The 144,179-nt window shown below is 44.5% G+C and overlaps 1 protein-coding gene across 1 annotated transcript; it reads left to right on the forward strand.

Annotated features, from left to right (window-relative positions):
• The first annotated feature begins 27,332 nt into the window (after positions 1–27,332).
• LOC122933047 (plakophilin-1-like) lies at positions 27,333–92,053 on the forward strand. Its single transcript, XM_044287784.1, has 8 exons — positions 27,333–27,468; positions 27,555–27,713; positions 35,797–35,973; positions 57,514–57,667; positions 57,758–57,944; positions 76,501–76,585; positions 91,768–91,871; positions 92,020–92,053. Exons 1-7 carry the CDS (start codon positions 27,388–27,390, stop codon positions 91,840–91,842), a joined length of 918 nt encoding a protein of 305 aa, XP_044143719.1. The 5' UTR covers positions 27,333–27,387; the 3' UTR covers positions 91,843–91,871; positions 92,020–92,053.
• Positions 92,054–144,179: the final 52,126 nt, after the last annotated feature.

Raw genomic sequence — 144,179 nt, forward strand, 5'->3', positions numbered from 1 at the left:
AGGTAGGGAGGAGCCACGGTATGAGAGCACTAGCTGGGGTATTTAAACGAGGATGGTTGTAGCATATCTCTGTGCTCCCCTCCTTGATAGATGGCAGTGAGACACTTCCCCCAGCCCATACAGGCATCAAACATTGTCGCTTTTCATGCCTGTTACCTGAGGAATTGTCTATTCATTTGGACGCCTCTGATCTTCAAACCGGTCAGTTTTACTTATGTATGAACTGTCTTGAGAATCAATTGTTTATATTGGGACAGTAGGGTTTATTTTTTGGTCTATTTTTCGATTTGTTTTTCAGTATATCCTCCATTTGTATACCTATCCCCTGATGAGTCCCGAGAAGGGACGAAACATGTCATGTTGATACATGAGAGAAAGGGATATGCTTAGGGACTAGTCCCCGACAAGGGAAAGGTTCTAGACAGGGTCGTCCCTATTGGTGGGGGCAGGTGCTCTGTATTTTTGCTAGGTAGCTTAGCCCCTATTGCAACCAAATTTTTAGGGTATCTATTTAAGGGCTATGTAGTTCATTGTCCCAAAAGAAGAATCACAGCATTCATACGGGCCCCGTTATCTGATTGTCTAGGACGGTTAAAAGGTAGAAACTTACCTGAGTATATTTTCAATGAACTAGTAAGACTATTCCATTTATTAACGGCTACTGTCTATTTGTATTTCTAATACCTCCTTTTTTTTATACATATATTTTCACTGTTTATTTGAGCACTATGTGGGTTTATCCTTTTAATTATCATCAGTAAAAGCTATGTTATATTTGATGGTTAGACCTTTTTTCTATACGCAACTATCATGTATATAGTAGAGGATTTCGGCTTCGATTTTGTTCTATCGGGGATTTTTTAAATGAGATTCACACTAGAAATTGCTGATTTCTTATCCTGCCCTGCCATCTGGTGGCCAAAATAAGACTTGCAGTATGAACACTATAAGCCTCGCCAGCGAGGCTTACCGTGTTCAGCGCAGCTACCAATGCCTCCATTGGCCACACAGAGCATCAGTAGCAAGCCTAGAAGCGCAAGCTTCTGTTTTTTTGCGCATTTAGATGCCGTGATCTCGCTTGATCACGGCATCTAAAGCCTTTAATTACCGCGATCAGCATTATTGCCAGTCACAGTAATTAGCCGAAGGTCTCTGCTGTTTGAAAGAGCAGAGATCTCCCGGCCATGGCTCCCGCTGCACGTGCAAGCAGGGCGCCATGTTTACACATCGCTCCAGCACCGTACATGTACGACGCTGGTAGCGAAGGGGTTAAAGGCCTTTCAAGGCAATTTTTGTTGATTGTTGCATTTCACTCATTTTTGGATAAAGAACATATTTTAAAGGGTTAACTGTTTTTCTAACTGTGTGACTTCTACTTTCACTTTCACTTTGTTCCCGTCATTTAATAACTCTTATCTATAAACTACTTGTTCACACTCAGTTATTTGATCTTTTTTCTTTTTATCAGTGATTGTGAGCCAAAACCAAAAACACAGAACAGTTGCAGATCTTTTCATTATACCTTATCTCTGTGTAGCCTCCACTCCTGGTTTCCTGATCGAAATAACTGACGTGTGAACAAGGCCTAACAGGTCACAAACACTTATTTAAAGGGGTTGTCCGAGTTATGAAAAAATATTATATAGCACTGAAAATCTGATGTATAACTGAGCTAAGCAAGTTTTATGCCAAAAATATATACAGGTCCTTCTAAAAAAATTAGCATATTGTGATAAAGTTAATTATTTTCTGTAATGTACTGATAAACATTAGACTTTCATATATTTTAGATTCATTACACACCAACTGAAGTAGTTCAAGCCTTTTATTGTTTTAATATTGATGATTTTGGCATACAGCTCATGAAAACCCAAAATTCCTATCTCAAAAAATTAGCATATCATGAAAAGGTTCTCTAAACGAGCTATTAACCTAATCATCTGAATCAACTAATTAACTCTAAACACCTACAAAAGATTCCTGAGGCTTTTAAAAACACCCAGCCTGGTTCATTACTCAAAACCGCACTCATGGGTAAGACTGCCGACCTGACTGCTGTCCAGAAGGCCATCATTGACACCCTCAAGCAAGAGGGTAAGACACAGAAAGAAATTTCTGAATGAATAGGCTGTTCCCAGAGTGCTGTATCAAGGCACCTCAGTGGGAAGTCTGTGGGAAGGAAAAAGTGTGGCAGAAAACGCTGCACAACGAGAAGAGGTGACCGGACCCTGAGGAAGATTGTGGAGAAGGACCGATTCCAGACCTTGAGGGACCTGCGGAAGCAGTGGACTGAGTCTGGAGTAGAAACATCCAGAGCCACCGTGTACAGGCGTGTGCAGGAAATGGGCTACAGGTGCCGCATTCCCCAGGTCAAGCCACTTTTGAACCAGAAACAGTGGCAGAAGCGCCTGACCTGGGCTACAGAGAAGCAGCACTGGACTGTTGCATGTCATTCGGAAATCAAGGTGCCAGAGTCTGTAGGAAGACTGGGGAGAGGGAAATGCCAAAATGCCTGAAGTCCAGTGTCAAGTACCCACAGTCAGTGATGGTCTGGGGTGCCATGTCAGCTGCTGGTGTTGGTCCACTGTGTTTTATCAAGGGCAGGGTCAATGCAGCTAGCTATCAGGAGATTTTGGAGCACTTTATGCTTCCATCTGCTGAAAACCTTTGTGGAGATGAAGATTTCATTTTTCAGCACGACCTGGCACCTGCTCACAGTGCCAAAACCACTGGTAAATGGTTTACTGACCATGGTATTACTGTGCTCAATTGGCCTGCCAACTCTCCTGACCTGAACCCCATAGAGAATCTGTGGGATATTGGGAAGAGAAACTTGAGAGACGCAAGACCCAACACTCTGGATGAGCTTAAGGCCGCTATCGAAGCATCCTGGGCCTCCATAACACCTCAGCAGTGCCACAGGCTGATTGCCTCCATGCCACGCCGCATTGAAGCAGTCATTTCTGCAAAAGGATTCCCGACCAAGTATTGAGTGCATAACTGAACATAATTATTTGAAGGTTGACTTTTTTTGTATTAAAAACACTTTTATTTTATTGGTCGGATGAAATATGCTAATTTTTTGAGATAGGAAATTTGGGTTTTCATGAGCTGTATGCCAAAATCATCAATATTAAAACAATAAAAGGCTTGAACTACTTCAGTTGGTGTGTAATGAATCTAAAATATATGAAAGTCTAATGTTTATCAGTACATTACAGAAAATAATGAACTTTATCACAATATGCTAATTTTTTGAGAATGACCTGTATATATTTCCTCATTTCCCTGGTTATTTTCTGTCCCTTCGTTTACATGCAATAAAAACAATCTCTGCCCCTCCCCCTGCACTGCTAAGGGAGTGAATACAAGAGCTGCCCTGAGTGACATGTTGAGTGACTCTGCAGCATGTTGTATGTGTAGGACTACAAGTCCAAGCTGTATAATGACACTGCTAAGGGAGTGGATACAAGAGCTGTCCTGAGTGCTGGGAGAATCAACAGCAACTTGCAAGTGTAGAACTGCAAGTCCCACTTATATAATGACACTGCTAATACACACAGGCTCTTCCCCCTACCTTCTTGTGCAATGTTCTCTCTAGTCTGTCAGATCCTGTGCCCAGAATTATCTCCTCACTGCCTGCTGCAGCTAGCCAGTATGTGCAGCTGAAGGGGTTAAGAATCTTAGGAGAGAGAGCAGACGGCAGTGAAGGGGCGTGGCCAGCACAGTGACTTCTCGTTTACAGGCTTGTAAATGACCTTTATCAGAGCAGGGAGAGAAGCTGACATCACAGGTCATGTGACCCTCAGTGAAATCTGAGAAACCAGCCACTGGAGATAAAGTGAGTTAATTGGAAAGCTGTTACATTTGCTTAGTTAGGAACATAGAGAGAACAAAAAAATAACTCGGACAACCCCTTTAACCGCCTCCGGACTGCCTAGCGCAGATGTGCGGTCCGGAGGCGGCAGCGCTGCGCAGAGTCACGCATATATGCGTCATCTCGCGAGACGCGAGATGACGCGCATTGCCGGCCCACGCATGCGCAGTTCGGGCCGGCATTTCGTCAAGGGGGGTCGCGTCATCAGCTTGCCAGCCAATGATCGCGGCTGGCAAGCTGATGATTTAAAAAAGAAAAAAAATCAGAAGCCGCATAGCAGATCATATTAGTAAATATGATCTGCTATATGGCTGCCCTGCTCCTCTGCTGGTCCTTTTCGTCAGTTGGATCCAGCAGAGGAGCAGGCTTCACAGTGAGTACACCAAACACCACACACTAGCCCCAGATCACCCCCCTGCACCCCAATTAACCCTTTGATCACCCCTTTGATCGCCCATGTCAATCACTAGTGAAAGGAAAAAAGTGATCAGTGTAAACTGTCACTTTTTTTTTTCACTGGTATTGACCATTAGGTTTTAGCATAGTTTAGGCCCCTTGGTTAGGTAGTTTAGGGATCGGTTAGCGCCCAGCCGACCGCACCGCAGTCACTGATTCGCTGATTAGCGTATCGCTAATCAGCATTTCTACTTTTATAGTATCTGGAAGTGATCAAAACTGATCACGGTCAGATCTATAATAGTATTAGTGTCACTTTAGTTCGCCCTCCACCCAAAACGCAGTGTTTGCCTGATCAGGCCTGATCGGTCGCCCACACGTGTGTTCGCCCTCACCTGCCCCACCGCAGTGACAAAAAATATATATTTTTTTGATCACTGCACATTCACTTTACACTCTCTGCGGCGATAAAAAAATCAGTTTTGATATTTTTTATCAACCGCAGCGGCCTCCGGTACTTTGCTAGCCTCCCATTTGTAAGACGGGCTTGCTTTTTTTTCTTGGGTAGTCTCAGGGAATACCCCTAAATTTAGTTGCCCAAATGTCAAACAGGGTATTCTTCTGAAGTGGCCTGCAGGCTTCTGACCCAGTCGGATGAGGAATGGGAACCCTCATCTGATGAATCTAGCGGGTCAGAATACGAACCTGTAGAAAGCAGTGTCTCTCTGACCCAAAGTTCAGACGAGGAGGCTGAGGTCCCTGATAGCACCAGGCGTACCCGGCCCCGTGTCGCTAGACCACAGGTTGCGCAGGATCCGCTTCAAGAGCAGCAGAGTGGGGCTGGCGCTGTCGGATTACATGGTGAGGCATACACCAGCAATGCAGCCCTCCCTGGACCTAGTACCAGCACTGCCGTTCGGGTTGAGACAGCTCAGATCGGTTCGGCCCTGGGATTTTTTGAGCTGTTCTTGACTGCGGAGCTCTTAGACAGTCGTGGCCGAAACAAACAGGTATGCCACACAATTTATAACCGCCAACCCGGGGAGCTATTATGCCCAGCCTTTCTGGTGGAAACCAGTCCAAGTTTCCGAAATTAAAACTTTTCTGGGCCTTCTCCTCAACATGGGTCTAACTAAAAAGCATGAATTGCGGTCATATTGGTCCACGAAACCAATTCATCACATGTCCATGTTCTCTGCTGCTATGTCCAGGGCACGTTTTGAGGCCATCCTGCGTTTCCTGCACTTTAGCGACAACACCGCCTCCCGTCCCAGAGGTCACCCAGCTTTTGACAGGCTCCACAAAATTCGGCCCCTCATAGACCATTTCAACCAGAAATTTGCAGATTTGTATACCCCAGAGCAAAACATCTGCATAGACGAGTCCCTAATACATTTTACCGGGCGCCTTGGCTTCAAACAATACATCCCAAGCAAGCGCGCCCGGTATGGGGTCAAATTGTATAAGCTCTGTGAAAGGGCCACAGGCTATACCCACAAATTTCGGATCTATGAGGGAAAAGATCAGACCCTGGAGCCGGTCGCTTGCCCTGACTACCTGGGGAGCAGTGGGAAGACAGTCTGGGACTTGGTGTCACCCTTATTCGGCAAGGGGTACCATCTTTATGTGGACAATTTCTACACAAGTGTGGCTCTCTTTAGGCATATTTAGTGTCCCGCAGAACCAGACGCTGGTATAAGAAGGTGTCCGTATATTTAATTCAATTGGCTCTGTATAATAGTTTTGTTCTCTACAGTAAGGCTGGGAGAACTGGATCCTTCCTCAAATTTCAGGAAGAGATCATCGAGAACCTCCTGTACCCAGGAGGTTCCGTGGCCCCATCCACCAGTGTAGTTAGCCCCAATGTCGTTCCTGGTACCTCAACCCAACCGTCACCCCGAAAAAGATGTTGTGTCTGTAGCAGGAGTGGAATAAGGCGTGACACCCGCTATTTCTGTCCTGACTGTCCTGACCACCCTGCCCTATGCTTTGGAGAGTGTTTCCGGAAGTACCACACACAGGTACACCTAGCATAGGGATCACATCTCACCAGGACAGGCACACAGGGCTATTAGGGCCCATTCACTCACAGCTGCTGCAAACGTCTCCTTTCACCTGGGACAAAGTGCATAACGCACTTCGCCACATCTTTGAGCGACTTGCGCTTTGCACATTGACCCATGGGGAAGGAGAGGTTTGTTCTATAAAGGTAAAAAAAACACCAGTAAGCAAAAAGGTTAATGTTTAGTTCAAAAAGTTTTAAGTTTATATGTTCTGTTCCAAAGTTAATAAAATTATTGCGTTGCGGCCGGGTTTTTTCTTTTTTTTTTTGGGGGGGGGGGGGTATTTATACTGCCCTGGCTTTTTAGGGGCCCTAAAGCGTGAGAAGAAGTCTGGGATCCAAATGTCTAAAAATGCCCTCCTAAAAGGAATTTGGGCACCTTTGCGCATCAAGGCTGAAAAAAAGTGTCACACATGTGGTATCGCCGTACTCAGGAGAAGCTGGGGAATGTGTTTTGGGGTGTCATTTTACATATACCCATGCTGGGTGAGATAAATATCTTGGTCAAATGCCAACTTTGTATAAAAAATTGTGAAAAGTTGTCTTTTGCCAAGATATTTCTCTCACCCAGCATGGGTATATGTAAAATGACACCCCAAAACACATTCCCCAACTTCTCCTGAGTACGGCGATACCAGATATGTGACACTTTTTTGCAGCCTAGGTGGGCAAAGGGACCCACATTCCAAAGTGCACCTTTCGGATTTCACCGGTCATTTTTTACAGATTTTGTTTGCAAACTACTTCTCACACATATGGGCCCCTAAATTGCCAGGGCAGTATAACTACGCCACAAGTGACCCCATTTTGGAAAGAAGACACCCCAAGGTATTCTGTGAGGGGCATGGCGAGTTCCTAAAATTTTTTTATTTTTTGTCGCAAGTTAGTGGAATATGAGACTTTGTAAGAAAAAATAAAATAAATAAATAAATCATCATTTTCCGCTAACTTGTGACAAAAAAATAAAACGCTCTATGAACTCACTATGCCCATCAGCGAATATCTTAGGGTGTCTACTTTCCGAAATGGGGTCATTTGTGAGGGTTTTCTACTGTCTGGGCATTGTAGAACCTCAGGAAACATGACAGGTGCTCAGAAAGTCAGAGCTGCTTCAAAAAGCGGAAATTCAAATTTTTGTACCATAGTTTGTAAACGCTATAACTTTTGCCCAAACATTATTATTTTTTTTTTTATCAAAGACATGTAGAACAATAAATTTAGCAAAAATTTTTTTTTGCAAAATTTTACAGCTGAAAGTGAAAAATGTCATTTTTTTGCAAAAAAAATCGTTACATTTCGATTAATAACAAAAAAAGTAAAAATGTCACCAGCAATGAAATGCCACCAAATGAAAGCTCTATTAGTGAGAAGAAAAGGAGGTAAAATTCATTTGGGTGGTAAGTTGCATGACCGAGCGATAAACGGTGAAAGTAGTGTAGTGCAGAAGTGTAAAAAGTGACCTGGTCATTAAGGGGGTTTCAGCTAACGGGGTTGAAGTGGTTAAGCCACATTCTTATCAGTAAGATAAGGATTGAGCTATAATGAGTGTTTGTTTATAATGTCAGAGAGCAGACATAAGGAGCCCGTCAGCTCCCCAAAATTACAGAAAAGACAAAATCCACAGGCTGCTACTACAGCACCTCAGCTCTGTACATAAAGACCAATTGAAGAAAAATGATTTTTCGCTCAAAATAAGTACAGTGCAATAATAAAAAAAATTGTCCCCAAAGGTGTACATTTAATAAATGTTATTGTTGTTTTACACACCATTACAGACTTCTCTTAAATGTTTACGCTGGAAAAAGCCAATATACCTGTTATACAGAAGCTGTGACGTATGCCTCTGTATAGCCACACATAGCATAAATGCCACAGATTTTCCTCAGCTTTTTGTGGTCGTAAAACTGCAGTGTTTGCATTAGATTTCTAGTGTACAGTCGTGGCCAAAAGTTTGGCCAAAAGAGAATGACACAAATATTAGTTTTCACAAAGTTTGCTGCTAAACTGCTTTTAGATCTTTGTTTCAGTTGTTTCTGTGATGTAGTGAAATATAATTACACGCACTTCATACGTTTCAAAGGCTCTTATCGACAATTACATGACATTTATGCAAAGAGTCAGTATTTGCAGTGTTGGCACTTCTTTTTCAGGACCTCTGCAATTCGACTGGGCATGCTCTCAATCAACTTCTGGGCCAATTCCTGACTGATCGCAACCCATTATTTCATAATCACTTCGTGGAGTTTGTCAGAATTAGTGGGTTTTTGTTTGTTCACCTGCCTCTTGAGCATTAACCACAAGTTCTCAATGGGGTTAAGATCTGGGGAGTTTCCAGGCCATGGACCCAAAATGTCAAAGTTATGGTCCCCGAGCCACTTAGTTATCACTTTATAACAATTACTTTTATTTACTGAAGCAGCGCTGTACTTCATCCATTTTAACCATAGGTTGGCATCAGAGAACCCAGTTTCTGCTGCAAGAGCCTCCTCATATGTTGGGTCAGATATTGCTCTCATATTGTTAAAAGTTAAGATACAGGGTTTGAGGGGGTTTGTTTGTTTCTGAGGGTACATCCATTCTTATAGTGGTTGCCGCATCTCATGAAAGGACTGCACTTCATTGTCCTGCATAAACAGAAGTAGTAAGTTGCAACGTGAGTACTGGAGTATTTGTACCAGAAGGTAGTGTTTCCACCTTTCTGAGTTATAGCAACTTCAGATTTGTTATCCTCCGGCAGAGTCATTAGGATCGTCAGTAATCCCACAGTCCAAGTGGACCGTCTGGGCCATCTTCCACAATTGAGGGAGTGCACCCTGGTGGAGGTCAGAGCTGTCTGCTCCCGTTAGTACCTCACTTGTCCTTTTTCGAGGTCAGGACTGTCTGTCCCCGTTATTACCTCCTTTTGGGGTGCCTCCTTTACCAGTTTCACTCTGGTGGCGTGGATCCAAGTAGGTGCTTCTTCCGTGAGTACTGCTTATCAGGTCGCGGCTACCACTGTAGTTGGTGTTCCTTAGGGGAAGTCTTCTGCAAATTTTCCTTTCTTTAATTTCTTTATCAGCACGATATCTCCCACTTGGAATGGGTGAGTTGGTTCCTGTGGAAGACAATTCATCTGATCACTCTTCATAACATTCTGGAGTATATGCAAATTGCTATTATAAAAATGTAAGCAGCAATTTTTCCAATTTCCAATATTTATTTAATTCTCAAAACTTTTGGCCACGACTGTAGAGTGTATTACCCCCAGAATTCTCATATAACATGTGTGTATTTAAAATTCCATAGCATGTGAATTAATGTGGCTGATATTTGCTGTGGATTTGACCCTTAGCAGTACAGTATCTGTAACCAAATCCATTCAACCTGGTGTGAATTTGGCGATGTGGATTACTGCCAAATACGTGCAGTGGTACCCAGGTTCATACCTAAAGGTTCATGGGCCCTGGTGCAAGAGCTCAGCTTAGCCCCCCTTCCCTCAGTGCTTTGTGGCTAGGGGCCTGAGGCAAACATTGAAATGGCACCCCCCCATGTAAAATTCTTGACCTAACTCCAGCCAGAGGTGTAACTTGACATGCATGCACTTTCTATAATATGGTCCCCTTAAAGGGATTCTGTCACCTCCCCTAAGCCAAAAAACGATTTTAAAGCAGCCATGAAGCACAGCTTACCTGGATTAGGCTGTGCTCTTTTATCTTGAAATCCGTCCAGCAGTTACTACAAAAAACGACTTTTATTGATATGCAAATGTGTCCTGAAGGTGCCCAGAGGGGTGTTTTTTTCTTCTTAGAGAGCCCAGTACCGCCCCTCTTTCAGTGCCCAGCCCGCCTTCCTTGTACTGTCTAACCGCCGCCCCCAGCCTGCCACAGCCTCTCCTCCCTCTCCTCCCCCTCCCTCACGCCGAACGAACTCTCGCACAGGCGCAGCCCTCAGTGGGTACTGCGCCTGTGCGATCAGCAGGAGACTGAGGGCAGCAGCTTCATCTTCGTCACTGGGCATGCGCCGAGCCCAGTGACGTCCGATGCTCGCTCTTCCCTCAGTCAGCAGGGAAGAGCGAGCATCGGACGTCACTGGGCTCGGGGCATGCCCAGTGACGAAGATGAAGCTGCTGCCCTCAGTCTCCTGCTGATCGCACAGGCGCAGCCCTCAGTGGTTACTGCGCCTGTGCGAAAGTTCGTTCGGCGTGAGGGAGGGGGAGGAGAGGGAGGAGAGGCTGTGGCAGGCTGTGGCAGGCTGGGGGCGGCGGTTAGACAGTACAAGGAAGGCGGGCTGGGCACTGAAAGAGGGGCGGTACTGGGCTCTCTAAGAAGAAAAAAACGCCCCTCTGGGCACCTTCAGGACACATTTACATATCAATCAAAGTCGTTTTTTGCAGTAACTGCTGGACGGATTTCAAGATAAAAAAGAACAGCCTAATCCAGGTAAGCTGTGCTTCATGGCTGCTTTAAAATCGTTTTTTGGCTTAGGGGAGGTGACAGAATCCCTTTAAGGCCCCTGGGCCTGGTAGCGACTGCTACATCTGCACCCCCTATAGTTACGCCCAAGGCCAGCATCAGCATCCATCATACCCGAGCAAGTGCCGGGGACGACCACAGCTCCTGCGGGAGCCCACAGAACAGCTGCCAGAGGCCAGAAGAAATGAGCGCTTCCATCAAAACAGATGGAAGCGCTCATTGCTGGAGCGCAGGGAGCTGGGTCCTGTCACTCTCCACTCAGCTCCCTGTGAGCTTCAGGAACGGGACAAGGTGAGTAGTTACTGTGTTTTTTTTTGTTTTTAATAGAGAGGGGTCACAGAGGACTTTATTACTATGGAGGGGGCACAGAGGACTTTATTACTATGGAGGGGGCACAGAGGGCATTTCTACTGTGGAGGGGGCACAGAGCCAGAGGGTATTACTACAATGAAGGGGGCACAGTAGGCATTATTACTGTGAAGGGGGCACAATTGGGATTTCTACTATGAAGGGGGCACAACACGGATTATTACTATGAAGGGGGCACAATGGGGATTATTACTGTGAAGTGGGCACAGATAGGGAATTACAACTGTGAAAGGGGCACACATCTGTACAAAACTACTGTGAAGGTTGTACAATGAGGGCAATACTACTGTGAGGGGGTACAGTTTTGTTTCTAAGTATGGGGAGGGTGCCAGAGAAAGGACCCGCCCCGGGTGCCAAAGACCGCAGGCACGCCACTGAAGCAGGGAACTATTTGCTCCCCGCTCCACAGCAGCAGCAGCACGATGTCCTCACACATCGTCCTGCTGATCTGTGTAGGAGGAGCAGCGGGGCAGGCTGGGAATCAGCTGTTTCACAGTATCCTGCTGCTGCTGACGGGGAGCGCAGATCATGAGAGAAGCCAGGTGATTCAGGCAAGGAGTATTTATTGTTTGTTTTTTTCACTTCCTGTGAAGGGGGCACATCCTGGCATAACCACTGTGAAGGGGGCACATATCTTGGCACATCCACCGCAACAGGGCACATATCTTGGCATATCTACTATGAAGGAGGCACACATCTTCGCATATCAACTGTGAGGGGGCACATATTTAGGATATCTACTGTGAGGGGGCACATATCTTGGCATATCTACTGTGAGGGGGCACATATCTTGGTATATCAACTGTGAGGGGGCACATATTTTGAGATATCTACTGTGAAGGGGGTGCATATCTTGGCATATCTACTGTGAGGGGGCACATATATTGGCATATCTACTATAAAGGGGGCATATCTTGGCATGTCTACTGTGAGGGGGAACATATCTGTGAGTAGACCTGAGGGACTGAAACACTGGGTAGAAAATCGTAGAAGGCAAACAATGACTGTTTCATATACAGGTGAGACTCAAAAAATTTGAGTATCGCACAAAGTTTGTTTATTTCAGTAATCCAACTTAAAAGGTGAAACTAACATATGAGATAGACTCATTACATGCAAAGTGAGATATGTCAAGCCTTTATTTGTTATAATTTGGATGAACCTTTTCACAAAATTCAAATTTTGAGCTGCATTAATGCAATTCCTTTTAATTTGCATTACTGATATAAATGGACTTTTGCACGATATTCAAATTTTTCGAGTTTCACCTGTATATCCTCTCTGTAGCATGCTCTGTGTAAGGTATTTAATCTACAATACATGCAGTTTTATTGCTGGAAGCGCCATTCAAAATGCCACAAGGGGACCCACTGAGACTTTATTGCCCACAAAAAGTGTAATAGCAAACGATCAAAAAGTCATACGCACCCCAAAATAGTGCCAATCAAACCGTCATTTCATCCCGCAAAAATCATACCCTACCCAAGATATTCGCCAAAAAACTATGGCTCTCAGACTATGGAAACACTAAAACATGATTTTTTTTTTTGTTTCAAAAATGAAATCATTGTGCGAAACTTACATAAATAAATAAAAAGTTTACATAATAGGTATCGTCGAGTCTGTGACAACCTGGTCTTTAAAAACACCACATGATCTAACCTGTCAGATGAATGTTGTAAATAACAAAAAATAAAAACGGTGCCAAAATAGCTATTTCTTGTTACCTTGCCTCATAAAAAAGTATAATATAGAGCAACCAATCATGTACCCTAAAATAGTACCAACAAATCTGCCACCCTATACCGTAGTTTCTAAAATAGGGTCACTATTTTGGAGTTTCTACTCTAGGGGTGCATCAGGGGGGCTTCAAATGGGACATGGTGTCAAAAAAACAGTCCAGCAAAATCTGTCTTCCAAAAACCGCATGGCATTCCTTTCTTTCTGCGCCCTGCCGTGTGCCCGTACAGCGGTTTATGACCACATATTGGGTGATTCTGTAAAATACAGAATCAGAGCCATAAATATTGAGCTTGGTTTGACTGTTAACCCTTGCTTTGTAACTGGAAAAAAATCATTAAAATGGAAAATCTGCCAAAAAAGTGAAATTTTGAAATTGTATCTCTATTTTCCATTAATTCTTGTGGAACACCTAAAGGGTTAACAAAGTTTGTAAAATCAGTTTTGAATACCTTGAGGGGTGTAGTTTCTAGAATGGGGTCACTTTTTAGAAGTTATGTACCCTAAAATAGTACCAACAAATCTGCCACCCTATACCGTAGTTTCTAAAATAGGGTCACTTTTTTGGAGTTTCTACTCCAGGGAGGCTTCAAATGGGACATGGTGTAAAAAAAAAACAGTCCAGCAAAATCTGTCTTCCAAAAACCGTATGGTACTGTATTTTTCGCCCTATAAGACGCACCGGCCCATAAGACGCACCTAGGTTTTTGGGGAGGAAAATAAGAAAAAAATATTTTTAACCAAAAGGTGTGCTTTTGGTGGGTTTGGAACTAATGGTGGTGACACTGTTATGGGCGGATCTGTGGATGACGGACACTGTTATGGGGGATCTGTGGATGACGGACACTGTTATGGGGGATCTGTGGATGACGGACACTGTTATGGGGGGATCTGTGGATGACTGACACTGTTATGGGGGGATCTGTGATTGACACTAATATGGGGGAAATCTGTGATGGACACTGTTATGGGGGATCTGTGACAGACACTGTTATGGGGGAAATCTGTGACAGACACTGTTATGGGGGAAATCTGTGATGGACACTGTTATGGGGGATCTGTGACAGACACTGTTATGGGGGAAATCTGTGATGGACACTGTTATGGGGGATCTGTGACAGACACTGTTATGGGGGAAATCTGTGACGGACACTGTTATGGGGGAAATCTGTGACGGACACTATTATGGGGGAAATCTGTGACGGACACTTATGTGGGGATCTGTGACGGACACTGTTATGTGGGGATCTGTGACGGACACTGTTATGTGGGGATCTGTGACGGACACTGTTATGGGGGAAATCTGTGACGGACACTGTTATGGGGGAAATCTGTGACTGGCACTGTTATGGGGGAAATCTGTGACTGGCACTGTTATGGGGGAAATCTGTGACTGACACTGTTATGGGGGAAATCTGTGACTGGCACTGTTATGGGGGAAATCTGTGACTGGCACTGTTATGGGGGGATCTGTGACGGACACTGTTATGGGGGAAATCTGTGACTGGCACTGTTACAGGGGGATCTGTGGATTGCACTGTTATGGGGGATCTGTGGGTGGCACTGTTATATATGTGCAATCCACAGTCCCCCCACCCCATAACAGTGCCATCCACAGACCCGCCCAGCCCATAACTGTGCCATCCAAGGATGTTACCCATAAAACTTCATCCACAGATACCCCCTCCGCCGCTCCAGTATACAAATAGGTAAGGCTGTTATCAGCCTGTATTTGTGGGAGAGGCATCTGGCTACTTATTCCTCACACTAACGGTCAGCCAGGCGCCCGATCCTCACGCATTACTTGCCGGAATCGCGCTCCTTCCTCTTCATGTCGTTTTTGGCTTTCTGTTTTTTCTGCGCACGCGCGTTACGGGGGTCCGGATTGCCGCACGTCAGCCTACCAGGTAATCGGGGCACAGCTGGCTCCGCTCTAGCTGAGCCTCACGCCCGGCCTGGATTCTGGCACCTGGTGGTATAGGGTGCAGACGCCGCTCTCCCCCAGCATAAACCGCTCGCGCATCTACCCTAAGGTACAGGCGGCGGGGTCTGGGGAGTGGCATCACAGTTAAGTTGTCTGCCTCTGTCACATTCTGGGTCAGTATGTGATTTCTTTTAACATGGGACGTGGTGACAGGCTTTCTGGTCTTCACTTTTAGCAGGCTGGTAAGGGGATAAGCAGAGCCATACAAGCACTCTGCCCTGTGGCTGCGATGCAAGTGGGGGTCTTGTTTGATTTGGGGGGGGGCACAGTTTTTCAGTTATACCCTCTGCCAGCTTGCTAGGGTCATATGCTCATGCGGTTTTAGGTTCACCTGCTGCAAGGTTCCCTCACTGTGGGTTTCAGCTGTCTCCCTCTGTCAGCACATGTGCTTCATGTGCTTCACAGCACATTACAGTGTTGCTTTGTTTTCTGTCTCACTCGGCTCCTGTCTCCTGGTCCTCCTGGGTAGTCAGTGTCTCCTGGATCGCCCAGGGTGTCTGTGTCTCCTGGATCGCCCAGGGTGTCTGTGTCTCCTGGATCGCCCAGGGTGTCTGTGTCTCCTGGATCGCCCAGGGTGTCTGTGTCTCCTGGATCGCCCAGGGTGTCTGTGTCTCCTGGATCGCCCAGGGTGTCTGTGTCTCCTGGATCGCCCAGGGTGTCTGTATCATCTAGGTATATCACCACAAACCTGCCGATAAGATGATTAAAAATATCATTAACGAAATGTTGGAAGACAGCAGGAGCATTGGTCAGACCGAAAGGCATGACTAAATTTTCATAATGCCCCTCAGGGGTGTTAAAAGCTGTCTTCCACTCATCCCCTTCCTTGATACGAATCATATTGTAGGCCCCCCTAAGATCAAGTTTGGAGAACCACTTAGCACCTGCAATCTGATTAAAAGGGTCAGGAATGAGAGGAAGAGGGTATGGGTCTCGGATGGTTATCCGGTTTAGCTTGCGGAAATCTAGGCAAGGACGCAGGCCCCCCTCTTTCTTTTTAACAAAGAAAAACCCTGCAGCCACGGGTGAAGAAGAGGGTCTGATGTGTCCCTTAGCCAGACTCTCGGAGATATAATCTTTCATGGCTTGTCTCTCGGGACCCGAAAGATTATACAGTGGAGGAAATAATTATTTGACCCCTCACTGATTTTGTAAGTTTGTCCAATGACAAAGAAATGAAAAGTCTCAGAACAGTATCATTTCAATGGTAGGTTTATTGTAACAGTGGCAGATAGCACATCAAAAGGGAAATCGAAAAAATAACTTTAAATAAAAGATAGCAACTGATTTGCATTTCATTGAGTGAAATAAGTATTTGAACCCTCTAACAAAAAAAGACTTAATACTTGGTGGAAAAGCCCTTGTTTGCAAGCACAGAGGTCAAACGTTTCTTGTAATTGATGACCAAGTTTGCGCACATTTTAGGAGGAATGTTGGTCCACTCCTCTTTGCAGATCATCTCTAAATCCCTAAGGTTTCGAGGCTGTCTCTGTGCAACTCTGAGCTTGAGCTCCCTCCATAGGTTTTAGATTGGATTAAGGTCCGGAGACTGACTAGGCCACTCCATGACCTTAATGTGCTTCTTCTTGAGCCACTCCTTTGTTGCCTTTGCTGTATGTTTTGGGTCATTGTCGTGCTGGAACACCCATCCACGACCCATTTTCAGTTTCCTGGCAGAGGGAAGGAGGTTGTCGCTCAGGATTTCACGATACATGGCTCCGTCCATTTTCCCGTTTATGCGAATACGTTGTCCTGTGCCCTTAGCAGAAAAACACCCCCAAAGCAAAATGTTTCCACCCCCATGCTTGACGGTGGGGACGGTGTTTTGGGGGTCATAGGCAGCATTTTTCTTCCTTCAAACACAGCGAGTTGAGTTAATGCCAAAGAGCTCTATTTTGGTCTCATCAGACCACAGCACCTTCTCCCAGTCACTCTCTGAATCATTCAGGTGTTCATTGGCAAACTTCAGACGGGCCTGCACATGTGCCTTCCTGAGCAGGGGGACCTTGCGAGCCCTGCAGGATTTTAATCCATTGCGGTGTAATGTGTTTCCAATGGTTTTCTTGGTGACTGTGGTCCCTGCTTATTTGAGGTCATTAACTAACTCCTCCCGTGTAGTTCTAGGATGCTTTTTCACCTTTCTCAGAACCATTGACACCCCACGAGGTGAGATCTTGCGTGGAGCCCCAGAGCGAGGTCGATTGATGGTCATTTTGTGCTCCTTCCATTTTCGAACAATCGCACCAACAGTTGTCACCTTCTCTCCCAGCTTCTTGCTAATGGTTTTGTAGCCCATTCCAGCCTTGTGCAGGTCTACAATTTTGTCTCTGACATCCTTGGACAGCTCTTTGGTCTTTCCCATGTTGGAGAGTTTGGAGTCTGCTTGATTGATTGATTCTGTGGACAGGTGTCTTTTATACAGGTGACTAGTTAAGACAGGTGTCCTTAATGAGGGTGACTAATTGAGTAGAAGTGTCTAACCACTCTGTGGGAGCCAGAACTCTTAATGGTTGGTAGGGGTTCAAATACTTATTTCACTCAATGAAATGCAAATCAGTTGCTATCTTTTATTTAAAGTTATTTTTTCGATTTTCCTTTTGATGTGCTATCTGCCACTGTTACAATAAACCTACCATTGAAATGATACTGTTCTGAGACTTTTCATTTCTTTGTCATTGGACAAACTTACAAAATCAGTGAGGGGTCAAATAATTATTTCCTCCACTGTATAACCTGGTCTTGAGTAATTTTGCACCGGGAATCAGGTTAACCGGGCAATCATAAGGACGGTGAGGTGGTAACTTCTGACAACCCTTTTCAGAAAAAACGTCCTCAAAGTCCGAAATAACTGTAGGTAGGGTAGCTATGGAGGCGACTAAGGCTAGTTTCACCCTAGCGTTCGGCTGTCCGCTCGTGAGCTCCGTTTGAATGGATACGGATCCGCTCAGACTGCATCAGTCTGACGGCGTTCAGCCTCCGCTCCGCTCAGCAGGCGGACACCTGAACGCTGCTTGCAGCGTTCGGGTGTCCGCCTGGCCGCGCGGATCCGTCCAGACTTACAATGTAAGTCAATGGGGACGGATCCGTTTGAAGATGCCACAATATGGCTCAATCTTCAAACGGATCCGTCCCCATTGACTTTCAATGTAAAAGTCTGGACGGATCCGCTCAGGCTAATTTCACACTTAGCTTTTTTTTGCCAATATAATGCAGACGGATCCGTTCTGAACGGAGCCACCATCTGCATTAATATGATCGGATCCGTTCAGAACGGATCCGATCGAATGCTAGTGTGAAAGTAGCCTAAGCAATTGCTATTTAAGCAATTTTCTCTGCAATGCTCACTCCACTCCAATATCTCCCTGGCCTGCCAATCCACCACAGGATTGTGCACTACCAACCAGGGAAGACCCAATACCACAGGAGAGGGAAGGCTCTCCAGAATGTAACATGAAAGACACTCATCATAGTGGTCCCCTACCCGAAGGTGTAAGTTATGGACAATGTGTGTGAGGTTTTTCTGAGACAGAGGAGCAGAATCAATAGCAAATATGGGAATAGGTCTCTGCAGCGTACAGAGAGACAAACCCATAGCGCGGGCAAAATGTGCATCAATCAAATTTACCCCTACTCCACAGTATAAAAAGAAAGAAAGCCTGGGGTTAGTGGTTCCAACGGTCTTTTGTTTTTGAGAAAGGAAGGACAGACATTAATGAAATGACCCCTCCCCCCACAGAAAAAACAAGCACCAAGCCTACGGCGAGCCTCAGGATGATGGACCTGACGAGTAGTTCCTCATAGCTGCATTGGCTTGTCTAGGTCAGTACAGACTAACTGCTGCTTGGGAGAGGTTACCAATTGCTCAGGAATTTTCAATCTCTCCCTAAAACATCTATCTATTCTGATAGAGAGGGACATAACAGCATCAAGGGAAAGGGGAGTCTCATACAGCGCAAGTGCATCCTTAACCCTTTCGGATAACCCAGAGCAGAACTGACTCCTGAGAGCCGGGTCGTTCCACTGAGTATCCGTAGCCCACCTACGGAACTCTGAGCAATATTCCTCTGCTGGCCGATCTCCCTGTAGGAGTCTCCGTAACTTCGACTCGGTCAGGGTCATCATATATGAGACCCAAGGCCCCAAAAAATTCATCCACTGACCGGAGAGCCTGGGAACCAGGGGGTAAAGAGAATTGCGGGTCCCCCTGAAGCAGGGAAATAATAATCCCCACCCGCTGTTCTTCATTACCAGAGGAGTAAGGGCGCAGCTTAAAATATAATTTGCAGGCCCTACGAAACGTCACAAACTTGTCCCTTCCCCCAGAAAATCTGTCAGGAAGAACAACCTTGGGTTCTGCAACAACCTGGTTACCCATAGCAACCACTGGGCTTGCGGTCTGCTGCATTTGCTGCTGTTGCTGGAGGACCGACGCCTTCAATCCTGCCACCTCCAAAGACAGGCCTTGAAGTTGTTTTGCCAAATCAGAGAGAGAAAAAGAAAAAAAAAAAAGAAATTTATTTCACCTCCCCACCCCCAAAATAAGGGCCAGATATAATATCACGACCGGCGTGCCTATCACATACGTGACACAAAGGGAGGGAAAAGGGAAGGCTCTGTCCAAGGGAGATGGAAAGGTGGTGACCCCTATCTCACCTTGAGGCTGGCACCTGACTGCCCTGACGTCCCTAGACGGGTTCCTCACCCGTACGCCCATTGCGTACCTAAAACCCTGGCTTTCCCTAACATGAGCCCTAGATAGTGAATAGGGCGGTGGGAACACTAGTCCGCACCACTAACTCTAAAGGAAAACACCAAGGGGAGGACAGACAATACAGACAAAACACATAATCCCAGGTGGGCGACAACAGTAGACAACAAAAAGCCCAACAGGGATCCGGAGGGTAACACTCTGGAACAACAACCAGGATTCACAGCTCCAGTGGGTCAGTATAGAAGTCCAGGCAGGAAGCTCTATATCTGGCAACCAGAGAAGTGAGAGAGGAGAATATAAGGAGATTGGGAGTGACAGACAAGAAACAGCTGAGGAGGAGAAGCTACGGATCCCTGAGTGTGACAAAAAGGATAGTAAGGCAAACACAGAAAACTATCATTAAGAAACAGCGTGATCTTTAGACATAGAGCGCGCAGCCACCCACTGCGACTTCCTGACCCCGGGTATAACGGAGTCAGACGTGGCTCTTGACACCCTCGTGACACTTTCTTTCCAGATTGTTGCGTCTCCGACTGGAATGGTATTTCTTTGCTGTCCACAGTGGGACTCTTCTTCCCTCATTGTATTTTCTGATTTTCAGGTCTCACTGGCTGGCTGCCTGATGGCCTCCGGAATTAGCCTCAGATTCAGCAGCACTCAAATCCTCTCCCCTTCTGGAACTGTATCCCGTCGTGGCGGCAGCTCAGGTTTGGGGTCACCGACATTTGTTACAGATAGTGAGACCCTGGTGGACATCGTCAACAAAGGCAGGGTCCAGTCCTTCAAGATCATGGCCTTGTTGTGCAAATTGGTTTGGCTGTCCCTCCGCCATAATTTTCATATGCGATGTGTTCACATTTCAGGCGAGCAGAATAGGGCTGCGAATGCTCTTTCCCGTATTAATTATCAGTTTTTTTTTTCAGGAAATGCCCGACGCAGATCAGTCAGGCATGCCCGTTCCTCGATTCAGCACACTCATTCTGGACTAGATTCCCTCATAGACGAGGCCAAGAATCTGGTTAAGAAATCTCTGTCATGCAATACGGCAAGGAATTATCAGGCCGGGTTGAGAGCTTTTGATAAATTCTCCAAGATCCATCCGAGGGGTCATCATTCCGAAACCTCCTATATCATGGCTTTCTTAGCTTATTGTTAGGGATGAGCGAACCCGAACTGTATAGTTCGGGTTCGTACCGAATTTTGGGGTGTCCGTGACACGGACCCGAACCCAAACATTTTAGTAAAAGTTCGGGTTCGGTGTTCCTCGTTTTCTTGGCGCTTTTTGAAAGGCTGCAAAGCAGCCAATCAACAAGCGTCATGCTACTTGCCCCAAGAGGCCGTCACAGCCATGCCTACTATTGGCATGGCTGTGATTGGCCAGTGCAGCATGTGACCTAGCCTCTATTTAAGCTGGAGTCACGTAGCGCCGCACGTCACTCTGCTATGATCAGTGTAGGGAGAGGTTGCAGCTGCGACTGTTAGGGCGAGATTAGGCAGTGATTAACTCCTCCAAAAGACTTAAGTCAGTGATCGATCTAAAGCTGTGGATCATTGAACTGCTGCTATTCAATTTCTCAATGTTTTTAGGCTGCCCAGAGCGTTTTTCATTCACTTTTTTCTGGGGTGACCGGTGGCCATTTTGTGTCTTGTGGTGCGCCAGCACAAGCTGCCACCAAGTACATTTAACCATCAATAGTGTAGTTATTTTTTGGCTATATCCTACATATGGGGCAAGCTGTCACCAAGTGCATTTAACCATCAATAGTGTGGTTATTTTTTGGCTATATCCTACATCAGGCCCTTGGCTGTGCTTGCTATTTTATTGAGGGGTGAAATACAATTGCCAAAATAGCAGTACACTGTAAATCTGGTGTTTCAGCTGTGGCCAGCCAATTGTAATACTGTCTGCTATCTGGCAAAGGATATATTTTTGTTCAGGGTTGAAATACAATTCCCAACTTAGCAATTTCCTAAATTAGTGGTTTCTGCTGTATCAGGGCTACTTCTAATCTATTCATTAAAAGGGTATATTAGATTCAAGGTGCTGATGGGGTCATTCTCAATAACTTCACACACACGCTACTGTGCAATTCCAAGTCTAATTCTGTCTGTAAACGTATACCTGTCACCCAGCGCCTAAATAATAGGCCTCAAATTTATATTCAGCTAAATCTGTCGTTACTGCTGTGCCTTTATTAGTGTAATACAGTACCTAAATAGATAGCCAGATAGTGTTAGGTGTCTGTAAAAAAAGGCCTGAATTTGAATTCAATACATTGGGCCAAATAATATTTTTCTTATTGTGGTGAACGGTAACAATGAGGAAAACATCTAGTAAGGGACGCGGACATGGTTGTGGTGGTGTTAGTGGACCCTCTGGTGCTGGGAGAGGACGTGGCCATTCTGCCACAGCCACACGTCCTAGTGTACCAACTACCTCAGGTCCCAGTAGCCGCCAGAATTTACAGCAATATTTGGTGGGGCCCAATGCCGTTCTAAGAATGGTAAGGCCTGAGCAGGTACAGGCATTAGTCAATTGGGTGGCCGACAGTGGATCCAGCACATTCACATTATCTCCCACCCAGTCTTCTGCAGAAAGCGCACAGATGGCGCCTGAAAACCAAGCCCATCAGTCTGTCACATCACCCCCATGCATACCAACGAAACTGTCTGAGCCTCAAGTTATGCAGCAGTCTCTTATGCTGTTTGAAGACTCCGCTGGCAGGGTTTCCCAAGGGCATCCACCTAGCCCTTCCCCAGCGGTGGAATGCACTGACGCACAAACACTAATGTTTCCTGATGATGAGGACATGGGAATACCACCTCAGCACGTCTTTGATTATGACGAAACACAGGTGCCAACTGCTGCGTCTTTCTGCAGTGTGCAGACTGAACAGGAGGTCAGGGATCAAGACTGGGTGGAAGACGATGCAGGGGACGATGAGGTCCTAGACCCCACATGGAATGAAGGTCGTGCCACTGACTTTCACAGTTCGGAGGAAGAGGCAGTGGTGAGACTGAGCCAACAGAGTAGCAAAAGAGGGAGCAGTGGGCAAAAGCAGAACACCCGCCGCCAAGAGACTCCGCCTGTTACTGACCGCTGCCATCTGGGACCGAGCACCCCAAAGGCAGCTTCAAGGAGTTCCCTGGCATGGCACTTCTTCAAACAATGTGCTGACGACAAGACCCGAGTGGTTTGCACGCTGTGCCATCAGAGCCTGAAGCGAGGCATTAACGTTCTGAACCTTAGCACAACCTGCATGACCAGGCACCTGCATGCAAAGCATGAACTGCAGTGGAGTAAACACCTTAAAAACAAAGAAGTCACTCAGGCTCCCCATGCTACCTCTTCTGCTGCTGTCGCCTCGGCCTCTTCTGCTGCTGCCGCCTCGGCCTCTTCCTCCACCTCTGGAGGAACGTTGGCACCTGCCGCCCAGCAAACAGAGAATGTACCACCAACACCACCTCCATCACCAAGCATCTCAACCATGTCACACGCCAGCTTTCAGCTCTCCATCTCACAAACATTTGAGAGAAAGCGTAAATTCCCACCTAGCCACCCTCGATCCCTGGCCCTGAATGCCAGCATTTCTAAACTACTGGCCTATGAAATGCTGTCATTTAGGCTGGTGGACACAGACAGCTTCAAACAGCTCATGTCGCTTGCTGTCCCACAGTATAGTGTTCCCAGCCTGCACTACTTCTCCAAGAGAGCCGTGAATTCCCTGCACAACCAAGTATCCGATAAAATCAAGTGTGCACTGCGCAACGCCATCTGTGGTGAGGTCCACCTAACCACAGATACGTGGACCAATAAGCACGGCCAGGGACGCTAGATCTCCCTAACTGCACACTGGGTAAATGTAGTGGCGGCTGGGCCCCAGGCGGAGAGCTGTTTGGCGCACGTCCTTCCGCCGCCAAGGATCGCAGGGCAACATTCTTTGCCTCCTCCTCTTCTTCCACTTGCTCATCCAGTCAGCCACACAACTTCACCACCAACTTCAGCACAGCCCGGGGTAAACGTCAGCAGGCCATTCTAAAACTCATATGTTTGGGGGACAGGAGTTGTGGTGGGGTATAGAACAGACCGACGAGTGGTTGCTGGCGCATGTGCTGAATTTGGTGGTGCAGAAGTTCATTCACAACTACCCCGACATGTCAGAGCTGCTGCATAAAGTGCGGGCCGTCTGTTCGCGCTTCCGGCGTTCACATCCTGCCGCTGCTCGCTTGTCTGCGCTACAGCGTAACTTCGGCCTTCCCGCTCACCGCTTCATATGCGACGTGCCCACCAGGTGGAACTCCACAGACTGTGCGAGCAGCAGCAGGCCATAGTGGAGTTTCAGCTGCAGCACGCACGGGTCAGTCGCACTGCGGAACAGCACCACTTCACCACCAATGACTGGGCCTCAATGTGAGACCTGTGTGCCCTGTTGCACTGTTTCGAGTACTCCACCAACATGGCCAGTGGCGATGACGCCGTTATCAGCGTTACAATACAACTACTATGTCTCCTTGAGAAAACACTTAGGGCGATGATGGAAGAGGAGGTGGCCCAGGAGGAGGAAGAGGGGTCATTTTTAGCACTTTCAGGCCAGTCTCTTCGAAGTGACTCAGAGGGAGGTTTTTTGCAACAGCAGAGGCCAGGTATAAATGTGGCCAGCCAGGGCCCACTACTGGAGGACGAGGTGGAGGAGGATGAGGAGGAGGTGGAGGAGGATGAGGATGAAGCATGGTCACAGCGGGGTGGCACCCAATGCAGCTCGGGCCCATCACTGGTGCGTGGCTGGGGGGAAACGCAGGATGATGACGATACGCCTCCCACAGAGGACAGCTTGTCCTTACCTCTGGGCAGCCTGGCACACATGAGCGACTACATGCTGCAGTGCCTGTGCAATGACAGCAGAGTTGCCCACATTTTAACGTGTGCGGACTACTGGGTTGCCACCCTGCTGGATCCACGGTACAAAGACAATGTGCCCACCTTACTTCCTGCACTGGAGCGTGATAGGAAGATGCGCGAGTACAAGCGCACGTTGGTAGACGCGCTACTGAGAGCATTCCCAAATGTCACAGGGGAACAAGTGGAAGCCCAAGGCCAAGGCAGAGGAGGAGAAAGAGGTCACCAAGGCAGCTGTGTCACGGCCAGCTCCTCTGAGGGCAGGGTTAGCATGGCAGAGATGTGGAAAAGTTTTGTCAACACGCCACAGCTAACTGCACCACCACCTGATACGCAACGTGTTAGCAGGAGGCAACATTTCACTAACATGGTGGAACAGTACGTGTGCACACCCCTCCACGTACTGACTGATGGTTCGGCCCCATTCAACTTCTGGGTCTCTAAATTGTCCACGTGGCTAGAGTTAGCCTTTTATGCCTTGGAGGTGCTGGCCTGCCCGGCGGCGAGCGTTTTGTCTGAACGTGTATTCAGCACGGCAGGGGGCGTCATTACAGACAAACGCAGCCGCCTGTCTACAGCCAATGTGGACAAGCTGACGTTCATAAAAATGAACCAGGCATGGATCCCACGGGACCTGTCCATCCCTTGTGCAGATTAGACATTAACTACCTCCCCTTAACCATATATTATTGTACTCCAGGGCACTTCCTCATTCAATAATTTTATTTTCATTTTACCATTATATTGCGGAGCAACCCAAAGTTGAATGAACCTCTCCTCTGTCTGGGTGCCGGAGAATATCTGACAATTGACTGTTCCAGTGTTGGGTGACATAAAGCATGATTCTCTGCTATGACATGAAGCCAGATTCTCTGTTACGGGACCTCTCTCCTCTGCCTGGGTGCCTGGGCCTAAATATCTGACAATGGACTGTTACAGTGTTGGGTGACGTGAAGCCAGATTCTCTGCTATGGGACCTCTCTCCAATTGATATTGGTTCATTTTTATTTATTTTATTTTTATTTTTATTCATTTCCCTATCCACATTTGTTTGCAGGGGATTTACCTACATGTTGCTGCCTTTTGCAGCCCTCTAGCCCTTTCCTGGGCTTTTTTACAGCCTTTTTAGTGCCGAAAAGTTTGGGTCCCCATTGACTTCAATGGGGTTCGGGACGAAGTTCGGGTCGGATTCGGATCCCGAACCCGAACATTTCCGAGAAGGTTGGCCGAACTTCTCGAACCCGAACATCCAGGTGTTCACTCGACTCTACTTATTGTCCCTCACAACTGTCTCTATCGCATAATACCATCAAACTTTATTTAGCTGGACTACAACATCACTTTATGCTGACTAATCCACACCGCAGGTCCATTTTCTCCATTCAGGCTATTAAAGCCACCCTCCGGGGTATTCAAAAGGAGGGTAAGGGGTCCGTGAGCCGCAGGTAACCAGTGTCCAGCGAGTTGCTTAGGGATCTCTCCTTGTCTTTAGATGCTAATCGTTTTGGGCCCTCCACTAGCCTGATCCTGAAAGCTGCCATGTACCTCAGTTTTTATAGGTTCCTTAGGCCCGGGGAAGTTTTAGCTGGCCCGAATCGTCAAGGCTATTCTTTGAAGCAACATTATGGGGCATTGGTCATTATAACCTCCTTCTACCTTCCACCAAAACTAATCAGACTGGTCCCCCCACAGAAGTTAAATTCTACCCGACCTCAAACAGTTGGTGCCCGGTTCAGGTGCTGCATCAATTACTTTCACACATTCAGGACTCACCGGCAGACAGCCCGCTCCTGCCATACGCAGGCAAACCTCTCAACACCTTGCATTTCATTTCCTATATCCGTGCCCTTGGTTATGACCCCAAAGTAATTTCGGGGCATTCTTTCCGCATAGGGGCAGCCTCAGCAGCATCCCGGCATCAGGTGCCAGCTCATGTCATTCGGTCCATGGGGCGATGGCGGTCCTCCTGTTTTACCAGACATATTCGCAATCCTCAATTAGAGATATCTCGAGCCTTTTGTTCCTTGGCTTTGTAATCATTATAATAAAGTGTTGTACCTAACTGTTGTTTTTGACCCCTTTTTCTTTGTGTACCCACGCCCGTAGCTCCCGACACAATTAAACCACTATGTTCAGGGCAGGATTCTCTGCGTACACCAACTACTTTCCTAGCCCTGACCATAAATAGGTAAGGCTGTTACCAGCCTGTATTTGTGGGAGGGGTGTCTGGCTACTTATTCCTCACGCTAGCCTCACGGTCAGCCAGGCACCCGATCCTCACGCCCCTCTCTCCCTTCTTTCCAGCTTCCCTTGGGTATGCCCCCTTTTTCTTCGTGTACCCACGCCCGTGGCTCCCGGCACAATTCAGCCACTATGTTCAGGGCAGGATTCTCTGCGTACACCGACTACTTTCCTAGCCCTGACCATAAATATAAAATGTCTTATTCAATTAAAAGTGATTAAACATGCCCCCCCCCACTCCTAATATTACCGTACATCTTAACACCTTCTGTAGAACTGCTTCATTCATAAAGTAGGCGGAGCAGGCACGTGACATCAAGGAGTTACGCTGCCGCCCTCCCTGCTTGCCTGCCTGCATTCTACAGAAGGTGTTAGGATGTACAGTAATATTAAACGTGGGGGGGGGCATGTTTAATCACTTTTGATTGAATAAGACATTTTATATTTGAATAGTGCAGCACTGGAGCGGCGGGGCTATAGTACAGTGACTGCACCGCCCCGCCCAACAGGAATTTAACAGACTGCCACTATGGGTCTGGAGGAAACTTTGTACACATACCTTTTTCTATACAAATTTTTATAGATTTTCCCATACTCTAGACTAATGTTTCATTATTTCCATCAGGAACCTTAGCTCTGCAGATGTTGGACGTCAAGCCATGCGCAATACTCAAGGGCTAGTGGACTCACTTATGCATTATATCCAGCAGTGTGTGGCTGCTAATTGTCCTGATGACAAGGTAATTATCACCTCTAGTATCACTATGCCATTCATACATAATTTTCTGTAGATCATTTATAATTCTGTTTACTTGCTTCATTTTAGTCTGTCGAGAACTGTGCTTGCATTTTGCACAATCTTTCTTACCATTTGGACTCAGAAGTGCCCAATAAATATTCACAACTTAATGAACAAATGTTGCGTAACCAGGAAACAGACAAGACATCCACGGGCTGCTTCAGCAACAAAAGTGAAAAGATACAGGTATACCGCCGCTTTAACCACTTAAATACATGGCTATTTTGGGTCTCACATTCCAAGTCACATTCATTTTATAGATCACTAGCAGAAGGACCCGACTTCGCACGGGTTTATTTCACCTATTTAATTTATTGGCTGGGTTGTTATGGAAACCTGGTGTAAAACTGTGTATGTGGAGACTAAGGGCCTGCAAGCTTCTTTTGGCTGATAAGGGACATGTGACCAGGCTTCTATTGGCTAATTTTTTTTTGGGAATCTCATTCAGGGATGTCCTTTTAAACAGCTCACTCTCAGACAGCAGCACTGTGCTGTCTGAGCGTGAGCTGCAAGGAGAAAGGCACCCTCCCTCACACCCCTGAAGCTGACAGAAGTTGATTTTTACCTTCATTTTTTTCAATCCATGCGGAGTGGGAGGGGGCATGGCCTAACTGAATTGGGGGGAGTGGCTTAGGCTACTTTCACACTTGCGTTTCACGGATCCGTTTGAACGAATCCTTATGTGTTGCGGATCCGTTTGTCACGTTGGTTTCCGTTTTGTCATCCGTTTTGGAATGAGAAGCAGCTCTAGGTTCCATCTTCATGTGTTCAGATCCATAGGGTTGTAATGCTCCTATATTCCTCTAGGGCTATCTTGTTGAAATTGAAAGTTGGTCCGGCTTTGATAATGGACCACACCTTTCGGACTCTTGTACACAACTACATGCACTTAAAGATGTATAGTGTTCGTTAGCGGGCCATATGTCCCTGATCGTCATTGATCGTGCGTACGGGAGTACAGAGCATCATGATGCTGACCATGTTGTGCCGCAAACTGGGCTATTGTCCCGCACTCAGATGATCTATTAGTGCAAGACAATATCCCCGCGGGCAGCTCAACTTGCACAGAATCCATGTACACTATGATGCTGTGTACTCTAGTGTGCACGATCAATGCCACTACGGGACATATGGCCTGCTCACGGACCATGTGTCTCTTGGGGCATACAGTTGTGTGCAAAAGGCCTTAAAGGGGTTTTCTTATCTCATACAATGGGGGCATACCACTAAGATATGCCTACATTGTCTTATAGGTGCGGGTCCCACAGCTGGTACCCTCACATATATTGAGAACGAAGCCAAGAAAGTAGATGAGGTCGCATTGCACTTGCCGCCCTCCATTCATTTCTATGGGAGAGGCGAGGATTAGCGCTTGGTGGTGGACGTACCATGGGAAATTTCTTGTCCTCCAGAAACAGTGCTCCCCGCTCCGTTCTCGATATAGGTGCGAGTCCTACCAATGTTACCCACACCTATCAGACAATGGAGGCATATTCAAGTGAAATCCCCCATTGTCTATGTGAATACCCCTTTAAAAATTGTATGTCCCTTACGTGTCCCTTGTGGTAATCACACTAGTTATATTAGAGAATCATCGGGAAATCATTAAACGTTAAAATCACAATTTATTAATGAATTCCTGATGAAGCTGATGGACCGTGACTCCCACAAGGGCTCATATGAAAGGGCACAAGATTGAACAATGAACAAGCATTTGCTTGTTTATGTGCCAATCATAGGGTCTACGATCAATAAAGAGCCAAAAGATAGCTCATTATTGATGGTCATGTTTTAATGGATCTTACGACATTGGCACTAATGCTGTTTTGATATAAAAACTACCAAGGGTGTTATAATAAACGCATAGTAGTGAGACTAGGGTAGTTTTAATTTCAACACAGCTGTAGTGCCAAGGTTCCCTGTACAGGACAATAAAAACACAGACACAGTGCAGTAAACTATAAAACATTTTCATGATTTCCCATGACCCGTTCTCTAGCATGATCTTAAACTCATGCAACTGCTCGGGCATCATTGAGTCCATCAAACTGATTATACTTAGCCCATAATGGTAGTTTGGGCTGCATTGAAACGCCGACTCCGCCCCCTCCTGGCGGCGAATCAAGTCAGCACCAAACTCCATCTGATGTTGGGCAAAACCTTCAAGAGCGTCGGAAACGACCTCTGCAAGGTTCGCATAATCAGCTCGATTTGGCCTACCGGATCTCTGCCCGCTCACCAGGGCTCTCAAATTTTGGCGAAAACCTAAGAGCCTCTATTGAGCGGAGGGACCCGGATTATCCTGAGCCGATACATGAGGGACAGGAGGGCTGGTGCTGGCGATCTCTTCCGGTTCCGCCTCAGGAGGTTGGTCAGGCTCCCGAGTGCTGCTGGCACTTCTGTAGGAAAAAAATAAGGAAAGTTAGGAATTGTTCTTTAATTAAAACATCCATGTTCTATGCTGTCTCTACCGTATACCATAGAGGGCTGGCCAAAACAGGGGAGCCAAACACTCCGCTGACTCAGACAGCACCTTACACTCAGACGGACTGTAGGGGGCTGGGCAAAACAGGGGAGCCAAACACTCCACTGTCTCAGACATCCCCTTACACTCAGACGGAGAGAAAAGTTGTCCCTCTGACTGTAGGGGGCTGGCCAAAACAGGGAAGCCAAACGCTCTACTGTATCAGACAGCCCCTTACACTCAGACGGAGAGAACAGTTGTCCCTCTGACTGTAGGGAGCTGCCCAAAACAGCAGAGCCAAACGCTCCACTGTCTCAGACATCCCCTTACACTCAGACGGAGAGAAAAGTTGTCCCTCTGACTGTAGGGGGCTGGCCAAAACAGCTGAGCCAAACGCTACCCTGTCTCAGACAGCCCCTTTACAATTTTTTTTTTTTTTACAGTTGTTAAATTTTTTTTTACCTTCTTGGTGCCATCGCCTTTCGTATGGGCTGCCGTATGGATGTAGATGGTCCCTGAGGTTCCTCCGGAGCCACTCGGGGCCTGAACCTCCTTGTTATAATCCCTCCTGAAGCGGTCCCGGATAGATCGCCAGCGCATTGTAACCAGTTTGACTATAGAAAAAAACAATAAAAACTAAAATCTGCATGATCAAAGGAAAAGAACAATATTTATAAAAATACATAGTTTTACTTACCATATTTCTCCTGAGCTGCCGCATTTAGATCCCCCCAGTTCTCGAAAAGTTTGCAACAGATGTCCCTCCAGAGCCGCTGGGTATGACGATGATCAGCGTGGTGGCGGTCGGAGTGGTCCCATAATGCTGGACGCGCCTCCACCAGTTGGATGAGGAGCAGGTTATCGATGGTCAGGACCCCGAACTCATCTTCACTGGTGGAGCCTACGGAACCCTGAAAAAAGGAAATACAAAATTTTATGCAAATCCTAATGCAAAATGCTAATTAAAACTACTTAATTCAAGACTTACACGTCTACGACCGCCACGCTCATTCCCGCGGACTCTGGAGGCGACTGGGGGATCCTCGCTGGCGGCTCTAGGTGCAGATTGCTAAAACAACATTTTTTTTTATAAGAATGGATTTAAAAAAATAAAATAAAATTAAGATGATTAAAATGCAGATAACGTTAAAGGAACTTGTAGAGCACTATTTCCTCATATACAAACAATGTTTTTTTTTAATACTTACTTTTTACAATATAGATCTGTGCTTGCCCACCGCAGAACTTTCTTAAAATTTGATTTATTTTTTATTTTTTTGGAAACAACCCTAATAATAAAATGATTTAAAAAATTAATCCGACAGGAGACATAATCCCCCCAAGTGCCTTAAACACCCCCCAGAGACAGCAGCCCCGCATAGTGCCAGCAGCCCCCCACAGTGACATCAGCCCCCCAGTTCCAAAAAAACTTCCCACAGTGCTCTCAGCCCGCCCAATGCCAGCAGCCCCCACAGTTCCAGCTACACACACACCCCCGCAGTGCCAGAAGCACCGCACAGTTCCAGCCACAAACACCCCCGCAGTGCCAGCAGCAACCACAGTTCCAGCTACACCCCCCCCCCTCCCCGCAGTGCCAGAAGCCCCGCACAGTTCCAGCCACAAACACCCCCGCAGTGCCAGCAGCAACCACAGTTCCAGCTACACCCCCCCGCAGTGCCAGCAGCCCCCACAGTTCCAGCTACACCCCCCCTGCAGTGCCAGCAGACCCCACAGTTCCAGCCACAAAAACCCCTGCAGTGCCAGAAGCACCGCACAGTTTCAGCCACAAACACCCCCGCAATGCCAGCAGCAACCACAGTTTCAGCCACAAACACCCCCGCAGTGCCAGCAGACCCTACAGTTCCAGCCACACAAACCCCTGCAGTGCCAGCAGCAACCACAGTTTCAGCCACAAACACCCCCACAGTGCCAGCAGACCCCACAGTTCCAGCCACACAAACCCCTGCAGTGCCAGAAGCACCGCACAGTTCCAGCCACAAACACCCCTGCAGTGCCAGCAGACCCCCCATCCCCCCCGCAGTGCCAGCAGCCCCCACCACCAGTGCCAGCAGCCCCCACTGTTCCAGACACACCCCCCCCCCCCTTCCCAAGTGCCAGCAGCCCCCCATCCTAGTAATAGAGATATAGATAGATAGATAGTAAAAAAAGAAAGACGGACAAAACTTCATATACTTACCAGTCTCATCAAGTCGATAATCCAAAATGGCCGACGATGAGGGGGAGGGACAGGAAGTTACTGGGCATGCGCAGAGACGTGAACGGTTTCTAATGGATGCGTGTCAAAGCGGAGCCAGGACAGATGGATCCGTCCCCATTGACTTACATTATAAGTCTGGACGGATCCGTTTGGCTCCGCGCGGCCAGGCGGACACCAAAACGCTGCAAGCTGCGTTCGGGTGTCCGCCTGCTGAGCGGAACGGAGGCAAAACGGTGCCATACTGATGCATTCTGAGCGGATCCTTATCCACTCAGAATGCATTGGGGCTGTACGGATCCATTCGGGGCTCCTTGTGAGAGTCTTTAAACGGAACTCACAAGCGGATCCCTGGACGCATGTGTGAAAGTAGCCTTAGCGGGTCCTGGGGGTGGGGTTTTTAAGTCTGTCTTTTGAGGGTGGTCTGAATGGCCACCCTAGCTGCCCCCTGAATGGTCACCTCCACAGAACTCCGCTCCCTTAACAGTGTCATCCACAGTGCGCTGCCCCTTTAAAGCTGACCTGCAGCAGTGAAGAAAAATGGCTGGGACCTGCAAGCTTCTATTGGCTGATAAGGGACAAGTGACTGTGTATGGCGGTTGAGATATGAAGAGAAAGACCTGCAGGCTTCTATTAGCTAATGTAGGTCATGTTATGTGCAATATTTGCATTTTTTGGGAATATCTCAGGAACGGTACGTGCTAGAGAGCTGTGACCCCCCCCCCCCCTTCCACAAGATTTATTTCCAGGTAGCAAGGGATGTGTCTACCAAGTTTCGTTGAAATCGATGGTTGCGTTTTTGAGTGATCGCGGAACATGTATACATACATGCGTCCTTCATATATATATATATATATATATATATATATATATATATATGAGATATAGAGATAAAAAGCATATGTGCCACTTACATGCAATTAAAATATCCAGTGAAGAGTTGACATTTCTTTACCCCGTATAGTGTCATCTGGTGTTCAAAGTGTAGCAGTGAGATTGTCCGTCTACTAGCTGAGTCAGTCATAATCAGTCAGGTCTTTGTGTAGTGATCCTCTGTTTATAGTGAAATGATTCTCTCTAGAAAGCTGCTTCTATTAGCTGCTCTGCAGTGAACAGAGGATCACTATGCAGAGACTTGGCTGTGTGGAGGGTAACGGAGCAGGTGTGACCAGCAGAAGAATTCAGTAGATGGACATGCACATTACTATACATTCTGAATACAAGGTGCCACCTTGCTGTGAAAAGAAATGTCATAGCTATCAATTGGGTCATTTTTGCAACAGCATGTAAATGGAAAATGAATTACCATTGTACGACAACCCCGTTTTTCTACCACCAGGGAATCTTAAAAAAAACCCAAAAACATTGCATTTAATCATCTGCTGCAGCTGATTTTATGCCATAGACCCACAGGACCACTACAGCCAGTGACAAGCCTCAGTAGTCTTGTGCTGCATATACAGGCAGCACTGTTGAGGTCAGTGATTGACTGTGATAGTCATGTATATGGCTCATAATCAGCTAAAGCCAAGTAAACAAAGACTGGCAGGGACCACAGATGTTGGGATGCTAGAGGGGAGAGAAATTAAATTATTTATTTTAAATCATTCCCTGCTGTCAGGGTTGTATTTGCCACTAGGCATGGGAGAAGTGCCTAGGTTGTTGCCTTGCGGTGGTGTGTGGATTTTTTTTTATTTCACTCTTTTCAAACAGTGCCCCCCTTAAACTACTGCTGGACATTGGACACTGGGGGTTAAGAGGATGCTTGGTGGTCTATACACTACTAGGGAGCATTGAGCAGGCAGCTGCATTTCCTGAGCACGTCTGGCTACACTCAGTCACATTGAGTCACACAGCCATCTCTGAGGAAGGAGGGATGGAGGAAGCTATCAGTAAGTCATATCAATTAGCCATCAATCTTTTACACTGTTAGGTTGGGGTCAAAGCAATTTATTAGCTCTGTAATTCTAGGAATATTCCCTCATTCTCTACAGACAAACAACTAGTGTAGTGCCTTCCTCACCCGCATCACCCTCACCCTATAATGGTGCAGACCATGGATGTCAAACTCATGGCCCTCCAGATGTTGCAAAACTACAACTCCCATCATTCCCTGATAGCTGTAGTATGCCCAGGCATGATGGGAGTTGTAGTTTTGCAACAGCTGGAGGGCCACGAGTTTGACATCCCTGGTGCAGACTATCATCTCACATATCATTTTATTTCTCCACATATTCCATACAGAACTACTATCACTGTGTGCAGTATATTAAGTTCCAGAAAAAAACTATAAAACAACAACTGGAGATATCTGCAGTCTAACGTATATAATGCCTCTACTAAAGTATCAGTAACTGTAGTGCATGACAGTATTTTCCAGCTGGCTGAATAATTGGTTGCAAGAGCCAACATTATGTATCTAAACATATGGATAATACTGTATATTTAGTAATTTGGTGATTTCACCCATAATTGTGTGGTAAATAGTGGTGTTCCATGCTACAAATATTGACTGTTCCATCCTACCCATATAAGGTAGTACAGGGGATATGGTAGTCTGTGTATAGATAACGCTAGATAAGCTTGCATCCCATTGTTAGCTACACATTTTCCTTGTATTGGCACAGTGTTGCTGTATATTGGGGACAGTATCAGGACAGTCCTAATTACCTTGAAGGGGTCATGACTCTTCCATTCTATAATTGTAAGCTTTATTTTGATGGTTTTAGTCAATGATTGTATGGTGGTTTTTAATTATGGTGGTGTTATCAATACACTGTATGGTGATAATACTTAGCTATTGCATTTATTATCATTGGGGGTAAGGCTAATCTGTGTATACAGATTTCAGAATCTAGTATGGCATAGGGTGCAGAATCTAGTATGGCATAGGGTTCAGTAGAACACGAGGACATACGGTAGCTAAATGGGATTTACAATTATCATTTATGCGCAGATAATTATTTTTATGGTGTTAATTTTGAGAATTAATGCAAAGTGATATATATATATTTTTTTGATAAACGCTTCCATTAACATTAGCCATATATCAGTATGATTGCTCAGAAATTAGGAAATCATGATAACTAGCCTTTAATGGCGGCTTATGGCCTGGTTCACATCTGCGTTGTGAGTGGAGTCACTGTATCCAGCGTACATGCAGACTTTCAGCCACACAAAAAACGCTATATGCAATTTTTTTTCGTCCGACTGAAAGTCGGCATACTGTATATGCGGGAAAGCGGCCAGATCCAATTGCAGTGAGTGGGGTTCTGGCGGTGCAAGGTGGTAACCGCTGGTAACCCATCCTATTTAACTTTTTAGCTGGGGAAGTATAAACTGTAAAAGCAACATAAACAGCATGTGTAAATAGTCTTACCTTGGGAGGGGGACACTTGTTTTATGTTTGGCTGAGGCAAAATCTGCAACTCCCAGCATGGTTTCTCAGTGGCAGGCTCTCAGGGCTTTCTGGAAGATTTAATTTTATTGTAATGTCACAGTTTTGCAACTTTTCCAATGCACTGATGCACTGTAGTGGAGATTAATATTAATGCGTCAAATATTTTCACTGTTTTATTCTTTTCTTATAGAATAATAATTTTGAGTTACCACTTCCAGAAGAGGATGCAAACCCAAAAGGATCTGCACTGCTGTCTCACTCAAATGCCATTAGGACATACCTGTCTCTGCTATCACAGAGCCGGAAAGACTCCACATTGGAAGCTTGTGCTGGAGCACTACAGAATCTTACTGCTAGCAAAGGACCGGTGAGTATCCAAAACCTTGAAACAATATAAACATTTTTTTCATAACTTTTTAAAAATATATATAAATTGGTAACTTTTTTTGTTGCCTCAATAATACTTTTCATAACCTCTAGATGACAGAATAGATGCTTCACTCTAACATTTTATGTGTTTCTTTTGTTGCAGTATACTTTGTTAGCATATTAGAAACTCACATCTTGGACAACTTTTGATTCCACTTAGGCCTCTTTCACACAAGCATGACTGATTAGGTCCGGATGCGTCCAGTGAAACTCACACCATTTTGCAAGCAGGTTCAGTCAGTTTTGTCTGCAATTGCATTCAGTTGTTCAGTTTTTTTCCAGGCAGGTGCAATGCGTTTTGATGCGTTTTTCACACACGTGATAAAAAACGGAAGGTTTACAAAGAAAATCTCCTATCAACCTTCAGTGAAAAACGCATTGCTTCCAGATGCAATGCGTTTTTCAATGGAGCCCGATTCACTTCTATGGGGCCAGGGCTGCGTGAAAAGCTCAGAATATAGAACATGCTGTGTTTTTCACACAACGCAGAACTGATGCATGAAAAAAAACGCTCATGTACACAGACACATTGAAATGAATGGGTCAGGATTCAGTGCGGGTGCTATGTGTTCACATCATGCATTTCACCTGCTCGGAAAACTCGCTCGTGTGAAAGGGGCATTAGTGTTCCCTCCAGTAGCTAGTGCGTTGGGGAAGTTTGGGACCTGAATGTGGTTTATTTTATATTAGGCAATCCAAATGTTCTTATATAGTACCAAATAATTATTTAGAATGAGTTGTTAGTAAATTTCTTAGATTTCGTTTTGGGTCCAATTTGGGCGTGGTTTGGCAGCCGAGCGTGATGGCTGCTTAAACTTGCTGCTCCTGCACAAAGCGACTAAACTAGCAAGGTATACCCTCTAAAGTGCCTGGTGCCATACACCGCACAGTGTCTAGTGATCCTGGCAAGATGCCTAGGAGCAAGAGAGCACCCGCCAAGCAAGGCAAGTTGGATTTCTACTTTGAAAAGGACGCGGACGCCTCTCAGCAGAGCCCAGCAGCATCACCATCTTCACCTCGTGAGGCCGAGAAGGATTCTGCATCCTCTCCTAAAGGTCAGCGGGGATCATCACATCCGGAGACTTATTCCAGCATACACCTACCTGAGCACCAGACTCCACCGTCGGACGGCTCCGTTAACTCATCGCCCTTATCCGGGAGCACACAAGCACGGATGCCATGCTGTTCAGGCGCGGGAAACCTGGTGCAGCTGAGACCCCTGCTCCAACCGGCTGCAGAAATGGAGGTGAGCGCTGAGGGCCCAGAAGCCCATTCCGTTACAGACATTCTACATAGGCTGCCCACCTCTGATCAGCCTGCGTCGGGCAACCTCCTAAAGAAGATGTTGATTGCTTTTAGTGCAGCCCTTCACTCCGACTTCTCATCCCTGATTACCCCGCTGAAATGGTCTGTCGCGGGCTTGGAGTCGAGGGTTTCGCATGTAGAGGTCAAGATGGGCGAGTTTGCGACCTCGCACAACCAGCTGATAGACAACCAGGAGGCCATGCAGGCGGACATCGACCGCATCCAAGCCAAGTTAAATGACCTAGAGGATCGCTCTAGGCGTAACAACATTACATTTCGGGGCATACCAGAGGATATTAGTCCCACGGAGCTGATGGACTATCTTGGATCCCTAATGAAAAAGCTACTGCCCTCATTTGCAGATCAGGACCTGATGATAGACAGAGCTCACCGGCTCCCTAGACCACGGCACCTGCCGGAGAATACCCCCAGGGACACTCTAGCCCGCATACATTTTTTCTGCACAAAGGAGGCTGTGCTAATGGCGGCCCGCCAGCTGTCTGAGATGCCCACGCCTTTCCAGCCAGTGAAGTTGTATGCTGATTTGTCAGCAGCCACATTAAGGCAAAGGCGTCTACTGGCTCCCATTACCACCGTTTTCAGGGAGCACAGTATCCAGTGGCGTAGCGTGGGTTGCCAGCACCCGGGGCGAGTCATGTATTGCGCCCCCCCTCCCAACCTGTGGACATGCCCCTTTTACAGCTAATGTAGCAGTCCTATGTAACACCACAGATAACGTGGTGACAACGCTCTAAGTACAGATGATGTAGTAGAGTGGTATAAGGCCCCAGAATTCAGAACACGCACAGTGTGACCTGAAGTCTGGGGCCAGGATGCAGCAGGGTGCGCCAAATTCTCAATCCACCCCCCCCCCCCCCAACCCTACCGTATAACAAATATGTGTTTGGACATTGCATACATCACTACAAAATATACAGTATAATACAGCACCACATAACTCATCCATCCAGTGACGTCTCCTGTGATGTAGACTTTCCTCAGCGTCTTCATTCAGAGATTAGACCGCCATGACACCTTCTTTTCAGCCACGTCACATCTCTGCAGAGTTTTATTAATATTAGTTATTATTATTATATATAATGCCCCACTCTGTATAATGACCCCTCTGTAATATTAGGATATATAATGGGCCATTATATATCCTAATAATACAAAGGGGGCCATTATATATAGTAATTATCCAGAGGGTCCATTATATATCCTAATATTACAGAGGGGTCACTATATATAATAATTATACAGAGGGGCATTATATATATATATAATATTATTACAGAGGGGGCCATTATATATCCTAATATTACAGAGGGGTCACTATATATAATATACAGAGAGGCCATTATATATTATAGTTATACAGAGGGGGCCATAATAAATAATAATTATACAAAGCAGCCATTATATATTATACAGAGGGGCCATTATAATAATACAGAGGGGCCATTATATATTATACAGAGGGGCCATTATAATAATACAGAGGGGGCCATTATATATCCTAATATTACAGAGGGGTCACTATATATAATATACAGAGAGGCCATTATATATTATAGTTATACAGAGGGGGCCATAATAAATAATAATTATACAAAGGAGCCATTATATATTATACAGAGGGGCCATTATATATTATAATAATACAGAGGGGCCATTATATATTATAATAATACAGAGGGGCCATTATATATTATACAGAGGGGCCATTATATATTATAATAATACAGAGGGGCCATTATATATTATACAGAGGGGCCATTATATATCCTCATATTACAGAGGGGTCACTATATATAATATACAGAGGGGCCATTATATATTATAGTTATACAGAGGGGCCATAATAAATAATAATTATAAGGGGCCATTATATATTATAGTTATGCAGATAGGCTATTAATAATGGGCCCTCTGTATAATTATTATATATTATGGCCCCCTTGTATAATTCTAATATATAATGGCCCCTCTGTATAATATATAATGGCCCCTCTGTATAACTATAATATATAATGGCCCCTTGTATAATTATAATATATAATGGCCTTCTGTATAATGTATCATGGCCCCTCTGTATAATATAAAACGGTACCCATTATTTAAATATACTGGCCACCTCCATAGTGCCCCCAGTATGGCCCCCAGTACTTACATAAAAAAAAAAAAAAAGTACTCACCTCTCTTCATCACCTCTTGCAGTCTTTGCTTGGGCGTCCCGGCACAGGCGGTCAGGAACACATCACCGTGCTCTCCTGCGCCGCGTCATCACGTCATCTCGCGAGACCCGGCGCAGGAGGTCACGGTCATATAATCACGATCTCCTGGACTCCTGCGCCGCTCTACTGCGTATTAAAGCTTCATGCCAGGCGGAACGGAGGGGATGGGAGCCATAGGCTTCCATCACCCTCATTTTACTGCCTTCTGCCTGGCGCCCCCTACAATTTGGCGCCCGGGGCAACGGCCCCCCTGGCCCCCCCCACGCTACGCCCCTGACAGTATCGCATATAAATGGGGGATCCCTGTGTAGCTCCTGCTCACCACAATGGCAAACAACACAGCATCACATCAGTGGAGGAGGGTCGACGCCTGTTGAGCCCTTGGAACTTTCCTTTACCCTCGGATGATGACCTCCCATCATCGCATCCACGCCACTTAAATGCAGAATGGCGCACCATTGGTGCTAAGAGGGGCACCAAGCATTAATATCATTTTATTCATTTGTGCACAGGAGTGCACTCTAGTGCTTGGCATCAAACAGGACTAGTTCCCCTTTAGTCCTAAAACCGGATTTACACCTCTGTGGGTGAATACTCACTCCGGTTTGAATGATGTCTGTTTCCCTTTTTCTTACTTTATCGTTATGTATTTGTTTTTTACTGTTTGTCATTTGCCTATACAGTCATAGTCACATACCAGATAATGTTGTTAGATGGAATGGAGGTGGCTCTGGGAGGGGGCCTCCCATGGTTTTCAAACTGATCACAGCGTGTGTCCTTAGCCTTTTAAGTATTTTCCATGGTTCTTAAATTGGTCTCTCTGAATGCTAAAGGGCTAAATAGCCCCCAAAAAAGGTCCTTTATGTGGTCAGAAGCACTTGGCTTCAATGCGGATATTTTACATGTACAGGAGTCCCATATAATAAGCAAAGATGCACATAGGATCAAACATCATCTATTCCCTTATGTCGTACAGTCTCATTACCGCAAACAGCAAAGGGGAGTCATTCTGGCCATTAGGAACTCTGTTGCCTGTTCAATTGGCAGTACGTTCATAGACCAAAATGGTAGATTCATCATCTTAACGTGCACTTTGAACAATATAGTGTATACCATAGTGGCCGTTTATGCCCCAAATAGGCATCAGATACACTTCCTAAATAAAGTGTTAGCAAAAATGGAGAAACTACGACAAGGTCATTTAGTGATCTGTGGAGACTTTAATCTAGTACCTGACGCTGAGATAGATTCCTCGGCCACAAACAGAAGTTCCTACCCCACTCTGGGCCCCCTTTTGAGATGTTAGGAGCTGTACGACATTTGGAGAGTTCAACATGCATCTGAAAAGGATTACTCCTTTTTCTCTCCTGTGCACAATTCCTACTCCTGCATAGACCTTTTCTTGATCAGCAGATCACTCCTACAGCTGGCCACTCAGTCCACGGTGGAAGTGATAAAATGGTCGGATCATGCTGCTATCTCCTTATCCATTCAGGAAACATATAATGTGCGTGACACTCTCTGGAGATGTAGCCCTTACATCATCTCCAACCCAGAATATAGAGCAGAAGTCAATAGAGCACTAACTATCTACTTTGAGCTAAACGTGGGCTCAGTCTCTAATCCGTGTAGAACAGAAATTAAATGCCATACTCTCCCAACTTACATCCCTAGAATCCCTAAACAAATCCTCTTTATCTGCAGAGAGGGTGGCCCAAATACATACCCTGAGAACGCAACTTAGGGAAAGTCTTTTTACGTATGAAAAAAACCTGAGGGCCTCTAAAGCCCGCTACTACTCACAGGATAACAAAACAGGGAAACTATTGGCCCGCCGCTTAAAAATAAGAGCCGCCAAAGCCAGAATCCCTCATCTTGTTCACCCTACAAAAGGGCATAAGATCTATGACCCAAGAGCTATAGCAGATCAATTTGTGGAATATTATTCGGCCTTATATAATCTGAAAGACTCCCCTGAGATAGAACCCATATCGCCCCTTGAGATTAGCTCTTATCTAGAGAAACTAAACCTCCCAGCCCTAAACGACCATCAAAGGAATAAACTGTCTAACCCTATTAGTATTTCTGAGATAACTAAAGCCATATCCTCACTTCATTCTCATAAATCTCCTGGCCCGGATGGTCTAACCAATATTTACTATAAGACCTTTCAAGACCAGCTTATTCCCCATCTCTTGCCAGTCTTTAATAAAGCATTCATTGAGGGTTCACTTCCAACCGAGATGCTGTCTGCTACCATAATAGCTCTGCCAAAACCCGGTAAAACGCCAGACAGACCCCAAAATTTTAGACCTCTCTCTCTGTTAAACACGGACCTGAAGACTTATGCTAAGATCTTAGCCACTAGATTAGCAGACATTATACCACTTCTGACATCTGCTGACCAGTCAGGATTTGTCAAGGGTAGACAAATCACTGATAACTCCCGCAGGATTCTAAATATCATAGATACTATTAACCGTAGCGGGTCGAGTGCACTGCTGGTGGCCCTAGACGCAGAGAAGGCGTTTGACCGACTGAACTGGTCGTTTGCCTTCTCTGTGTTGAAAGTAATGGGGCTGGGGGAAGCATTCATAGAGGCAGTGCTAGCCCTTTACTCTAATCCCTCGGCTAAAGTTTTTATCAATGGGGCACTATCTGGAGCATTTCCCTTAACTAATGGAACAACGTCAGGGGTGTACCCTTTCTCCCTTGATATTTATCCTGGCGATGGAGCCTCTAGCTCAGGCCATTAGACTCAGCCCAGATATCCCTGGGATACAAATTGGGAGGTGCAAGCACTGCATATCTATGTATGCAGATTATGTGCACTTGACACTCTCATCACCTCAAATTGTCCTTCCGGTGGCACTTTCTATTATTAAAGAATATGGTCGGTTATCATATTATAAAGTAAATGAATCCAAATCCCAAATTCTCCCTTTAAACATGGTGGACAACCTGATAGACTCCCTAAAGATTTCCTTCCTGTTTGATTGGAGAAAAGATATCATTAAGTATCTGGGTATACACTTACCTCTGTCTCTTCCAAATCTGTTTAAGAGTAACTATCTCCCTCTGTTGGAGATGATTAAGAGTGACTTTACCTCATATAGCAAATATGACATATCCTGGGCCGGACGTATCGCAACGTTTCAAATGTTCATCCTGCCAAAGCTTCTGTTTATCTTCAGAATGGTCCCTATTAGAGTCCCCGTCTTCTTTTTCAAGAAAGCACAAGGCCTGCTCAGTGACTTTGTGTGGTCTGGGGGTAGGCCCCGGATAGCCACAGGTACTCTCACAAAAAGTAGACTTAACGGTGGTCTTAATCTTCCAGATATTGGGGATTACTTTCTGGCCACCCAGGTCCAGGTGCTAAAGAAATGGTGGACTTCAGATATCCATACTCCATGGGTACAGATAGAAGCTGCTTCAGCCCCAAGGGGCCATCTCAAAGCTCCTTTGATTGACAGCCTAGGTGTCTCTAGATCTAAGGTTCCACCTCTACCCCTTGTAATGAAGAATTCACTACATCACTGGTGCCTATTCCATAAAAGTTGTAAGCCGACTCCTCTCTCACTATTACATATTTGCACCTTTGCAGTTAGTGGAATTACATATTCCTGAGTTAGACCCATCATCATGGAGCCTTTTAGGTATCAACACGCTTAGTCAACTATATAATAATGGCTCTTTAAAATCCTTTAGCGAGCTGCAAGAAGAATTTGAGATCCCCAGGGGAGACTTCTTAATAATTTTGCAGGTTAGACACCTCTTACAATCAATACCACCTTATCAGGTGACTGTGCATAAGGGGATTTTCGAGATATGGGCCCGGCCACCTAGTACTGACCGCAAGGAAGGGATTGGTTCTCTATATCAAGCGCTTGGCTTGAAATCCACATTCTCTAAATCTGCTCCACTTCAATCTTGGGATAAAGAATTAAAAGTAATTATCCCTGGAATAGAGTGGATAGCAACTTTCAAATTCATCTCCAAGACTTTTCGGAGCACATCCATGTACGAGGCGGCCGTTAAGTCATGTTTGCGGTGGTACTATACCCCTGACAGACTGAGCAAAATGTACCCTGGTACGTCTCATCTTTGTTGGCGGGGTTGCGGTTGCTCTGGTACGTTACTACATATCCTCTGGGAGTGTCCCTTGATATTAAAAATCTGGGCTGACATATTTGAGTTAGCTTCTAAGTTCTGTGGTTCCACGGTCAATAAAAGTGTGTTCACGGCTTTGTTTTTCGGGGGTATACATGAAGTCCCATCTAAGTGCAGAATCCCGGTAGCACATTTATTGCTGGTCACTAAATTACTGCTAACCAAAAATTGGAAATCAGCCTCTATCCCGTCTGAAGCTGAAATAGTAGCTAGAGTACATAACTGTGTATACGAGAAAATTATGGCTTATAAGGAACATAGAGTAGATAGGTTCTTGTACCAATGGGGGCTGTGGATGCAGTTCCAGCCCAGGGCCCAGGGCCAGCCCTATGACGTATCGCTATGATGTTGTCGGTATTATATATGACTATAATGTTATTCCAAACAAAGGCAATGACTCTTTTTCTGTTATGTTTGTTTGTTGTTTTCCTATTATTTTCTGTTCATTAATACTGGTATACTTGTATTAGATTACCCATTGCTAACTGGAATGCACCGCCATCTAGGTGTACATGTATGTATGACCAACTGCCTTCTGTATCTGATGGTGTCTATTCTCGCTTGTATTGAAAATTTTCAATAAAAATGATTGAAATATAGTTTTGGGTCCAATTCGTACACAAATTAGATCCAGACCAGAATACATTCATGTAGGACATTCTGTGGTCTCCTAGGACAGATGCTTTTTAAATGTATTTTCATGCCAAGTCAGCATTAGTAATTACAGAGTGACAGTAACATATATCCCTATGGGCAAACATATAGTAGTGGGTGGTAACAAACAGTGTGTTAAAAAACATACTGCACTGATGGATAAAAAAATAAGTCTATAAAGCATCTTTTTTTTCGTGGTAGATGCCATCTTCTCTGCCATCTGACCGTTAAAATGGTGGCTTCCATTTTGAGAGATTTGTCTGAAACTAATTGGAAGCTGAAGAAGCAGGTCAATATCCAAGAGACAATTTCCCCAGCAACTGTACGACACACAGTTTGGGAGGCAACTGACTTTACTGGGCATAGCACACATGGTTTCAAACCTCCAACAGACTAATTTACATACAATACATAGATTACTATGGTACAACGAAAGGTGGGGTCAGACAATAGCAAGGGCTGATGGGAGGTTGAGGGGGGACACTGCAGCTAGTTTAAACAGGTTTGGCAGTGTCCCTGGAATCTTGGGAAACAATGGAACAGGAATAGGGGGAAGGGGAAAGGGGGTATACAGACAGCGGAACATAAAATAATATAAAAGGGTCCATCTGTTACACACATTATATGCCCCCTTAGGTGAATGCTGTAAAAAAAAATTAAAGATGCCAAAACATCCATTTTTTTTCACCTTACCTGACAAAAAGTTTAATACCAAACTATCAAAAAGTCTTATGTACCCCAAAATGGCACAAATCAAACCATCACCTCATCCTGCAAAAAATGAGTTGCCACATAAGACAATCACTTAAAAAATAATAAGCAATGGCATCCGTAAATCAATCCATCAAAATCTGTACTGCAAAAGCCCTATGGCTCTCCTTCCATTCTAAATCTGTCACGAGGGTGTCAAGAACCACGTCTGACTCTGTTATTCCCGGGGTCAGGAAGTCGCAGCGGGTGACTGCGCGCTCTGTCTAAAGATAGTGCTGTTACTTAATGGTATGTTTCTGTGTTTGCCTTGCAATCCTTTTTGTCTCACTCAGGGATCCGTAGCTTCTTCTCCTCAGCTGTTTCTTGTCCGGCACTCCCAACCTCCTTATATTCCCCTCTCCCACTTCTCTGGTTGCCAGATATAGAGCTTCCTGCCCAGAGTTCTATACTGACCCACTGTAGCCGAGTTGCTGTTATCCCTGGTTGTCGTACCAAAGCATTACCCTCCGGATCCCTGTTGGTTGTTTGTTGGGACTATATGTTTTGTCAGTATTGTCTGTCCTCTCCCTAGTGTTTCCCTTTAGTGTTAGTGGTGCTAGTGTTCCCACTGCCCTATTCACTACTTAGGGCTCATTTTAGAGAAAGCCAGGGTTTAGGCATGTGATCGGCGTACGGGTGAGAAACCCGTCTAGGGATGTCAGGGCAGTCAGGTGTCAGCCTCAAGGTGAGTTAGGGGTCACCATCTTTCCCTCTCCCTTGGACAGGGCCTTGCTTTTCCTTTATTATGGGGTGATTTTTCTCCTGGAAATTTGGGGCTAAAGCAACACTTTATTGGAAGAAACAAAACTTTTCATTTTCACAGCCAAGTGCGGGGGTCAAAGTGTTCACTACCCCCCTTTCATCTATTCTTTCAAGGGTGTAGTTTACAAAATGGGGTCACTTTTTGAGGGTTTCCACTGTAGGCGTACGCCAGGGTCTCTTCAAATACAGAATGGTGCCTAAAAACCATTTTAGCAAAATCTGCCTCCAAAATCCATATGGCGCTCATTTCCTTCTGACCACTGCCATGTGCCCATAGAGAACTTTACCACCACATATGTATTTCTATAAACTGCAGATTCAGAGTAATGTATATTGAGGTTTATTTTTCTGTTAACCCTTGCTGTGTTGAAATAAATTGTTGATCAACATTAACAAATCTACCAAAAAGTGAAATTTTGAAAACCTCTAGGGTTAACAAAGTTTGTAACATAAGTTTTGAATAATTTGAGGGGTGTAGTTTCTAAAATGGGGTCACTTATGGGTGGTTTCCATTATGTAAGCCCCTCAAAAATCACTTTATAACTGAATTGGTGCTTGGAAAAATGGTTTTGGAAATGTTGCTGAAAATTTGAAAAATAGCTTCTAAACTTCTAAGGCCTCTTTCACACGGGCGTCAGTTTTTTTGCCCGGATAAGAGCCAGGTGCGTTGCGGGAAAATGCGTGATTTTCCCGCGCGAGTGCAAAACATTGTCATGCCTTGCACTCGCGTGAGAAAAATCGCGCATGTTTGGTACCCAAACCCGAACTTCTTCATAGAAGTTCGGGCTTGGGATTGATGTTCTGAAGATTGTATTATTTTCCCTTATAACATGGTTATAAGGGAAAATAATAGCATTCGGAATACAGAATGCATAGTAAACCAGCGCTAGAGGGGTTAAAAAAAAAATAATCTCCTCTGCGCTGAGTGGCTGAACAGGACCTGGGGTGAGCTGCTCCATTAAATACAGGTTAAGGACCTTCGATGATGTCACTCCGGTCATCACATGGTACGTCACATGATCTTTTACCATGGTGATTCACCATGGTAAAAGACCATGTGATGACTGGAGTGACGTCATCGAAGGTCCTTAAGTGATATTTAATGGAGCAGCTCAGCCCAGGTCCTGTTCAGCCGCTCAGCGCAGAGGAGACACAAGGAGATGCCAGCTTCGTGATCAAGTGGACTAAGGTGAGTTAAATTATTTTTTAATTTTTTTTAACCCCTCTAGCGCTGGTTTGCTATGCATTCTGTATTCAGAATGCTATTATTTTCCCTTATAACCATGTTATAAGGGAAAATAATGATCGGGTCTCCATCCCAATCGTCTCCTAGCAACCGTGCGTGCAAATCGCATGGCATCCGTACTTGCTTGCGGATGCCATCCGATTTTCACACACCCCATTCATTTCTATGGGGCCTGCGTCACGTCGAAATCGGACAATATAGAGCATGCTGCAATTTCAACTGAACGCACAAGTGATGCGTTAAAAACAACGCTCATGTGCACAGCCCCATAGAAATGAAGGGTCAGGATTTAGTGCGGGTGCCATACGTTTGCCGCACGGATCGCACCCGCACGGAAAACTCGCCCGTGTGAAAGGGGCCTAAGCCTTTTAATGTCCTAAAAAAAAAATTACATTTACAAAATAATGCCAACATAAGCAGACATATGGGGAATGTTTATAATCTGTCTTAAAATTAGAGAAATTCAAAGTTAGAAATTTTTTTACGTTTTTGGTACATTTTGGATTATTTTATAAATAAAGGTGAAATATATCAACTAAAATTTACCACTGTCGTGAAGTATGATGTGTCACAAGAAAACAGTCTCAGAATGGCTTGGATAAGTAAAAGCATTCCAAAGTTATTGCCACATAAAATGAAACGTCAGATTTGCAAAAATCGGCCTGGGATTTAAAGCAAACCTTTCACCTGCATTTCACTTAATAAACTATCAAAAGTACCTTTATAGATCATCCTCATTGTGTTATCATACAGTCTTGTCCCGCTTTTCTGCCATGTATATGCATGAAAAAAATCACCTTATAAAGTACTCTTCTCCAGCTCCACAAGTCACGATAGAAGTCAAGGGGGTAGCCCTTCCCTCACTCCAGGCTGCAACTCCCCTGCCCTAACCCCGCCTCTATGCAGTCTGGCATGAGCCGGGTGTCAATTAGAGTGCATATACGTGGCAGAAAAGCGGGACAAGACTGTATGATAACACAATGAGGATGATCTATAAGGTACTTTTGATAGTTTATTAAGTGAAATGCAGGTGAAAGGTTCGCTTTAAGGAGAAAAGTGTCTCAGTACTGAAAGGGTTAAGGGAAGGGGCATCTGTAAGTAAATTGTAGTGTGTTAAAGTAATTATGTCTATAAATGTATATGACTGCACAACCCCCTTAAACTATGTTCCAGTGTTTCACAACTTTTATTTTACTGAATGTATAAACTGTCCAATAGTGCTGCTGTGCCCCTCTTAGGGTACTTTCACACTAGCGTTTTTCTTTTCCGGCGCTAGGGGCTCAAATCCGGAAAAGAACTGATCAGTTTTAGGCTGCATTCACACGTCCGTGTGTGTTTTGCGGATCCATGGATCCGCAAAACACGGACATCGGCGATGTGCGTTCCGCTTTTTGCGGACCGCACATTGCTGGCATTCTCATAGAAAATGCCTTTTCTTGTCTGCAATTGCAGACAAGAATAGGACATGTTCTATAATTTTCGGGATCGGAATTGCGGATCCGGAAGTACGGATCCACAATTCCGGATCCGGGCAGCACATCGCGCTGCCCCATAGAAATTATTGGGGATCCGGCGTTAATGCAAGTCAAACCGAATCCGGCTTTTGCATGTTAGACCAGAAAAATGTGAAAAAAAAGTTAAAGTCCATAAATGGCGGATCCGTTTTTTCCAATGCATTTTTTCATTGTGATCAAAATCCTGATCAGGATTCCAATGTAATCCGTTTTCACATGTTTTCCGGATCCGACGGGCAGTTCCGGTGTCGGAATTGAATGCCGGATTTAAACAACGCTAGTGTGAAAGTAGCCTTACAGGGTGACATGATATGACTGCATCATGAAGCAAATGTTATTAGGCAGTTATACAGCCTGATGTTTGTGGTGCATTGTCCTGTGAAAGTATTTATCTTATCTTGGATACTATATGTGGTAGTATGTGCAGGTTTGGAATCTGTACACCCTTACACCGCTGACATGATGTATGGATTCCACGTGCAGCAGGCATAGTGGGAGGACTGTACTGGCAGGGGCACACATCAATGCTACTACCTGTGCCAGCTCTGCTTAAGCCTGGCATAGCATAGCCAAGATGTCCAGCCCTGTCAATCAAGTGGCAGGGGGAGATTCCTTTGCTTCAGGGACACCCCGTCGCAAGTGCAGAGTTCTGCTTGATGAATCGAATCCATTCATATCAATCAATTCGTTCATCTCTATCAGCTAATCAATGTGGGTTTGGCTGTTCCTTTTCCTCTTTAGAGTTTGTATTGTCTTCCCTTTTTAAATGGGTTTCCTGCCACACTCCAAAAATATGCTGATTGATTGGCTTATTATACATGTGGCTATAGTTTGTTTGTATCTTAGGCTACTTTCCCACTAGCGTTTTGGCTTTCCGTTTGTGAGATCCGTCATGGGCTCTCTCAAGCGGTCTAAAACGGATCAGTTTTGCCCTAATGCGTTCTGAATGAAAAAGGATCTGCTCAGAATGCATTAGTTTGCCTCCATTCAGTCACCATTCTGCTCTGGGTGCAGACACCAAACGCAGCCTGTAGCATTTTTCTGTCCGTGATGTGGTGCGGAGCAAGACAGATCTGTCCTGGCACACAATGTAAGTCAATGGGGATAGATCCATTTTCTCTGACAATAGAAAATGGATCCGTCTCCTATTGACTTTCAATGGTGTTCATGACGGATTATGTCTGCTATAGAAGACATAAAACAACCGGATCCGTTCATGACAGATGCATGCGGTTGTATTATTGTAATGGAAGCGTTTTTGCAGATCCATGTCGGATTCACAAAAAACGCTAATGTGAAAGTAGCCTTACACGGGATATTATATTGTTAATTGCACTGTGGGCAGGGACTATTGTCAGTGATGGCAATCTTTATACTGAGCTTTAAATATATTGGTGTTTGTTATACAAGGGACATCACATCTATACTTAAAAAAAAAAGCCTTGTGTACGTGCTCAGGGCTGTTGTCTGTGCGTGTGTGCAGATTAGTTTGTGCGCAGAGCACAAACTAATCAGCACACACGCAGCGCACAAACCAATCAGCACACACTCAACACACACAGCAGGGTGCGTGTGTGCCGATTTTATACCATCGGATCGGAGTTTTCTCCAATCCGATGGTATATTTTAACTTGAAGCGTCCCCATCACCATGGGAACGCCTCTGTTCGAATATACCATCGGATTTGAGTTAGATTGTGAAAACTCAGATCCGACAGTATATTCTAACACAGAGATGTTCCTAGAGGTGATGGGGACGCTTCAAGTTAGAATATACTAAGAACTGTGCACATAACTTCCCCCTGCTGCCTGGCACCACCCGATTCCTTACAGGAGGCTGTGATCCGCACAATTAACCCCTCAGATGCCACACCTGGGGGGTTAATTGTGCGTATCATAGCCCCCTATAAGAGATCAGGTTCTGCCAGGCAGCAGGGGGCCAGACCCCCCCTGCCTCCCCAGTTTTAAATTCATTGGTGGCCAGTGTGGCCCCCCTCCCTCCCCAGTATTAAATTCATTGGTGGCCAGTGTGGCCCCCCTCCCTCCCCAGTATTAAATTCATTGGTGGCCAGTGCGGCGCCCCCTCCCTCCCCAGTATTAAATTCATTGGTGGCCAGTGCGGTCCCCCTCCCTCCCTCCCCCGCAGTATTAAATTCATTGGTGGCCAGTGCGGCTCCCCTCTCCTCCCCTAATTAAAATCACCCCCCCATCATTGGTGGCAGCGGAGAGTTCCGATCGGAGTCCCAGTTTAATCGCTGGGGCTCCGATCGGTTACCATGGCAGCCAGGACGCTACTGCAGCGTGCGGATCACGGCCCCCTGTAAGAGATTGGGTGCTGCCAGGGGGCAGTTATGTACACAGTTCTTAGTATATTCTAACTTGAAGCGTCCCCATCACCATGGGAACGCCTCTGTGTTAGAACATACTGTCGGATCTGAGTTTTCACAATCGTAAGGTATAAGCTAAGTAACCATGGCAGCCGATCGGAGCCCCAGCGATTAAACTGGGACTCCGATCGGAAATGCCGCTCCGCTGCCACCAATGATGTGGCAAATAATGGCGATTAGAATAAAGAAAGGCGCTCATAGGGTGAGTATGTTCAATAAAACATAAAATCTACTGTAGGAGGTATTATGCTCACCTATTGGGGTTGCACCAGTTTGGGCGCAACCGCAATGAAGACTGAAAAACAGAGGATTTCAACGGTTGGTGCAGCCTAGATTCGTCCGGTCGCCTTGGGCAGGAGGCACCCTGCCACTCGGCTAACGGTAGAAGAAACGAGACTGTGAACTTTACGTCCAATGTATGGACCTTAAAGGGCGCACTGACACAACCAGTCGTAGACAGTATTTGAGTTTCAGCTATTTATTGCTTTATTCATAGACAACGCGTTTCGGGGGAACTAGGGACCCCTTTATCAAGTCTGGGTCGGATCAGCAGAGCGGTTGCCCCTGCTGAATCCGAGAAGCATGAGGGGGACGCTGACCTTTGATGTGGGGGGGAGGGGGGTTGTTAGCCTGTGGCCACTGCCACCAATGCTTTTAATACTGGGGAGGGAGGGAGGGGGAGGCGCACTGGCCACATATTGCTTTTAATACTGGGGGGGGGCCGCACTGGCCACCAATGCTTTTAATATGTGGGAGGGGGGCCGCACTGGCCACCAATACTTTTAATACTGGGGAGGGAGGAAGGGGGTGGCCGCACTGGCCACCAATGCTTTTAATGCTGAGGAGGAAGGGGGGCCACACTGGCCACAAATGCTTTTAATACTGGGGAGGGGGGGGACGCACTGACCACCAATGCTTTTAATACTGAGGAGGGAGGGAGGGAGGATTGGGGGCCACACTGGCCACAAATGCTTTTAATATTGGGGAGGGAGGGAGGGGGGGGGACGCACTGGCCACCAATGCTTTTAATACTGAGGAGGGAGGGAGGAAGGAAGGGGGGCCACAAATGCTTTTAATACTGGGAAGGGAGGGAGGGGGGGACGCACTGGCCACCAATGCTTTTAATACTGAGGAGGGAGGGAGGAAGGGGGGCCACACTGGCCACAAATGCTTTTAATACTGGGGAGGGAGGGAGGGAGGGGGGGGACGTACTGGCCACCAATGCTTTTAATAATGGGGAGGGGGGGCCGCACTGGCCACCAATGCTTTTAGAACTGGGGAGGGAGGGGGGTCTGGCCCCTGCTGCCTGGCAGCACCCAATCGGGGGGCTGAGATCCACACAATTAACCCCTCAGGTGCGGCACCTGAGGGGTTAATTGTGCGGATCACGGCCCCCTGTAAGAGATTGGGTGCTGCCTGGCAGCAGGGGGCAGTTATGTACACAGTTCTTAGTATATTCTAACTTGAAGCGTCCCCATCACCATGGAAACGCCTCTGTGTTAGAATATACTGTCGGATCTGAGTTTTCAGATCTGAAAAAGCTGTTATGCAGATGGATCTGCACTGAACGGATACCATCATTTGCATTTATAGGTGCGGATCTGTCTGTGCAGATAAAAGACGGATCCGCACCTAGCGCAGGTGTGAAAGTAGCCTAAAATAGGGACTCCTGACTTTACATTGAGAGTCAATGGGGGACGGATCCGTTTACAATTGCACCAATATTGTGTCAATGAAAACGGATCCGTCCCCATTGACTTACATTGTAAGTCAGGACGGATCTGTTCGGCTACGCACCGCCAGGCAGACACCAAAACGCGCCAGCAGTCTCAGCATTACGTGGCACTGCTAGTCGTCTCAGCCACCAGTCAGCGCCAGCTGTTTCAGCCATCAGCTGCAGTCTCAGCACCACCAGTTCGTGCCAGCAGTTCGTGCCAGCGATCTCAGGCACCAGTCACAGTGCCAGTGGTCTCAGCACCACCAGTCAGTCCTAGCAGTCAGTGCCAGCTGTATCAGCCACCAGTCACAGTGCCAGTGGTCTCAGCACCACCAGTCACAGTGACAGCAGTCTCAGCACCACCAGTCAGTGCCAAGCGTATTAGCCACCAGTCACAGTGACAGTGGTTTCAGCACCACCAGTTAGTGTCAGCTCTATCAACCACCAGTCACAGTGCCAGTGGTCTCAGCACCATCAGTCAGTGCCAGCCGTATCAGCCACCAGTCACAGTGACAGCAGTCTCAGCACCATGTGGCACTGCCAGTCGTCTCAGCCACCAGTAAGTGCCAACTGTTTCAGCCATCAGCTGCAGTCTCAGCACCACCAGTCTGTGCCAGCCATCTCAGGCACCAGTCACAGTGCCCACAGTCTCAGCGCCAGCAGTCAGTGCCAGCAGTATCAACCACTAGTCACAGTGCCAGTGCTCTCAGCACCACCAGTCAGTGCCAGCCGTATCAGCCACCAGTCACAGTGCCAGTGTTCTCAGCACTACCAGTCAGTGGCAGTCATATCAGCCACCAGTCAGTGGCAGTCATATCAGCCACCAGTCACAGTGCCTGTAGTCTCGGCCAAAAGTCAGTGCCAGTGATGCATATTACAGCAAGAGAAAATATTATCTATACTAATAAAAGCCCTGTGTACGTGCTCAGGGCTGGTGTCCGTGCGTGTTTGCCGATTTATAGAAGTGCGCATTCACAGCGGACGGATACACATACACAGGCCAATCCAGGTCGCAGAGCCGGGCTCGGGGGCACAGCGGCGGGACAGCAGCGCTCAGGGAGGAGGACACCGGGAGTCGGGCACAGCGACTTTCAGAGTTATACTCTGCCTGGAGCACACGGGACAGCGCAGCCGTCACAGATCCCGGGGAGCCATCCACACTGAGAGACGGCTATCTTACTCATTATGCTGCACTGCGCATGCGCCCGCTTCCCCACACACGCAGTGCGGCCAGACGCCGCTCCATCGGCACACACTCCACGGACACTACATGTGCAGAATCCTATTGTAATGGCAGCAGGGGGCAGTCACTGTATTGCACTGGCCCCGCTCACTTACTACATGGTGAGGCAGGAGGCCTGGCGGGCGGCCAGGCACTGGTAGCGTAACTCACTAAGTGACGCCCCTGCTCCGCCCACTGCATGAATGAAGCAGGCGGCGCAGGCACACGACGTAGTGAGTTACGCTGCCTGTGCCTGGCCGCCCGCCCGGCCTCCTGCCTAACCATGTAGTAAGTGAAGAAGTGAAGATCGTTATTATTATTAAAGTTATTCAAAGTATTACTACTCTTAGCGGGGCCGGTGCAATAGAGTGACTGCATCGGGCCCCGCTGCCATTACATTCACACTAAACAGCGACACTGTTATGGGGCGAACTGTGGATGACACATAGCATAAGATGCTATGTGTCATCCACAGATACCCCCATAACAGTGTCGGCCACAGACCCGCCCCATAACAGTGTCGGCCACAGACCCGCCCCATAACAGTGTCGGCCACAGACCCGCCCCATAACAGTGTCGGCCACAGACCCGCCCCATAACAGTGTCGGCCACAGACCCGCCCCATAACAGTGTCGGCCACAGACCCGCCCCATAACAGTGTCGGCCACAGACCCGCCCCATAACAGTGTCGGCCACAGACCCGCCCCATAACAGTGTCGGCCACAGACCCGCCCCATAACAGTGTCGGCCACAGACCCGCCCCATAACAGTGTCGGCCACAGACCCGCCCCATAACAGTGTCGGCCACAGACCCGCCCCATAACAGTGTCGGCCACAGACCCGCCCCATAACAGTGTCGGCCACAGACCCGCCCCATAACAGTGTCGGCCACAGACCCGCCCCATAACAGTGACATAGTAACATAGTACATAAGGCCGAAAAAAGACATTTGTCCATCCAGTTCGGCCGGTTATCCTGCAAGTTGATCCAGAGCAGGCATCCTCAAACTGCGGCCCTCCAGCTGTTGTAAAACTACAACTCCCACAATGCCCTGCTGTAGGCTGATACCTGTGGGCTGTTCGGGCATGCTGGGAGTTGTAGTTTTGCAACAGCTGGAGGGCCGCAGTTTGAGGATGCCTGATCCAGAGGAAGGCAAAAAAACAAAAACTGTGAGGTAGAAGCCAATTTTCCCCACTTTAGGGGAATAAAAAATTCCTTCCCGACTCCAATCAGGCAATCAGAATAACTCCCTGGATCAACGACCCCTCTCTGGTAGCTATAGCCTGTAATATTATTACGCTCCAGAAATAAATCCAGGCCCTCTTGAATTCCTTTATTGTACTCACCATCACCACCTCCTCAGGCAGAGAGTTCCATAGTCTCACTGCTCTTGCCGTAAAGAATCCTTTTCTATGTTTGTGTACAAACTTTCTTTCCTCCAGACGCAGAGGATGTCCCCTCATCACAGTCCTGGGGATAAATAGCTGATGGGATAGATCTCTGTACTGACCCCTGATATATTTATACATATTAATTAGATCTCCCCTCAGTCATCTTTTTTCTAAAGTGAATAGCCCTAATTTTAATAATCTTTCAGGGTACTGTAGTTGCCCCATTCCAGTTATTACTTTAGTTGCCCTCCTCTGGACCTTCTCCAGCTCTGCTATGTCTGCCTTGTTTACAGGAGCCCAGAACTGTACACAGTACTCCATGTGGTCTGACTAGCGATTTGTAAAGTGGTAGGACTATGTTCTTATCACGGGCATCTATGCCCCTTTTGATGCAACCCATTATCTTATTGGCCTTGGCAGCAGCTGCCGGACACTGGTTTTTGCAGCTTAGTTTGCTGTTTATTAAAATTCCTAGATCCTTTTCCATGTCAGTGTTATCATCCACAGATCCCCCCATAACAGTGCCATCCACAGATCCCCCCCATAACAGTGCCATCCACAGATCCCCCCCATAACAGTGCCATCCACAGATCCCCCCCATAACAGTGCCATCCACAGATCCCCCCCATAACAGTGCCATCCACAGATCCCCCCCATAACAGTGCCATCCACAGATCCCCCCCATAACAGTGCCATCCACAGATTCCCCCATAACAGTGCCATCCACAGATTCCCCCATAACAGTGCCATCCACAGATTCCCCCATAACAGTGCCATCCACAGATTCCCCCATAACAGTGCCATCCACAGATTCCCCCATAACAGTGCCATCCACAGATTCCCCCCATAACAGTGCCATCCACAGATTCCCCCCATAACAGTGCCATCCACAGATTCCCCCCATAACAGTGCCATCCACAGATTCCCCCCATAACAGTGCCATCCACAGATTCCCCCCATAACAGTGCCATTCACAGATTCCCCCCATAACAGTGCCATCCACAGATTCCCCCCATAACAGTGCCATCCACAGATTCCCCCCATAACAGTGCCATCCACAGATCCCCCCCATAACAGTGCCATCCACAGATCCCCCCCATAACAGTGCCATCCACAGATCCCCCCCATAACAGTGTCATCCACAGACCCCCCCCCATAACAGTGTCATCCACAGATCCCCCCCCATAACAGTGTCATCCACAGATCCCCCCCCCCATAACAGTGTCATCCACAGATCCCCCCCCCCATAACAGTGTCATCCACAGATCCCCCCCCATAACAGTGTCATCCACAGATCCCCCCCCATAACAGTGCCATCCACAGATCCCCCCCCCATAACAGTGCCATCCACAGATCCCCCCATAACAGTGCCAGCACTACTGTTCTAGCGCCCGTTATTGTAACGGCCTTAATATCAGGTAATAAATAATCTTAATAGTAAAACAAAAAGCATTTAACTATTTTCACTAGAGATGAGCGAATTTCATATTTTGAAATTTGTTCACGCTTCATTTACTGGTAAAAGGTGAATTGCGTTATGGATTCCATTACCATGGATAATAATGCAATTCTATGACGGAATGTATAACGGAATACCTTTAGAGGGGTGTCCTGTCCTGCATAACGCAAACGGGACGGATCTGTTTTGCAGCCCATTTATTATGACGGAATGAATAACGGAATTCATTCCGTCACAGAATCCATAACGCAATTCACCTTTTACCAGTAAATGAAGCGTGAGCGAATTTCATTACCTGAAATTCGCTCATCTCTAATTTTCACCACTGGAGGGGAAACTATAATATTATACAGAACATAGTCGCGTGAATTTGTGACCATTTACTGAATGGTTTCCTCAAGTTTGCCAGTACAGTGTTCATTTTAGGACATGGTCAGATTTCATAGTTAAGTATCAGAATAATGCTAGTGTGACAACTGACCCTGACGCCAGAGTAGGCTGTGGCTCATAAAGCAAGAAGTCATGCAGGAATGCATAATAATATAATGTCCACATTCCCTCTAAGTGCCTGTGGTGGGACAACCTCCATGGCACATTTTGAAAGGAATTTTTGAAACTTTTCAGCATCTAGAGGATTATAGTAGTAATATGTGTTTCCTTTCTAGATGTCTAGTGGAATGAGTCAAATCATTGGCTTGAAAGAGAATGGACTTCCCCAAATTTCACATTTGCTTCAATCTGGAAATTCTGATGTGGTTAAAACAGGAACTTCACTTCTTAGCAATATGTCTCGTCACCCATCTCTTCACAAGAGCATGGGTAGGATTTAATGTTCTTTTTTTTCTTTGATTTTATTAACTTTATAATTTATTTATTAAACTTTTATTATTATTTTTTTGTTAATTGCAGGTACGCAGGTGCTTCCGGACATTTCTCGACTTTTGTCACAAAGTTCAGGAAATACAACAAACTCAGAAGATATTCTCTCTTCTGCATGTTATACAATGCGAAATCTTATAATGGCCCAGCCACAACTGGCAAAGCAGAGCCTTTCTGGCAACTTGCTAGGAAATTTGGTGAACATGTGCAAAAATGGGTAAATGTTCTTTTTATACCTTAGGTTTTATGAAAGGTTTCCATGTATTTTCTCATGAAATAGTTAATACTGTCTTTGATATACAGTTGTCATAACATACATTGCAGTGCTGTCAAGTATTTTTTCTTTATGGGGTTCAGTCTGTGGTATAAACGACATGGTTTTGTCGTCTGTGGGTTGATATGGTTGCTTTAATATAAAATGTCTTTTTTTTTGTTTGTTTTACTACATTTGCATTATAAAATCACAGTTCTATTAAAAATCATTTGCATTTTGTGTCACCATATTCTAAGAACAAAGTTGAAAGAAGTTCAACTAAGGGTACTTTCACACTTGCGGCAGTGTGATCCGGCAAGCAGTTCCGTATTTTTATTTTTTTTCAGTTTTCCTTTCTTCAGGTGTTTCTAATACATGTCAATGTAAATTAATGCCGGCAACTGATCAGGCATTTTGGACGGAGATAATACCGCAGCATGCTGCGGTTTTATCTTTTGCCTGATCAGTCAAAAAGGCTCCATTCACACATCTGCAATTCCGTTCCACATTTTGCGGAACGGAATTGCTGACCCATTCATTTCTATGGGGCTTCTATGCGGACCCGCACTCCCGGGTCTGCATTTCCGTTCTTGAAAGAAATAGAACTAGCCCTATTCTTGTCCACAATTGCGGAAAAGAATAGGCATATTCTATTAGTGCCTGCGATGTGTGGTCCGCAAAATGCGAAACGCACATTGCCAGTTGCCCGCATTTTGCAGATCCGTGGATACGCAAAACACACGGATGTGTGAATGGACCCAAAGACTGAGGCCTCTTTCACACGACCGTATGGCTTTTTCAGTGTTTTGTGGATCCGTTTTTCCGTTTTTTCTTTCCCGTGTGTTTCCGTTTCAGTTCCGGTTTTATGTCCCTTTTTACCGTATGACATATACAGTATACAGTAATTACAAAATTGTGGAACCATTTTCAATAGATGGTTCCACCAAAAGCTAAACGGATACAGAAGACATACGGATGCATTTCCGTATGTGTTCTATTTTTTTTGCGGACCCATTCGACTAGAATGGATCCACGGAACGTGATTTGCGGGCAATAATAGGACATGTTCAATCTTTCAAGGGAACGGAAAAACTGAAATACGGAAACAGAATGCATACGGAGTACATTCTGTTTTTTTGGGCGGAACCATTGAAATGAATGGTTCTGTATACGGAATGCAAAAAACGGCCCGTAAACTGAAAAAAAAAAAAAACTGTTGTGTGAAAAAGGCCTGAACTGAAGACATTCTGATGCATCCTGAACAGATTTTTCTCCATTCAGAATGCATAGGGATATACTTGATCAGTTCTATTCTGGTATAGAGCCCCTAGGATGGAACTCTATGCTGGAAAAGAAAATGCAAGTGTGAAAGTACCCAAAGAAAGGACTTGTTTTTTGCATGATAAGCTTTAGTTTTTATTTGTACCATTTTGGGATACATATGTCTTCCTGATCACTCTTTATTACGTTTTTTGGGAGGTAATGTTGCCAAAAAATTTGCAATTCTGTCAGTATTATATTTTTTTATGGTGTTCACTGTGCTATGTAAGTGATATGTTAATTTTATTCTATGGGTTGATAAAATTATAATGTTACCAAATTATTTTTATTATGTTTTACTACTTTTCATCATAAAAACACTTTTCATTGCCATATTCTAGCACCAATAACATTTTTATTTTTTTCACTTAGGCAGCTGTGTGAAGACTTTTTTTTTGCAGGATAGATTGTAGTTTTTGTTGGCACCATATTGAGATAAATATGGCTTTTAATCACTTTTTATTCCATATTTTGTGAGGCAAGGTCCCCAAAAATAGCATTCTTTGTAATTTTTATGAGGTTCACCATTGGAGGTAAATAACATAATAACTTTATTCTGTAGGTTGATACAATTAATGTGACAGTAAATACATTTTCATTTTACTGCTTTTATACCATAAAATCACTTTTTTTATATTTTATGTTGCCATATTCTAGGATCCATAATGTTAATTTTTCTGTTGCTGTAGCTGTAAAAGTGCTTGTTTTGTGGATCAAGTTGCATTTCCCATTGTTGCCATTTTGGGCTACATATAACATTTTGATCAATTTTTTGTTATTTTTTTTTGAGATGATAGCCAAATACCGGTAATAGCAATTCTGTCAGTGTTATTTATTTTTTATGAGATTCACCATTTGGTGTAAATAATAGGATAGTGTTAGGCCGAATGCACACGGCCGTGTTTGACGGCCGTGAGCGGTCCCTGGAACCACGGGCTGGATTCCTGCTGAGAGCAGGAGCGCATGGCGTCATTGGTTGCTATGACGCCGTGCGCTCCCTGCTGCTGCCACAGTACAGTAATACACTGCTATAGCTCCATAGCAATACACTGGTACAGCTCCATAGCAACCAATGACGGCCGTGTGCATGAGCCCTTTTTCAGTGGGTTAATACTATTACAATGATACTAAACATACATAGTTTGATTTACTACTGTTGCAACCTAAAATCAAGTTTTTATTAAAAACTTTTATTTTGCTTGGTCATATTCTTAGACTCATGGAGGAGATTTATCAAGGCTGGTACTTTCTGTGCTGGCCTTGATGTCCCCAGCGCTGTTGCACGATGCGCCTAATTTTTGACAAGGTGAAGGCCTGGTCATAAATATGGCACATCCTCCAGTGGTCCGTGCGCCTAAACAGAAATGTCTGGCTTCATTTGCATCAGCAAACTGGTGTAAATGCAGATAAATTTGCCCTCCCCTTTCCCATCCTTGCGCTGCCCCTTTTGGAAAAGTTGCAAGTACAGTGTAACAAAAAGTTTCAGTTGAAAAGTCACAATCACACAGCTTGCGACTTTTTAACCCCTTCTACTACCTGACCAGGCCATTTTTTGCAAATCTGACATGTCACTTTATGTGGTAATAAATTTGGAACGCTTTTATTTATCCAGGCCATTCTGCGATTGTTTTCTCGAGACACATTGTACTTCATGACAGTCATAAATTTGAGTCAATATATTTCACCTTCATTTATAAAAAATCTGAAAATTGAGCAAATTTTTTTTTTATTAGCAATTTTTAAAATTAATATTTCTCTGCTTTTAACCCCATAGGGACACAGCCTTATTTCACCTTAAGGACCAGGCCATTTTTTGCAAATCTGACCAGTGTCACTTTAAGTGCTGATAACTTTAAAACGCTTTGACTTATCCAGGCCGTTCTGAGATTGTTTTTTCGTCACATATTGTACTTCATGACAGTGGTAAAATGAAGTAAAAAAAAAAATTTTTTTTGCACAAAATACCTAATTTACCCCAAAATTGCAAAAATTTGCAAATTTCAAAATTTCAGTTTATCTACTTTTGTAATACATAGTAATACCCCCAAAAATTGTGATGACTTTACATTCCTCATATGTCTACTTCATGTTTGTAGCATTTTGGGAATGATATTTTATTTTTGGGGATGTTACAAGGCTTAGAAGTTTAGAAGCAAATTTTGAAATTTTTCAGAAATCTTCAAAATCACAGTTTTTATGGACCAGCTCAGGTTTGAAGTCATATTGTGAGGCTTAGATAATAGAAACCTCCCAAAAATGACCCCATCTAAGAAACCACACCCTTCAAGGTATTCAAAACTGATTTTACATACGTCGTTAACCCTTTAGGTGTTGCACAAGAGTTATTGGCAAATGGGGAAGAAATTTGCGAATTTCATTTTTTTGTCTAATTTTCCATTTTAACCCATTTTTTCCACTAACAAAGCAAGGGTTAACTGCCTAACAAGACTGTATCTTTATTGCTCTGACTCTGCCGTTTACAGAAACACCCAATATGTGGCCGTAAACTACTGTACGGCCACACAGCGGGGCGTAGAGTGAAAGGTGCGCCGTTTGGTTTTTGGAAGGCTGATTTTTATGGACTGGTTTATTTACACCATGTCCCATTTGAAGCCCCCTGATGCACCCCTAGAGCAGAAACTCCCTAAAAGTGACCCCATCTAAGAAAGTACACCCCTCAAGGTATTCAAAACTGATTTTACATACGTCGTTAACCCTTTAGGTGTTGCGCAAGAGTTATTGGCAAATGGGGATGAAATTTGAGAATTTGATTTTTTTTGTCTAATTTTCCATTTTAACCCATTTTTTCGCACTAACAAAGCACGGGTTAACAGCCAAACAAGACCGTATCTTTATTTCCCTGACTCTGCCGTTTACAGAAACACCCAATATGTGGCCGTAAACTACTGTACGGCCACACAGCGGGGCGTAGAGTGAAAGGTGCGCCGTTTGGTTTTTGGAGGGCTGATTTTTATGGACCGGTTTATTTACACCGTGTCCTGTTTCAACCCCCCTGATGCACCCCTGGAGTAGAAACTCCCTAAAAGTGACCCCATTTTGGAAACTATGGGAAAAGGTGGCATTATTTGGGGGACTATTTTTAGGGTACATATGATTTTTGGTTGCTCTATATTACATTTTTGTGAGGCAAGGTTACCAAAAATTGAGATTCTGAAATTTCATCTCCATTTGCCATTAACTGTTGAGGAACACCTAAAGGGTTAATAAAGTTTGTATAATCAGTTTTGAATACCTTGAGGGGTGTAGTTTCTTAGATGGGGTCACTTTTAGGGAGTTTTTAACTCTAGGGGGGCATCAGGGGGGCTTCAAAAGGGACATGGTGTCAATAAAAAAGGCCATCAAAATCGGCCTTCCAGAAACCATGTCGGTCCTTTCCTTTTGCGGTCTCCCTTTTACTGATACAGCAGTTTACAACCACAAATATGGGATTTCTGTAAACTGCAGTATCAGGGTAATAAATATTAACTTTTGTTTGGTTGTTAACCCTTGTTTTGTTACCGGAAAAAACGGATTGAAATGAAAAAGTGCCAAAAAATGAGTTTTTGGCACCGTTTTCATTTTTTTTTTAACCGTGTTAATCTGGGGGGTTAGGTCATGGGATATTTTTATAGAGGAGATTCTTACGGACGCGGCGATACCTAATAAGTCTACTTTTTTAAAATAATTATTTAGGTTTTTGACTATTATCCTTTTTGATACCCAAACATTTTTTTGGTATCTCTAAAGTCTAGGTGTCATTTTTTATTTTTTTTTATCTGATTATCTTTTGTGGGGGCTTATTTTTTGCGGGACGAGCGGACGGTTTTATTAGCACTATTTTGGGGGCTATATGACTTTTTGATTGCTTGCTATTAAACTTTTTGTTATGTAAGGTGACAAAAACTTTTTTTGCACCTATTTTTTTTTTTTGGACCGTGTTAATCTGGGGGGTTGGATCATGGGGTATTTTTATAGAGGAGATTCTTACGGATGCGGCGATACCTAATAAGTCTCCTTTTTTTTACATTTATTTGGGTTTTAGACTATATTATCCTTTTTGATACAAAAAAATAATTTTGTATCTCTAAAGTCTAAGGCCCCTTTCACACGGGCGACTTTTCCGTGCGGGTGCGATCCGTGCGGCGAACGTATGGCACCCGCACTGAATCCTGACCCATTCATTTCTATGGGGCTGTGCACATGAGCGATGTTTTTAACGCATCACTTGTACGTTCAGTGCAAATCGCAGCATGCTCTATAATGTCCGATTTTGACGTGACGCAGGCCCCATAGAAGTGAATGGGGTGTGTGAAAATCGGATGGCATCCGCAAGCAAGTACGGATGCCATGCGATTTGCACGCATGGTTGCTAGGAGACCATCGGGATGGAGACCCGATCATTATTATTTTCCCTTATAACATGGTTATAAGGGAAAATAATAGCATTCTGAATACAGAATGCATAGTAAACCAGCGCTAGAGGGGTTAAAATAAAATAAAAAATAATTTAACTCACCTTAGTCCACTTGTTCGCGAAGCCGGCATCTCCTTGTGTCTCCGCTGCTGATGAACAGGACCTGGGATGAGCTGCTCCATTAAATAGAGCTTAAGGACCTTCGATGACGTCACTCCGGTCATCACATGATCTTTTACCATGGTGAATCACCATGGTAAAAGATCATGTGACGTACCATGTGATGACCGGAGTGACGTCATCGAAGGTCCTTAACCGGTATTTAATGGAGCAGCTCATCCCAGGTCCTGTTCATCAGCAGCGGAGACAGAAGGAGATGCCGGCTTCGCGAACAAGTGGACTAAGGTGAGTTAAATTATTTTTTATTTTATTTTAACCCCTCTAGCGCTGGTTTACTATGCATTCTGTATTCAGAATGCTATTATTTTCCCTTATAACCATGTTATAAGGGAAAATAATACAATCTTCAGAACATCAATCCCAAGCCCGAACTTCTGTGAAGAAGTTCGGGTTTGGGTACCAAACATGCGCGATTTTTCTCACGCGAGTGCAACGCATGACAATGTTTTGCACTTGCGCAGAAAAAATAGCGCATTTTCCCGCAACGCACCCGGCTCTTAGCCGGGCCAAAAAAATGACGCCCGTGTGAAAGAGGCCTAAGTGTCATTTTTTTTATTTTTTATCTGATTATCTTTTGTGGGGGCTTATTTTCTGCGGGACGAGCGGACGGTTTTATTGGAACTATTTTGGGGGCTATATGACTTTTTGATCGCTTGCTATTAAACTTTTTGTTATGTAAGGTGACAAAAACTTTTTTTGCACCTTTTTTTTTTTCCCTTGGCCGTGTTAATCTGGGGGGTTAGGTTATGGGGTATTTTTATAGAGGAGATTATTACCGACACGGCAATACCTAATATGTATACTTTTAATAAATTATTTTAGTTTTTTTGGGTGTCTCAAGTCTGAGAACCAGTTTTTTTTTAATCCGATGTCAGTCCTAAATTGGGATATAAATTTAGTACTCTATGGAAGTGTGATACTCCCTGAAGCAACCAATAATGCAGAGGCCCGGATGATCGGGGCACGTGTCACATTGAGTTGTGGTGTCCTTCCGTATCCCCCTCCTGTGACACACTCTGCACCTTTTTTGGGTTCGTCCCTTCTTTCCAGTATGGGGGACCACACCTGGAAAGTGTTGGCCAGGGACGATCTGGGCGCCTACAGTTCCCGAGGTACTCCGGCCTGCTCTTTCCCGGTCCGAAAAGATCAGGGCCTTGAGGACTGCCTCATAGAACTGGAGGAATGTCCCTGTGCTGCCAGCGCTTCGGGATAGTACAAAAGAGTTATACATGGCAACCTGCACCAAGTAGACCGCAACTTTTTTGTACCATGCCCGGGTTTTGCGCATGGCGTTATATGGCTTGAGGACTTGATCAGAGAGATCAACTCCTCCCATATACCGATTGTAGGCGACAATACAATCGGGCTTGAGGACCGTTGCCGCGGTACCTCGCACAGGGACAGGGGTGATGCCGTTACCATGAATTGTGGACAGCATAAGGACATCCCTCTTGTCCTTATACCTGACCAGCAACAGGTTTCCAGTGGTAAGGGCACGGGTCTCACCCCTGGGGATAGGTACCTGGAGGGGGAGGGCAGGGAGGCCGCGTTGATTTTTCCGCATGGTCCCACAAGGGAACGTGGATCTGGCGGCAAGGGACTGGAACAAGGGGATACTGGTATAAAAGTTATCCACGTACAGGTGGTAACAGTGGCGTAACTACCGGGGAAGCAGGGGAAGCAGCTGCTTCGGGGCCCGGGCTGCCAAGGGGGCCCGGGCTGCCAAGGGGGCCCGGCGCCCCAAGCAGCGTGTGTGACAGTTTATTTTCAAGTTCGATAAATATCGTGTTCAGGGCCCCGTCACAGCCGCTAGAGTGATCTAATTTTACTGTCTGCTAAAAGTCTCCTGGTCTGGGATTCGAACCCACAACCTCCAATCTATAAGTGAATCAGTGGCAAAGCATTTACCCTCACAGCCATAAAGGCTGCATTACAACTGACTGTAAAAAAAAAAAAATACATCTATACACATGACAGCTGCCCAAACACACCTAGCACTGCTATATCTGTATATGACAGCTGTCCCTGCACATTCAGCTCTGCTACATCTCTATATATGAACAGCTGCCATGTGTATAGATGCACACTTAGCCAGCTATAACAGTAGAAGTCTCATATTTTTTCACTCAGCCTCAAGGCAGCTCTTATGGTCTAGTGGATAGTTGCTCTGCCTCTGAAGCAAAAGGTCCTGGGTTCGAATCCCAGCAGACTCTTTTCTGAAATACAAGCACTGACTCCATATAAGGGCATACAGGGCGGGACAGAATACAAGGCGGGACACAGGAAGAGGCTGCATCGCATCGCTGACATGGAGGTAAGTAGAAGTGTTTATTATTTTTTTTTTATACCCGACTGTTACTGCCATGGGGGAGCGGAAGGCACCTGATACTGGCACATGGGGGGAGGGGGGTTGGCACCTGATACTGGCACCTGGGGGGGGGGGGGGTTGGCACCTGATACTGGCACATGGGAGTGGGGTTGGCACCTGATACTGGCATGGGGGGGGAGGGAGAGAGGCACCTGATACTGGCATTGGGGGGGGGGGGGAGGGAGAGAGGCACTTGATACTGGCACTTTTTTTGTGGTGGTGGGGGGGGGGGGAGATGGCACTATGATACTGGGACATAGGGGGGGGGGGGCACCTGATACTGGCACCTGGAGGGGAGAGGGGGGGTTGGCACTTGATACTGGCACATGGGGGGGGGCACCTGATACTGGCACATGGGGAGGGGGGAGGGAGAGAGGCACTTGATATTGGCACTTTTTAGTGGGGGGGGGGAGATGGCACTATGATACTGGGACATGGGGAGGAGAGAGGCACTTGATACTGGCACATGGGGGGTGGGAAGGAGAGAGGCACTTGATACTGGCACATGGGGGGAGATGGCACTATGATACTGGGACATGTGGGGGGGGGAGAGGCACTTGATACTGGCACATGATAGGGGCACTTACTGGCACATTATTGGGGGGCATTATGGGGGACACTAGGCCGGCAGCCTATCAGAGGCCGGACACTGAGCGGCATCTACTGGGGCACTATATATGGGGCATTTTATACTGGTACATTTTGGGGGGCACTAGCAGGAAGGGGGGAGAGGAGCACTATGGGGGAAGTTACTGGGGGCACTATATAGGGGTATTTTATACTGGCACATTTTTTGGGGCACTATGGGGCATTAGCTCAACTGGGGGCATTACAAGGGGGTATTTTTTGCACTGTCACATTATAAGGAGAATTATTACTACTGGGGGGGGGGGGGACTATGGTGGGTTTTATTACTGTCCCATGGTATGACCCCCTAGTAGCAGCACCAGCCTCTCCCTGCTCTGCTATCCGTCTGCCCCTTCTCCAAATCCTTATTATAAAATCTTTCTCATTAGGATAAAACACAACATCAGCTCCGCCGAGCCCCCGGCCAAAGTGTGGAAGTGGTGTCCGAGATCCCCAAGGACCAAGCCAAGTAACTGTAAGTGTTCATGTGGAGTATGTTTATGTTATACACATATAGCTTACACTGTGCCCCACAATATACAGTATACCGCTACACTGTGCCACACAATATACAGTATATCTCTATACTGTGCCTCACAATGTACAGTATACCTCTATACTGTGCCCCACAATGTACAGTATACCTCTACACTGTGCCTCACAATATACAGTATACTGCTACACTGTGCCACACAATGTACAGTATACCGCTACACTGTGCCCCACAATATACAGTATACCTCTACACTGTGCCCCACAATATACAGTATACCTCTACACTGTGCCACACAATATACAGTATACCGCTACACTGTGCCCCACAATATACAGTATACCTCTACACTGTGCCCCACAATATACAGTATACCGCTACACTGTGCCACACAATATACAGTATACCTCTACACTGTGCCTCACAATATACCGCTACACTGTGCCACACAATATACAGTATACCGCTACACTGTGCCTCACAATATACCTCTACACTGTGCCACACAATATACAGTATACCGCTACACTGTGCCACACAATATACAGTATACCTCTATACTGTGCCACACAATATACAGTATACCGCTACACTGTGCCCCGCAATATACAGTATACCTCTACACTGTGCCACACAATATACAGTATACCTCTACACTGTGCCCCACAATATACAGTATACCTCTATACTGTGCCACACAATATACAGTATACCTCTACACTGTGCCACACAATATACAGTATACCGCTACACTGTGCCAAAGGAGTGGGGTTTACACAGGAGGAGGGAGGTGCGAAGCGCGCTGAGGGGGGCCCTTACAAATATTTGCTGTGGGGCCCAGTCACTTCTAGTTACGCCCCTGGGTGGTAACCCTTATCCAGCAGTGGGTACATAAGGTCCCACACAAGTTTCCCGGTAACACCCAGAGTGGGGGGACATTCTGGGGGTTGAATCCGGGAATCTCGCCCCTCGTATATACGAAATTTGTAAGTGTACCCTGAGGTACTCTCACAAATTTTGTATAGCTTCACGCCATACCTCGCCCGCTTGGAGGGCACATACTGGCGGAAAATGAGTCTCCCCTTGAACGCAATGAGAGACTCATCAACCGCGACCTCTCTTCCAGGTACATAGGCCTCCATGAATTTGGCCCCAAAGTGATCGATGACCGGCCGTATCTTGTACAGACGGTCATGGGCAGGATCACCTCGGGGGGGACATGCTGCATTATCGGAATAATGCAGACATTTCCAGATGGCCTCAAACCGGGAGCGTGTCATGGCCGTACTGTAAAGTGGGGTCTGGTATAGGACGTCCCCACTCCAGTACAGCCTGACACTGGGTTTCTTGACCAGGCCCATATGCAGCACGAGGCCCCAAAATGTCTTCATTTCGGCTGCACTGACCGGCGTCCAGCCACCGGGCCTGGCCAAAAAGGAGCCCGGGTGTTGAGCGACGAACTGTTGGGCGTACAGATTCGTCTGCTCCACCATCAGATTTACCAGTGGGTCACTGAAAAAATGACGAAAAAAGTCATATTCAGTGTAGCCCACTGTGGAAATCTGGATTCCTGATTGGCCTACAAAATCAGGAATCACGGGCTCGTATCGCTCTGGGCTACACCAGACAAATTCACCGGCAGGGTGCTCTGGTGGATTTAACTGGTGGGCCGGGAAACCAGTACGAGCCCCAGAGCTGCTCGTACTAGGCTGAGCCACAGGGTCCCTAACATGGCGGTCCCCTTGCTCCGCCTGGAGGCGTCTCCGCCGCCTTGGGGGCTCATCATCATCGCTAGATGATGAGGAGGATGCGGATGACAACAGGAATGTGGGGTCATCCTCATCCTCACTGGGACTCTCGGAGTCGGAGGCAAGCTGGGCGTGTGTGTGGGGGCACGGGTGTTCACGAACTCACCCTAAAACTAAAAAAAAAAAAAAAAAAAAGGCCAAAAAATGTGAAAAAAAAATTCAAAACCGCTGATCAACCGTCCGAAGTTGATCAGTGGTGGGGTGTGCGATGCGCTAACAGTGGCCGGATGCTAAGAGTGCCGGCCACAGTCAGCGTACACAAAAAAAAAAAAAATCCTCCACCCCAAAAAAGTGGGGGGAGGGGGGGCAGGGGGGGGCAAGTGGCAGCACCCCTGGGGGGTCTAGGGTCACACAGCTGTGCTGTGGACCCCAGACACCCTAACTAGGGTGATGCAATGAAAAGTAAAAAAACTAACTTTCCCTTTTTTTCCCTGCCTAACCCAAACTTTCCCTAGCTGTCCCTATGTGCCTGATGGGGGGGGTGCTGGTGGCAGAGATCGGGTCCTGGGGGCACAGATCGGGTGCAGGCAGCAGTGCAGCGGTGGCAGCAGACACGTGCAGGCAGCGCCTGCCTCTTTTGAATCTGCCGCCGGACCGCCCACTGACCAATCAGAAAGCGATCCTGAGTGGTGATGTCACCATCACCACTCAGGATCGCTGGATGGTGATTGGTGGAGTGAAATCACACCACCATCACCATCCTGTTCCGGGTTATCGGGTCTTCAGAGACCCGAATAACCCGGAAACGCAGAAAACCGCAGGTCTGAATTCCGGCCTGCGCATTTGCCCCAGGTGCCTGCTCAATGATTTGAGCAGGCACCGGGTTCCCATCACCGCCCGCCGAGCGGCGGTGATCGGAACCATTCATGACGTACCGTTACGTCATGTGTCCTTAAGTACCAGGACATCATGACGTACCGGTACGTCATGTGTCCCTAAGAGGTTAAAACAGAAAGATACCTCATAAAATATTTATTACTTAACATTTCCCATATGTCTACTTTATGTTTGCATCATTTTGTAAATTTTGTAAAATTTTATTTTTTGGGGACATTAGAAGGCTTAAGATACTTTCACACTTGCGGCAGTGTGATCCGGCGGGCAGTTCCGTCGTCGGAACTGCCCGCCGGATCCACCGATCTGCATGTGACTGAAATTGCGTTGCAAGAGCGGATCCGTCTCTCCGCTTGTCATGTGGACAGACGGATCCGTCTTGTATCTTTTTTCACATTTTTACCGGTCTGCGCATGCGCAGGCCAGAAGGACGGATCCAACATTCCGGTATTTTGAATGCCGGATCCGGCACTAATACATTTCTATGGGGAAAAATGCATTCAGGCAAGTCTTCGTTTTTTTTCGCTGGAGCTAAAACCATAGCATGCTACAGTTTTATATTTTGCCTGATCAGTCAAAACGACTGAACTGAAGACATCCTGATGCATCCTGAACGGATTTCTCTCCATTCAGAATGCATCCTGATCAGTTCTTTTTCGGTATAGAGCCCCTGTGACGGAATTCTATGCTGGAAAAGAAAAACGCTAGTGTGAAAGTACCCTTAGAAGTTTTGAAAATATTAAAAAAGAAAAAATTAAGAAAATTTTCAAAACCCACTTTTTAAGGACTAGTTCAGGTCTGAAGTCACTTTACATAATAGAAACCCCCCATAAATGACCCCATTGTAGAAACTACACCCCTCAAGTTACTTAAAACAAATGTTACAAACGTTGTTAACCCTTTAGGTGTTCCACAAGAATTAAAGGAAAATGGAGATGAAAGTTGTAAGTTTCACTTTTTTGGAAGATTTTCCATTTTAATCCTTTTTTTTCTTTAACACATCGATGGTTAACAGCCAAACAAAACTCAACAGATATTACCCTGATCCTGTAGTTTACAGAAACACCCCATATGTGGTCGTAAACTGATGTAAGGGCGCAGAAGGAAAGGACTGCCGCATGGTTTTAGAAGGCAGATTTTGCTGGCCTGTTTTTTAGACACCATGTCCCATTTAACGCCCCCCCCCCCGATGCACTCCTACAGTATATACTCCCAAAAGTGACCCCATTTTGGAAACTAGAGGATAAGGTGACAGTTTTATTGGTACCATTTTGGGGTACATATGATTTTTAATCACTCTATATTATGTTTTGTGTGAGGCAAGGTAACCAAAAAAAAATAAATAAAAAAATCGCTGTTTTGGCACTGTTTTTCATCCTGACAGGTTAGATCATATGCTATTTTTTAGAGCAGGTTGTCACGGATGCAGTGACATCAAATATGTCTACTTTATTTGTCTCAGTTTTACATTATAAAACATTTTTGAGAAAAAAAATATGTATTTGGGTCTCCATTTTTCAATTTTCTGAACACTATATATATATATATATATATATATATATATATATATATATATATATAGTTTGGACACACCTTCTCATTCAAAGAGTTTTCTTTATTTTCATGACTATGAAAATTGTAGATTCACACTGAAGGCATCAAAACTATGAATTAACACATGTGATTATATACAAAAAAGTGTGAAAAACTGAAAATATGTAATATTCTAGGTTCTTCAAAGTAGCCACCATTTGCTTTGATTACTGCTTTGCACACTCTTGGCATTGTCTTGATGAGCTTCAAGAGGTAGTCACCTGAAATGGTCTTCCAACAGTCTTGAAGAAGTTCCCAGAGATGCTTAGCACTTGCTGGCCCTTTTGCCTTCACTCTGTGGTCCAGCTCACCCCAAACCATCTCGATTAGGTTCAGGTCCGGTGACTGTGGAGGCCAGGTCATCTGGCGCAGCACCCAATCACTCTCCTTTATGGTCAAATAGCCCTTACACAGCCTGGAGGTGTGTTTGGGGTCATTGTCCTGTTGAAAAATAAATGATGGTCCAACTAAACACAAACCGGATGGAATAGCATGCCGCTGCAAGATGCTGTGGTAGCCATGCTGGTTCAGTATGCCTTCAACTTTGAATAAATCCCCAACAGTGTCACCAGCAAAGCACCCCCACACCATCACCTCCTCCTCCATGCTTCACGGTGGGAACCAGGCATTTAGAGTCCATCCGTTCACCTTTTCTGCGTCGCACAAAGACACGGTGGTTGGAACCAAAGATCTAAAATTTGGACTCATTAGACCAAAGCACAGATTTCCTCTGGTCTAATGTCCATTCCTTGTGTTCTTTAGCCCAAACAAGTCTCTTCTGAGGGCAGGAGCTTCATCGTCGTCACTGGGCTCGGCGCATGCCCAGTGACGACGATGAAGCTCCTGCCCTCAGTCTCCTGCAGATCGCACTGGCGCAGCCCTCAGTGGGTACTGCGTCTGCGCGAGACTTCACTCGGCCGTGAGGGAGGGGGAGGAGAGGGATGAGAGGCTGTGTCCAAACTTTTGGTCTGTACTATATATATATGTGTTTTCTGCCAATCTTGTGCAGGGGCTCATTTTTTGCAGGACGAGTTGAAGTTTTTATTGGTACCATTATTTATTTTTATAGCAGTCACCTGAGGGGTTAGTTCACAAGATATTTTTGTAGAGCAGGACATTAAAGATGTGACAATACCTAATATGTATACTTTTTTCTTATTAATTTAAGTTTTATACAATAATATAATTTTCCAACAAACAACATGTTTTAGTGTCTCCATAGTCTGAGAGACATTCCAGTACTTTTTTTTATTTTTTGACCGATTGTCTTAGGTAGATGCTCATTTTTTGCAGGATGAGATGACGGTTTGATTGGTACTATTTTTGGGGCATATGCCTTTTTGATCGCTTGGTGTTGCAATTTTCATGATGACAGGTGACAAAAAATGGCTTTTTTGGCAATTTTTTTTTTTTTTTTTTTACTGTGTTCACCTGAGGGGTTAAGTCATGTGATATTTTTATAGAGCTGGTTGTTACAGACGTGACAATACCTAATATGTATACTTTTTTATTTTTTTATTTCACTTTAACACAGTAATTGCATTTTTGAAGCAAAAAAATTATGTTTTAGTGTCTCCATGTTCTGAGAGCTATATTTATTTTTATTTTTTGGGCGATTGTCTTATATAAGGGCTCCTTTTTTGAGGGATGAGGTGACGGTTATTGGTACCATTTTGGGGGGCATACGCCTTTTAGATCGCTTGGTGTTGCACTTTTTGTCATGTGAGGTGACAAAAATGGCTTTTTTCTAAACAGTTTTTTTTTATTTCTTTTACGTGTTTATCGGACAGGGTGGCTCATGTGATATATTTATAGAGTGTTACAGAGGTGGCGTTACCGAATGTGTGTGTGCTTTTTTTAAATATATTTTTCTATAAAATCTGTGGAAAGGGGCATTTTTTTTCTTATTTTACTTCCATTTTTTTTCTTTTATTAAAAACTCATTTTTTTTATTATTATTTTTAAACTTTATTTCTGTCCCACTCTGGGACTTTACTTTTGGGGGTCTGATCCCCTCTGCAATGCATTTAAATACATCTGTATTGTAATGCATTGCCTGTTAGTGTATTACCCTGAGTAATACACTAACAGGTTGCCTAGGAGACAACGGATCTCAATAACGGAAAGGGAAAGCGCGGATGTGATAGTAGCCTTATTAGTCAACTAATTATTTTCAGGGCATGGACATCCCCTTTCTGAGACCCTGTACCTTTTCCTGATGGCTCCACCCATGATTGTGATGTACCACATCTCTTTTTGTGATGCATCACGTACCTTCAGAGCAGGTAATGGGGCCAGGGCTGTGTTTAATGATGCATTTCTCAGGGCCACATACGGTTATGGATCTTGTAGGGCTGCTCTCTGGGAGTAAGCAGTCATCTATCGGCTGTTATATTTGCCAGCTCTTCCAGGAGTCTGGAAGGTCTCCCCTTTATCTGAGAGCTTTGCAGATGTCCCTGATAAATTGACAATGGTGATAAGTTGAGCTGAGACGTTTACAACCCTAAGGCCTCTTTCACACGAGCGTGGCGTGTGAGGGCCCGATAACAGTGCAAATCGCCATGTTTGGTACCCAGATCCATACCCGGACTTCATCACTGAAGTTCAGGTTTGGATTGGTGTTGTGTAGATTTTATTATTTTCCCTTATAACATGGTTATAAGGGGAAATAATAGCATTCTTAATACAGAATGCAAAGTAAATTAGGGATGGAGGGGTTAAAAAAAAAAAAATGTTAACTTACCTGCTCCATAGCTGCCGGTCTCTGTTCTATCTTCAGGACCTGGCAAAAGACCTGTGGTGACTTCACTGTGCTCATCACATGGTCGAATCAAATGGTTCATCACCATGGTGATGGACCATGTGATTGGACCATGTGATGTGACGTCACCACAGGTCCTTAGCTGGCAGCTCAACATTACAGAAGAAGACAGATCTGCAACTACACGATCAAGTGGACTCGTGAGTTAATTTTTTTTATTTTTAACCCCTCCATCACTATTTTACTTTGCATTCTGTATTCAGAATGCAAAGAATACTCGCCCGTGTGAAAGGGGCCTAAGGCTACCTGCACTCGTGGTGAATTACGCATGGTCTTTTCAGATTCTTGTGCGGAAAAACTGCCGCATAATACAGTACCAGAAAGAGTATGAGATTAGACAAATCTCATGTACACTTTGCTTTTTTCTTCCATGCGGATTTTGAAATCTGCAGCAAAACAGAATCAAATCCGCACCAAAAAACACAAGTTGGGTTTTGGTGCTGATTTGGTGCAGAAACGCACACAAATCCGCAAAAAAATAGGTGCAGATGTTCTGTTTGTAAATCTGCACTTTGTTTAGTCTCATTTGAGTACTTACATAATAAACTGCACTACTTATGTATTACAGCCTGACAGTCTGCCTCTGGCAGGGCCTAACAGGCTATATTTAGGCTTCCAACATAGCCATAACCATCACCATCAGCACCCTGCAATCACTTTGCAAGGGAAGCCAATGGAGGAGTGAAAGTGGGAGCCCCCCCTCCTCTGAAAACACTTACATGTAGTGACTACTATTGACCATGACATTTAAGGGGTTAAACAGCCAATTAAAGCCTTACATGTCAGTGTTTTTTCATTAGTGATTGTGAGCTAAAACCAGGAGTGGAGCCTCCACAGACATAAGGTATAATGGAAAGATCTTCACCTGTTCTGTGTTTAGAGCTGCACCTGGTTTTGACTCTCAATCACTGATGGAAATCACTGACCGAACACTGACATGTGAATAAGACCCCTTACACACAAGCAGTTTTTTCCGCGTGGGTGCAATGCGTGATGTGAATGCATTACACCTGCACTGAATCCTGACCTATTCATTTCAATGGGTCAGTGTACATGAGCATTGTTTTTTACGTATCACTTCTGCGTTGCATGAAAATCGCAGCATGTTCTATATTCTGCGTTTTTCACGCAGCCCTGGCCCCATAGAAGTAAATGGGGCTTCAGTGAAACACATTGCATCTGGAAGCAAGTCTGATGGTTGCTAAGAGATGTTGTTTGTAAACCTTCCGTTTTTTATCACGTGCTTGAAAAACGCATCAAAACGCATTGCACCTACACAGAATTGTTTTTTTAAGCTTGCTTCCAAAATGGTGTAAGTTTTCCTGAACGCATCTGGACCAAATCTGTCACGCTCATGTGAAAGGGGCTTAAGACATAAAGCAGGAGCCACCTGCAGCTGACCACCTGCTCCAATCAACGTGGGACACACTTGTACCACTTAGGCCTCATGCACACGACCGTTGTTTTGTTCCGCATCCGAGCCTCAGTTTTTGCGGCTTAGATTCAGACCCATTCACTTCAATGGGCCCGCAAAAGATGCGGACAGCACTCCGTGTGCTGTCCGCATCCGTTGCTGTGTTCCGTGGTCCGCAAAAAAAATATAACTTGTCTTATTAAGAATAGGAAGTTACTGTATATCAATGGCTGTCTATGCTGTTTTGCAAATTGCAGAACGCACATGGATGCCAACCGTGTTTTGCAAATCGTGCGCATGAGGCCATAGGCCTGTTACACCAGATTATCGGACAGATTTTCTGACCAAATACATAGACAGATCTTTTGTTATACACACCGACTATTGGTCTGATAGTACAGATATTGGTAAAATAATCTGTTGGTGTCATAGATTAGGGATAGATTTTTTAATTGCAGTCATAGATTAGGGATTAAAAAAGAATGTTTTTCATTTTCTAAATATTTGTATTTCTAAACTGGTTAGCATTTATAATTAATATGTCTGTCTTAGGCACACAGTACTAGCTCTGTTTGATTACATTTTGCTATACATGATGTATAAAAAAATAAACTTGTCTCTCATTTATAACATTTTGTTCTCTTACAGAAGTTCACCTAAAGCTGCCGAAGCGGCTCGTCTTTTCCTGACAGACATGTGGTCACAAAAGGAGTTGCAAGGAATATTAAAACAGGTATAGTAACAGCTTTTATTTTCTAATAAAAAAAATGGTTAATTTTTAATGTAAATTTGTTGTCCCTTAGTCCTAACAGCAGGACAAGTGGGGAGTTCTCCCCTGTGAAACTCGTAGGACAGGTGGAATTTTTATTGACAATACATTTCCTACCAAGCACTAATTAAAGAATTAGTAAAACCCACCCCTATAAAGAGCAGACTGCCCACATCCCAGTGCTTTATTATCAAGTAGGAACTAAAACAAGGGTGGGAAATTTGTGTGCTGCTGTTAGGACTAAGGGAAAACAAATTTATGCTAAAATTAACGCTTCCCTTACGTCCTAACCAGCAGCACAAATGGGGACCTAGCAAGTAACACGAACAAATTGGAAAGGTCCCCTAATAGGTACTCAATACTGCTTTTTTTTAATGAGAGGGCGGCAGACAGAATGGTGCATCCGAATGCCACCCCCTCAGAGCGCCTAGAGTCTAGGCTATAATGTTTGACAAAACTGCTGTGGAAGCTACAAGAAGCCGCAGCACAAATCTGTTTTAGCGGAACTAAACCTTTTTCTGCGAAGGATGTCGATAGTGCTCTTGTGGAGTGGGCGGTGACAAAGGATGGAGGAGCCAACCCCATGGCTAGAAAAGCTTCCCGGATTGCCTCTCTCACCCATCTACTTAGAGAGGGTTTGAAGGCCTTTAGACCTTTGCTTTTATCGGAGAAGGAGAGCAGCAGGTGCTCTGATTTTCTAAAGTCTGCAGTTCTGTTCAGGTAGATTTTGAGATTCCTGGAAATGTCCAAGGAGTGAAGGGCTTCCTCTTCAGGAGATGACGGAGTAGGACATAGGATCGGTAAGGAGATGGTCTGATTTCGGTTACCGAATGAGGGAACTTTGGGAGCAAATGTCGGTAAAAATCTCTACAGGACACAGTCATGGAGAAAGAGGGTACAAGGCTCAGCGGCCACCAATGCCTGTAACTTTCCAATCCTTTTGGCCGATGTTATGGTCAGTAGAAATGTGACCTTTAAAGATAGGAATCTAAGGTCTACATTCTCTAGGGGTTCAAAGGGGGGAGAGGATATCCCCTTTAGAACAATGGATAAATCCCATTCAGGGATAGGTCTCAGGATTCTAGGTTTTAATCTTTCGTCTCCCTTGAGGAAGTAGGGGGTCTTGAGATAATGGTCTACCTAGAAAGGCAGAGAGAGCACTGGTGTGGACTCAGAGTAGACGGGCTTAGACACTTGTCCAGGCCGTCCTGCAGGAATTGTAAAATAGCTGAAAGAGGAGGATCTGAGGGTACTACCTCTTTAACAGCACACCACTGAAGAAAGATCTTGTGAATTCTTGAGTACACCTTGATTGTAGACTCCGCACGGGAGTGTGAAATAGTTCTCAAGACCTCTGCAGAAAGCCCTCTAGATTCTAGTAGGGACCTGTCAATCTCCAGGCTGTCAGATTGAGTTTACTCAGATCTAGGCAGGGACCTGTGTCCTGATACACAAGGTCCTGCGTTAGGGGAAGTCTCCAATATGTGCCCTGACTCATCTTCATGAGCTGGGTGAACCAAGACCTCTTCGGCCAAAATGGTATTATTGCAATGACCGGGGTCTGGTCTTGTTTGATTTTTGTCAATACCCTTGGTATCATGGAAAGTGGAGGGAATATGTATGCCAGCCTGAACCTCCATGGAATGGACAGGGCGTCTATCTCCACAGGGTTGTCCTCCTTGTAGAGAGAGCAGAACTTGTCCACCTTCGCGTTCAACCGGGTCGCCATTAAGTCGATCTCTGGAGTGCCCCAACGTAGAGTGATCTGGGAGAAGATGTCCCTGTTCAGACCCTATGTTGAGATCTCCCCTGATGTGAACCGCGGAAAGGTGGGATAGACTGAACTCTGCCCAAGAGAGGATTAGACCAACTTCCTGGAGAAGAGGTTGAGACCTCGTACCTCCCTGTCTGTTAATATAAGCAACCACAGTCTTGCTATCCGAACAAACTCTCACCGCCTTTCCGCGGATGAGAGGAGCAAAATAATAAAGAGCTAGATGTACGGCTCTTAGTTCTCTCATATTAGATGAGAGAAGCCTCTCCTGTGGAGTCCAGATGGGCTCTCCAACCTAGAAGGGAGGCATCTGTGGTCAACGTGATCCAACGAGGTTGGACGTGATCCTGATAGGTTCCTCCACCATTTGAGTGAAGACCGAACTTTGACAAGGAGTGAGTCTTGTCCAACCCCTTGGGGTTGTGGTTCAAGACTGCTAACACTTCTTCTTGAAGTGGACGAAGGTGCCAAAGGGCCCAAGGAACTTCTTCCGCAGATGCTGACATGTGGCCCAACATCTTCATAAGTGTTCTGATGGGCACTCGTTGAGGTGCCATGAGGAACTGTGCGGCTCTTATGACTCAATCATTCCTTTCCGTGGAGAGAGCGTCATTCTTTGAGAATCCACTATAAAACCAAGGAATACCCTGGAGGTGGAAGGCAGGATCTGGGACTTCTCCCAATTTATCAACCAGCCTAACCGCTGGAGAATCTGAAGAGCCAGATTAAGATGGATTTGAAGAATGTCTAGAGACGTGGCTTTTAAGAGCCAGTCGTCTAGATATGGCACGATTTCTAGCCCTTGAAGCCTGAGCTTGGCAACAACCGGAGCCAACCTTGGTAAAGGTGTGGGGAGCGGAAGAGATGGCAAAGGGTAGAACAGAAAACTGATAATACTTTACCACACCCTTTATGGAGACCGCAACTCTTAGGAACTTCCAGTGAGTTGGATGAATAGGGACATGAAGATAAGCATCCTTTTAGATCTATGGTGACCATGAGGTCTCCGGGACTTTAGAATATTGATTAAGGAGAGGATGGTCTCCATTCTGAAGCGCTTCTGCCTTATGAAGCGATTTAGGTAGCACAGATCTATTATCATGCGCCAGTCTCCGGAAGGCTTTGGGACCAGAAATATGGGGGAATACACCCCTCACCCTCGTTCGTGGGAGGGAACCTCCTCTAGGGCTCTTTTGTGAAGGTAAAGGAGGACCGCGTCCTCCAGGATCTTCTGTTTGGTTTGAGGTAGAGGCCGAGTTAACAGAAACTTCTCCTGAGGAGGAGACACGAAATCTATCGTGTAGCCGGACAAAATTATATTTTGGACCCACTGGTCCGGAATTTCTTGCAGCCAGGCTTGCTAAAAAAAAAACTTAAACGACCTCTGACCAGAGGAGAACTTAGGAGTTGTGCATCGCAGGGAGGGCCTGGAAGGGAAGGAGGAAGGTAAGCGGGAGAGTCATAGGTCTGCTCTGCGATCTTTGCCCCGACCACGACCACATCCACGTCTGGAGGACCCCTGACGTCTCTGGGACTTAGAGAGGCCCTGGGGTCTTGTGTTCCCTGACCTACTGCGGCCCCGAATGGACTGTTGAGGGAGAATTTTCCCTTTTTTGTCTGCCAGGCTCTCCATGAGCTTGTCCAGCTCAGAACCAAATAGCCTCCCTGGCTCATAGGGCAGACCGCATAAATTGAACTTGGAGGCGTTGTCAGCGATCCAAGGGAGCAGCCAAGGGAGCAGCCAGCTTTAAATGTTGGGCCAAAGCATCGTTTAAAAAGTCTGTGTAACGGTCACGTACACACACACACAGGGGGGAGGATAGTGACCACTGCGCTCCACCCTCACCCCTGGCCCTGCCTACTTGCCTCACGAGTCCTGATGACAGGGGACAACTGGACGTCAGTCCCTAACTTAGGATACATGCGGGAAAGACAGACAAGACGAATAACGGATAGTGAACGGACCGGGTCAAAACCAGAGGACAACGCAGTACAGAGGGATAAGCAAAGAATGGTCAGGAGAAGCCAGAATCATAAATACCAGGAGAGTCGAGAAGTACCAAAGGAGTCCGCAAAGAATAGTCAGGTGGAAGCCGAGGTCAATATACCAGGAAGGATGCGCAGTACAGGAGGAGCAGGCAAAGGATCGTCAGGAAACAGGATCAGGTAAGTACACAGGTATCCAACAACTGCCAGGAACCTAAATTAACAGGCAACCTGTGGCCAGCAGGCTGCCTGTATTTATAGTGGGGAGTGAGGGTCATGTGACGTGGCCAGCGTCACATGACCTACAGACCGACCAGTCGAGCACCGAGTGATCAGCTTGGCGCTCAAGGCAGACCTAGGAGCAGGGAGCCTCCCAGCTAGCAAAGCCGCCCTGGGAACGAGGTCAAACACAGATCCTCGCTCCCGAAGCTAAGCAGCAGGTCTGCGGCTGATGGGAGACCGAGTGTGCCTTCGGCACCCCGTTACAGTCTGCTCCCAGCAGAAGGATTTTAAATTGATCCCAAATGTCCGTCCTGGCCACTCCGGCCTCTAGGTCAGACTGAATCCTCAGGATGCGGGAACGTACAAAGTGCGCAACCTCAGAGAAGGCAACCACCACTGAGGCGGAGGCTGCCGCCGCGGAGTAATTGCACCTTAAGGTGCATTCAACCCTCCGATCTAACGGGTCCTCAAGGTTACTACTGTCATCTGATGGGACTAGGGTCCTTTTACACAATTTGGAAGTCGCCATGTCGACCTTCGGAGGCGGTACCCAAAGGTCTGCCTCCGACTCATGGAGGGGAAACATTAGTTTAAATCAATTGTTGAGGACTGGACCCTTTTCCGGGTGCTTCCACTCGGTTAGCATCAATCTCTTAAGGTTCTCGTCCACTTTGAAGGTCCTGAACCCCTAGAGGTGGACGGCGGAGCTTCCCCTTGCTCGACATAACGATCCCTTGACCAGATGGAGCGCAAAAGCCTTTGTCGGCTAAAAACAAGTACAGCGAGTCTTCATCATCCAAGTAGGAGGAGCAGTCGTCCACGGAGATAACGTCTTCCGCCATAGGCACAGGACCCGGTGAAGATATTCTTGCTCTCTTGAAAGAGAGGGCATTCTTGATCTCGGAAATTGAGTTTCCCATGAAGTCCTTCATCCAGCCAAACATGTCGCTTAGGCCGAATGCATACGGCAGTTTTTTTCCTTCTAGATGGCGTCTCCTAATGGCGATCAGCGCGGGAAGGCTTCACACAAGCAGAGACACCTAGTCTGCGCCTCTTGCGAGATGCCAATGCCAGACTCCTATGAGTATAATCCGCTGTGTCGTCCTCCGCAGCTCACAATAAGGCCGAATGCACACGGCCGTGAGCAGTCCGTGGAACCACGGACTGGATTCATGCTGAGAGCAGGAGCGTTGGTTGCTATAACGCCGTGCGCTCCCTGCTGACGCCCGCAATACAGCAATACACTGGTATGATCTATACCAATGCAGGAATCCAGCCCGTGGTTCCACGGAGTGCTCACGGCCGTGTGCATTCGGCCTTATGGTGAGCCGCGACTGAGGAGGACGACACAGCGGATTATACTCATAGGAGTCTGACATTGGCATCTCGCAAGAGGTGCAGACTAGGTGTCTCTGCTTGTGGGAAGCCTTTCCGCGCTGATTGCCATTAGGAGACGTCATCTAGAAGGAAAAATACTTAAGCAAGTTTTAGTAGTAGCCACAGAAGCGCAGCAATAGCTCTCTGCAAAAAAAGAGGAAGCGCTCCACTTGTTCGTGGGTTTATATAGGTGGAAAAACTCCACCTTCCCCCTCAGCTCCGCCCCACCGATAGTCCCGCCTCTATACCAAATTTTCTTCTTAATCCCACAGGATTATTTGGCATATATTTATATATATATATATATATATATATATATATATATACACACATATTTACATATTTACATAATGTACCACCTAGGGCACAGCTACCTAGTTATTCTTAAAACTAAAGAAATGACCGGCGAGAGACCCGGAAGTCGTCATCTGACGTACTTCCTGCCGGGCCGCACACAGATCGTAGAGCAGGAGGAGCCGGCGATGGGACGCAGGAGGCCCAATGCCGGCCAGGCAAGCAGGTAACAGACTGCCGCTTTAGGCTCCGCCCCTCCCGCCCGGACCGCCGACCAAGGCGGCGGACTGCAACAACCAGCAGATGCAGCAAGGCTGGAAGGATTAGAGAGTCGGCGGGGACGGGGACGAAGCTGAGGGCAAAAATAAGGATTAAATTGGTAGGAAAAATATATCAAAATAAGCAATGTCTTTTAAAGTAACAGACCGCAGCCTGACCCGTCCTACTGTCCACAGGGACAGAGAAAAAAAGCACTGGGATGTGGGCAGTCTGCCCTTTAAAGGGGTGGGTTTTACTAATTATTTAAATAGTGCTTGGTAGGAAATTTATTGTCAACAAAAATTCCACCTGTCCTACCAGTTTCACAGGGGAGAACTCCCCACTTGTGCTGCTGGTTAGGACGTAAGGGAATACTCAGTTAAGATATAAGAGTGTGGCCACATAGTCAGGTTTCCTGATGCAGTTTTAGAAGCAAAAGGCAGAAGTGGATCATAAAAGGAGAGAAAATACAGACGTGGACAAAATTGTTGGTACCCTTTGGTCAATGAAAGAAAAAGTCACAATGGTCACAGAAATAACTTTAATCTGACAAAAGTAATAATAAATTAAAATTCTATAAATGTTAACCAATGAAAGTCAGACATTGTTTTTCAACCATGCTTCAACAGAATTATGTAAAAAAATAAACTCATGAAACAGGCATGGACAAAAATGATGGTACCCCTAACTTAATATTTTGTTGCGCAACCTTTTGAGGCAATCACTGCAATCAAACGCTTCCTGTAACTGTCAATGAGACATCTGCACCTCTCAGCAGGTATTTTGGCCCACTCCTCATGAGCAAACTGCTCCAGTTGTGTCCGGTTTGAAGGGTGCCTTTTCCAGACTGCATGTTTCAGCTCCTTCCAAAGATGCTCAATAGGATTGAGGTCAGGGCTCATAGAAGGCCACTTTAGAATAGTCCAATTTTTTCCTCTTAGCCATTCTTGGGTGTTTTTAGCGGTGTGTTTTGGGTCATTGTCCTGTTGCAAGACCCATGACCTGCGACTGAGACCAAGCTTTCTGACACTGGCTAGTACATTTCTCTCTAGAATTCCTTGATAGTCTTGAGATTTCATTGTACCCTGCACAGATTCAAGACACCCTGTGCCAGACGCAGCAAAGCAGCCCCAGAACATAACAGAGCCTCCTCCATGTTTCACAGTAGGGACAGTGTTCTTTTCTTGATATGCTTCATTTTTTCGTCTGTGAACATACAGCTGATGTGCCTTGGCAAAAACTTCGATTTTTGTCTCATCTGTCCACAGGACATTCTCCCAGAAGCTTTGTGGCTTGTCAACATGTAGTTTGGCATATTCCAGTCTTGCTTTTTTATGATTCGTTTTCAACAATGGTGTCCTCCTTGGTCGTCTCCCATGTAGTCCACTTTGGCTCAAACAACGACGGATGGTGCGATCTGACACTGATGTTCCTTGAGCATGAAGTTCACCTTGAATCTCTTTAGAAGTCTTTCTAGGCTCTTTTGTTACCATTCGGATTATCCGTCTCTTAGATTTGTCATCAATTTTCCTCCTGCGGCCACGTCCAGGGAGGTTGGCTACAGTCCCATGGATCTTAAACTTATGAATAATATGTGCAACTGTACTCACAGGAACATCTAGTTGCTTGGAGATGGTCTTATAGCCTTTACCTTTAACATGCTTGTCTATAATTTTCTTTCTGATCTCTTGAGACAGCTCTTTCCTTTGCTTCCTCTGGTCCATGTCGAGTGTGGTACACACCATATCACCAAACAACACAGTGATTACCTGGAGCCATATATATAGGCCCAATGGCTGATTACAAGGTTGTAGACACCTGTGATGCTAATTAGTGGACACACCTTGAATTAACATGTCCCTTTGGTCACATTATGTTCTGTGTTTTCTAGGGGTACCATCATTTTTGTCCATGCCTGTTTCATGAGTTTATTTTTTTACATAATTCTGTTGAAGCATGGTTGAAAAACAATGTCTGACTTTCATTGGTTAACATTTATAGAATTTTAATTTATTATTACTTTTGTCAGATTAAAGTTATTTCTGTGACCATTGTGACTTTTTCTTTCATTGACCAAAGGGTACCAACAATTTTGTCCACGTCTGTATAAAGCACAGAAAAGAGCAAGAAAGCTGAACATGTGGCCGTTCCCACAATATGTCAGCAGTCGGGCATTTAAAAATGGCACCTGCTCATGAGTGGAGTGGACGCCATAGCCGGCAGGTTCCTGCTGTTTCATACAGTAAGCATCTGCAGCTAATGGCCAAACCTTCCGGGTATGCTCCGGCTCCCCACACCCTGCGGAGATAGGGAGAGCTGGAGCATGTGTGACAGGAGGCTGATGCATAGTAATTTCTGTAGAGCGCCTGCCTATAGTAGGGCTCCATAGAAACATAGTAAAATCCGCATAGACCAATAATAAAGCCTTATTCACACGTCCGTGCTCAAATCCGTGAGCAGGTGGTCAGTGATGCATCCGTAAAAGATCCGTGTTTTTTCATTGTGTCCGTTTTTTGCTGTCCGTGTTGCATCCGTGTTTCGCTGACACTGAACAGCTGAAAAATACTTTTCAAAGCATCTCTTCTTAATGATCCGTGAAACACGTATAAAACACGGTTGGCATCCGTGTTGCCTCCGTGGTTTTCACGGACCCATAGACTATAATGGACGTGATGGATCCGTGAACACGGACAAAATAGAGCATGCATCTGTGTTAAAATCACTGACCCACGGACAGTGCTAAAACACTGATGTGTGAAAACACACATTTAGGCCTCTTTCACACTACAGTTTTGCGGGACGTTTTTTGCCTTCCGTATACAGTCCGTATACGGAACCATTCATTTCAATGGTTCCGCAAGAAAAACGGAATGTACTCAGTATGCATTCTGTTTCCGTATTTCCATTTTTCCGTTCCGTTGAAAGATAGAACATGTCCTATTATTGCACGCAAATCATGTTCCGTGGCTCCATTCAAGTCAACGGGTCCGCCAAAAAATTTTATCCGTTCCGTTTTTGCGGAACCATCTATTGAAAATGTTATGCCCAGCCCAATTTTTTCTATGTAATTAGTGTATACTGTATATGCCATACAGAAAAACGGACCAGAAACAAAAAATGGAACAACGGATCTGTGAAAAACGGACCGCGAAACACTGAAAAAACCATACGGTCGTGTGAAAGAGGCCCAACATGAATGGGGACAGGTGCTGTCCGTGGAGAACATGTACAGCACACATCTGTAAAACTTGGACGTGTGAATGAGGCTTAGTGCATTGGAGTCTATGAGAATGTCAATCCAATGATTGCGTATTATAGTTACCGAAGGGGAAAATATGTAATTAAAAAATAAATAAAAAATAATAATAAATTTAATATAAAAATTCTAATCTTCCCTTCTCCAAAATGAAAAAAATGAACAAATAAAAATGTGCACATCATCAGTATTGACATGTGCAAAAACCTCCATGTTATTAAAATATAAAAAATATTTATCCCATACAGAAAATGGCGAAATATAAAAAAAAAGTCTAAATGGCTCATATGCCATTTTTTGGTCGCTTCTCCTCCTACATAAAATAAGATAAAAAATTATCAAAAAGTCAAACCCACCCCAAAATGGTATCAATGAAAAGTGCAGATCGGCCCGCAACAAATAAGCCCTCACACAGGTCGGACCTCACACAGCTCCATACATGTAACATCTAAAAAAAAGTTATAGGGGTCAGAATATGGCAACTAAAAGAAAAAAAATGTTTATTTTCCATTTTTTTTTTCCAGTATAAAAACGGCAAAAGAAATATACATGTCTGGTATAGCTGGATTTGTACTGACCTGGAGTTTCACCATATAGGGGACGCCTAAGAAAACCAAATAAGCAGTTTTATTTTCCAGTTTTATCCCGCTTGTAATTTTTATTCCCCCGTTCCCACCACATTGTATGTAACCGTAAATAGTACCATTAGAAAGTGCATGTTGTCCCACAAAAAACAAGCCCTCATACTGCATACGTGAATGTAAAAAAATAAAAATAAATTATGGGAAGTCTGGGAGTAAAAAACTAAAACATGAAAAATCACCTGGTCTTGAAAGAGTTAAAGGGTCACATTTTTCACAAAACTTTTGATATGTCAGAGACTAGAACGAGGGGATAGAAGCTGACGCTTATCGCGTTCTTCTCTTCTCGCTGCATGAGATTTGGCAGTCAATTGGGCTGAGCGCGATACCAAGCATAGCTGGCATGCAATGTACGGCGCTGTGCTTGGTAAGCTGTGAGAAGGCCGGAGCACTGACAGGAGCGCCAATGCATTTTCAAACAGCTTATCAGCGGCGTCCTGGGTTTAGGAACCTCACCGATCAGATACTGATGACCTAGACTGAGGATAGGTCATCTGTATCAAAATTGTGGAAAATCCCTTTAAAGCATAGTAATGGGACAAATATTTAAATCATAAACAAAAAAAAGTACAGTGCATCTCCCATCAAGCTGACACTCCAAGTAGGTAGCATCAGGAGCGGACTGGGAACTTAAAGGGAACCTGTCACCGGGATTTTGTGTATAGAGCTGAGGACATGGGTTGCTAGATGGCCGCTAGCACATCCACTATACCCACTCCCCTTGGCTCTATGTGCACCCCCTGCATCCTCAGAATCTCCTCCTTGCTCCTCGACATCAGAAAGCTAGAGCACCGCAATCTTACTAGCTAGTGCATGCGCAGTGTCATCATAGTGTTCCTTCCATGTGCTGGCATCAGCTTCAGGGAAGGAACTGCCATGCGCTAGCTCGTGCATCGCCTGCTCCCGGTGACAGCATTTGTTTCAGACCGGCTCGCGGCACAGGTAAGGTCTTACCTGTACATTGCCGGACTTGTGAGTTAAGATGAAGCCGGCATGTGTTCGCGGGCGAACACTGCGAACTGGCCATCACTACCTCCGAAGGCCTCTTGCACACGAACATTTATTTTTTCTGTTTCCGTTCCGTTTTTTTTGTGTTCCGTTTGCGGTCCGTATGCAAAAAACTGATCACAAACAGAAACCAAATGGAAAAACGGAACGGGAAAATGGAATTGAAATGGAAACCCTACTGAAACAAAAAAACTGCAAGATACAGAAAAAGCCATACGGTCGTGTGCAAGAGGCCTAATGGTACTTTCTTCTACAATATCTTCACGTGACAAATTCTTCCTCATTTCATGTTATTTATTTTCCCTTTCTCATGTTTTTCATTTATTCTCATACAATAGCCACTATTTTGCACATACGCTTTTATTCCCTTGAGTAATCTTGGAGCATGCAGTTATCGGTTCAGGACTGCTTGCTCTCTACTGATAACGCTTTTCCGGACAGCATAATTCGTTCATACAAGCCTGTAATTCATTCACACACACACTGATCTTTCACTCACCATAATAGTAAAAGTTATTAACCCCTTATTAAGGGTACTTTCACACTTGCGTTTTTCATTTCCGGCATAGAGTTCCATCACAGGGGCTCTATACCGGAAAATAACTGATCAGTTTTATCCCCATGCATTCTGAATGGAGAGTAATCAGTTCAGTTTGCATCAGGATGTCTTCAGTTCAGTCGTTTTGACTGATCAGGCAAAAGAGAAAACCGCAGCATGCTACGGTTTTCTCTCCGGCGAAAAAGACAGAAGACTTGCCTGAACGTCGGATCCGGCATTTTTTCCCATAAGAATGTATTAGCGCCGGATCCGGCATTCAGAATGCCGGATCCGGCGTTCCGGCATGCGCATGCGCAGATCGGTAACAATGAGAAAAAAATGTACAAGACGGATCCGTCGGTCCGCATGACAAGCGGAGAGACGGATCCGTCCTTGCAATGCATTTGTGAGACGGATCCGCATCCTGATCCGTCTCACAAATGCTTGCAGTCAGCGGCAGATCTGCGGATCCGACGGCCAGTTCCGACGACGGAACTGCCTGCCGGATCACACTGCCGCAAGTGTGAAAGTAGCCTAACCTGTTCATACATTTTACATCAACCCAGCCTAACTTCTGCTCATTAAGGGCTCATGCAGGTTCGCAAAACACATATCCTGGCCAAGCGCATGCCACTTTCTATTTTTTCACTTGTTCGCAACACTGACAAGAATAGGAGATGTTCTATTATTTTTTATTTTTTTGCAGGGCCGCAGAACAAACGTGTGGATGCCGACAGCATACTGTCTGCTGTCAGCATCTTGTATGGCCCATTGAAACTAACGGGTCCACATCTGATTCGCAATTCAAAACTATGCTTGAGCCATAAATACAGCGTAGGCGTATGATGCATAATGCAGTGTATTACTAAATGTATTACTAGCTGTCAAGCATTAAGGGTCCCCAAGATTAGACTTAAAGGGGTTCTCCGGGAATGATTTAAAATGATCTCCAGAAAACCCGTCCACGTGTGCAGGACTAGTTGTCTCTACTTGCCGAGCTGCTAAGGAGGGTGCACTACACACTTCACTTTGGCACCCGCATATACTACACATTGGTGAGTTTTCCACTCCGTTTCCTCAGCAATGATAGCATATCATAGACAGATTAGCATTATTACCATTGTAGTGTAGTTTAGTGATTCTCTGTCCTTCACCCCCTATAGGCAGCTCTGAAAGTATCTTGATTGAATAAACTCAAGCACTCCTTGGAATGACATAGAATCAGTGCATTCTTTTTATTTGGTTTTTACTTGCAGGGCAACTTTAAATGCATAGATGTGACGTTTCGGTCTACAATGGACCTTGATCAAACACAAAGGTCACATATCTGCATTTAAAATTGCCCTGCAAGAAAAAAAATAAAAAAAAGAATGCACTGATTCAAATCTCATTCCAAGGAGTGCTTGAGTTTATTCAATCAAGATTATATAGTGTTGGGACGCCACAACCCAAGCACCTAATTGGACATTAAATATTACAGCTCTGAAAGTAGTGGTAATTTAGGAAGCCATTTTAAATTATTCCCAAAGAACCTCTTTAATATTAGTATTTTAATATAATTGGCACCACTTGGCAGGGCTAATTGAATCATTATAACAGCTGTTGACTATGTATTACACTATATGTTTGTGTTACTAAACTATCTAATTTAGTCATTGGTGTTTGACCAGCATCTACCGATTTTTCTCACACGCGTGCAAAACGCATTACAATGTTTTGCACTCGCTCTGAAAAATTGCGCATGTTCCTGCAACACACCCGCACCTTTTCCCGCAACACCCGTGTGAAAGAGGCCTTATAGGAGCCCTGCCAGGATTAAGACAAGTTCACACTTCAGTTATTTGGTCACTTAATTCCATCAGTTATTGTGAGCCAAAACCAGTTGGCTACTCAGACATCAGGTGTAATTCGAGGTTTTGCACCTCTTCTGTGTTATTGACCCACACCTGGTTTTGGCAAGCAATAACGGATCAAAATAACTGAAGTGTAAATTCAGCCTTAGGGCTCATGCACATTAACTTTGGCTGTTTTTCGCAATTTGCAGATCCACAAAACAAGGATAATGGCTGTGTGGATTCCACATTTTGTGGAAAAGAACGCCAGTCCCCTAATAGAACAGTCCTATCCTTGTCAGTAAAGTGGACAATAATAGGACATGTTCTATTTTTATGCGCATCGCATGGCGCAGAATGGACGTGCTGATGCGGACAGCACACTGAGAGCTGTCTGCATTGTTTGCGGCCCGATAGAAGTGAATGGGTCTGCAAACAGCGGGTCCGCAATATGCGGGCACCAGCCGTGGATGCGGACCCATCCACTTGAATAGGTCCGCAATCCAGAGCTGCGGTGCAGAATGGAGGCATGAAACCCCATGGAAGCACTATGGATTGATTCCATGATGTTTCTGTCCGTGCCTCCGCCCCGCAAAAAAATAGAACATGCTCTATTTTTTTTTACCATGCGGACGGATCACAGATCCATTCACGTTGAATGGGTCTTGATCCGTCCCAGCCGCCGCATTATGGCAATGTGCCAGGTGTCTACATTCAGATAATATATAGGTATGGGATAGCTATAGAATTTTTATTTTATTTTGTATTAGGTTGTATTTGTACATGTTGAAAGTGCAAAAATTGCCCCGACTACCAGAGATGCAAAAAATCACTGTGAAAGTATGTATGTAAAAATCCACATCATGGCACATATTTTTCAAAATAGTGGGAGGTAGATTGTGTGCGTTTTGACGCAGAATAAATGCCAAAATCAGCAAGGAAGAAGTCCGATGTGAACATTAACCTAGTGAACCCCAGGTGAGTAAAAGTAAATAGGTTAGATAGTAGCAGAAGGGTAAGAATAGAACAAATAAAAATGTAGTAGAAGTTATTAGAGGAATCAAAATGTTGTCTCCTGCATTGTATCTTAGGCCCCTTTCACATGGGCGAGTATTCTGCGCGGGTGCAATGCGCGAGTTGAAAGCATTGCACCCGCACTGAATCCGGACCCATTCATTTCTATGGGGCTGTGCACACGAGCAGTGATTTTCACGCATCACTTGTGCGTTGCGTGAAAATCGCAGCATGCTTCTCTTTGTGCGTTTTTCACGTAACGCAGGCCCCATACAAGCAAGTGCGGATGCGGTGTGATTTTCATGCACGGTTGCTAGGTGACAATCGGGATGGGGCCCCGACCATTATTGTTTTCCCTTATAACAGGTATCCTCAAACTGCGGCCCTCCAGCTGTTGCAAAACTACAACTCCCAGCATGCCTGAACAGCCTACAGGTATTAGCCTACAGGAGGGCATTGTGGGAGTTGTAGTTTTACAACAGCTGGAGGGCCACAGTTTGAGGATGCCTGCCTTATAACATGGTTACAAGGGAAAATAAGAGCATTCTGAATAAGGAATGCATAGTACAATAGCGCTGGAGGGGTTAAAAAAAATAATAATAATAATTTAACTCGCCTTAATCTACTTGCTCGCGCAGCCGGCATCTCTTTTGTCTTCTTCTTTGCTGTGTGCAGGAAAAGGACCTGTGGTGACGTCACTCCGGTCATCACATGATCCATCACCCATGTGACCGATCCAAAGCCTGTGTTTTGCACGCGCGTGCAAAACGCATTACAATGTTTTGCACTCGCGCGGAAAAATCACGCATGTTACCGCAACGCACTCGCACCTTTTCCTGCAACGCCCGTGTGAAAGGGGCCTTACTGTATTTGTGTCCTCAGCTGTATTGTGTTGATGTGTATCTGATTCTCACAATTCTTTTTTCTTAATTTCTTTTTAAAACAGCAAGGTCTAGACAAGAGCATTATGGGATCCCTAGCAAGTTCTGCTCTCCGAAATACAATAACACGAGTGTTCTAACATCACATGCAATCTAAAGTACATTTTAGGTAAAATATTTAAATACTTTCCGGTTTCTTGCTAATTTTGGAAGTAGCTGAAATAATGCATTTGTTTTCAATGCTGCATGGTAAACTGTTTTTCACTTGGCTAAGAAAAGTTCCAAAACTAGTTCTTTTCTTTTCAATTTTTTTGCAGATTCTCCCATCCTATTTACGAACCTATCAATATACAGGAATCGAAAAAGGCATTTGAGAAGAAATCCACATTTTTAATATAAAAAAATGTATTTGAAAGTTAGAGAATTTTTAAAGGGATTCTCCAAGTTCTAAAAGTTAGAATGTGTATCGTTTCATTCATACAGTATATTGACAAAAATGAATATTGTCATCGACCTTTATAATTCTATAGTTAATTTTAAACCATGGTACTCAGTTTGCAGATCCTTGTTGGCAATTCTACCTGATCAACCACAGTGATGACAATAGCTGAGTGTCTTATCAACTGTATGACCTAAGTGTTACTGCAGCAGACACAAACTGTCCACTCTTATTCACTGATGTGTTTTCACTCTGGATGATCATGCTAACATAGGCTTGTCAATAAAGTGTTGTGGGACTGCAATAATTGAGGTACAGAACCAGTTCAAAGTTGGTTAAGGCCTCTTGCACACAACCGTATGGCTTTTCAGTATTTAGCGGTCCACAAAAAACGGATCCGCAAAAAATACGGATGACGTCCATGTGCATTCCGTTTTTTGTGGAACGGAACAGCTGGCCCCTGATAGAACAGTACTATCCTTGTCCGTTATGCGGACAATAATAGGACATGTTCTATCTTTGAACTGAACGGAAATATGGAAAGGGAAGGCATACGAAGTATACCTTCCGTTTTTTGCGGATCCATTTAAATGAATGGTTCTGTATACAGTCCGTATACGGAGTGCAAAAAACGTAACGTAAACGGAGGAAAAAAAACGTTTGTGTACAAGAGACCTAAGTTAGATTTTTTCCACACAAAATTTTAGAACTTGGAAAAACACTTTAAATTACAGGTATTATATTGTTTCTGTTCCAGCATCTGACTTGCATTTAGTGGCTGGATGTGCAACTCTTTAAATGGGATTAATGGGATTTCCTATAATTAACATTTATCACCTATATACTGGACATTTGATAAATGTTTGATCGCTGGAGCCGGACCTCTGGAACCCCAAGGATCACAAGTTCCCTGTAAATATGGAGAATTACTGCGCATGGATGACCACTATTCGCTATATATTCAACTATTCATTATATATCCTATCATGTATTCCTATACACATATATCATATATTCATCTATCCATTCACTATCTGTAGGTCTGGCAAGTAAAACATTTGTACGTCTCCATCAGTCCCATATACAATGAATGGAGCATTATTCACACATGCTTGATACCACTTAATTCACAGGAGAGACCACATTCTCATGATCGACAGTCCCAGTGGTAAAACTACCAGTGATCATACATTTATCACCTATCTTGTGGATAGATTTTCTTAATGGGAAAAGCCCATTTAAAAATTGTTACAGAATTTTCAGCCCTATCAACATTATTTTATATCTCAAGCTTTGCAGTATAACTCAGTAACAGCTTTTTAATGGTGTCAGAAAATATATATAAGCACAAGCTTTTCATTTCCTTGAAATGTCTTTTAATTCATTCTTTATTTAGTTTTAGTATTATTTTTTTGGCCGAATACACACGGCCGTTTTTCAAGGCCGTGAGCGGTCCGTGGAACCGCAGCCTGAATTCCTGCTGAGAGCAGGAGCGCACTGCGTCATTGGTTGCTATGACGCCGTGCACTCCCTGCTGCCGCCGCAATACAGTGGTACACTGGTATGGTCTAATCCAGGCCGCGGTTCCACGGACCGCTCACGGCCGTAAAAACGGCCGTATGCATTCGGCCTTTAAGTTAGGCAATTTAACCCCTTCCCGACATTTGCCATACATATACACTACGTGCAGAATTATTAGGCAAATGAGTATTTTGACCACATCATCCTCTTTATGCATGTTGTCTTACTCCAAGCTGTATAGGCTCGAAAGCCTACTACCAATTAAGCATATTAGGTGATGTGCATCTCTGTAATGAGAAGGGGTGTGGTCTAATGACATCAACACCCTATATCAGGTGTGCATAATTATTAGGCAACTTCCTTTCCTTTGGCAAAATGGGTCAAAAGAAGGACTTGACAGGCTCAGAAAAGTCAAAAATAGTGAGATATCTTGCAGAGGGATGCAGCACTCTTAAAATTGCAAAGCTTCTGAAGCGTGATCATCGAACAGTGAAGCGTTTCATTCAAAATAGTCAACAGGGTCGCAAGAAGCGTGTGGAAAAACCAAGGCGCAAAATAACTGCCCATGAACTGAGAAAAGTCAAGCGTGCAGCTGCCAAGATGCCACTTGCCACCAGTTTGGCCATATTTCAGAGCTGCAACATCACTGGAGTGCCCAAAAGCACAAGGTGTGCAATACTCACAGACATGGCCAAGGTAAGAAAGGCTGAAAGACGCCACCACTGAACAAGACACACAAGCTGAAACGTCAAGACTGGGCCAAGAAATATCTCAAGACTGATTTTTCAAAGGTTTTATGGACTGATGAAATGAGAGTGAGTCTTGATGGGCCAGATGGCTGGATTGGTAAAGGGCAGAGAGCTCCAGTCCGACTTAGACGCCAGCAAGGTGGAGGTGGAGTACTGGTTTGGGCTGGTATCATCAAAGATGAGCTTGTGGGGCCTTTTTGGGTTGAGGATGGAGTCAATATTCCAATAGTCTGCTGACTATAATTCCTGTTTCTGGTCTTATATTAAAATATAACTTTTATTTTCCTTTTATTAAATACTATATTTAACATACAAAAAACAAAAAAACACACTCTTTTAAAATGTATATGGAGGGCTTGGACCTGTGGGCTCAGTATTCCTATTGTCCGATTAATCAGAGGGACATTCTCTCATAGATATCATGGACTTCTCTGTATTTAATTGTGTAATGACACTTCAGTGCCAGTAGGTGTCACCCCGACACCAGGCAAACGCCGTACTTGGTAATAGTGTTCGGTCCGCAACTATGTATCTATTGTGTCCCTCACTGCTGATTACACAGTTACTATATTCATTCCGTCTTTCTAATCTGGCCCTCACACAGGTTCAGCGTCTGCAGATCACCTCTCCCTAGTCCATCTTCAGCCCTGCCATCCTTATTAAAATCTTACAGACACAGCTCCCCCTGGGAGCAAAGGGGGGAGCTGTGTCTGTAAGATTTTAATAAGGATGGCAGGGCTGAAGATGGACTAGGGAGAGGTGATCTGCAGACGCTGAACCTGTGTGAGGGCCAGATTAGAAAGACGGAATGAATATAGTAACTGTGTAATCAGCAGTGAGGGACACAATAGATACATAGTTGCGGACCGAACACTATTACCAAGTACGGCGTTTGCCTGGTGTCGGGGTGACACCTACTGGCACTGAAGTGTCATTACACAATTAAATACAGAGAAGTCCATGATATCTATGAGAGAATGTCCCTCTGATTAATCGGACAATAGGAATACTGAGCCCACAGGTCCAAGCCCTCCATATACATTTTAAAAGAGTGTGTTTTTTTGTTTTTTGTATGTTAAATATAGTATTTAATAAAAGGAAAATAAAAGTTATATTTTAATATAAGACCAGAAACAGGAATTATAGTCAGCAGACTATTGGAATATTGATTTGACCTCCTGGGTTTAGTGGGTCATCTGAAGTAGAGGATGGAGTCAAGCTCAACTCCCAGTCCTACTGCCAGTTTCTGGAAGACACCTTCTTCAAGCAGTGGTACAGGACGAAGTCTGCAAGGTAAGAAAAACATGATTTTCATGCAGGACAATGCTCCATCACACGCGTCCAAGTACTCCACAACGTGGCTGGCAAGAAAGGGTATAAAAGAAGAAAATCTAATGACATGGCCTCCTTGTTCACCTGATCTGAACCCCATTGAGAACCTGTGGTCCATCATCAAATGTGAGATTTACAAGGAGGGAAAACAGTACACCTCTCTGAACAGTGTCTGGGAGGCTGTGGTTGCTGCTGCACGCAATGTTGATGGTGAACAGAGCAAAACACTGACAGAATCCATGGATGGCAGGCTTTTGAGTGTCCTTGCAAAGAAAGGTGGCTATATTGGTCACTGATTTGTTTTTGTTTTGTTTTTGAATGTCAGAAATGTATATTTGTGAATGTTGAGATGTTATATTGGTTTCACTGGTAAAAATAAATAATTGAAATGGGTATATATTTGTTTTTTGTTAAGTTGCCTAATAATTATGTACAGTAATAGTCACCTGCACACACAGATATCCCCCTAAAATAGCTAAAACTAAAAACAAACTAAAAACTAGGGATGAGCGAACTCGAACTGTATAGTTCGGGTTCGTACCGAATTTTGGGGTGTCCGTGACACGGACCCGAACCCGGACATTTTCGTAAAAGTCCGGGTTCGGGTTCGGTGTTCGTCGCTTTCTTCGCGCTTTTGTGACGCTTTCTTGGCGCTTTTTGAAAGGCTGCAAAGCAGCCAATCAACAAGCGTCATACTACTTGCCCCAAGAGGCCATCACAGCCATGCCTACTATTGGCATGGCTGTGATTGGCCAGAGCACCATGTGACCCAGCCTCTATTTAAGCTGGAGTCACATAGCGCCGCCCGTCACTCTGCTCTGATTAGCGTAGGGAGAGGTTGCGGCTGCGACAGTAGGGCGAGATTAGGCAGATTAACTCCTCCAAAGGACTTGATTAACTGATCGATCTGCAGCTGTGGATCATTGAGCTGCTGATCCTCAATTGCTCACTGTTTTTAGGCTGCACAGACCGTTTGTCAGTCTCATTTTTCTGGGGTGATCGGCGGCCATTTTGTGTCTTGTGGTGCGCCAGCACAAGCTGCGACCAAGTGCATTTAACCCTCAATGGTGTGGTTGTTTTTTGGCTAAAGCCTACATCAGGGTGAAGCTGTGACACCAAGTGCATTTAACCAGCAATAGTCTGTTCATTTTTTGGCCATATACAAAATCAGGGGCAAGCTGCGCCTGTCACCAAGTGCATTTAACCCTCAATGGTGTGGTTGTTTTTTGGCTAAAGCCTACATCAGGGTGAAGCTGTCACACCAAGTGCATTTAACCAGCAATAGTCTGTTCATTTTTTGGCCATATACAAAATCAGGGGCAAGCTGCGCCTGTCACCAAGTGCATTTAACCCTCAATGGTGTGGTTGTTTTTTGGCTAAAGCCTACATCAGGGTGAAGCTGTCACACCAAGTGCATTTAACCAGCAATAGTCTGTTCATTTTTTGGCCATATACAAAATCAGGGGCAAGCTGCGCCTGTCACCAAGTGCATTTAACCCTCAATGGTGTGGTTGTTTTTTGGCTAAAGCCTACATCAGGGTGAAGCTGTCACACCAAGTGCATTTAACCAGCAATAGTCTGTTCATTTTTTGGCCATATCCCAGTCTAATTCTGTCACTAAATCCATACCGGTCACCCAGCGCCTAAATACTAGGCCTCAAATTTATATCCAGCTAAATCTGTCCCTAGTGCTGTAGCTGGGCGAGTTATTTAGTGTCCGTTCAAGCACATTTCTTGTTCTGGGTTGAAATACAATTCCCAATTTAGCAATTTCATAATTTAGTGGTTCCTGCTATATCAGAGCTCTTTGAAATCTATCCCAAAAAGGGTATATAATATTGAAGGTGCACATAGGGTCATTCAGAGTAACTTCACACACACCCGCTACTGTGTATTTCCAAGTCTAATTCTGTCACTAAATCCATACCGGTGACCCAGCGCCTAAATACTAGGCCTCAAATTTAATTCCCTCTAAATCTCTCGTTACCCACCGCTGTACTGTTGTTGCTGGGCAAGATATTTAGTGTCCGTCAAAGCACATTTTTTGTTCTGGGTTGAAGTACAATTCCCAATTTAGCAATTTCATAATTTAGTGGTTTCTGCTATATCAGAGCTATTTGAAATCTATCCCAAAAAGGGTATATAATATTGAAGGTGCACATAGGGTCATTCAGAATAACTTCACACACACCCGCTACTGTGTATTTCCAAGTCTAATTCTGTCACTAAACCCATACCTGTCACCCAGCGCCTAAATACTAGGCCTCAAATTTAAATCCCTCTAAATCTCTCGTTACCGTTGTCCTGTTGTAGCTGGGAAAGTTATTTAGTGCCCGTCAAAGCACATTTTTTGTTCTGGGTTGAAGTACAATTCCCAATTTAGCAATTTCATAATTTAGTGGTTCCTGCTATATCAGAGCTATTTGAAATCTATCCCAAAAAGGGTATATAATATTGAAGGTGCACATAGGGTCATTCAGAATAACTTCACACACACCCGCTACTGTGTATTTCCAAGTCTAATTCTGTCACTAAACCCATACCTGTCACCCAGCGCCTAAATACTAGGCCTCAAATTTAAATCCCTCTAAATCTCTCGTTACCGTTGTCCTGTTGTAGCTGGGAAAGTTATTTAGTGCCCGTCAAAGCACATTTTTTGTTCTGGGTTGAAGTACAATTCCCAATTTAGCAATTTCATAATTTAGTGGTTCCTGCTATATCAGAGCTATTTGAAATCTATCCCAAAAAGGGTATATAATATTGAAGGTGCACATAGGGTCATTCAGAATAACTTCACACACACCCGCTACTGTGTATTTCCAAGTCTAATTCTGTCACTAAATCCATACCGGTGACCCAGCGCCTAAATACTAGGCCTCAAATTTAATTCCCTCTAAATCTCTCGTTACCCACCGGTGTACTGTTGTTGCTGGGCAAGATATTTAGTGTCCGTCAAAGCACATTTTTTGTTCTGGGTTGAAGTACAATTCCCAATTTAGCAATTTCATAATTTAGTGGTTTCTGCTATATCAGAGCTATTTGAAATCTATCCCAAAAAGGGTATATAATATTGAAGGTGCACATAGGGTCATTCAGAATAACTTCACACACACCCGCTACTGTGTATTTCCAAGTCTAATTCTGTCACTAAACCCATACCTGTCACCCAGCGCCTAAATACTAGGCCTCAAATTTAAATCCCTCTAAATCTCTCGTTACCGTTGTCCTGTTGTAGCTGGGAAAGTTATTTAGTGCCCGTCAAAGCACATTTTTTGTTCTGGGTTGAAGTACAATTCCCAATTTAGCAATTTCATAATTTAGTGGTTCCTGCTATATCAGAGCTATTTGAAATCTATCCCAAAAAGGGTATATAATATTGAAGGTGCACATAGGGTCATTCAGAATAACTTCACACACACCCGCTACTGTGTATTTCCAAGTCTAATTCTGTCACTAAATCCATACCGGTGACCCAGCGCCTAAATACTAGGCCTCAAATTTAATTCCCTCTAAATCTCTCGTTACCCACCGGTGTACTGTTGTTGCTGGGCAAGATATTTAGTGTCCGTCAAAGCACATTTTTTGTTCTGGGTTGAAGTACAATTCCCAATTTAGCAATTTCATAATTTAGTGGTTTCTGCTATTTCAGAGCTATTTGAAATCTATCCCTAAAAGGGTATATAATATTGAAGGTGCACATAGGGTCATTCAGAATAACTTCACACACACCCGCTACTGTGTATTTCCAAGTCTAATTCTGTCACTAAACCCATACCTGTCACCCAGCGCCTAAATACTAGGCCTCAAATTTAAATCCCTCTAAATCTCTCGTTACCGTTGTCCTGTTGTAGCTGGGAAAGTTATTTAGTGCCCGTCAAAGCACATTTTTTGTTCTGGGTTGAAGTACAATTCCCAATTTAGCAATTTCATAATTTAGTGGTTCCTGCTATATCAGAGCTATTTGAAATCTATCCCAAAAAGGGTATATAATATTGAAGGTGCACATTGGGTCATTCAGAATAACTTCACACACACGCTTCTGTGCATTTCCAAGTCTAATTCTGTCACTAAATCCATACCGGTGACCCAGCGCCTAAATACTAGGCCTCAAATTTAATTCCCTCTAAATCTCTCGTTACCCACCGCTGTACTGTTGTTGCTGGGCAAGATATTTAGTGTCCGTCAAAGCACATTTTTTGTTCTGGGTTGAAGTACAATTCCCAATTTAGCAATTTCATAATTTAGTGGTTTCTGCTATATCAGAGCTATTTGAAATCTATCCCTAAAAGGGTATATAATATTGAAGGTGCACATAGGGTCATTCAGAATAACTTCACACACACCCGCTACTGTGTATTTCCAAGTCTAATTCTGTCACTAAATCCATACCGGTGACCCAGCGCCTAAATACTAGGCCTCAAATTTAATTCCCTCTAAATCTCTCGTTACCCACCGTTGTACTGTTGTTGCTGGGCAAGATATTTAGTGTCCGTCAAAGCACATTTTTTGTTCTGGGTTGAAGTACAATTCCCAATTTAGCAATTTCATAATTTAGTGGTTTCTGCTATATCAGAGCTATTTGAAATCTATCCCTAAAAGGGTATATAATATTCAAGGTGCACATTGGGTCATTCAGAATAACTTCACACACACACGCTTCTGTGCATTTCCAAGTCTAATTCTGTCACTAAATCCATACCGGTCACCCAGCGCCTAAATACTAGGCCTCAAATTTATATCCCGCTGAATTTGAATACAATACATTGGGCCAAATAATATATTTGTTGTTGTGGTGAACCATAACAATGAGAAAAACATCTAGTAAGGGACGCGGACGTGGACATGGTCGTGGTGGTGTTAGTGGACCCTCTGGTGCTGGGAGAGGACGTGGCCGTTCTGCCACATCCACACGTCCTAGTGTACCAACTACTTCAGGTCCCAGTAGCCGCCAGAATTTACAGCGATATATGGTGGGGCCCAATGCCGTTCTAAGGATGGTAAGGCCTGAGCAGGTACAGGCATTAGTCAATTGGGTGGCCGACAGTGGATCCAGCACGTTCACATTATCTCCCACCCAGTCTTCTGCAGAAAGCGCACAGATGGCGCCTGAAAACCAACCCCATCAGTCTGTCACATCACCCCCATGCATACCAGGGAAACTGTCTCAGCCTCAAGTTATGCAGCAGTCTCTTATGCTGTTTGAAGACTCCGCTGGCAGGGTTTCCCAAGGGCATCCACCTAGCCCTTCCCCAGCGGTGAAAGACATAGAATGCACTGACGCACAACCACTTATGTTTCCTGATGATGAGGACATGGGAATACCACCTCAGCATGTCTCTGATGATGACGAAACACAGGTGCCAACTGCTGCGTCTTTCTGCAGTGTGCAGACTGAACAGGAGGTCAGGGATCAAGACTGGGTGGAAGACGATGCAGGGGACGATGAGGTCCTAGACCCCACATGGAATGAAGGTCGTGCCACTGACTTTCACAGTTCGGAGGAAGAGGCAGTGGTGAGACCGAGCCAACAGCGTAGCAAAAGAGGGAGCAGTGGGCAAAAGCAGAACACCCGCCGCCAAGAGACTCCGCCTGCTACTGACCGCCGCCATCTGGGACCGAGCACCCCAAAGGCAGCTTCAAGGAGTTCCCTGGCATGGCACTTCTTCAAACAATGTGCTGACGACAAGACCCGAGTGGTTTGCACGCTGTGCCATCAGAGCCTGAAGCGAGGCATTAACGTTCTGAACCTGAGCACAACCTGCATGACCAGGCACCTGCATGCAAAGCATGAACTGCAGTGGAGTAAACACCTTAAAACCAAGGAAGTCACTCAGGCTCCCCCTGCTACCTCTTCTGCTGCTGCCGCCTCGGCCTATTCTGCTGCTGCCGCCTCGGCCTCTTCCTCCGCCTCTGGAGGAACGTTGGCACCTGCCGCCCAGCAAACAGGGGATGTACCACCAACACCACCACCACCACCTCCGTCACCAAGCGTCTCAACCATGTCACACGCCAGCGTTCAGCTCTCCATCTCACAAACATTTGATAGAAAGCGTAAATTCCCACCTAGCCACCCTCGATCCCTGGCCCTGAATGCCAGCATTTCTAAACTACTGGCCTATGAAATGCTGTCATTTAGGCTGGTGGACACAGACAGCTTCAAACAGCTCATGTCGCTTGCTGTCCCACAGTATGTTGTTCCCAGCCGGCACTACTTCTCCAAGAGAGCCGTGCCTTCCCTGCACAACCAAGTATCCGATAAAATCAAGTGTGCACTGCGCAACGCCATCTGTAGCAAGGTCCACCTAACCACAGATACGTGGACCAGTAAGCACGGCCAGGGACGCTATATCTCCCTAACTGCACACTGGGTAAATGTAGTGGCAGCTGGGCCCCAGGCGGAGAGCTGTTTGGCGCACGTCCTTCCGCCGCCAAGGATCGCAGGGCAACATTCTTTGCCTCCTGTTGCCACCTCCTCCTTCTCGGCTTCCTCCTCCTCTTCTTCCACCTGCTCATCCAGTCAGCCACACACCTTCACCACCAACTTCAGCACAGCCCGGGGTAAACGTCAGCAGGCCATTCTGAAACTCATATGTTTGGGGGACAGGCCCCACACCGCACAGGAGTTGTGGCGGGGTATAGAACAACAGACCGACGAGTGGTTGCTGCCGGTGAGCCTCAAGCCCGGCCTGGTGGTGTGTGATAATGGGCGAAATCTCGTTGCAGCTCTGGGACTAGCCAATTTGACGCACATCCCTTGCTTGGCGCATGTGCTGAATTTGGTGGTGCAGAAGTTCATTCACAACTACCCCGACATGTCAGAGCTGCTGCATAAAGTGCGGGCCGTCTGTTCGCGCTTCCGGCGTTCACATCCTGCTGCTGCTCGCCTGTCTGCGCTACAGCGTAACTTCGGCCTTCCCGCTCACCGCCTCATATGCGACGTGCCCACCAGGTGGAACTCCACCTTGCACATGCTGGACAGACTGTGCGAGCAGCAGCAGGCCATAGTGGAGTTTCAGCTGCAGCACGCACGGGTCAGTCGCACTACAGAACAGCACCACTTCACCACCAATGACTGGGCCTCCATGCGAGACCTGTGTGCCCTGTTGCGCTGTTTCGAGTACTCCACCAACATGGCCAGTGGCGATGACACCGTTATCAGCGTTACAATACCACTTCTATGTCTCCTTGAGAAAACACTTAGGGCGATGATGGAACAGGAGGTGGCCCAGGAGGAGGAGGAGGAGGATGAGGAAGAGGGGTCATTTTTAGCACTTTCAGGCCAGTCTCTTCGAAGTGACTCAGAGGGAGGTTTTTTGCAACAGCAGAGGCCAGGTACAAATGTGGCCAGCCAGGGCCCACTACTGGAGGACGAGGAGGACGAGGATGAGGAGGAGGTGGAGGAGGATGAGGATGAAGCATGGTCACAGCGGGGTGGCACCCAACGCAGCTCGGGTCCATCACTGGTGCGTGGCTGGGGGGAAAGGCAGGACGATGACGATACGCCTCCCACAGAGGACAGCTTGTCCTTACCCCTGGGCAGCCTGGCACACATGAGCGACTACATGCTGCAGTGCCTGCGCAACGACAGCAGAGTTGCCCACATTTTAACCTGTGCGGACTACTGGGTTGCCACCCTGCTGGATCCACGCTACAAAGACAATGTGCCCACCTTACTTCCTGCACTGGAGCGTGATAGGAAGATGCGCGAGTACAAGCGCACGTTGGTAGACGCGCTACTGAGAGCATTCCCAAATGTCACAGGGGAACAAGTGGAAGCCCAAGGCCAAGGCAGAGGAGGAGCAAGAGGTCGCCAAGGCAGCTGTGTCACGGCCAGCTCCTCTGAGGGCAGGGTTAGCATGGCAGAGATGTGGAAAACTTTTGTCAACACGCCACAGCTAACTGCACCACCACCTGATACGCAACGTGTTAGCAGGAGGCAACATTTTACTAACATGGTGGAACAGTACGTGTGCACACCCCTCCACGTACTGACTGATGGTTCGGCCCCATTCAACTTCTGGGTCTCTAAATTGTCCACGTGGCCAGAGCTAGCCTTTTATGCCTTGGAGGTGCTGGCCTGCCCGGCAGCCAGCGTTTTGTCTGAACGTGTATTCAGCACGGCAGGGGGCGTCATTACAGACAAACGCAGCCGCCTGTCTACAGCCAATGTGGACAAGCTGACGTTCATAAAAATGAACCAGGCATGGATCCCACAGGACCTGTCCGTCCCTTGTCCAGATTAGACATTAACTACCTCCCCATAACCATATATTATTGGACTCCAGGGCACTTCCTCATTCAATCCTATTTTTATTTTCATTTTACCATTATATTGCGATGCTACCCAAAGTTGAATGAACCTCTCCTCTGCCTGTGTGCTAGGCCTAAATATATGCCAATGGACTGTTGCAGTGGTGGCTGACATGAAGCCTGATTCTCTGCTATGACATGCAGACTAATTCTCTGCTGACATGAAGCCAGATTGTCTGTTACGGGACCTCTCTCCTCTGCCTGGGTGCTGGGCCTAAATTTATGACAATGGACTGTTGCAGTGGTGGCTGACGTGAAGCCTGATTCTCTGCTATGACATGCAGACTGATTCTCTGCTGTCATGAAGCCAGATTGTCTGTTACGGGACCTTTCTCCTCTGCCTGGGTTCTGGGCCTAAATTTATGAAAATTGACTCTTACAGTGGTGGGTGACGTGAAGCCTGATTCTCTGCTATGATATGAAGACTGATTCTCTGCTGACATGAAGCCAGATTGTCTGTTACGGGACCTTTCTCCTCTGCCTGGGTTCTGGGCCTAAATTTATGAAAATTGACTCTTACAGTGGTGGGTGACGTGAAGCCTGATTCTCTGCTATGATATGAAGACTGATTCTCTGCTGACATGAAGCCAGATTGTCTGTTACGGGACCTCTCTCCTCTGCCTGGGTGCTGGGCCTAAATATATGCCAATGGACTGTTGCAGTGGTGGCTGACGTGAAGCCTCATTCTCTGCTATGACATGCAGACTAATTCTCTGCTGACATGAAGACAGATTCTCTGTTACGGGACCTCTCTCCTCTGCCTGGGTGCCGGGGCCTAAATATCTGAGAATGGACTGTTCCAGTGGTGGCTGACGTGAAGCCTCATTCTCTGCTATGACATGCAGACTAATTCTCTGCTGACATGAAGACAGATTCTCTGTTACGGGACCTCCCTCCTCTGCCTGGGTGCTGGGCCTAAATATATGCCAATGGACTGTTGCAGTGGTGGCTGACGTGAAGCCTCATTCTCTGCTATGACATGCAGACTAATTCTCTGCTGACATGAAGACAGATTCTCTGTTACGGGACCTCCCTCCTCTGCCTGGGTGCTGGGCCTAAATATATGCCAATGGACTGTTGCAGTGGTGGCTGACGTGAAGCCTCATTCTCTGCTATGACATGCAGACTGATTCTCTGCTGACATGAAGCCAGATTCTCTGTTACGGGACCTCTCTCCTCTGCCTGTGTGTGTGCTGGGCCTAAATATATGCCAATGGACTGTTGCAGTGGTGGCTGACGTGAAGCCTCATTCTCTGCTATGACATGCAGACTGATTCTCTGCTGACATGAAGCCAGATTCTCTGTTACGGGACCTCTCTCCTCTGCCTGTGTGTGTGCTGGGCCTAAATATATGCCAATGGACTGTTGCAGTGGTGGCTGACGTGAAGCCTCATTCTCTGCTATGACATGCAGACTAATTCTCTGCTGACATGAAGACAGATTCTCTGTTACGGGACCTCCCTCCTCTGCCTGGGTGCTGGGCCTAAATATATGCCAATGGACTGTTGCAGTGGTGGCTGACGTGAAGCCTCATTCTCTGCTATGACATGCAGACTGATTCTCTGCTGACATGAAGCCAGATTCTCTGTTACGGGACCTCTCTCCTCTGCCTGTGTGTGTGCTGGGCCTAAATATATGCCAATGGACTGTTGCAGTGGTGGCTGACGTGAAGCCTCATTCTCTGCTATGACATGCAGACTGATTCTCTGCTGACATGAAGCCAGATTCTCTGTTACGGGACCTCTCTCCTCTGCCTGTGTGTGTGCTGGGCCTAAATATATGCCAATGGACTGTTGCAGTGGTGGCTGACGTGAAGCCTCATTCTCTGCTATGACATGCAGACTAATTCTCTGCTGACATGAAGACAGATTCTCTGTTACGGGACCTCCCTCCTCTGCCTGGGTGCTGGGCCTAAATATATGCCAATGGACTGTTGCAGTGGTGGCTGACGTGAAGCCTCATTCTCTGCTATGACATGCAGACTAATTCTCTGCTGACATGAAGACAGATTCTCTGTTACGGGACCTCTCTCCTCTGCCTGGGTGCCGGGGCCTAAATATCTGAGAATGGACTGTTCCAGTGGTGGGTGACGGGAAGCCAGATTCTCTGCTATGGAACCTCTCTCCAATTGATTTTGGTTAATTTTTATTTATTTAATTTTTATTTTAATTCATTTCCCTATCCACATTTGTTTGCAGGGGATTTACCTACATGTTGCTGCCTTTTGCAGCCCTCTAGCTCTTTCCTGGGCTGTTTTACAGCCTTTTTAGTGCCGAAAAGTTCGGGTCCCCATTGACTTCAATGGGGTTCGGGTTCGGGACGAAGTTCGGATCGGGTTCGGATCCCGAACCCGAACATTTCCGGGATGTTCGGCCGAACTTCTCGAACCCGAACATCCAGGTGTTCGCTCAACTCTACTAAAAACTACTTCCAAAAATATTCAGCTTTGATATTAATGAGTTTTTTGGGTTCATTGAGAACATGGTTGTTGTTCAATAATAAAATTAATCCTCAAAAATACAACTTGCCTAATAATTCTGCACTCCCTGAATATGGTGCTACAGGTAAGGAGTTCCCACAATGTGTTGTATTTGTACATTGGAGTGATCAGGCAGGCACACGCTGTAGTCACAGGATTACTGCAGAGGCATGGCTGTGTCTGACTGCTGTAATGGCTGGGTAGCTGTTTAAACCTTTTAGATGTGTCTATGGAGACCGCCACATCTAATGGGTTTAAATAGGAAGGGAGCCCTAGCAATGAGATTGTGAAAACATATTGATACCTGCTAGAGGCGTGACCTAATTGGCAAGGTGTCAATGTAAAACTGACCTAGTACAATGCATTACAATACAGTAAATATTGTAATGCATTGTCCCAGCGATCAAAGCATCACAAGTTCAAGTCCCATAGTGGCACTAAAATAGCACTTAAAAAACTGTTTTCTAAACATTACAAAAAAATGTTTCAAATGAAAACAATAGCCCTTTTCCCCTCATAAAGCCTATAACAAATGGCAGTATAAAATATAATGTTGGGTTAATGCCATAAAAAACAATGTCAGACCTGACATTTTTGTGTCACTTAGCCTCCCAGAAAGCATAATATTTATTCATCAAAACATTGTATATAGCTGAAAATGGTACTAATGAGCATATCAACTCATCCTGCAAAAAACAAGGACTGACATAACACAATCGCCAGAAAAATAGTATGGCTCTCATAAAACAGTGACATAAAAAAAATATTTTCAAAACTGCTTTTATTGTGTAAAAGTAGATAAACGTAAAATAGATATAAATAGCGCTCCAGTTCAAGTGAAAAAGGTAGGCTTCTTTATTCACTCATGCTTCTGCAACATTTTAGCTCAACTCAATGGAGCCTTCATCAAGCTTGACAAAGACTTGTTGAACTGAAACGTTGCAGAAGCATGAGTGAATAATGAAAAACTGGAGTGCTGTTTCTATTTTTATAATCCTCTTTCCATTTTTTAAAGATCTATAGAAGGATTGCAACTGGTATTTTCTGATATATATATATATATATATATATATATATATATATATATATACCGTATTTTTCGCCCTATAAGACGCACCGGCCCATAAGACACACCTAGGTTTTTGAGGAGGAAAATAAGAAAAAAAAATATTTTGAACCAAAAGGTGTGCTTTTGGTGGGTTTTGAACTATTTGTGGTCTGTGGATGGCGCACTGTTATGGGGGATCTGTGGGTGACGCACTGTTATGGGGGATCTGTGGGTGTCGCACTGTTATGGGGGATCTGTGGGTGTCGCACTGTTATGGGGGATCTGTGGGTGACGCACTGTTATGGGGGATCTGTGGGTGATGCACTGTTATGGGGGATCTGTGGGTGACGCACTGTTATGGGGGATCTGTGGGTGACACATATATAGCATCTTATGCTATGTGTCATCAAGAGATCCCCTCCATAAGTGTCCCTGTAGTGAATGACCCTCAATACACGGGGTGGGGGTTGCATCTGCTTTTATAATGACAGCAGGGCCCGTGCAGTGACTGTATTCTACTACACGGGCCCCGCTCACTGTATAATCGTATGTCTAATAGTTAATTGTTATGTATATAATCACATAATGAGCGCTGTGTATTACTTACAACTACACTACTTCAGATGACCCACTAAACCCAGGAGGTCAAATCAATATTCCAATAGTCTGCTGACTATAATTCCTGTTTCTGGTCTTATATTAAAATATAACTTATTTTCCTTTTATTAAATACTATATTTAACATGCAAAAAACAAAAAAAACACACTCTTTTAAAATGTATATGGAGGGCTTGGACCTGTGGGCTCAGTATTCGTATTGGCTGATTAATCAGAGGGACATTCTCTCATAGATATCATGGATTTCTCTGTATTTAATTGTGTAATGACACTTCAGTGCCAGTAGGTGTCACCCCGACACCAGGCAAACGCCGTACTTGGTAATAGAAACATAGAATGTGTCGGCAGATAAGAACCATTTGGCCCATCTAGTCTGCCCAATACCGGATGATGTCATGTAATAGTGTTAGGTCCGCAACTATGTATCTATTGTGTCCCTCACTGCTGATTACACAGTTACTATATTCATTCCGTCTTTCTAATCTGGCCCTCACACAGGTTGGCGTCTGCAGATCACCTCTCCCTAGTCCATCCTCAGCCCTACCATCCTTATTAAAATATTACAGACACAGCTCCCCCAACATGTTTCACCGCAAACACGGCGTCTTCAGAGGGATGGAGCTACTATCAACACGAGTGCTTTTTGTCTGCGGTCTTTTATGTCAGAAGGGTGGGTCTTGTTTAGACCTCCTATCGCATTGCACTCTCATGTTGATTGATGTCTACTAATGGCCAATCGCATTCTTCCAGGGTGGGCTCTGCGGAAGTACACAGGAAGCCTACGCATTCTTCCAGGGTGGGCTCTACGGAAGTACACAGGAAGCCAACTTCTACCAATAGCTACCTACACTGGACGAGCTGGCATCCAGAGCCACTCAGGAGAGGAATACCTACGGGTCAATATTTGAGGGCCCGTAGGAATTGCTCTGATGAAGGATCCTTTGAAAATGAGAGTAGGAATCTTCTTGAGAGATTCAAGAAGAGGGGATATCCGTCGGCTCCCCTAAAAAAAGCCTATAATAGAGCAAGGACTGTGAATAGAGAGGACCTTTTAAAATCTACCCCTCAAAAAAAGAATGACATCATCCGGTGTATAGGAACCTTTGATGGGTATAATAGAGAGATACACAATATACTAAAGAAGCATTGGCATATAATACAGACAGATAGGGATTTAAAAATGGTACTTACCATCAACCCAAGTGTGACATACAGGAGAGGTCCCAACCTTAAGGATCAATTGGTGCACAGCTACCTAAAGGAGAAAGATAAAGAAAACAGTTTAAACAGAGGGAAATATCGAGGGTCATCACCCTGTGGAGACTGTTCTTTTTGTAAGTACATTCCACGGATTAAAAAATTCACAAATCCTGCTGATAAAAAGGGAATATGACATTAGACAATTAATAACATGCAAAACTCAAGGAGTCATATATATAGCATCATGTCCCTGCCCCATGCTGTATGTGGGTAAAACCACTCAGGAACTGAGACGTCGGATATCGGGCCATCTCAGCTCGATAGAAACCGATAAGGATACACCGATCGCAAGACACATAAAATATGTGCATGGAAACAAACCATCAGTTCTACGGTTTTGGGGCATAGAAAAATTGACTATGGGTCCTAGAGGGGGTAACCTTGATAAAAAACTTTTGCAAAATGAAGCAAGATGGATTCAGCGACTCAATACAATGAGTCCAATCGGTCTGAATGAGGGCTTCACATATACGGCATTCATATAATGTCCTGAATATAAGAATGGGAACTATAAATAATGGAAGAGAGTCCAGATGGACCCCATATAGAAAATACTTTCCTTTCTCAATGATATACCTGTAGATAACTACTACAAAAAATAGGAAATGTATTAAATTGAACAAATAGTTCAGAAAAACACAGGCCATAGCACATTCAGGGAATGGAAAAGATGGGTCCTGTATAAAATGAACAAAAGCGGATATTTCAGCAAGGTGGGGGTGAACCTACATGTGTACAAAGAACAAAAAAAGAAACCTACATGTGTATAAAGAACAAAAAAGAAAAAAGAAATAAATATATATAGAAAAAAGAAATAAGAACTAATTCTGAAAAATAAGAATATACTACGGAGATAGGACAATTGACTTGACAGATGTTGAAATACACTCATATAGGTATACCCTGGGGCTTTGACAATAGAAAAATCAAAATGTGTATTACCCCCACAGAAAAAACGTTAAACTGCCGGAGTGGAGACCTTAATGTGTGTATATGTATATATATACACATAAAAAGAATGGGGTTAAAGTCCCAATGCAGAAGCAGAATGGGAATTTGGATAATTACCTCTGGTGAGAATATAGGTGAATGGTATATAAAGGAAGAAAAGCAGATATTTTAGAAAGGCGGGGGTGAACCTACACATGTATATAAAAAAGAAAAATATAAAGAAAAAAGAAAAATAAATAAATATATAATAATAAAAAATAAATAAGAACTAATTTTGAAAAATAAGAATATACTATGGCTATAGGATAATGGATCTGACAGATGTCTAAATATGCCTGTGTAGGAATACCCTGGGTGCCTTGATAATAGGAAAATCAAAATGTATATTATTCCCACAGGAAAAACTGTAACCTGCCGGAGTGGAGACCTCAATGTGCATATACATAGATATGTACACAAAAAGAATGGGGTCAAAGTCCCATTGCAGAAGCATAATGTAAATCTGGGTAATTACCCCTAGTGAGAATAAAGGTGAACACGATTATGTCATTGGAAAGAAAAATAAATAAAAATTTGCTGTACAATAGAAGATTCAGTAAACCAACAAGTGGATCTAATATAGGTATTTTAAAATACAAATTGAAGTAGATGCAAAGATGTACGTAATATTAGGATATACATATGAACACATCCGCGGATGTAAAGAAGACAAAGGAGATGACCTCTAAGTCCGGATGTAACCAATGACAGGATAGCTGAGATCGTAGGAACCGGCAATTTAAAGCTGAACACAGAGGAGATGGGGGAAACAATTGAACATAAAGAGAAATTCAAGGTCCCGGAGCGTGCGTCCTGAAGGTACGCAACCATCTCCTGATGCATGCGCATAAACCCTTGATGGGTTTACATGTTAATTTTGAATGCAGAAGATAGGGGAAAATAATCGAATAAGGGATAGGAATTTAAAGTCCCGGAGCGTGCGCTCTGAACGTACGCAATTAGCAGTGAGTCTATCTCTTTAAGCATGCGTATTACCCCCTACAGTGGATTTTCAAACACCTCACACAAGGCAGAGCCCACCCTGGAAGAATGCGATTGGCCATTAGTAGACATCAATCAACATGAGAGTGCAATGCGATAGGAGGTCTAAACAAGACCCACCCTTCTGACATAAAAGACCGCAGACAGAAAGCACTCGTGTTGATAGTAGCTCCATCCCCCTGAAGACGCCGTGTTTGCGGTGAAACATGTTGGGGGAGCTGTGTCTGTAATATTTTAATAAGGATGGTAGGGCTGAGGATGGACTAGGGAGAGGTGATCTGCAGACGCCGAACCTGTGTGAGGGCCAGATTAGAAAGACGGAATGAATATAGTAACTGTGTAATCAGCAGTGAGGGACACAATAGATACATAGTTGCGGACCTAACACTATTACCAAGTACGGCATTTGCCTGGTGTCGGGGTGACACCTACTGGCACTGAAGTGTCATTACACAATTAAATACAGAGAAATCCATGATATCTATGAGAGAATGTCCCTCTGATTAATCAGCCAATACGAATACTGAGCCCACAGGTCCAAGCCCTCCATATACATTTTAAAAGAGTGTGTTTTTTTGTTTTTTTGTATGTTAAATATAGTATTTAATAAAAGGAAAATAAAAGTTATATTTTAATATAAGACCAGAAACAGGAATTATAGTCAGCAGACTATTGGAATATTTACTTACAACTACAAGCACTCGCCGCTGCACGGGCCCCGCTGTCATTATAAAAGCAGATGCCGGCCCCCAGCCCCTCCTCCCTCACAGCTGATAGCCCTGCCGCGCGGCATCACGGCAGGTGTATCATTGAAAACTCAGCAAAATCAGCAGCATTCGCCCCATAAGACGCACTGCTATTTTCCCCCGACTTTTGGGGGGGGGGGAATTGCGTCTTATACGGCGAAAAATACGATATATATATATATATATATATATATATCTATCTATCTCCATCTCTGTAATCACACTGATTAGCAGAATAAAGTTAACATGTCACCATAAAAACAAAACCCCAAAAACATTGATAGAGTTGCTGTTTATTTTCTTCTTCCTGCTCCTGAAAGATCTAAAAAGTTATAGGTACCCCAAGATAGTACCATTGAAAATGACAAGTCATCCTGCCAAAAATAAGGCCCCACATAGCTCAGTTGAGAAAATGGCGATGCAAAATGTAACAGAACTCCTGGCAGCCTGACTGGGTACCTCTGTCGAATGAAACTCCTAGTGCTTCCCGAGGACTCCAAGCACTCCACTTGACACCGTAAGCGCTGCAGACCCCACGAACCACTGAAGAGTGGTTGAGGTCTCACTGTCTCCTACCCACCCTGGCTCCAGTGGGTGAACCTCTCCTACATCCAGAGAGCAGGAACAGCTCTTACAAGAGCTAGTAGTTATGCCAGGGGAGTATAGCAAATCTCCAGCATATAGCAATCCCCCAGTGTCGATCAGTTACCCAAACACCAGCATTAACATGGCAAAGGGTAAAACAGGAACTCTTTATTGAGGGCTACCCGCCCATATTTATGCAGGTCCCCATCTGGGGGACCAGAAGGAAGACTGTGACACAGGACAGATATGCAGCAATTCAGGATACACAGACACAATACATCCCCACAATGTATCATGGTTTCCTTCTCTCTGCCCTGGAGACACCTGAGAAGAAATTCAATTATCTCTCAGGACAAAGGGAAATCGCCAATACACATGTGGAGACAACAGGACAGAAATCACCATTTAAACATACAATGTCACAACCCTTACAGTAAACACAGACATTTAACATATCCCAAGATAGCTCATGTCTGAGTGCATATTATTAGGTGAATGGCACTCAGACTACACGAATACACTAAAATTAGCTATCTGGGTACCCTCACATAACATACAATAAAATTCCAAAGACAGAAAAATACATGAACTTTTATAACTATGCCGCCATTGCATAAAACCAGTGCATACAACATGGGACCGTAATCACATGGTAAGAGGCTGGCAAGTAGTCCTCTCCAAGCACTCGTGGCAACCTCAAAAGAGGGGAGTTTGTCACACAAACTATTATGTAAAAAAAATATTACTTTTGTTGTGTGACTGAACTGTAGTAATCCACAACAAAAATTGTATTTGGTATTGCTGTAATTGAAACCAATCCGAAGAAACAAGGTAACCTATCATTTATACTGCATGGTGGATGCTGTAAAAAATTAAACCTGAACAACAGTAGCAGAAATGCATCTTTTTATCCATTCCTCACCTAAAAAAAATGATGCCTGATGTACTCTGCACAGTTTATGTATGCCCCTAAATTATAAATTGAAATAGTGAAATCCCAAAAACGACCAATACATCTTATTATACCCCTACATCAAAACCATAAGGGGGGTCGTTAAGGCTCCTTTCACATCACTGTTTCTCCTTTCCGTTATCCTGCTCCGTTGAGGAGCAGGAGAATGGAAAAGATGGATTCTGCAGATAACTGAAACCTAACTGAGCGTAACGGAGCCTAAAGACCCCATAGACTATATGATTTATAGCGGATTTATATAATATGATTTTTGAGCGGAGACGATGGGTCTGCATAAAAAACGGAAGGTTCTCCGTGTGCATTCCGTATGTCCTTTCCGCAAAAAAAAAAATGGAACATGTCCTATTATTGTCCCCGTTATGGACAACAATAGTACTGTTCTATTAGGGGCCAGCTGTCCCGTTCCGCAAAATACGTAATGCACATGGACATCATCCGTATTTTTTTAAAAACAAATACATACGGCCGTGTGCATGAGCCCTTAGACTCATAGTGCTGATGAAAGTCATATTACTGAAATGTTTCAGTAATATGACTTTCATCAGCACTATGAGTCTAAGGGCTCATGCACACGACCGTATGTATGTGTCTTCAAAAAATATGGATGATGTCCGTGTGCATTACGTATTTTGTGGAACGGAACAGCTGGCCCCTAATAGAACAGTACTATTGTTGTCCATAATGGGGACAATAATAGGACCTGTTCTACTTATTTTGCGGAACGGACATACGGAAACGGAATGCACAGAGTACCTTCCATTTTTTTTCAGTTTTTAAATGAATGGTTCCACATACGGTCCGCAAAAAAACAGAACGGACACGGAAAGAAAATACATTTGCGTGCATGAGCCCTTAAGTTGAAAGGAAACTGGAGCTCTGGATGTCTGGGCTATTTGCACCAATAAAATCTCTTTGCTAATATTAACATATAAGTGTCGTGGTACTATCTATATGATATTTTGAATGTTTACCTACCACTGACGGTATCAACGTATCACTTTATTACCACATGCAGGAAGCTGCCATATTCAGGAGAAAATGTGTAACACGGTGTAAGGTGTTTTTTCTCATCTTGTGTGAAAATATAACATTTTGGACAAAAGCAAAGTTTTATTGGAAAAAATAATTTTTCAATTTCACAGCCCAGTGTTAATATGTAACACAAGTGGGTTCAAAGTACTCACTATACCCCTAGATAAATTCCTTGAGAGGTTTTGTTTCCAAAATGGGGTCAGTTATTGGGGGTTTCTATGGGAATGGTACCTCATGGTCTTTGTAAATGCAATATGGAGTCCGAAAACTATTCTGACAAAATCTGGCCTCCAAATAGGGCTCCTTCACTTCTGAGCCATCATTTACCCATACAGTAGTTTACCACCACATATTTGTGGTGTTTGTTCTCTTATCACTTGTGTAAAAATAGAATTTCTCTATTTCATGTCCCAGTGTTAATAAAATCCAGGAAACGTTTGTGGGGTCAAAAGGCTTACTGTACCCCTAGATAAATTACTTGACAGTGTAGATTCTAATAGTCTTTTGAAGGTGTTCCTTACATTTTGGCACCTCAAAGCCTCTGCAAACCTGAAATGGTGGCTGAAAAATATCCTAATGAAATCAAGGTCCTAAAATCCATAAAGTGCTCCTATATTTTTGATGGCTGTGTTTAAGACAAACTAGGGCTACATAATCAGGATAATATTAAGGTTTACTTTGCTGTTAACGTTTGCTGTGTTGGATTAAAATGGAAAATTTGCAAAAATAGTTTTCTTTAATTTCACTTCCATTTTGCTTTAATTTGCTTTAAAGGGTTTGCAAAGTTTCTGCATTCAGTTTTGACTTATTTTAGGGAATCATTTATAGGCCCCTCAGTAAAATAAGTTTGGATAAACATAAAATATATTGATCAAAAGTTACCTCTAACATGAAGTACAATGTGAAAAGCAATCTCAAAGTGGCTTGAATAAGTAATAGTATTCCAAAGTTATTACCACATAAATTGACATGTCAGATTTGTAAAATGAGGCTGTGTCTGGAAGGTGAAAACTGGCTGTGTTGGAAGGGGTTAATGGAAAGTTTACAGAAACAAATCCATTTGATGTGTACCTAACCTTTCAAATAAATGTTATTAAAACCTATTCCTAATGCAATAAAACAATTTTTTGTAATATACTGTACATTAATCCTTTTTTTCTTTCCTTGCTCAGGTGGGGGCAGCGATGTGCAAAAAAGTCTGCACTGATGTGGTATGCTAGACTTTTAGCAGAACTGAAAAAGCGTAGGCAGAAGCTCTTAACACATCCCTGCTCCTGCTTGTGTCCACTGTCTCCACTAAAGCCTGGCATAGCACATTGGTGATGTGCTATGCACATCTTTTAGCAGAACTGGTCAGACAGGAGTGTGTGCTCCTGCTTGTACATTGCTCACTGTAGCCCCACAGAGGAATTTGTACACCGCTGATACAGTATGTCAGCATTGTACAAGTGAACGGATTTAAAGCACTATAAACACCTAAACTTTAGATGTCTATTTTGCAAGGAAAAAAAAGTATATTACAAAAATGTATTTTATCACATTTAGAATAGGTTTTAATAAGATTTATTCAAAAGTTTTGGTACTCTTTAAACAAGAAATGAAATGTTCAACGACATCTTGAGTAGAACAGTATTCATTATTTTTATTTTTTGTATAAATGTATTTCCTAGCATTCTAATGCTGAGTGGCATATGTATTAGGCTTAAACAAATTATATGTATGATGCTTTATGACAATAAAATAAAATAACAGTGCTTTATATAAGCTAATTGGTGTCACAGTAAACAGTATAAAAATGCTAACAAAAAAGTATTTTTTTTTTTTCTTCAGAGAATTAACATGTCTTTGAGCAAAGAACAATGCAGCAGATAGACTAATCTGGCTCAGGAGTAATGATAAATTTGGTGCATAGATAGAAACTTTTGTCTAGTTTTATACCGCCTCTTGTTTGGCTTACTGTACAACAGAATTTAGTTTGAGAATTTCTGTATGGGGGGGGGGGGGGGGGGGGATAGCCATCAAACGAGCTAGAGATGAGCACCAGAGTACAATACATCTCATCCTGGATCGAGCGGCACCAATTTTGAGTGGTTCGGTGCCGTCTGGATTATTATCGCGAGTGGGGCCTGTTGTAGGCCTCAAACCGCAGCCGAAAGTGCGGCAACTCCCTACTCTAACTTGCCTCCTACCGCTTGCTGTAGACTTTGGCCCTGAGGACTGCCTCACTATCTAACAACCGGAGAAATACCTGCAGAGGACTGAAGGGACTGGCTTGTGGCTCAAAGGGGTGATCGGAGAGAGGCAGGGCCTAGATCTGGCTCCCAAGCTGCCTGATTAATGGGGCCTCTGCAGCTGGTGATGTTTTTCCTCCACTTCTACATACAGGGAGCATTTTTTGATGACCTTTTGCTCTGTTCCTGGACTGCAACCTGGTATAGCTGTGCAATTGAGTGCTTGCCCTGCAGAAACATTTTTTTTTTTTTTATACACTCCTGGCTTTTGCGCTCCAATCTATCTGTGGACTGTTATCTCCATCTAGTGTCCGGATGCAGTATTGCACATGTTTTTCTCTAGGGCCTACATGCAGATTCTTGAAGGACCTATCCCCACTAGAAGAGCCTCAGTTCATTTCATGATGTTCTGATTCGGGTATGCTATACCCCCCCATATGGCCCTATTCCCCTGTGATAATACCCCTGCTCAAGCCATTTCTCTCATCTTCCTGCCATTATCTAACATATTTTCTGACCCGCTTATACATCTCCATCTGTAGTTATGGCTCCTCCCAAGCAGCCTAAAGCTGTCAACAAAATTCAACAATATGTGCGGTCTTCTGCACCTGCTGACATCTCAGACATCAGAGGACCCTCCTGTACCTGCTGTTCCAACATCAGAGGAACTTAGTGCTTAGGAAGCTGGCACTACGCTTGTAAATGTGCTAAAAGCTTTCACAGAAACCCTTATTATATCCTTACTCTGAAAATCGATGCTCTACATTCGGACTTTGGCCTCAGAGCTGATGTACAAGTCTTACGGAAACATACTACAGGTGCAGAATGCAGTGTCCACTGTTAGCATCTGATTGCAAGCGCTTGATGATACTTTTTCCCTTGATGTTCAGAAGAAGCATCAGAATTTTGCTGAGGCTAAGCGGATGCTGAGAGCCAAACAACTAAAATGTGCCATTCTGTATCCTGCCAGGCTTTATGTTCTCAAGGACAATCGCACGCACTTCTTTTCTGTGCAAATATTGCTCCTGAAGCCTCACCCCTTTGGCAGATGACGTGCAGAGAATTATTCTTTTTGGCTCACTTGCTTCATAAATACCGTCTTTTTTGCTTTATAAGACGTACCTGATGATAAGACGCACCTAGTTTTTTGAGGAGGAAAATAAGAAAAAAAATATTTTTTGAACCAAAAGGTGTGCTTTTGGATCGTTTTGAACTAATGGTGGTCTGTGGATGACACTGTTATGGAAGGGATCTGTGGATGACACTGTTATGGAGGGAATCTTTGGATGACACACTGTTATGGAGGCATCAGTGGATGATGCATTGCTATGGGGGATCTGTGGATAACACTGATATGGGGATCTGCGGATGACACACTGATATGGGGGGATCTGTGGATGATACACTGCTATGGGGATATCTGTGGATGAGACACTGATATGGGGGGAGCTGTGGACGACACTTATGGGGGGATCTGTAGTTGACACTGTTAAAGGGGGGATCTGTGGATGACAAATATTTAGCATCTTATGCTGGTTCCCTCTGTGTCTTCCCATGTCCCTGTGTAAATAGTGACCCCCATTACACCAGGCCCCACTCACAGCAGTCTTCACATGTAAAGTTTATTCATGCAATCTTCAAGCAGTGGCTCTGCTTTGTTAAACTACCGTAATCGTCTGTAGTAGTACTCACTATCAAAGCAGCGGGCAGGCCAGAAGCGTCACGTCACTCACTCAGTCACGCTCCTGCTCTGCCAGCTTCATTAACCGCTACCCGACCGCCTAACGCAGGTATGCGTCCTGCGGGCGGTCGGGTTATTCCTCGTGGGCACGTCATCTCGCGAGACGCAAGATGATGCACCACGCCGGGCCGCACATGCGCAGTGCGGGCCGGGAATCGTCGCAGCAGAAGTTCGTCCAGCCAATGATCATCGCTGGCAGGCTGGTGACTTTAAAATAAAAATAAAAATCGAATCACAAGCCATATAACGCACTATATTTATAAATATAATATGTTAAATGGCTTCTGTGCTCTCTGCTGGTTCCTTTTTGTCGGTTGGTTCAGGCAGAGAGCACAGATAACTGTAAGTGCACAAAACACATTTAGCCCCAGATCACCCCCCCCCCTCATCACCCCAATTAACCCCTTGATCACCCCTGTCAATCACTAGTGAAAGGGAAAAAAGTGTAAACTGTCACTTTTTTTCCCCACCAGTATTGACGGTTAGGTTTTAGGTTAGTTTAGGCCCCTTTGGTAGGTAGTTAGCGTCGGTTAGCGCCCAGCCCACCGCACCGCAGTCACTGATTTGCTGATTAGTAAGTGATCAGAACTGATTACAGTCGGATCTATAAATAGTATTAGTGTCACCTTAGTTCACCATCCACCCAAAATGCAGTGACAATTTTTATTTTATTTTTATCACTACACAAGCGCTGCTGCTATAAAAAAAAAAATCAGTTTTGATATTTTTTTTTTTAGTTGACCAAATGGCAAGTAAGGGGTATTTTTCCGAAGAGGCCTACAGGCTTCTGACCCAGTCGGATGAGGAATGGGAACCCTCATCTCACGAATCCAGCGGGTCAGAATACGAATCTGTAGGAAGCAGTGGCAGTCTGACCCAATGTTCGGACGATGAGGTTGAGGTCCCTGGTACCACCAGGCGTACCCGGCCCCGTGTTGCTAGAACACAGGTTGCGCAGGATCCGCTTCAAGGGCAGCAGAGTGAGGCTGGCGCTGTTGGATTACGTGGTGAGGCATACACCAGCAGTGCAGCCCATCCTGGACCTAATACCAGCACTGCTGTAGAACAGTCGCAGCCACCGCACAGACAGGCCTGTAGAGTCCCTGAGGTGCTGGCAAACCCTGATTGGCAGCCCCCATCTTCAGCCGCACCAGTAGTTCCCCCTTTCACCGTCCAGTCTGGAGTTCGGGTTGAGACAGCTCAGATCGGATCGGCACTTTTGAGCTGTTCTTTATTGCGGAGCTCTTTGACTTAGTTGTAGCAGAAACAAACCATTGCAATTTGGGCCCCTTTGCGCATCTTGGCTGCAAAAAAGTGTCACGCATGTGGTATCACCGTACTCAGGAGAAGTAGGGCAATGTGTTTTGGGGTGTATTTTTACATATACCCATGCTGGGTGAGAGAAAAAGCTCTCTAAAAGACAACTTTTCCCATTTTTTTTTATACAAAGTTGTCATTTTACAGAGCTATTTCTCTCACCCAGCATGGGTATATGTAAAAATACACCCCAAAACACTTTGCCCTACTTCTCCTGAGTACGGCGATACCACATGTGTGACACTTTTTTGCAGCCTAGGTGCGCAAAGGGGCCCAAATTCCAATGAGTACCTTTTAGGAGGGCATTTTTAGGCATTTGGATTCCAGACTTCTTCTCACGCTTTAGGGCCCCTAAAATGCCAGGGCAGTATAAATACCCCACATGTTACCCCATTTTGGAAAGAAGACACCCCAAGGTATTCCGTGAGGGGTATGGTGAGTTCATGTAAAATTTTATTTTTTGTCACAAGCTAGTGGAATATGAGACTTTGTAAGAAAAAATAAATAAAAATCATTTTCCGCTAACTTGTGACAAAAAATAAAAACTTCTATGAACTCACTATGCCCATCAACGTCATTTGTGGGGCGTTTCTACTATCTGGGCATTGTAGAACCTCAGGAAACTTGACAGGTGCTCAGAAAGTCAGAGCTGCTTCAAAATGCGGAAATTCACATTCTTGTACCATAGATTGTAAACACTATAACTTTTACCCAAACCAATAAATATACACTTATTGCATTTTTTTTTATCAAAGACATGTAGAACAAAAAAATTAGCAAAAACTTTATATAGAAATGTAGTTTTATTTGAAAAATTTTGCAACAGAAAGTGAAAAATTTCATTTTTTGGCAAAAATTTCGGTCAATTTTGATTAATATCAAAAAAAGTTAAAATGTCAGCAGCAATGAAATACCACCAAATGAAAGCTCTATTAGTGAGAAGAAAAGGAGGTAAAATTTATTTGGGTGGTAAGTTGTATGACCGAGCAATAAACCGTGAAAGTAGTGTAGTGCAGAATTGTAAAAGGTGGTCTGGTCATTAAGGGGGTTTGAGCTAGGGGAGCTGAGGTGGTTAATGAAGTAGAAGAAGCATGACTGAGTGAGTGATGTTACGCTGCCGGCCTGCCTGCTAGTTTGATAGTACTACTACAGACGATTACGGTAGAGCCACTGGTTGAGGATTACATGAATAGATTTTACATGTGAAGACTGCTGTGCCCCACCGCGAGTGCAACAGCAGTTTCCAGTCTCCAGCCCCTCCTCCCACCCCATGTGATAGAAGGTAACTGTAACTGATACATAACAAGCCCTGCTGTGCAGCATAGCGGCGATGTATCAGTGTCAGCAATGAAAAAATTGCACCATTCTCTTTATATGATGCACTGCCATTTTCAACTCACTTATAAAGCAAAAAATATGGTATGTCTAAAATTAGATGCACCAAAATAGTAAATCAAGGTTCATGTCTGCACACACAACAGCCACAATTACATATATAGGCCATGAGCAAATACACAGAATTGCAGCAGATTTAGTTGCAGTATCCAAACCACAGGAAATATTCCTGCACAGTAAAATAATCTAACATGGAACACAGCAGGCAGAGTTTATGCATTTTACTGTGTACCTTCACTCATAACAAATCTGTGCAAGGAAAATGTACCCCATAAAAGCACATGTAGTATCATATGTCTACAAGTCAGATCAGATAAAAGAGAAAACCCAGAGTGGAATGATACATGTCAAATAATGTGACGCATGTCGCTACAGTACTGCTAATAAAGAAAGAGTAAAACTAACTAGCGTAAAACTAATCCTAAAATGTTCTTCAATTATATAAATAGTAAAAAGTTTAAATCTGAAGGTGTTTACAGAGTGATGAGGGGGGAGTTGCAGACAGCGACCAGGGGAAAGCAAAACTATTAAATACTTTTTTCTCCACTGTATTCACTGAGGAAAATAAGCTGTCAGATGAAATGCAGAATGTAAAAGTAAATTTCCCATTTAAAGTGCCCTGTCTCACCCAGGAAGAAGTACAGTGACGTCTTAAAAAGATTAAAATAGACAAATCACTGGGACCAGATGGCATACACCCCCGTATCCTAAGAGAATTAAGTAATGTCATAGCAAGACCCTTATTTCTAATATTTCAGGACTCTATACTGACAGGGAGTGTCCCACAGGATTGGCGCATAGCAAATGTGGTGCCAGTATTTAAAAAGGGTTGAAACTTTAACATCTGCCATGTGTTTGAAGGTTTTAATCGGAGATGCTATCTTGGCAAATAACACCATATCAGCATGGCTTCATGAGTGGTCGGCCATGTCAAACTAATTTAATCAGTTTCTATGAGGAGGTAAGTTCTAGACTTGACTGCGGCGAATCAATGGATGTCATATATCTGGACTTCTCCGAAGCATTTGATACTGTACTACATAAAAGGTTAGTATATAAAATGAGAATGCTTGGACTGGGAGAAAATTTATGTGGGTAAGTAACGGTACAGTGATAGAAAACAGAGGGTGGGTATTAACGGTACACAATCAGATTGGGTCACTGTCACTAGTGGGGTACCTCAGGGGTCAGTATTGGGCACTATTCTCTTCAATATATTTATTAATGATCTTGTAGAAGGTTAGCACAGTAAAATATACATTTTTGCAGATGACCCTAAACTGTGTAAAGTAATTAACACGGAAGAGAACAGTATACTGCTACAAATGGATCTGGATAGATTGGAGGCTTGGGCAGAGAAGTAGCAGATGAGGTTTAACAATGACAAATGCAAGGTTGTGCACATGGGAAAGAAAACTACGTGTCACCAGTACATACTAATTGGTAAAAAAACTGGGCAACACTGACATGGAAAGGACCTAGGAATTTTAGTGAACTGCAAAGTAAGCTGCAGAATGCAGTGTCAGGCAGCTGCTGCCAAGGCCAATACGATAATGGGTTGCATCAAAAGGAACATACAGTTGTGTTCAAAATAATAGCAAAGTGTTTAAAAAAGTGAATGAAGCTCGAAATACTTCTAATAGCTTTTATTTCCATACACACAAATGCGTTGGGAACACCATACATTATATTCCAAATCAAAAATATATCAAATTTGTGTTGTTCCTCTAAAAAACATGGAAGAAAAATTTATATTAGAATGTTCAAAAAAAATAGCAGTGTTTGTATTCTTCTGTACAAACTCAAACATTCACTATATAAACTCAAAAATGTTTGAAGATTGTTTCTGAGAATTGCTGTAAATTTGTGTTGCATGGAGTCAACCGACTTCTGGCATCTGTGAACAGGTATTCCAGCCCAGGATGATTGGGCTACATTCCACAGTTCTTCTCTATTTCTTGGTTTTGCATCAGAAACTTCATTTTTGATGTCACCCCGCAAGTTTTCTTCACATAGGCGTCTAATAATTGTAACAGTACTTACAGGTAAATTTACACCTTCTTTTATCTTGGGATTAACGCAGATATCATGTAATTGATTTGGCGACTACACGTGCTAGACGATAAACTAAATAAATAGGTGTAGCTAAAATATAACTTTTATTGGATATGTATTAAATGATTGGGGAAAATTATCATAGAATGTAGTCCAATCCCCCTAATTTCTCAGGGATAAATCACCAGGAGGGTAGCCAGCCAGCCAATTTGCAGGCACCGCTATGTCCCCGGGGATAAATTGGATGTGGTGGAGGAGGAATATATGAACAGACCAGACAGCAAAGGATGTCCAATAATTCATCACATTAAGTGTATAATAACATTATTGTCTGATGTGTGCCTGGACCTCAGTATGTCACTGATACTATTCACATTCAGTTAGTAGACAATGGCCTCTCACACACACTTCCTTTTCCACTGCTTGCTTCCAACGATTTCCCCCACCAACTATACTATAGTGCTGGCTATGAACACATTAGCTCTAGCTGTCTCACTTTCGCTGTTATTGGCTCTGTTACATGCTGTCATACACTCCACGTGTTTCTGAGGCATCTCATGAACATTAGCCTCTTCATCAGGAGCATGAGACAAACATGCAAAAATGCTGCACACCATTAGTATCATGCGTGACTGTTATATGCTGTCATACACTCATGCACTTGACACATTTTTGAGGCATCTCATGAACACTAGCCTCTTCATCAGGAGCGCTAGTTTAGAGAACAGACAGACAAACATACACTATTAGTATCATGCGTGCAGTACATAGTCATAGCCTGCGGCACTGAGACTAGTGATGTCCGGATCATGAACGAATCGTTCTTTTGAACCGATTCAGTTCACTGATCCGGAAGAGTCGGTTCCTCTGACTGAGCCGATCCGAATGAAACGGCTCAGTCAGATCAGCATAGAGGCAGCAGCAGGCAGTGTAATAGGAGCCGGGAGTGGATGCTAGCCCCGCCCCTCCCCGCCCTCCAACCAGAGACAGCCAGCACTGACTCCCAGCACAGGGGGAGTCGCAGGGACTCAGAGAATCGGCTGAGTCTATTAGTTAAAAGAATCGAATGAGTCAGAGACTCATTTGATTCTTTGAGTTAAAAGAACCGTGAGTCACCAAGTCCCTGCCAGGCTCCCTGCAAGTCCGTCCGGGGGGAAAGGGGGGCATTAATTTAGCATGTAGCAGAGCAGGAAGTCTGGTAGGGACTTGGTGACACGATTCTTTTAACTAAAACTCTCAGACAATTATCACAGTCTGCTTCACTGCAGCAGAGCTGTGTTTGCCAGGAGCCAGTCCCTCCTGACCTTCGGTTCACTTGAGAGCCGACTCAGCAAGTGAACCGAAGATTCGATGAGCTGAGCATGCGCATTGATCTTCAGTTCACTTGCTTCTGTCGGCTCATGAAGTGAACCGAAGATCCGATTCATGAATCTGTTCATTTGAATGAGCTGATTCAAATGAACCGATTCATTTGAAAGATCCGAACTTCCCATCACTAACTGAGACCGCCGTAGCACGGCCGCTCGATATGCCTGTTTATAAAGACCTGTTCCCGCCCCCTCTGGGCTGTGCCGGCATCGCGGGATCCTATGAGCATGGGCGAGTGTCAGGTCCAACACTGCCCTGTCCCGCCTCTTCATCACCGGAGCGCCGGAGGGTAAGTAGTGATTGAAGTTTCAGACTAAGGCCTCATGCACACGACCGTTTTTTTTAAGGTCCGCAAAAATAGGGTCCGTAGGTCCGTGACCGTTTTTTCGTCCGTGGGTCTTCCTTGTTTTTTGGAGGATCCACGGACATGAAAAATGAAAAAGAAATCTAAGTCAAGTTTGCCATTGAAATGATAGGAAAAAACGGACACAGATCACGGACACGGATGACAATCTTGTGTGCATCCGTGATTTTTCACGGACCCATTGACTTGAATGGGTCCGTGAACCGTTGGCTGTGAAAAAAATAGGACCGGTCATATTTTTTTTCACGGCCAGGAAAAACGGATCACGGATGCGGCTGCCAAACGGTGCATTTTCCGATTTTTCCACGGACCCATTGAAAGTCAATGGGTCCGTGAAAAAAAAAGGAAAATGGCACAACGGCCACGGATGCACACAACGGTCGTGTGCATGAGGCCTTAAGGCGTCTCATACCTAGTACAGTGGCAATGCTGCCCCCCCTACAAACGTACATACAGGGGCAAAGTTGGCATTAAAGATGGTGTCAATAATTGACAGTCAGGAGAAATATTGCGTGGTGTGTGTGTCAGCCCCTTTCCAGGGGAATACATTAACACATTCACAGCAGGCAAGGGGAACACCCATCTACTTAAGTATAGAGGTGTCAGATAAATATTAGACTGTATATCTTTGTATACGTTGCGGATGGTGAGTTTTGAGCTTGATATGACTCTTATGTCAAAGCGATCCTATTCTGCACAGCACCACTGCAAACAGCATCCTTAGATGAAACAGGCATAGGATATAAATTAATTCAGGGTGAACATCCACTGGGCCTCCTTACGCAAGAGGAGATTATCAATATCCCCCATCTCTGGGAGACTCTCTAATGTGTTCTATGCCCTGAAAACTAATGACATGAGGCCACATGTTGGGCTGTAGGGGCGTCAGCCTTGTTTTCAATGTCACGTAGATGTTCGCCTATCCGCCGTCTGAATTCTCTCTTTGTTTTTCCTACATACTGTAGGCTAAATGTGCATGTTGAAACATATACGACTCCAATAGTTTTAGAGTTTAAAAAGGATCTAATCTTATAACTCCATGATGGTGTTCCCCTTTTTGATCGCCGTACACGCCACACACCCGCTGCACTTATATGTCCCGGAGTAGAGAACGCACTGTGCACTAACTTATCCCTGAGGTTACCCCTACGTCCATAAGTGATCAGGGGATACTCCCCAACAAGATGTCCTACGTCAGGGTCTGATCTCAATATACCCCAGTCGTCTTTCAGAACTGCACGTATTTCTTCATGTGCCTCATCAAAGGTACCAATGATCCTGACTTTAGAATCATCACTAGTGCTGATCTTGGGCTGCAAGATGCTCTCTCTATTACAGCCACTGCATGATAAAATGCCTGCCTCAGGGGCTCATTTGGGTAGCCCCTTTGTCTAAACCTGGCCTGTAGTTCCGTTGCAGCTGTTTTAAAATCCGTCCACTCCAAGCAGTTTCATCTAGCTCGTAGGTACTGCCCTTTCGGAATGCCACGTTTTAACGGCAGCGGGTGGCTACTTTCTCATCTGAGAAGCGTATTGGTGGCCGTGGGTTTCCTGAACATTTTAGGCTTAATCTTCCTGTCCGGACCCACAGTGAATGTGTTAATGTATTCCCATGGAAAGGGGCTGACACACGCACCACACAATATTTCTCCTGACTCTGTGAATTATTGACATCATCTTCAATGCCAACTTTGCCCCTGTATGTACTTGTAGTACCTTTTATCCTATATCCAAACAAAGTTGTAACACAGCATATATTTTCGATGTTATTTGGATCAGCTACTACTGTGGTGGGGGCTGATTATTTGAACTGAGCCCCCTGTTAATTCTCCGGCTGTTTGTGGGGGGCAGCATTGCCACTGTACTAGGTATAAGATGCTTTTAGTCACTTCAATCACTACTAACCCTGCGGCACTCCAGTGATGAAGAGGCGAGACAGGGGAGTGTTGGACCTGACACTCCTCCACACTGATAGGATCCCGCAATGCCGACACAGCCCAGATGTGGCAGGAAAATGTGCTCTACGGCCGTCCCAGTGCCGCAGGGTATGTCTCTATGTACTGCACGCATGATACTAATGGTGTGCAGCATTTTTTTATGTTTGTCTCATGCTCCTGATGACGAGGCTAATGTTCATGAGATGCCTCAGAAACACGTGGAGTGCATGAGTGTATGACAGCATCTAAAAGATAGAGCCAATAACAGTGAAAGTGAGACAGCAAGAGCTAATGTGTTCATAGCCAGCACTATATAGTTGGTGGGGGAAATCTTTGGAGGTGAGCAGTGGAAAAATAAGTGTGTGTGAGAGGCCATTGTCTACTAACTGAATGTGAATAGTATCAGTGACATACTGAGGTCCAGGCACACATCAGACAATAGTGTTATTATACACTTAATGTGGTGAGGAACTATTGAACATCCTTTGCCATCTGGTCTGTTCATATATTCCTCCTCCCCCACATCAACTTTGTCCCCGGGACGATAGCGGTGCCTGCAAGTTCGCTGGCTACCCCCCTGGTGAATTAGCCCTGCAAAATTAGGGGAATTGGACCACATTATATGATAATCATTTTCCCCAATCATTTTAATATATATCCGATAAAAATTATATTTTAGCTACACCTATTTATTTAATTAACCTTCTTTGATCTTCCTGGAGCTGATTTTTGGCTGAGTCTTTGCCATTTTGACTGTTCGAATGGTAGTTTTTTGCTTTTTTCCACGTCTTTCAGGTTTTGGTTGCCATTTTAAAGCATTTGCGACCATTTTAGCTGAGCAGCCTATCATTGTCTGCACTTCTTTTTATGTTTTCCCCTCTCCAATCAACTTTTTAAATCAATGTACACTGTTCTTCTGAACAACATCTGGAACAACCTATTTTCATCAGAATTTCAGAGAGAAATGCACTGTAACCAGCATGCACAACATTTGCTGCCTTCCTTCCTGAAATAAGTGCAATAATTGCCACCTGTTTTTCAAAGAATGAATGACCTCCCTAATTGAACTCCACACTGCTATTATTTTGAACATGCTCCTTTCAGTTAGTTTTCAATTACACGGAATCAGCAGCATGCATGATTTCTATTACTCTACTACACCTGCTAGTAAATGTTTTGCCATGTAGAAATATCATTTCTACCAAAAACAGTGATTGATCAGGTTAGTGATATTGACAGCTATTATTTTGAACACAACTGTAGATACACGTGATGAGAACATAGTCCTGCCACTTTACAAATCACTGGTCAGACCACACATTGAGTACTGTGTACAGTTCTGGGCTCCTGTGAACAAGGCAGACATAGCAGAGCTGGAGAGGGTTCAGAGAAGGGCAACTAGAGTAATAACTGGAATGGGTCGGCTAAGGGGAGATCTAATAACTATGTATAAATATATTAGGGGTCAGTACAGAGATCTCTCCCATCATCTATTTATCCCCAGGAATGTGACTGACGAGGAGACATCCGCTACGTCTGGAGGAAAGAAGGTTTGTACACAAACATAGAAGATAATTATTTACGGTAAGAGCAGTGAGACTATGGAACTCTCTGCCTGAGGAGGTGGTGATGGGGAATTCACTAAAAGAGTTCAAGATGGGACTGGATGTATTTATGGAGTGTAATAATATTACAGGCTATAGCTACTAGAGATGGGTCGTTGATCCAGGGAGTTATTCTGATTGGAGTCAGGAAGTATTTTTTTCCTCCAAAGTGAGGGAAATTGGCTTTTACCTCACATTTTTTTTTATTTATTTTTTTATTTTTGCCATCCCCTGGATGAACTTACAGGAAAACAGGCTGATCTGGATGGACAGATTTTTTTTGAGCCTTATAAACTATGTTACTATGTTAGTATTGTCTGGTAAATGACTCCTTTTCTAACCTTAATTGCAGTGGGTGTACATCCAGCATATTGGACATTACAAAGCATACATAAAACTAAGTAAACCACTTATATTGCAGTAAATATAGCTACAAATACTGTATTCACACTAGACCTAACAAAAATAAAAATGATCTCCTCTATGCACAAATAGACAAATTTTCCATTTTCTATGCCCACAACAATATAAACCTCATACAGTGACCCAAGTCTTACAAGTCATAGGTTGATTTGTAAACAGACTAAGAGAGATACGCAGGTTGGAGTTCTTCTGAATACCACCAGGATACTACCTTGACCAGATTGTAAAAGCTCCTTTAACGGAAATGTGTCATCAGAAAATGGCCTATTGTTTAAATCACATTTTCTGTTTAACCTATTTTTAAAGAATTTTTATTTTAAATTTTCCATTTCACTATCAATTAGAGATGAGCGAAGTTTTGAAAAATTTGATTCAGCAGCTTCGCTGAACTTCCTCAAGAAATTAAATTCATTATGAATTGCTTCATCACAAATCACTTTTCATTGTATTCAGCAGGCACAATGACAGGGACCAGCGATCACTCTGCCCCCCATCATTTAACTCCTCAGATTCTGCATTCAACACTGATCGTGGCATCTGAGAATCACACTCAGGTGCTCAGAAGGTTAATCTGGGGTTAAAAAAAATTATATTCACCTCATCCACTTGGTTGCGGAAAGGATGTCTACTCCCATCTTGAAGAAAACCCGCCAAAGGACCTGCGGTGATCATGAAGACGTCACCACGTGTTCACGCTGGCTGCACATGATGAGGTCATCACTGATCACCTTTGATGTCACCACAGGTCCTTTGGCTGGTTTTCTTCATGTTCATGTGGACTTACTACCTTAAATGAATTGAGCAATGTCCCTGATGTGTGTCAACCGCAGGTCCTGCTATGCTGTCATTATCAGATTACCATGCAGAGTCCTTGCTTTTTTAAAATCTTTATTTATCAAACAATATTTTACATACAGATGCATATCCAAATCATTGTTGCTTTATTATTGTTTAACCCCACCACATAATACCCTCCCTAGCCACCCTCCCACTGCGGTGCATCTCAGTAAGGGGACATCACTTTTTCCTTTATATTTCTTTGTTTATAAAGAACCTTTTAGTATCTTAACCTTATTAACTAGATTAAGCCATATCATGACATTTGGAATATCCAGTGAAAACCAAACCAGTGTAATCAATAGTCTTGCCAAAAATATTACCTTTATCAAAAGAATCTTTTTATATTTATAATAGTTTACCCTGGCAAAATCACCCAATATCCAGCACTCCACCATGAAAGGAATCATAACTTTCAGTTTTTGGGTAATGTTGTCAATTGCTGACCAATATTCTTTTAGCCCTGTACAAAGCCAGAACATATGAATACAATAAGCTCCTGATTCATCACAATGTGTGCAATTAGATGTACTAATTAAGCCACATCTATTAAGCCATACAGGAGTAACATAGATTCTATGTAAAATATTACATTGAACTAAGACGCAATTAAAGTTGTGCGACACTAATCTTAAATTGGATAATGTGTTCCCAATTATCTATTTGTATAGTTTCACATTTAGCTTCCCAAGCCCTTTGTCCAGGAGACCATGTGTTATTAAATAGTGTTTTCACCAATAATTTATAAAGTTGAGCAATCTTAACCTTGTGACCTACATTCCCCAATAATTGATTTAAAGGTGTAGAAGTGTCTACCTCTAAGAAAGAAAGAAGTGTCTACCTCTAACTTAAGAAAGATTTTTCTTTAATACTGTGCAGTGCCGAACGTAACTGAAAATACCTAAAGCAAGATAAATTATATTTATATTCTCTTTGTGCTAATTCAACGGATGAAAGTATTTCACCATTCCTCACTACCTGTGCCACATTAAATTTTTATTAATTTTTTTGCCAATACTGATCCCCTACTAGTTTATCGGTAGCCTGTAAAAAATTATTATACCATAACCGAGTAAAACCCAGAGAGCCTTTTATACCCATCCAGCCTCTAATAACACACAAGGACTTACTAGCCCCTCCATAATCTTGTTTGTGGATGGGGTTACACCTAGAACAGGAATCCTAACTAGTAGTTACCTAAACGGTTTGATTTGTGCTGTAACCGCAACGTTGTAGGAATGACTGAAGGAGGCCATCCCCTGTGTGACAATGGAATGGAGGGTGGAAAGGGTGGGTGTGCTGAAACAGACGTAGAATGTAGGGGAGGGGCGAATGACCCTAAATAGCGGGGCAGAGACCCTCCCACAAATACAGGAGAATAAATTGGCCTTATTACTTGTGGTCGGGGCTACACCTAGAACAGGAATCCTAACTAGTAGTTACCTAAACTTGTAGTAGTTACCTTTGTGCCGTAACCACAACGTTGTAGAGATGACTGAAGGAGGACAAAAAGGACAACATGTAACCATAAAACTTTATTACAATTTGCACTTACAACACTGAGTCCTGAAAGGAAAGACATCTCAACGTTCGGGTGAGGTATGTATCTGTAATAACAGGAGGACTGCCACCGCCCTAATTTTCTGATGACGTGAGCTGGAACTTGGTTCTTGGATGCTGCGGAAGCGGCGCCAATCCGAAAGGAGTGGCCAGAGACAGATGCTGGGTCTATACCTAGGTTGGCCACCATGGTACGTATATGAGAGACAAAATGGGTAGTTGTGAGATGCGCCGCATTGAATGGCAAAAGTGGACTATGGGGTGGTTTACTGTCAAAATGTTTTAACAACTGGCGTAGCACTTGAACAGGGCACCAGCAGTGGGTAGTAGGGTAGTATGTGATCTGGGCTGGAGGGCCGGATTGTGATGTTTTGGTGGACGTGAGCGAGATAATTAAGCTCTCTCTATTTGCCATCAGTTTACCGACAGTCAGATACCTGAGGCTACTAAGGGCTGAGGTAAACTCTCCTGGTCTCAGGAACCCATAGAAAGCCAGGTATATGGCTGCTTTGATCACTAGACTTTGTTGGGCGCCAAAGGGGCTTTTGTCTAACATGTCAGATAACTGACAAAATGTTTGCCCGGTGATGGCCTGTCGGCCAGGGCGTTTGTTTTGATTGCATTTTATAAGACCCCTGAGAGTAGCCTTAATTACGTGAATGGAGAAGAGTGAGGGAGCTTCTGGTTGACTCGAGGCTCAGAAATGCTGAATACTGGCTAAGTAGGACTTAACTGTAGAGTATGACAGTTTCAATTCAGAATGACAAGAACCGATGAAAGCTAAGATGTAGTTGGTAAAATCGAGACTGCCTTGGGGAAACCTGTCTTGGAATTTGAGAAATGCCCTCCAACCTGTATGGTAAGACCTGGCCGTGTTGGGTGACAGGGTTGGCTAGTGATGAACGAGCTGTAACTAGATGAGAGTTTAAACCCAGATCAGTGACGGAAAAGGAGGAACTGTGGCACCGTTGACGTCCGCATCGGGAAATACCTGTGAGAAAAAGGCAAAATTAGCTCTAGACAGAGCATCGGCCGCAACATTTGTTTCCCCGGATATATGTGAGCATATGTATCGAAACTGGTGCTGCAAGGAAAGAAGCACTAGACGTCTGACGAACAATAACACCCGAGGGGATTTAGATGACCCGTTATTTAAGATATCAATGACCGCCGAGTTGTCGGAAACGAATAATACTGTGTGACCGGTCCATTCACGACCCCAAACATGAGCGGCTGCAACTATGGGGTAAATCTCAAAGGAAGCTGAAGACTGACGAAACCCCGGCAGTGTCTTGACCTCGTTAGGCCACACGTTCGCTAGCCAGTGTGCCAAAAATGGCTGCGAACCCAGAACTGGGAGCGGCATCGGAGAAAACTACAGGGGAACTGTTGGACACTTCAGGGATGAAGAGTGAAATACCATTCCAGTTATTAAGAAAATAGTCCCACATGGCTAAATCGACTACTGCTTGGTCATCAAGGCATATGGGGCTGTCTTGGGAAGGAGCTGAAGGTAGGAGAGCTGGTAGTCATGAAACAAATGGCCTAACTTGGGGCATAACTCGCATAGCAAAGTATAACATACCTAAAAGAGACTGTGATTCAACTTTCTTAATAGTTCTGGTCTGCGTAAACTCGTGAAGGACGACCCTAATTCTGCCCAATTTGTTTTCTGGTAATTTTGCGACCATGTTTATCGTGACCAGAATGATGCCTAGGAAAGTGATAACTGAGGATGGACCTTCAACCTTTTTTGGGGATACGGGAATACCAAGTTGGTGGAAACAGCTTAGAAGCGACTGTAGTGCTTTTGAATTGGACCCGGGGTGTTCGAACAATAGAAAGTCATCCAGGTAATGGATGACAAAACTACAATGAAACTCGTTGACTAGTATCCAGTGGAGAGCTTGAGCCAATTTGTCAAACAACCATGGGCTGCTTTTGGATCCGAAGGCGAGTTTAGAGCTAAAGTAGTAAAGATCTTTCCACTTTATACCGTGCCACTGCCACAGAGTTGGACTGATGGGGAGTAGTTTAAAAGCGTCAGAAATATCAGCTTTTGACAGAATAGTGTTACGGCCTAACTGCAGTATTATGCCGATAGCCTGATCTATTGAGGAATATTTCATACTTACTTCTTCGGAAGGTATGAGAGAGTTGATACTGGGAATGGAGTGACTGTGTGGGGCTGATAAATCGATGATCTAGCTTTCTTTATTGCTAAACTTCCCTGTGACTACGCCTATAGGACTGACTCTCCACCAATCAAAAGGAGGGAAAGAAAATGGGCCCATCAGGAACCCTTTGGCCAACTTGATGGAAATAAGTTCATCTGCTGCTTGAAGATGACGCTCCGCTGATAAATTTCTGCATTCATAAGATGATTCGGGCAGGGCAATTAGACCAGTGTGGAAACCTGACCTAAATCCCGATATGAGGAACTGTACGGAGCTAGGGTCGTGGAGGTTGCATAGGAAATGCAGCAAGCAATCAATGTTAACGACACTAAAATATGACTTATCCGACTTTAATGTATAGACTGATTTGGGATGGGCTCTGAAGCAATTAACACAAACATGTTATAGCCTACACTGACTAATTGCAGGAGGAAAAATTAAAATTATTGCAGATCTGAGATATGCCAAGGTATTTTATAGGCCTCCCTAACTTATCAACTAAACCGGAGGTATTCTGGGGTTCAGAGTACCCAGATGGTTATGCAGAAAGGCTACTATCGACACTTGAGGCAGCCTTGTGACACCATTCTGCTGTGTGGTAGATGGGCTGACATAGAGAACAAGCAGGAGCCCGAAGGCCAGCAAAATGTCTACAAAATATCTCAGTATCGATATTAGCCCAGTTCATGAGGAATTGAAATTGACTTGGGGCCGCTGCAGCCTTAGCTGAAAAGGAACAGTGATAATCGTAGAACGAACTACCACCATATTTGAACCCCAACTCGGTTACCGTGAGCAAATAGAGATCTAATTCCTCCCTCCAGTCAGGCCGTACAGAGCAAATCACATCATTATATAGGCTGAAAGCTAGAAGGAACTCAGGGATGGTAAGCTTTCTATTCAACCTGAGATCATGGCCCCTGAGTACCACTGAAACATTACCGCACGCAATGACTTTGCTGTCTGAGAAATCCTGAGTAGCAATCAACAGGGAAGCCAAGTTGACGTTCCTGCCTTCAAGGATATCTTTTTTGGTGTTAGCCGGTATGAAGTGAGCCGGAGTGATATTAGGAACAGAGACTATCGTACCGGTACCCCCAGTGACGGACGTGGACGGGATGGCCAACTCTCGATTTGGAAGAGCGAGGATGGCACCACGGGACTCGACCATTTCCAGTCTGGATTGAATGTCCGTGACTGAGGACGTGAGATTGTTAAGCATAACGTGAATTTGAGCGAGCGATATCTGGACCGTGGCCATAGAGACTTCCTCCTGACGTTGAGGACTTGAATTGGACATGAGTAGGCGGTATAATTCTGCCTTCCTGGCCGAGGCTGAAAATGGTACACCCTTCCTGGATAGCTCCGACATCAACATGGGTATGGTCCAATTCCGTAATGACGGGATGCTACCCCCTTCAGACAGTCATGTGGCATTATCATTGAACGAGACCTCCACAATATCAGAGGCATGAGACATGGTCCTGTAGGTACAGTATGTAACAATGAGGCTCAGCAACATGACCCGAGACCAGACACCAGTGACAAACCTACCATCGAACAATGTGGTGTGCGCAAACATGCTATCGTGATTGGTGTCACCTCGTGACCAATAATTGCTGCCACCGACAGACTGACCTGACTTATCCACAGCGCGGGGGGCGCAAATGGCAGGTTGAGGAGAATACCTAAGTTAAAACCGTGAGTTTTAGAAGACAAAATGAGGGAGCGAACCTACCCCTGAAAACTTCCCTATACTATCTGTTGGAAACAAAACTGGACCACCCAGAATCGACAGTTGACCCTGAAAAGAAAGAACGTCCCTGGAGAGAGAATGGAAAAACATACTTAAATAGATAAGGAAACGGCGATACTCGACTTGAAACGTGAATGAGATTGATGAATATGCAAGCGTGCTATGCGTAGTCTGTGATGGTATGAAGCGAACTAACATGGTAATTTCGTCCCTGAAAATGAATGAACACAATCTAGTGAGATGGGAAAGGAGAACCTAGCTATAACCGTTGTATGTGCATATATATATATATATATATATATATATATATATATATCTTTCAAACATATAAATGAGTGATTTTTTTCATGCAAGACATGAAATGAGTATATATGTATTTTCTTTATTCAATTTTTTTAATTTATTTTTATGCAATAGCAGGAGTGAATACCAGAGTGCGCCAGTATCTTAGCTTGCAACAAAGCTGTCTTGCAAACAGTATGGCACTGTTTGTAGAGCTGTAGTCTGCTTTAGCCACGTTCTGTGCTGAAACAGGCGTAGAATGTAGGGGAGGGGAGAATGATCCTAAATAGCGGGGCAGAGCCCCTCCCACAAATACAGGCCAATAAATCGGCCTCATTACATATTAGATAGCTGTCCAGATTCCAATAGGGTAAACATACTATTATATGAAGATCTATTCTCCAGGGTCCTACATAATGGGATTTTTTCTTCCATTCACAATATAACCATAACTGTGCGGCTATAAAGTACCCCATAAAATATGGAAGATTCAGCCCTCCCATTTCTTTTGACTTATAAAGGTAATCCACTTTAAGTCTTAAACACTTTTTCCCCCAAATTAGATCATTAGTCATTTTTCTCCATTAATTTAAAAAAATTATCCTCGATCCATATTGGGGCATTCCTCAAATCAGCTCTAGATAGGAAAAATGTGTACCTGGGATTTTACTTTCCTTGAGTCCGGAGGCAGCACAATATGGGTTAATAGTGTGTCCTCTTCTTTCTAGGACTGCCCACCTAGTAAAAACAAGTAATCAATTAGTTAATTAAATTAATGGCCTCCCCTATAAGGGACCGTTCCCAGAATGCCTCGGTGTGTTAAAGACAATAGACAAACATATGCAAAAATGAAATGTATTAGGGAGGGTAAACTTGTGCTGCCTCCGGACTCAAGGAAAGTAAAATCCCAGCTACAAATTTTTAACTTTCCCCTATCGTCCTCCGGCAGCACTATATGGTGCTCTGGTGGAATGGGCCCTGATTGGAAAGGGTGGAGGAAGGGCTTCAAGAGAATAGGCTTCCATAATTGTGGACTTTATCTACCTCGCAAGAGAGTCCTTAGAAGGCAGTTGTCCCTTTCTTGGACCAGCAAAGAGAACAAAAAGATTTTCGGATTTCCTGAAGTCTTTAGTTCTTGGGAGATAGATTTGTAATGTTCTTTTAACATCTAGAGTATTCAGAAGTATCTGTTGCTCGTTAACAGGATCAGGGAAGAAGAAGAAGAAGAAGAAGAAGAAGAAGGAGAAGGAGAAGGAGAAGGAGAAGAAGACACTTTCGGCAGAAAAGTAGGAACTGTACGCAATAGGACTCCATCTGGTAAAAAGCGTACATAGGGAGATCTGGACGCCAAGGCTTTTCTCCCAGCCTCTTAGCGGAAGTGACGGCCGTCAGAAATAAAGCCTTGTAAGACAGCCATTTGAGATCTACATCTTGTAAAGGCTCAAAAGGTGCTGAGGTAAGTCTCTTTAGGACTAAGGAAAGGTCTCTATGCACTGGTTGCAGTCTTCTAACTGCCTTGAAGAACCTGAGGATTAGAGGGTGATAAAGGAATTAATGGCAGTCATATGGCCTCTCAAGGTATTTGGTTTTAGACCTTTCTGAAACCCATCTTGAAGAAATTGCAGTACTGAAGAGGCGTCAAGGTCATTGTGGCCAGAATCAGAACTCCAGGAAACAAATTTCCTCCATATTTTTGAATATTTCCTGTTAGTCGAGTCTTTGCGAGAGGCAAGAAGAGTATTAATGACAGACTGTGAGAGACCTTCTGCTTCTAATTTAGATCTTTCAACTTCCAGGCAGTAAGATGTAGATGGTCTAGATTCTGATATAGGCCGTTCTGGAGAAGAAGATCCGGACGAGGAGGGAGCTTCTAGAATTCTCCCCTGGACAGATGGAGGAGCGGGAACCATGACCTCCTTGGCCAAAAGGGGGTTACTATTACAAATCGAGGCTTCTCTTCTACTATTTTCCGTAATGTCTTCAGAATGAGAGGAACTGGGGGAAAAACATAGGCGGAAAGGTGCTTCCAACTCATTGAGAAAGCATCTGCAGGATTGTCGGAGCTCTTCAGAGAACAGAACCTGCTTAACTTCTTGTTCGTTGCAGATGCCATCAGGTCCCAGGACGGACAGCCCCACTTGGCTACAATGCTTTGGAAGACAATAGGATTTAGTTCCCATTCCGCTTGATTGACTATCTTCCTGCTCAGAAGATCCGCTTGAGTATTCGAGGAGCCTCCGATATGCAGAGCTTTCAACTCCGCAAGATGTGATTCTGCCCATTTGAAAATCTTGCAGAAATTCAGAAGGGGCTTGCTCCTCGTGCCCCCTTGCTTGTTCAAATAAAATAGTGACAATATTGTCTGAACGGATCAGCACTGATTTCCCTGACACCTCGGTCTCGAACTTGTACAGTGCTAACAGTACAACTTTAAATTCTTTGCAATTCGAAGACTGTCCCATTTCTATGGGGGACCAGCGGCCTTGCACCCACTTGTTCTTGAGGTGCACTGCCCAGTCCTGGCCGGATGCATCCGTTGTGATTACTGAGGAGAGAAACTGGAAATTCTTCCCTTTGGTCAGATTGCTTGAGTGGAGCCACCATTTGAGGCTCTGTACTGTGGAGGAAGATAACTTTACCTTTGCCCCCAACTGGTAATGGCTGCGCCGCCAAGACTGGAGTAGATTCTGCTGAAGATCTCGGGTGTGGATATTTGCCCATGGTACTGCATCCGCAACAGCTGTCAGATGTCCCAGAGTTTTCATAACTCTGTGGACGGACGGTGACGGCAGAGATATAAGTGTCCTTATCTCCTTCTTCAGTAATTCCACCTTTGGTAGAGGAAGGTATAACTTCATGGAGACAGTGTCTATCAGGAAGCCGAGAAAAATCTTGGAAGTGGAGGGAATCAGATCGGACTTTGCCCATATTAACAGAAAACCTACAGACTGGAGAAGTTTTATGGTCTCTACTAAATGATTATGCAGAAGATTCTGTGACTGTGCAACGACAAGCCAGTCGTCCAAATAGGGGAAAATGTGAATCCCCCGAAGACGAAGCTCCACAACAATGATGACAGCAATCTTTGTGAAGACCCTTGGGGCAGAACACAAGCTGAACGGAAGGGCCCTGAATTGGAAATGCCGCGTCCTTTTCCCCATCCTGATGGCGACTCAAGTATTTTCTTGATTGTAACCGGATCGGAATGTGGAGGTATGCGTCCTTTAAGTCCAGGGAGGACATAAACTGATTCTTTCTGAGAACCGCAGTAATGTACCTTATCGTTTCCATTTTGAAATGGATCTTCTTCATGCAGCGATTTACATCGGAGATCTATGATTAAGCGGCGTTTTCCATCGGGTTTGGGAACACAAAAGACTCTGGAGTAGACGCCTGAATATTCTTGATGAAATGGAACTGGTTCTAGGGCTCCTTTTTCCACGAACTCTTTTAAAAGCTGGACGATCTCTGGGTCTCTTCCATCGTTGAGAAGAAACCTGTCTCTTGGTAGATGGCTGAACTCTAGAGCATAGCTATTGTGAACGACATTCAGTGCCCAACAATCTGAAGTAATCTGCTGCCATTTAGGGTAAAAGAAAGCCAGGCGTCCTCCCACTTTCTGACCTCTGGCATCAGAACTCAGGTTTAGTAGATCTGTTATTGTCGGTCTTTTTTCTGGACTTCTCCACAGGAATCCAGGTTCTACGGTCAGATCTTCCACGACTGGAACAGCCTCTAAAGGTAGATCTTCTGGAATCTTGACCCCTGTAGGGACGAAAAAATATTTTCTCTCCGCGTTTAGGCTGTGGAAAACTTAACGCTTTATCTTCCATATTGCCCTCAAGAAGTTTATCGAGATGAGAACTGAATAATTTGCCAGGTACGAAGGGAAGGGAACACAGGTTGCTCTTGGAAGAGGGGTCTCCAGACCAGAGTTTTAGCCATATGGCTCTTCTAACAGAATTATCAAGTGCCATGTTCTTAGCGATAAGCCTTAAGGAGTCAACTGGAAAGTCGCTAAGAAATTCTGCTGCCAGCTTCAAAGACGGTAGTTGCTGGAGTAGATCTTCCCTGGAGACGCCATCTTCGATGTCTCTGCCTAATTGGCTAAGCCAAACCTTTAGAGCACGGGCTACAGGTACCGTGGCCATAGCTGCTTTATTCATGGAAGCGAGATACGTATGTAATCTCTTAAGCAGAGTATCCGCTTTCTTCTCCATAGGGTCTTTTAACAAAGCCGAATCATCTAAAAGGGAAAAAAGATTTTCTTGTTAATCTGGTTACTGCTGAATCTACTCTGGCGGGAGACTCCCAACTTGTGGATTCCGCAGGATCGGTTTTGTAGATATTTTTGAATCTTGACCCTAGATTAATCTTTGCTACCGGTTGCTCCCAGTCTTTATGCATAATTGCATCTAGGACCGGGAGGCTTCTTTTTAGGAAAATAGAAGAGATCATCCTCCTCACGAGTACCGGATTTCTCCTTACTGGCTTCCATGATATTCTTAACTTCCCTCCTCAGAAGATGATGGGGATAAACATGGCTTCTTTGATCTCTTCTTTTTAGATTGTTTGAGGAACGCCTTGAACAGAAACATGATTTTTTTCTTTTTCGGCATCTGACGGACTATCTGGCTGAGTACAATCCTCACAAATATTGGAGGAATGATCCGCGGGTAACTGGTGAAGACATGAAATACAAAGAGACGACTGAAACCCCTGTTTCTTTTTGGATGGCGAGGAATCTTGCGTATCACGGAGACACCTGACACAAAGATCCTGTGGGAAATAATCAGGGAGCGGCTGCTCACAGGCTTGACCCATCCTGTGTCTGCTCTTTCTGGATCTCTTTTCCCCCCTGCTTGAAGCGCTGGACATCTAATTCAAGGGAGAAAAAAATAAATGTATGGGGCAAAAAAAGAGAAGAGATCCTTCTCCAGCAACTGAGAGAGTCAAGTTACCTTTAGAATGCTGGAGCTCTGCTGCCTGGGTCAAGGGCACAGAGCTCCAGCCAAAAACCGCTCTAAATACCTTCAGAATTTTGAATTTGGCGCTCAAACAGGGCCGGCACGCCTGTGACATCATCCGGAAGCGCTTTGCCGGATGACGGGGATTGCACTGTGCACCGGAGGACCAGGGCCTGTTGCCGAAGAACCAGGAGCTTTGGGGATGGCGCAAGAGCGGTCGGGAGTGGAGCCAGGGGACACCATGGCTATTCCCTCTCCCCAGGCCAAACCGTGTCAAGGTATTTGCGGCCACCAATTCTTCCTGTAGGCGGGTTACATCCTAAGTAGCAGGACAACGGAAGCATTCTGGGAACGGTCCCTTATAGGGAAGGCCATTAATTTAATTAACTAATTGATTACTTGTTTTTACTAGGTGGGCGGTCCTAGAAAGAAGAGGACACACTATTAACCCATATTGTGCTGTCGGAGGACGATAGGGGAAAGAGGAAGTCTCAACCATGTCATAATTTTAGATCTAGTTTTAGTTATCAATGGAATCAGATTAAGATGCAAATATTCTTCCATCTCAGGGGATATCATTATACCCAAATATTCAAAGGAGTCGGAAATGTTCAGGGTATCCAGAGGCCCCTCATTAGAAAGCTGAAGTCTGTCTATGGGCATACGAGTAGTTTTTGACCCATTAATGTCGAGACCTGTGACTTCGCCAAAGAAATTAGCTATCTGAATAATTCTTGAAAGTGTAATATTGGTATTATGTATAAAAAAAATAATACATCATCTGCATATAAGGAAATACGATTCTCCCTTCCCAATGTCCCAAACCCTTCAATCATGAGGTCTTGCCTTACCCTAGCTGTAAGAGGTTTAATATATTTATCAAATAATAATGGGGAATGAGGACATCCTTGACGGGTACCTCTTCCCAATAAAAAACTTGTCAAGTTCCCATTAATATTTAAACTGTCCTTAGGGGACTTGTACAAAAGCTTAACCATGTTTATAAACCTATCTCCAAATCCCATCTTTCCCCCCAAAAAAACTGAAAAATTCCCACTCCACCCTATCAAAGGCTTTAGAGGCATCAAGCGACAGGATGGAGAGAGAGATCCCCCAGAGGATTGTATACAGGCGATGTAGATTATAATGCGTAACCTTATTAGGAATTAAGCCATTCTGGTCAGAGTGTATAATTGTTGTAATGACCTTAGCAAGTCTTTTAGCAAGAACCCTTCAAAGGAGTTTTACATCAGTGATCAGTAATCAGATCGACCTATATGCCTCTACATCTAGGGGGTCATTGCCTTTTTTAAATATTAGTATTATAACAGCTTCTGTCATTGATTCCGTAAGTGAACCCTCCTCCAGAGATTCAGTAAATACAGTAAACAAGGGAGAATAACCTCCCTATATTTATGGTAAAATTCATATGGAAATCCATCTGAACCAGGGGAGGAGTTTCCCAAACAAGCCTTTATTACAGCCTCTATCTCCTGTAAAGAGAGTTCATGATCAAGGAATTCTTTGAGTATCCGTTAGGACTGGTAGAGAGATAGAGTCCAAATATGCATCCATCCTTTCATCGGAGATATTCTTATCTGTTTTATATAAATCAAAAAAATTATTAACAAAAATTCCTTTTATAGATTCTTGGTCTTCTATAATTAAACCTTCAGGGGAATGAATACTTAATACCTGTATCTGTTTTTTTTTTATCCTGATTCGAGATCACCCTAGTTAACAATTTCCTTGGGTGGCAAAATATTTTTGTCCCTTAAAAAAAGCCTCTGCTGAGCCTTATCCAGAAGGAAATCAAAATACTCCTGACTTGCGTCTTCTATAATTTCCCTGTTTTCTTGTTTTATTGCTGGAAAATTCCTTGGTGGCACCTACCACTAGTTCTTTTAATTCCCTCTCTTTCATGTGATATCCCTTTCTTAAATTAGAAATATTACTTCAAAACTAAGCCCCTCATATAGTCCTAAAGGCATCCCATACCAATTGCATTTTTGTTAAATTGTAATTTGTACCACAAAAACTGACAATCTACTGTTCTATGTCTTTATGATTATCCATTATGGAGATCCAATGGGGATTTAATCTAAATGGGGGTCTTACCCAATATTTTTGAACCATCATAGATACTTCAAGGGTAAATGGTACATGGTCTGCTAGAGCCCTGGCCTCGTATTTCATCCACTTCATACAGCTAAGATAGTATTTGTTTACCAAGGCCAGGTCTATCCTAGACATAGAATTTCCGGCTTTGCTTACACATGAATATGCTCTTTTCCCCTTCCCTAAGTATCCCCATACATCAAAAAATCCGGATTCCATACAAAATCGTGCCAATGGGGACCCTTGTGAAAGAGTATAGATATCTCTCCCCATTGAAATCCTATCTATTCCTGGATTAATAACACAATTAAAGTCCCCATTGATTATTGAGGGACATTCAGGCCATTGATCCATAAAAGTTAAAAAACAATATAGTACATGAAAAGAAAAGGGTATCAGAATATAAAATCCGCCTTTCTCCTCAGTGAGGTGAGTCTCCACTAAGCAAACAATGGCTGGCAGGTGTCTCTGTACCAAATCAACAGCCGCCTGTCTTTTTAACTTTTCCCCCAGACCCCGAACATTCCAAGTCAGAATTTTATGTCATCAGCCCAATCAGTAGGGAAAAAATAAATAAACTATTCAGCTTCCCGGCCTCCCTTAACCTCCTCTAAAGAGGTGCACCGCAATCCCTCCCATAAACCCCCCAAACCTCTTGATCCGTCACATTACTGCACCAGATCTCTTAACCAAGACCACTCCTCCCCTCTCCTCCACCCACACCACTACCACAAAAAGAGAAAAAATAACTTGTAGGAAGCGAGTGCCTATATATTATTCCGGTCAAGCCAGTCTGTCACAAGACCAGGGGTATAAAAAAAATAAAAGTTTCCCCATTAAAAATTATCCGAAGTTTAGCTGGATAAACAAATGAATGTTTAATGTCTCTTTTCTTGGATCTCTTTTGAAAAATCAGGGAAAAAGGACAGTTTATTTCCATTATATAAGATAGAAGGGCACTTCCTGGCCCTTTGCAAAATCATACCCCGTCTCGTGAAACCAACATTTTCACCAGAAGTACCCATGGCTGCCTTCACGGGATAGGTTTTCCCCCTGGGACCCGATATGCTCTTTCCACCAAAATTAATGACGAAAAAATGTTCCTCTCTGAATTTAAGGGTATTAACATCCGTGCTCAGGGTGGAGATCTCAGTTTTAAATATTTTAACTTCATTCTCCTGCCGATTTTTCTATAGTTGTAACTCTGTCTCGTATCTTTGAGACATCTTCCCTTATCAAAATCACATCAGACTGGATTGTTT

This window comes from Bufo gargarizans, chromosome 3, assembly GCF_014858855.1.
Source record: "Bufo gargarizans isolate SCDJY-AF-19 chromosome 3, ASM1485885v1, whole genome shotgun sequence".
Taxonomy (NCBI): Eukaryota; Metazoa; Chordata; class Amphibia; order Anura; family Bufonidae; genus Bufo; species Bufo gargarizans.

Excerpts from the sequence above, each read along its gene's own strand:
- LOC122933047 (XM_044287784.1), top strand. The coding sequence starts at position 27,388 with ATGCGCAATACTCAAGGGCTAGTGGACTCACTTATGCATTATATCCAG. Across the intron at positions 27,714-35,796 it reads ACAAAAGTGAAAAGATACAG|AATAATAATTTTGAGTTACC; the intron begins GTATACCGCCGC and ends CTTTTCTTATAG. Across the intron at positions 57,668-57,757 it reads ATCTCTTCACAAGAGCATGG|GTACGCAGGTGCTTCCGGAC; the intron begins GTAGGATTTAAT and ends TGTTAATTGCAG.